This window comes from Gymnoscopelus microlampas (genome assembly GCF_963454915.1).
Source record: "Gymnoscopelus microlampas genome assembly, chromosome: 3".
Classification (NCBI taxonomy): domain Eukaryota; kingdom Metazoa; phylum Chordata; class Actinopteri; order Myctophiformes; family Myctophidae; genus Gymnoscopelus; species Gymnoscopelus microlampas.
The window spans coordinates 46,668,097-46,811,837 of NC_139940.1; the positions used below are offsets into that span (position 1 = coordinate 46,668,097).

The 143,741-nt window shown below is 41.7% G+C and overlaps 10 protein-coding genes across 18 annotated transcripts in view; 7 read left to right on the forward strand and 3 right to left on the reverse strand.

Moving 5' to 3' along the window:
* Positions 1–8,321: 8,321 nt before the first annotated feature.
* On the reverse strand, positions 8,322–22,621 carry LOC311042569 (fasciculation and elongation protein zeta-2-like). Of its 2 annotated transcripts, XM_084053373.1 has the most exons (9): positions 22,067–22,621; positions 17,857–17,968; positions 17,130–17,249; positions 16,170–16,302; positions 14,431–14,693; positions 13,682–13,762; positions 12,771–12,846; positions 11,886–11,951; positions 8,322–9,299 (listed from the first exon to the last, which is right to left on the reverse strand). In XM_084053373.1, exons 1-9 carry the CDS (start codon positions 22,489–22,491, stop codon positions 9,283–9,285), a joined length of 1,293 nt encoding a protein of 430 aa, XP_083909499.1. In that variant the 5' UTR covers positions 22,492–22,621; the 3' UTR covers positions 8,322–9,282. The 2 variants fall into 2 exon arrangements, with proteins under 2 accessions (XP_083909499.1, XP_083909500.1); XM_084053374.1 differs by lacking the exon at positions 13,682–13,762.
* On the forward strand, positions 22,490–32,681 carry ubxn11 (UBX domain protein 11; the record flags this gene model as incomplete). The annotated part of the gene is made up of 14 exons (XM_084052351.1): positions 22,490–22,686; positions 23,763–23,809; positions 24,545–24,649; positions 25,129–25,229; positions 26,155–26,206; positions 26,307–26,386; positions 27,032–27,161; positions 27,677–27,894; positions 28,351–28,428; positions 29,059–29,185; positions 30,107–30,210; positions 30,352–30,419; positions 31,355–31,504; positions 32,528–32,681. 14 exons carry the CDS (start codon positions 22,490–22,492, stop codon positions 32,679–32,681), a joined length of 1,611 nt encoding a protein of 536 aa, XP_083908477.1.
* Positions 32,682–34,177: 1,496 nt separating this feature from the next.
* Positions 34,178–52,432, reverse strand: cep85 (centrosomal protein 85). Of its 4 annotated transcripts, XM_084049972.1 has the most exons (15): positions 52,319–52,432; positions 50,701–50,759; positions 50,430–50,558; positions 46,379–46,580; positions 45,374–46,004; positions 43,077–43,207; positions 42,067–42,184; positions 40,448–40,633; positions 39,916–40,068; positions 38,877–39,031; positions 38,216–38,333; positions 37,497–37,547; positions 37,296–37,403; positions 36,828–37,080; positions 34,178–36,434 (listed from the first exon to the last, which is right to left on the reverse strand). In XM_084049972.1, the coding sequence occupies exons 2-15, from the start codon at positions 50,738–50,740 to the stop codon at positions 36,271–36,273; spliced, it is 2,439 nt and encodes an 812-aa protein (XP_083906098.1). In that variant the 5' UTR covers positions 50,741–50,759; positions 52,319–52,432; the 3' UTR covers positions 34,178–36,270. The 4 variants fall into 4 exon arrangements, with proteins under 4 accessions (XP_083906098.1, XP_083906100.1, XP_083906101.1 ...); XM_084049974.1 differs by lacking the exons at positions 50,430–50,558; positions 50,701–50,759; positions 52,319–52,432 and adding an exon at positions 48,074–48,262; XM_084049975.1 differs by lacking the exons at positions 50,430–50,558; positions 50,701–50,759; positions 52,319–52,432 and adding an exon at positions 48,006–48,262.
* A 4,225-nt stretch (positions 52,433–56,657) lies between these two features.
* wdtc1 (WD and tetratricopeptide repeats 1) lies at positions 56,658–73,908 on the forward strand. Of its 2 annotated transcripts, none has more exons than XM_084049922.1 (16): positions 56,658–56,827; positions 58,364–58,534; positions 58,859–58,942; positions 59,124–59,170; positions 59,939–60,050; positions 60,528–60,715; positions 62,356–62,538; positions 64,174–64,268; positions 64,868–64,983; positions 65,536–65,611; positions 65,954–66,047; positions 66,249–66,419; positions 66,942–67,177; positions 68,659–68,824; positions 69,756–69,948; positions 70,466–73,908. In XM_084049922.1, the coding sequence occupies exons 2-16, from the start codon at positions 58,469–58,471 to the stop codon at positions 70,661–70,663; spliced, it is 2,025 nt and encodes a 674-aa protein (XP_083906048.1). In that variant the 5' UTR covers positions 56,658–56,827; positions 58,364–58,468; the 3' UTR covers positions 70,664–73,908. The 2 variants fall into 2 exon arrangements, with proteins under 2 accessions (XP_083906048.1, XP_083906047.1); XM_084049921.1 differs by having other exon boundaries at positions 58,376–58,534.
* Positions 73,909–75,541: 1,633 nt separating this feature from the next.
* Positions 75,542–84,857, forward strand: tmem222a (transmembrane protein 222a; the record flags this gene model as incomplete). The annotated part of the gene is made up of 6 exons (XM_084052496.1): positions 75,542–75,663; positions 76,662–76,746; positions 79,140–79,171; positions 79,302–79,398; positions 79,957–80,087; positions 82,350–84,857. 6 exons carry the CDS (start codon positions 75,542–75,544, stop codon positions 82,435–82,437), a joined length of 555 nt encoding a protein of 184 aa, XP_083908622.1. The 3' UTR covers positions 82,438–84,857.
* Positions 84,858–85,656: 799 nt separating this feature from the next.
* Positions 85,657–87,638, forward strand: LOC311041867 (trophoblast glycoprotein-like; the record flags this gene model as incomplete). The annotated part of the gene is made up of 2 exons (XM_084052352.1): positions 85,657–85,916; positions 86,606–87,638. 2 exons carry the CDS (start codon positions 85,657–85,659, stop codon positions 87,591–87,593), a joined length of 1,248 nt encoding a protein of 415 aa, XP_083908478.1. The 3' UTR covers positions 87,594–87,638.
* A 5,387-nt stretch (positions 87,639–93,025) lies between these two features.
* kdf1a (keratinocyte differentiation factor 1a) lies at positions 93,026–106,905 on the forward strand. The gene is made up of 4 exons (XM_084053781.1): positions 93,026–93,412; positions 95,315–96,488; positions 102,720–102,794; positions 105,941–106,905. Exons 2-4 carry the CDS (start codon positions 95,399–95,401, stop codon positions 106,030–106,032), a joined length of 1,257 nt encoding a protein of 418 aa, XP_083909907.1. The 5' UTR covers positions 93,026–93,412; positions 95,315–95,398; the 3' UTR covers positions 106,033–106,905.
* Positions 106,906–110,201: 3,296 nt separating this feature from the next.
* On the reverse strand, positions 110,202–111,783 carry nr0b2a (nuclear receptor subfamily 0, group B, member 2a). The gene is made up of 2 exons (XM_084051973.1): positions 111,209–111,783; positions 110,202–110,886 (listed from the first exon to the last, which is right to left on the reverse strand). The coding sequence occupies exons 1-2, from the start codon at positions 111,741–111,743 to the stop codon at positions 110,645–110,647; spliced, it is 777 nt and encodes a 258-aa protein (XP_083908099.1). The 5' UTR covers positions 111,744–111,783; the 3' UTR covers positions 110,202–110,644.
* Positions 111,784–124,116: 12,333 nt separating this feature from the next.
* gpatch3 (G patch domain containing 3) lies at positions 124,117–131,942 on the forward strand. Of its 4 annotated transcripts, none has more exons than XM_084053048.1 (9): positions 124,117–124,329; positions 124,420–124,543; positions 127,210–127,362; positions 128,257–128,714; positions 129,178–129,352; positions 130,305–130,364; positions 130,969–131,090; positions 131,424–131,551; positions 131,679–131,942. In XM_084053048.1, exons 1-9 carry the CDS (start codon positions 124,138–124,140, stop codon positions 131,860–131,862), a joined length of 1,596 nt encoding a protein of 531 aa, XP_083909174.1. In that variant the 5' UTR covers positions 124,117–124,137; the 3' UTR covers positions 131,863–131,942. The 4 variants fall into 4 exon arrangements, with proteins under 4 accessions (XP_083909174.1, XP_083909173.1, XP_083909171.1 ...); XM_084053047.1 differs by having other exon boundaries at positions 124,117–124,284; positions 124,330–124,543; XM_084053045.1 differs by having other exon boundaries at positions 124,117–124,543.
* Positions 131,943–134,443: 2,501 nt separating this feature from the next.
* gpn2 (GPN-loop GTPase 2) overlaps positions 134,444–143,741 on the forward strand; it is an 11,114-nt gene continuing 1,816 nt past the window's right edge. The window contains exons 1-4 of the mRNA XM_084052706.1: positions 134,444–135,144; positions 136,767–136,923; positions 137,720–137,880; positions 143,125–143,255. Of these exons, the coding sequence (XP_083908832.1) occupies positions 134,725–135,144; positions 136,767–136,923; positions 137,720–137,880; positions 143,125–143,255 (869 nt within the window). The 5' untranslated portion in view covers positions 134,444–134,724. The remainder of the gene's footprint in view (positions 135,145–136,766; positions 136,924–137,719; positions 137,881–143,124; positions 143,256–143,741) is intronic.

Here is a 143,741-nt window from a genome sequence, read left to right on the forward strand (position 1 = left end):
TGAATTCACTCTCTCTCCTCTGTGCTTCTACTGCTACTGATCAGAAATGGAATCCGGTGAGGGGCCATGAAGGCCAGGGGCATGGTAGAGTCATGGGTAGATGGTACTGGCACTGATGGGTGGGTGGACATTAAGATGAATCTTACTGTAATTATGCCGCCTCTAATCTCAGCCACCATATGCCTCTGTGTGACAAACTCCAACTGCTAGTGAGTCACAACATTACAAAAAAAAAATCACACCCGGTGTGAAGTGAGCGGTGTTATTTAAGGTCATCACAGTGATGGAAGCTTTTTTTTGAAGTGCGTGGTGATATTTTTAGGTTATGAATTTCATCATGCGTCTCGCTAGCCAATCACAGAGTGGTCTGAATACTCATCAGCCAATCACAGTACAGGGAAAGACAAATTTTCACGACGGATGGGTCATGGGTCGCAACCCCACTTATAGGAGCGGCTACACCGCTCAAAAATACGCTTGCTGGACAAAGTGGCATTTACTGTGTCCCACGACACAACTGTCATGCATTATTAGGGTATACAAGACAAAAAGAGGGAGTCCACACAAAGTCAAACGTTTAAATTATATGTATGTATTGTTCTGAATTAATTAAAGAATATGGATAATCAAAAGCAATCAAAGTATGAGGTGTGAGCAAGTCAGTAATCATGCAGTGTATGGATGTGTGGAATGTGCTGTGCGAGTGTTTATATAAGGTGTGTAAAGGAACTGAAAACAAAAGGGTTAGGCCCCACAGGCCAGGTAGCAGAGATCCTGCTTTCAGGGAGGAGAGAGAGAGAATGAGAGCTTGAGGGAGAGCTCCCTATATACTCTCCCAAACCTCTTCACCCAGCTGCACCCAGTTGGTCTAAGGGTCTTTGAGGGACTATCAACAAGGCTTAGGGTTAGGGTCTTTGAGGGACTATCAACAAGGGTGTGGAGACAGTAATGGGTCTGAATCCCATACGGTGTTGAGAGGTTATTTTGGAAGAGGAAGAGACTTGGAGAGTCTGGAGGTGCTCTATAATGTCTGCCATCAGTGGAAAGTGCAGGTCCTTCCGACCGGTCTGACTTTCTCTTGCCATCAACTGGATATCTGAACTACTCGACAGCGGGCACCGCACTCCCTCGAGTCTTTTCCGCTGTGCGCGCCGAGTTTGAAGTTGGACAGCCCCATATATGCACATGACCATACAGTATATGGGCATAGCGGCCAGATCTGTGGCTCTGGACAACCGGATCTCTGTATCTGTCAGTCCTTGTCCCTTTTATGCCCATGTATGGAGATCGCCGATGTCATCAGTATATGCCATATATAGGTCTGTCCCCTTTTGTGCCCATATATGGAGGTGACTGATTTGTTTGCACCTTATGCCATGACGACACATTGAGGTTAGACATCACACCCCATATTTGGGTGTAACTGCATTGGGAACTCCTTATATGGTTATTGCTGAGTCATAGTGACATGAGCGTGATGTCAGAGGTCTGCCGGGTTTGATATCCTTCACACCAATCTGACCAATATGCCCATATGGACATCTCTGTATCTGCCAGTCCTTGTCCCTTACATGCCCATATATGGAGAGCGTTGATGTCATCAGTATATGGGCATAACCCTTTTGAACCCATATATGGAGCAGACTGATTTGTTTGGGCCTGATGCCATGACACAACAGATTGAGGTTAGACAACACACTCCATATGTGGGTGTGTCTGGAAACTCCTTATATGTTATGGCTGAGTCATGGTGACAAGAGCGTGACAAAGTGGTCCGCCAGCCCACCCGCCGGCCGGTCCTCCCTTAAGCCAAGTTTAATATCAAATTACATATTGTACCCATCTTTCTGTGTCCCTTTTGTCCCCATATATGGAGATCTAGACGAGAACTCACTCAGAAGTCGTATCGAGAGGCGTCAACCTATTTTATACTTTATACTATTCAAAAATAGCCGATCTACAAGGTCACAACGCCTTGCTTTGCGAGCTTAACCGAGTAAGTTTGACTAATTAGGAAAAACGTGGACACCAATTATTTTGTATATATACTTGTACTGTTAACTAAATATTGAATACAGGCCTTCTACCCGTAACAAAGTATTTGTTATATAGTGGTATTAAGTCTATAAACCATCACGGAGAACATCGTACCTAGAGCAGAAATCCTCCAGGAGCCGCACCCTGTCAGTAAGCTGCTGCTTCTCGGCCTCCAGCCTCTCGACGCGACTCTGGAGTGAGTTTTCGTATGTCTTCTTCCTCTGCCGAGACAGTTTGGCAGCCTCCTTGTTCTTCTGCCGACGGAGCTCCCTCTTGAGCGAGGTCTCTCCGGTCATCATGGCAGCGGGCTGCGGGGGACTGATGGTCGTCTGAGGAGGAAGACCTGATCCGCCAGGGTTACTCACGCCATAGGCAGACATGTCAGCCGGAAACATCACCTGGTTGGGTGGCATCACGTGCAGTATCTGCATGCCGCCACCAAAACTGTCAACATCAAGAGTGGTGTAAGTAGGAAGGTCGGTGGTGTGGTAAACAGCCGATGGTGATGACTGAAGGACATTATTCCATGACTGATGATGAGGTTGTGCTGCTGTCCACTCTGCCGCATTCATCTTCACTGGAAGAGGAGGAGATGGGTGTCGTGGCATCATCTCACCATTCAAACGAAGCTTTCAACTGTATCAGATCAGTTAGTTCACTGATCAACTTTCAACTCCTGTTAATAAAGACTGTCTCTCTCGTGTAACTTACATCTTCGTCCTTATATAGGGAGTGCTGCTCTGACATCACACACACTACACACACCGTTACCATGGATCCAGAACTCAATAAATTCTCCTTTATGCCCGTATATGGAGATTCCTGATGTCATCGCTAGATGCCACATATGGGAATGCCCATATATGGGCCTATATCAGTCGGATCGGCAGTTCCGGACAACCGCCGATGCGAACGACTTCACGCCAGACACTCCCTCCCTCGAGAATTTATAATATGCGTCACGTTGGGGTCCATTGGCACAAAACATTTTCAGATGGGGGTCCGTGGCCAAATGCATATTCATTTAGGGGCCCTTGACATATTTGAGAACCACTGGGCTACCGTACCGTGGGCCTTATAAATCTTGATAACATTGCGTTCAGTGGACACAGGAACATCAAGGTCTCTGGAGATGGACTTGACATGGTCCCTGCTTGCATGGCTACAATCTCCTGTTCCGTCTGACCTCCTCAGATAGTTCTCAGCTTATCTTTCTTTTTTCAATGCTTTTTTTCACCTGCCTGAAATCCAACAGGCTCTATATGCACAGCAGACATATCTTCTTCTTACAATAAATGCAGGGAATCTCTGTGTGTACGTCTGTAATCCACGCATCTCGAGAACCGTTCGACCGACCAACTTACTTCTAATTCGACATGCGTGTCACAGACGACCCAAGGAAGTGCAGTGCCCGGCGTCGAGTCGACCGAATAGGCGGTAGAAAATGATCTGGCCAAGGCCTAAATGAGCCAATTGATTGCCATCGCAACCCCAGTCTAAGCTTGATTTGGCAAAAAATCCCCACACCTGCCATTTGATTATTTAGTCAGTCTACACTTTGTACATCAGTTTGCACTCTTCAGATATTCCCCACACATTCTCCACAGACGTTTACCACTGTACAAAGACTCTCCAGAACCGCCGATCCCCTCGATATGCCCATATATGGGCATATCAATAACATCAGGGATCTCCATAATTGGGCATTAAAGGGACAAGGACAGACAGATATAGAGATCTTCGGGTATTGCATAAAAATGTGGGGCATGCGTTCACAACTTGCATCGTTCCTGAGTAGGCCGGTACCCAACGGGTGTAGTATTTTTATTTCACATGTTTCTGGAAGAAATTGAGTGTTAGTCAATATAATGTGCAGCCCTCACATCTAGAGTTCGGGCCGCTACGAAGCCCTCACACCTATGCGACCAATATGCCACTGCCCATAAGGAAATCTCTGTATCTGTCAGTCCATGTCCCTTTTATGCTCATAAATGGAGATCACTGACGTCATCAGTATATGCCCATTTAGACATGCCCACTTTTGTAACCATATATGGAGCTGACTGATTTGTTTGGGCCTGATGCCATGACAGCACGTTGAGGTTAGACAGCACACATATTTGGGCGTAGCTGCATTGGGAACTCCTAATGGTTATGGCTGAGTCATGGTGACATGAACGTAACGACCTGATCTGGCAGCTGTTGAGAATAATGTAGAATAGTACAAAATAGTTTTATTTCTTTACCCCCAGAATCAGAATCACTAAAAACACATTAAACAGGAATAAGTACTGTCATTAAGTTCATAGGAGCAGTACAGAGGTCAGGTCACACAGTAGTAGATGGGAAGCACCCAGAGATGCTGAGTAAAGATAAAGAATTGATGACACCCGATACAAGGAGATAAGCAGAGATAAGCTTAATTTAGAAAACAAAGGGCCTCACGTCCATGACCAAGGCAGCACCTGCCCCCGCACCTGACTGAGATTTGGTTTATGTCAGCACCTGACAGTAAAATTATCTATGTGAGCACTTAACGGTAATATATGTGTGAACGGTAATGTGTGTGTGCCTTTATGTGTGCTTAACAATAACATGATTAATGAACCAACATATGTGTCCCCAGTGGGTGAATAAGGAAAGTTGTGAAATCCCCTAACCAATGTACAAAAGCATCGAACCACGACTGAGAATACTCTTGTATAACGAGTCTAACGAGTGTTAGATGTTGTTTTTCAGCAAAAGAACAAAAGAAGGTTGACAAAACTCCCACGTACTTCTGTAAGCACCCACCTTTGGAAGAAACCGAGTTCGGAGATCAACTGAGATACCGTCATGCGTCGCCGCTAGATCTGAGCGACATCCCCCATCCATCATTACTCAATCTACTGTTCAAAGACTGTATATAAGCTCTGTAGATTTAGAACCCAGGCATGTGAGACTTCATGACCTCCTTGCTGGTTTAACTTGTAAAGAGGGACTTTAGTTTTTCATCCAGAGCTCTGCTGATTGATTGCTGTATTCGTTGTATCTGCTTGTACTTCAGGTTGTACCCGTTAATAGTAATCATAATAATAACTAGAAAAAGTGCTCCTCGGAGCACAAGTCTCCGCCAGCAGACTTGGGAATGTTGGGAATGTTCTACTTCTTATGTTCTAATTCTTACAAAAAATAGAACATGTTACTGTGTCATAGTAACCAGTGGTGAGCTGTGGATTTTTGAACTAAGGGTACTGTATTTTATGACGTCACGCGCGCGCACGTGCGCGCACATAGCCACTCAGCTCAGTGCTAGTTGAAATACTGTATTCAACATGTGATTATTAATGTAATCATATGTATTATTATTTTGTTGTATTATTGCATTGTTAATTTGTTGTTTTTATTTTTGTTTCAAATTAATTATTTTATTTTCCTTTTAATTTTATATAAAAGCCCTTTACATAGACTCACCCACACATAAGTAGGCCTACTTAAAATAATCAGACAACTTGTCTTTGTCTTGTCTCAGAGAACTGGGTCCTCTGCTAAGCGATCCACTTCACACCTTGTAGTGCAGAGATGTTGTCTGTCATTGTGAGAGGAAACACATTCAATTCAAGTCTGTGTCTTTTCTCGAGTAGCCTAATGTTATGCAAAGCAGCCAGGTAGACGCTATTGAGAACGGCTCGCCACTGACGGCGCGAACCTTGAGAGGCTATTGTTTTTAAACTTTAAGGCGTTAAAGACCGCCGCTGACGGTGTGTGCACGCGCGCCCCCAGCTCCCACAGTGTCAGAACTAAGGGTACGCCGTACCCCCCCGTACCCCCTACAGCTCAACCCTGATAGTAACATGACACAAGTGTCCTATCCGTCTGTATAACTGTCCTATCCGTCCTGTCTGTATAAGTGTCCTATCCGTCCTGTCTGTATAAGTGTCCTATCCGTCCTGTCTGTATAAGTGTCCTATCCGTCCTGTCTAAGTGTCCTATCCAATTGTTACAGTATCCGCCATTTCGTGATTATTCCTGTCTTACCTCACTTTGAAAGAGGCTAAGACTCTTTCAAAGTGACACATGTATTTATAGGCCGCTATACGTCACTAGCCAATCAGATCACACTATTTCACCGCATTGTCACGTGTCACGTGAGGCTTGACCAATGTTAGCTTGACATGTGGAAAGTGAAAACAATGTCTCCTGGCGGAGACAATAATAATGCAAGCGTGGAAATATTTTCATCCACGACTTTAGCTGGACAACTACATACAAAAAAATCATTCTTGCAAATTTAACAGCATATATTCTCAATGATTCTCAAAGTCCAATGGTAAGTAAATAAAGAGTCCGAATGCATTTGATAGTTGTTGTGAATCTATATATTTTAAATACAATTATGTACAAAATAAATAAATCATGAAGCAGAGAAATAGCCTGGTCGTATCACATTCATTGAAAAAAAATGTCAAAAATGTCAAAAATTCAGGCAAAGACAAAGGCAGCTTGACGTCTGTATAGAAATATGTACGACAATGTCAGCTCATTGTCCATACAGTATAACCTATAGCAGATCAGGCAGGTCTACGTAGGGTAGGGCTGGGCAATATGGATAAAATCAAATATCACAATATTTATTTGAGCAAATACATCGATATCAGCATTGAGACGATAATATCAATTTTCTTTATACGTTTGAAAAAATAATACATGAAAATAGCAAATCTGAGCTTGTAGATCGGCTATACAACATTTTATGCCATTTCACGTTATTACGATAATCCCAAATCTCCAGACCATATCTAGTCTCATAGCACGATATGGATATCGTTGCTGTCCGGCAGAAACCAGCTGACTCCATTTTTCCGCTTTAGCATTTTTTCTCCATAAATAAATCAGTGCTATTGAACACCCTTTACGTCGGTGTGTTGATTAAAAAAATATTGAACCAATGAAAAGTATTATAAACAATTACAAAACCAGCTAACTCCATTGGATCCTCAAACCTTCTGCTAAGCCCACCAAAGGGGGATGTGGAGTTAGCTGGCGTTGCTGACTCCAGACTCCACCCCCTTTTGACCTTCAACCTCAATGTGAGCTTGGAGGTCCATTTAGCGGTTCTTATCAATGATGAACAAAACCTCCTAACTCCACTTTTTGTTTTGTTTTTGTCATTTCCTGAAAAATGAACATTTTGGAGTTAGCTGGTTTCTGCCGGACAGCAGAGATATAACATGTATATATTGTGTCATTTCAGAATATCGATATAAAATCAATATTGCCCAGTCCCCGTCTACGCTACAGTCACTGATTCAGAGGTTTATTTTTTTCAGCGAGGATAACAACAGTGTTCAGGTCATATTTAATTTGTATCGTATTCAACTCTAAAATGCATAGTTAGTTAATCAGTTAATCAGTGCTACAGTATGTGGTCTCAGTCCTGGTCACATATAATGCTAAGACCACCGTTTTCCAAACGTGGGGTCCGGGGACCAAATGAATGGACCCTTATGGGTCTGTAACTCTGAGAGTGTACAAATGGAACCAAATGAGGGGTCCATTTGGCTCCCATTTATGGGTCTGTAACTCAGAGAGTGTACAAATGGAACCAAATGAGGGGTACATTTGGTTCCCCTTACGGCTCTGTAACTCTGAGAGTACACAAATTGAACCATATAGACCCGTATTTGGTTCCATTTGTGCACTCTCAGTTACAGACCCGTAAGGCTCCATTTGGACCCCTGGTGGTCCCCGAACCCGACGTTGAGAACCAGTGTGCTTAAGACGAGTGTAAAAACAGCCAACGGCTGCCACTCCAGCAACATAGGAAGTTGTGTTGTGCTATACTGTATGTGGTAATGTTACGTTGGAAATAAGCATTGAATGACACAAATACAGCTTTTTACCTATTTCTTACTGCAACCGCTTGGTTTTAAAGCCTCTTGACTAGGCAGACATTTATGCACAATGTCAGCCTCCTGTGGAATAATGACTTTATATACTGTTGGGTAAAGCCTTACTGCCATGCAACGAGTTGTGAGCTCGTAGATCGGCTATTTCTTCTTCGAGTAGCCGAAATATAAGGGCTTAAAGGGATAGTTCACCCAAAACAAATCTTTAATCACCCCATGGAGACTTGAATTCATGGATATATATATTTTTTTTTTGTGTCATTCCTAAGCCAATAATTTGATGACCAGCGGACCGGTAGGCAGCGGTTCCGGTAGGAGATACAAAGGAGACTCTTTGTGTCTCCTACCGGAACCGCTGCCGGTCATCAAATTATTGGCTTAGGATGGGGTGACTAATCGATAGAAAAAAGTCATTTTGGCGATCCCTATCCCTTTAAGACTTAAGGGATGGGTTTGCCATATGAACTATAACCCTCCTGGATTATTTATTAAAGTTATTATTATCATTATCATAATTAAGTTATACCTTTGCTATAACTTGTATCCAGTGAGAAAGGCTCACAAATTACAAACATTGTTATGGTCTCCTATATGGTTAGTCTATTTCTTAAAGCATTTCCCTTTTTTTCTGCTTGAAGGATAATGAACACTGCAACAATGGGAACATTTAAAAACACAACAGGTCGGCGACTACGCTAAGGTCTGCACAATCACCGCGTTCGACACAAAACCATATCAAACCAAATGAGGTATAGAACAACAACAAAGGAGCATGTTGAGGTAAAACCACACATCCAAAGAAATACATAAAGTGTGCTTATGCCTGAAGAGAAGACAATACAAGTTGGTCCTTTCAGTGGCGTCATTTGGGGTCCTAGCCTGGAACCCAGACATTGTCAAGCTTCCTATGTGAAAGGGGCGGGGTCTCGGACCCAGGCACCGAGGATTCTGATTGGTCTGTGGGCGGGGCGTGACCAGAGCCTTCCAAAGTAAAATTCAAACCACTTCCCTTCTTACTGTGATTCGTTGAGCACTATCCAATCAGCAATGACGTGCCTATGTAGCACAAGGCCAGACTGACAAGCGAGGCGGGAAAAAAAAGTCAGCTGAACGGAGCGAATAAGTCTGGATTCCAGGCTATTGGGTCCCAGAGAAAGTGACACCCTAATTAGTGTTCACATTTAACCTAAAATTCTGTTCTTTTATGCAGATTTTTTAAATAGGGCTTAAGTGATCACTTTTTTCTCTCTGAAATGACGCCTCTGAGTCCTTTTCATCTTGGCTGGTGCCATGGAAGACGGTCTCATCATTCCTGAAGTCTCTCTCATCATGTGGGAATCAGCATCATCACTCACTTTCACCTGGGGCAGACCACTGGCAGCAAACACAACAGGAGCATTAGCAGAGCTGAGTGCTGCTACGTAGTAGGTTATAAAAAAAACTCGACAGAAAATAATCTAGCCTAAAATCTATTCAAGACAGACCGTGAGAGCTGCACACAATCACACATACAACTTGAGAAGCAGATCGGGGGAGAAATACTGGACAAGAGATCACAGGCAGAGTAGTTGATGCTAGTTAGCGTAAAAGGGAAGACCATTCAGGAAAACGTCAATGTAGTGCATCACCACTGTACTGAAATGAGTGAAGTTAGATAGATTTTAGTGCAACAACTGTCTACTTTAACTGTGATGTGGAATGAATCACTGGGTGACAAGTGAGTCATTAGTAGTCCTGGGACACACAGACTACCATGCCCTACACTGTGAAGGTACTGTGATGGAAACAAGGAAGCAAGGAAGTACGTGGAAAAGGGAACAGGCCAGGAAAATACTGCATGAGGACTCAGTGGCCTCTGGCCAGGAGGGGGCGCCAGGATCATACCGGCAATATGTGTCACAAACCTCTGCATCCATCCGCTGCTCTTACAGCAGAGCTAGTGAGCGCAAAGCAGTGAGACATTGGAATGGAAATTAAAAGAGAAAAAGAGAGAAAAATGAAATGTGGGTGAGATGGTAGACTTTCTGTTTGATGTGAAGCCATATTAACCAAGCACTAGAACCCTAGTGTCCCTGGGGCATGTCATTATAATAGGACGAACATCAGCCGAAAAAAGTCAGACATTTGGCAAAAATAGCAGCTCTAAAAGCAAAGACATTTTATGTAGAGGGGTAAAAAAGAAGGGGGCCAAAGTGGTTTGCGGTCCGATCATAAGACTGGGACAAATTATGGCTCTTTTCCACTACAGGAACTAAGTGAGCCGCGTTGTGCCGTACAACGTACTCAGAACGTGTACTGTACTTTCGAAATGTTTCAAAAATAGCGAAGATAGCAGATCTACAAGCTCACAATGCATTGTGTTGTTGTGTACGTTGTGAGCTTTTAGATTGGCTTTTTTAATTAACTGTTTGTACCTCCCATTGGGGTGGTTCTGGTTATGACGGACATAGTCTCGAGAGCCAGACTGTTGCCTCCCACAATTTTCAAATGCTTCCGTCACACAGTCTGGAGCAGGGGTTGGCAACTTTGATGATGGAGAGGGCCACTATATTTCCACACTCACTCCAGAGGGCCACATTGCATATACTGTCTCTCCGTATTTTAACTTTTTTCGCCATTCTATGTTCGCCATTCTATGTCGCACTGCAACGCGTTTTGAGCTTGTAGATCTGCTATTTTTGCTATCTTTGAATTGGAATACAGATTTTTTTTTTGTTGCAATTTTGTAATTGGAATCCTGAAAAGTAATATTTGTATTTAATTTCAAATGCATTTAGTTACACTTATGTTAACTTTATGAACTTAAATACAAATGCATTGGACATAAAAAAAGAGTTAAAAGACAATTTTAATACTAGTCATTAAGCTACTAATACAGACAGAAGTAATTAAAGTAACAGCTGAAATCAATAATATATCAGCATTCTGATATTAACCTGCGGGCCGCATTAAGTGAAGGTGGGGGCCGCATGTGGCCCCCACCAGTTGCCCATGTATGGTCTGGAGCAACGGGGGGTAAAGCGGATGCCCCCACCCCCGACTTCCAGTTCGTCTTTGCAGTCGTCAAATCTTTCCTACTGTAAATATAAATAGTCGAAGCATACATAGCTTGCTGCTTAGCAGAAATGGGAATTAAAAAATATGTTAACATATCTTAAAATATGGTTTCGTGAATGGAAATGCCGAACAGATGACAAACAGCTTTCTTTCTCGGCTTTTGGGAGGTGTAGTTCCAGACTCTGTATAGCATTCAGAGATTGTGGAATAGTTGTCTGGCTACGCGAGACTATAACGGTCACGTAAACAAAAAAACATCTCAGAAAGTCAGAGTTTCAGGTCATGGAAGGCTCTGCGTTAACCCTTTGTAGTTCAAAAGAGTCATAAGCAGTGGTGGAAAAAGTACTCAAATTCTTTACTTTACTTTTTTTTTAAATGTATCAATACTACAATGTAGAAATACTCTGTTACAAGTAAAAGTCCGGAATTGTACTTGATTAAAAGTACAAAAGTATTGGTATCAAAAAGTACTTTAAGTACCAAAAGTAAAAGTACTCATTATGCAGTTTTCAAATGTATAAAAATCTTTTGAAAATAGCAGATCTACAAGCTCACAATGCATCGCATCGCGACACATTGTGGGCTTGTAGATCGTCTATTTTCAAATGGCCCAAATCAAGTGGGTAATGTATGTTTTGTAATAATAATCCAAATCTACTAATGTAACTAGTAACTAAAGTTGTCAAATAATTCTAGTGGAGTAAAAGTAAAATATTTGCCTCTGAGATGTAGTGGAGTAGAAGTAAAAGTATTGAAAATTGGAAATACTCCAGTGAAGTAAAAAATACCTCAAAATTGTACTTAAGTACAGTACTTTAGTACATCTACTTTAGTACAGTTACTTTAAGTGACAGCTGATTTGTTGATATATGCATTATGGATGTGCTGCATTGCTGGATTCACCTTTGAGAATGTAGTCTGTTAAGAGGCTGGGAACCTTGTCACTGTCCTCCAGCATCGCCTGTAGAACTGAAACACAACAAAGGTTTGCTGAGTACAGGTCTACTCTGTTAAAGGACGAATTCACCCATTTTCAACCTTCATATATCTTCATATAATTGGTCCTCACTAATCCTCATTATCTCTTTAACTGCCAGAGTTTTTCAGAAAAGTGTCAAGCCACTGCCTGCTATTCCGAGCGTTTTTACTACAGAAACCTGCCTACCAGTGACATCATCGATGAGGAATCCAAGCTACAGTAATAGAAACGGCAGGCTTTCTATTCCTGGAAAGTTAAAATGCTATAATGAAAGCCATCGTTCTCACGTTAACACAAATCTAAATAAAAACAGTGAAATCTTGTTGAACCACATAAACCCCAGCATCCTTATCGTGGGGAAGGCTTTTGCAGAAAATAGCAGATCGCCAAGCTCACAACGCGTCGCTCTGCGACACGTTGTGAGCTTGTCGGTCGGCTATTTTCAGCGAAAGCCTTCCCCACAATAACAAAAAACACACTAGAATAGAGAGAGCCCTGAGGTACTCAAGGGGCTCAACCATGTGGAAAAAAAAAACAACTGCCACAGCCCTCCTCTGAAACACACAGTTGAAAAATAACCAGTTGAAGAAATTGCAGATTGAGGCTTTTAACCTTTGCTTTTATGAAATATCAGAGACCATTCAATTAGGGTTTTATGGAGGATGCTTCCGAATATGTTATTCTATTGCTAGCTTGACTCATTTTAATACTCATTACTTAAAAAACAAAAAGATTGAAATCAGTCGTGGGACTGAGAGCTTGAATCATCCATGCATACAGAAAGCATCTGATAGATAGAGGAGACTCACTCTGGGTGAGAACCTGGAGGTCTTGTATGGATGGAGCTCCTGCTTTCTTCTCGTAGGGGATGACCGTCGTCAGATACTGAGACACAACACAACAAGGACAAGGAGTTCATTTTCTTTCTTTTTTTTTTACACTGGGGTCCCCCAGGGCTCTAAACTGGTCCGCTCCTTTTCTCCTTCTACGCCCAATCTCTTTGTTGAAAATGGCCAATCTAGAAGTTCACAAGGCGCCGCGTTGGGGCGCGCTGTGAGCTTGTAGATTGACTATGTAGATTGGCTGAAGGTTTATGCAAGGGTTCATGTGGTTAAGGATGCATTGCAGTAAGTGATTTTTTTTGTTTTTGTTTGTTAAAATAATTGTTAAATAGCTCTATATTCCCCTAGTAATCATTGATATAGAGTTTGTTCAGTAACAGGGGTCTCCCTGTCTCTCCAGCTCTTTAGTAAACAAAAAATAAAATTTCAGGTCAGGTATACGGTTGAGTCCAATCAGCAGAGAGAACTCATACACTATCACGTACAGCTCCTTTATATGCAGCGCGTTGTAGATATGAGAAGTGGTTACAATGGTTGAATATTTTGGAGTAGGATGGATAGAGCAGTAGTTCTCAAAGTGGGGACCGGGGGACCCCCAGCGGTCCTTGAGGGGGTTCCAGGGGGTCATTAAAATCAGTTTAACCCTATATACATCGGCAATTTGAAAATAGTCGATCTACAGATCTGCTATTTTCAATCTTGAACAAATTTGAGAAATATCTTAACACTAACAACATCTAGTATGGGGGTCCCTGGAACAACATCATTTTCAGATGGAGGTCTGCGGCCAAATACATCAACATGGGGGTCCTTGACATGAAAAAAGCTTGAGAACACTGGGTTAGTTAGACAGAAGAAAAAGAGAAAGAAGAAGTAACCTGTCGTTCATTTGCCCCACTCCCAAAAGTTTGCCGGAAGCCATTTTGAATTGCGGCGGAGAACCCCTCCACGCTGAAACGCTGAAGAGACACAGGAAATAAGGAGGACAGCAAGAATAAGGAGTGAGATAACAGCAAAGTGGAAACGTGCAGGCAGTTGTGAAAAGTAACCAGTGGTGGAAAGTAACTAAGTACTAAGTTACTATAGTAGTAACTAAGACGGCTACTATGGTGCTAAAAATAGCCTATGGCTTGATGTCTTTTTCAACAACAAGCCCGCTGCTATCCTACAACTTGCGACCCGACAGGACAGTGTACCCACTCAACCCATTCAACAGCAGATTTTCGGCAACAGCTGTCAAGCTGGATTACAGGCATATTACATACATAATAGTATGCGCCTAGACCGCTAGGCCAGCGGACGGCCCAAGATGGCACCATTTCTGTCTACTTACTCTGTGTCTCATTGGTGGGCTATGGACAGTTCAGAAACCTGCCTATCAATGACAAGTACTGTGAACCGCTTTTTCCCGTCTACACTAAATCTCTTCGCCAAAAAGATATTTTTTGGCTAATGTTCCACCCAGAATATGTACAGTATGCTGGGGTTGAAGTGGTTAAAACCAAAGTGGAACAGAAAACGGCTATGCCACCTTTCCGGAACGGTTATTATGCACAGAGCCAATTCCATGAAGATAAGGTTGAAAAAAGGGGCGAAGTGTTCCTTTAAAAAGCAAAGCGGTACTGACTGATCCCAGCGTGTGCGCGTCTCTTTCCGTGCGCTCCGCCCCGCTCTTCATCTTCTTCTGCCTCTTCTGCAGCTCCCTTAGCTCCTTCTGTCTGTTCTGCACGGCGATGAGGACGGAGATGAAGGCCTCCTTCACCTCCTTCTCAAAGTCCAGCTCGTCCCGCAGGGCCAGCTGTCCTATCAGCTCCTCAGAGAACCTCCTGATGGCCGAGTCCACCTCCTCCAGGTGCTCGTTGAGCTCCGCCAAGCTCATGGCCCTCAGCCCTGGTTAGACACACACACACACACACACACACACACACACACACACACACACACACACACACACACACACACACACACACACACACACACACACACACACACACACACACACACACACACACACACACACACACACACACACACACACACACACACACACACACACACGGGGTTGTCACGATCATGTCATTTTACTCGATGATTTATTGTCACACAAATAATTGTGATTAACGTTAAATTGTGCTTTTGGCATTGAGCACTGGAAGATATAGTATAAATAAAAAATACATTTCTGTTTGCCTTTTGGCTTTGTAAACAGACATTTCACAAGACAGATATGTAGTGGTGGGAATAGTACTACAATCTTTTACTTAAAGGGATATTACACTTTCAAAAAAAAGTTTTTTATCGTCTACTCAGGCTTTTGGGAGGACCCCGGACAGTTTTTAAGTTGCTTGATTCAGTATTTAGATATTTGATATCCATTTTATCAGACACGCTCCCTTCCTATGCAAACCCATTGTAACTTCAAACTCCATGTTACTGTAGATTCATCAGAAACGCCCGTCCTTGATTCTGGTGACTCATACTGCCCTCCTAATACGTGTGGAGGCCGTGTTTTTTCAATTACTTTTTTCCTTTTTTTCCAAAAGTACTCATTATGCAGAATGTTCCATTTCACAGGTTTCAAATATATAAAAATTCTGAAAATACCAGATCTACAAGCTCACGACGTGTTGTGAGCTTGTAGATCGGCTATTTTCAAATAGCCAAAGTATGTATGTATAGTTAATGTTTGTTTTGTAATAACTATCACAATCTACAAAGTAACTAGTAACTAAAGTTTTCGAATAATTGTAATGGACTAAAAGTACAATATTTGTCTCTGAGATGTACAGTAGTTGAGTAGAAGTAAAATTGTTGAAAATTGGAAATACTTCAGTAAAGTCAAAGTAAAAGTACAGTACTTGAGTAAATGTACTTAGTTACTATCCACCACTGAAGATGTGACAAATAACATTTTAAATAGCGACAATGCAGGCTTACAACACATTGTAAGCTTACAACACAATGATGTCATTGGTAGGCAGGATTCTGAACTGTCCACAGCCCTCCTCTGAGACACAGACCAAATAGACAGAAAAAGGTTCAATCGTTTATCACAATTATTTGTTGTTACGTATGACAATTAATGGAAACCTCACATGTCCAAAACTGTTACTTTTCAGGATTCAAAATCGAATTCAAAAGCATAAAAAATTGCAGATATACAAGCTCAAAACGAGTCCCTTCGCGCCGCGTTTCGAGCTTGCGGATCTGCTATTTTTTATGCTTTTGTGTGACGCTGTAGTATGAACAAGCAGGGCATTAAATTACGGGGGAAAAAAACAAAAAGTTTAAACATGGAGATAAGAGGTTTCTGCCTGACAGCAACGTTATGATGCTGGTGCCAGGCCTGTGGACACTATCACTCACTGTCCTCATAGCAGTGTGTGTTGGTGGAGGTGAGCAGGTCCAATGTGAAGACAGAGAGGTCCGACTGGGACCGGTTCTGATCTGCGTCCTGCTCCACCGAGTCCTGCATCAACTCCTCTATCTCCTCAATGACCTACAGCGCGTGCACACACACACACACACACACACGGTTGTCACGATCAAACACACACACACACACACACACACACACACACACACACACACACACACACACACACACACACACACACACACACACACACACACACACACACACGTTAGTTTTGCAAACCTTTGGTAACATTGCATTGACTTACATTCAGATCAGATCAGAACTAATTTCGGTTGTTCTGTGCTTCCGAGGTGTGTTCTGTGGCAGCATGAATTGCCATTTGCCTGCCATACGTTTTTTTTAGTATGCAGCAACCTTGAAAGGGAGAGTTCACCCTATTATTAGTCACCCCATGCCATGGAGACTCGAATGCATCGATATTTTTTAGTTTTTTGTCACATTCCCAAGCCAATAATTTGATGACCAGTGGACCGGTAGAAAGCGGAACCTCTGCTGGTCATCAAATGATTGGCAAAAAATATCCAGGAATTAAAGTCTCCATGGGATGACTAATCGATAGGAAAGAAAAGTCATTTTGGGGGTGAACTATCCCTTAGCCTAACAGTAAACCTTCCTTCCAGACATGCCTAACCCTTACCCTAAACCAGCGATTCCCGTTGTGTTTATAGGCATTTTATTAACATAAGAGCCATACTGTTGTCATGTTTTATATAATTGAAAAATGCCAATACATATATTGTTAACACACACAAAAAAAGAAGAAAATAGCAATTCCCAACATGCTACAACATTGCAATATGCTCACTGGTGCACAGTGGGCGTATTGTAAGTGGTAATTGGCAAAACACAAAAATGTTAACGGTAATATGACATAACGTGTGTGTTACCTGCTCTGCGGTGAAGAGGGGCTCGTCGTTCAGACAGGAGACGATGATGGAGTGCATGTCCAGCTGCTCTCTGAGCTCCTCATCGTCTGACAGATCCACCAGCTCCTCACATAGTACTCTCTGATGGGACAGGAGGGGGTGGGATGGGATGGGATGGGGGGGGGGGGTTAATCATGTCACTAAATCCTCCTGCTGTCCTGCTGGCACAACCAATGATTTGGGTTTATATGAAATGAACAGCACAGATTGAGGTGCAGGAGTCAGAGAAATTAGGGCACACAGAGAGAGAGAGAGAGGGGGGGGGAGAGGCAAAGAGAGAGAGGGGGGGGGACAGAGAGAGGAGAGAGCCTCTCTCTGTCCCCCCTGAGCCTCTCTCTGTGAGGGAAGGAGAGGCATATAGAAAGAGAGAAAGAGAATAAAAGAGACAAAGAGAGGAGAGAGACAAAGAGAGGCATAGAGATACAGAGAAAGAGAATAAGAGAGACAAGAGAGGGAAGGAGAGGCATAGAGATAGAGAGAATAAGAGAGACAAATAGAGGAGAGAGTTTCACGGTTGCTACTGTATTGCCTCATTTATGCTCTTAGGACGCGTCACGCGTGAAAAATATCAGATCTACAAGCTCACAATGTGGCGCGGACGCGACGCAAGCTTGTAGATCTGATATTTTTCACGCACGCCACTGTGGTACGACGGAGCGTATATACAGTGGCTAGGCTTATAACTGACCGGTTGCAGTGGCGGGTTCAACATGGCGGCGAGGTGGAGGGCACGCGCCCGCGACCGCTTCCAGTCCATCGGCATCACGCGGCCAAAGTTGTCAGTCAGATCCCTCCAGAGTCTGCGGGGGGGGGGGGGGGGGGGGGGGGGGTTAACGACGAGAGCCACTGAGCCAGGCACGCACGCATTACATTTCCAATCTGTGATTTGAATATTGTGTCGGACCCCACGAGGATTAGCTTCTATCATGACAAAAACTAATGGGGATCCTACTAAACAATAAACAATAAATACACGTCTGAATGATTGTTTCTGCAACTATCGTTTATTTTCTTAGTGTTTATTCTACTTTTTCGATTAGCTGAACTGTCCAGAAGCACGTTTTTTTTTTTTATATTGTTCTGAAATAGGGCTTAAAGCAGTACTATGTAGTTTGGGGTATCAGTGGCCACTTTGGACACAAATAACATGGCAGCCAACGTCTTTGACTTCACTACCCAAGAGTCTCGGCAAGCATGTCCGTCGAGGACGCGTTGTGATTGGCCAGTCTTCGCTTTGACTGGCAGTTCTGCCTTGGTGCCTGAAAATTGTTTCCCCTATACATAGTAATACAGTCAAGCCCCTAGCAGGGACCCCCCTGAGTCTATACATTTATGGAAGGATGATTGTTATTGCTTAAACATGTTAACTTTATAATTTTGTGGGATATATGCTATATAGTTGTTAAAAAGTTACATAGTACTGCTTTAAGTGGTTAATTCATGTACAGCACTCAAGTAAATGTATTTTGTTACTGTTCGCCACTGTGAGCATGTAACAAACACATTGGTGGTGATGGCCAATTTGCAGGAACAGAAAAATATTCTCCAACAATATTAGAATCAATTTAAAAGGTGTAAAGTATAAATACAATCTCAAAAGCCTCAGGCAGCTTTGTGCTATGTTAAACACTGCTGATACTGTCTGGCACCCCCTAATGAAGCCAGGCAGCTATTGCTTTTGTTTACATATTAATATTCAGTGTTGGAGCCCATAAGTACGTATTTACAGTAAGTAGAATTTTTAGTCCTCGCTTCTGGTGACTGATTTTGTTTTAATTAATAGTTTTGAAAATGAATAACAAGTTAATGACGCAGTATGTGTGTTTTCACTTTTCAATGAGTCTAACATGGTTAAAATAGAGTTCAAAGGTACAGTGGGTGATAAAATGAATACCAAATATCTACTGAATCAAGCAACTTAAAATCTGTCTGGGGTGCACACACATAAGCCAGAGTAGATGTTAACAAATGACCCCAGAAGTGTTTTAAAGTGAAATACCCCTTTAAGTATTGGCATTGGTGTCTAATAGACAGGTTTAGCTGTGTATGTCAGAGAGAGTAGACTCTCAGATGCCAGATCGTTGTCATTGAGAAGTAGCACCAGCATGTCCCTCTGTTGTCATCAGTGTTGCCAGGTTTTGCTAGAGAAATAAGCAGGTCTATGAAAACAAGCCCAAACAAAGCGACAATGGGCCACAGGAGCACTTTAAACAGCTATTTGAAAATAGGCCGATCTGCTATTTTCAAAAGAAATCTTGAAATAAAATTAGGAATATTTGGGAGATTTTTTTAAACATTCTAGCAACACTCCCTGGCGCAAAACATTTTCAGATGGGGGGGTTAGGGGACAAATACATAATAATTTGGGGGTCCATGACATGAAAACATTTGAGAACCACTGGTTTAAATAATAATTACAAAAGTCCAAATAAGCAACTACACTTTAGAAACAAGCCCAATGCAACCCGCAACTACCAATATTATTTACAAGCAACGTTACAGTAAAAGAAGTCGCTTATAATAAGCGGACATGGCAACACTGGCTGCAATTGAAGCATCTTGCCATGGACACCAGCTACCCGATACGTCCACATTGATGCCACTGGCTGATCGTGTTACACTACTGACTACAATTTACTATTTAGACATTTAGCAGACACAACACCGTCCTGGTACACTTCACCTCACCAGGGCTGACAACTAGACATTTGATTTTCTTAGCAATTATTCTATCAATTACTTTTTCGATTAAAGCGGCACTATGTAACTTTTTTAAAATTTTCTCCAATCTGTATGGTAGAGTATGTTAATATGATATAACATACAATTGGGGTGATTGTATTTTGTCTCCCTGCTCTTCTATTGAGACATTTTGATTGTGTCAAAGGTCATGTCTCATCTAGACACAGGACCTGACACAAATTCTGACCTGATGGTCAAGATTAACTTTATTCCCCTGAGCAAGCAGGCAGGCTCTATTAGCTCGATGGTAAAAATGTTGCGCAGGAAACCGGGTTCAAATCCGGGGTAGAAGAGGAAAGTTACATAGTGCAGCTTTAAAGTGATGAACACATTGATGCATTACTAGTTACAATCCAATAATAGTGTAGCGACCCCGCGAAGACCCGGCCGTAACTTGCTCCTCCAAGTGAGCTAGCTCTCTTGGCGTTGCTTGTTACCTGCCGGTCTCCCGAGCTGGAGACCGGAGTTGGATTCCAGCTTGGTGCGCGAAACATTACATTAGAGAGCTAGCTCCCTTGGAGGAGCAAGTTACGGCCAGGTCTTTTGACGGGGTCACTCGCTACACTATGATTTTGAAATGGACTGTTCTGCATAATGAATACTTTTCAATTTGGTTCTGTAAGAGCTTTCTACATTTGTGGTATATTTTTGTACTATATGCCTAGTTAAAACTGTGGTTCTCAAAGTGCGGTCCTGGCTGGGACCCCCAGGGGTCCACTCCTTGGGGAGGTTCCAAGGAGTCAGGGACCAAATGGACCCTTATGGGAATGTAACTCAGAGAGAGTACAAAGGGTGCAAAATGTACATACTTACAGGTCTGTTATAGAACTCAGAGAGTGTACACATGGAACCAAATGGACCCATTTGTACACTCTCTGAGTTTAAAGGAGCTACACCATGAATTTAAAAAATAATAATAATATTTGATATCATATTGTTTATGTCCCTCAAACGTTTTTCAAAAGGTTTGAGCCTAAATCAAGCCTCAGATATACTCATTCCAACTAACTTCTCTCTGGCTTATAAAGCACTTTCACCTGCAATACCACATTGTCCTGTTTGGCACGGGGCGCTATTAAGCCAGTTTGTATGCATGTTATGTCCTGGTTCTGTGTGGAAAAAGTAAAAAAAAAAAAATAAGAAAAAAATCAAAAAAAATGAAAAATGAAAAAAAAAAAATTTTTTTTTTTTGGGGATTATTTTTTTTTTGGTTAGAACTGAAAAACGGGAGGAATTGTTCCCAGACGTGACGTAGGGTGGGGGAACAAATCTGACGGACTGTTTTCAGACCAATTTACATAAAAAACACAGATAGCCTATGAAAGCCTGCATGCTCGAAGTCGGGTATTTGTTGGAACAGAAGAGAGGTGGGGGAGACCAAAAACACACAAAAATGAAGAAAAAGTTAAAATTCATGGTGTAGACCCTTTAACATAAACAAGGGAACAACGTGTAAACACACACACCCACACCCACCCACCCAACCACCCACCCACCCCCACACACCCACACACACACACACACACACACACACACACACACACACACACACACACACACACCAGTCGTGTAAAGTAACTAAGTACATGTATTCAAGTACTGTACTTAAGTACACTTTTCAGGATTTTTTTACTTTACTGGAGTATTTCCAATTTTCAGTACTTTTACTTCTACTCCACTACATCTCAGAGGCAAATATTGTACTTTTACTCCACTACAATTATTTGAAAGCTTTAGTTACTATAGTTGCTTTGTAGATTTTGATTATTATTACAAAATCACTTCAGCCCTATATACATTTCGGCCATTTGAAAATAGCCGATCTACAAGCTCACAATATGATGCCACGTATTGTGAGCTTGTAGAGCTGCTATTTCAAAAGATTGTTATGCATTTTCATACATTTGAAAACTTTGTGAAATGGGACATTCTGCATAATGAGTACTTTCTACTTTTGGTACTTTAAGTACATTTTGATGCCAATACTTTTATACTTTTACTGAAGAACATTTTGAATTCTGGACTTTTACTTGTAACAGAGTACTTCTACATTGCAGTATTGATACGTTTACTTAAGTAAAAAAATGTGTGAGTACTTTTTCCAACACACACACACACACACACACACACACACACACACACACACACACACTCACTGGTCTCGTTTCAACAGCGTTTCCTCTGTGATGAGACAGACAGGAGCGGTGCTGATGATGAGCTCATCATCTTCATCCTCATCATTAGTGAAGCACACGTCCAGGTCGGTCATCATCATCAGCTCCTCCATGCTGAGACAAGTGTCCGTTGTTCTCCTCTCCTCCTCCTCCTCCTCGAACCCCGGACGGCTCAAGTCCAGCACGTCCATTAGGTCCACCACAACTTCTACTCCGTGTTGTTGTTGTTGTTCGGAGCCGAAGTAGTCTGACTCTTGTTTCATAATGATATTATCATCATCCCGGTGGTGGTCATCACACTCACAGTAACGGTCACAACGGTCGGTAGTAGAAGGACCGTGCCGTTTGAATCGGCTCATATCGTTCCACTCGTCCTCTTGGAAAGAAGGCGCTAGGGGAGACGCCATGGTGGCTGCCTGGACGGTGGACGGTGGAGCCACCGTACCGTGGCCGTGCAGTGAGCTACCCGGAGCGGACTGGACTGTTACTGGGACCAGCGGCCTCCCTCCTCCTCCTCCTCCTCCTCCAGAGAGCCGCTATGAGCCGCTACTCCTCCTCATGAGTGATGATGATGATGTGCCTCTGTGTGGATGGAATGGAATGTCAGTCACGCCACTCTGCACCAGGCTCTGCACACATCCCATAGCCCGGGAGGGACGGTCCGCGCGGTGATTGGCTAGTTGGTTGGTTGTCCAGGCAATAGCATTTTGTAAACCTGTTTGTTTGTTTTTTTCATCTTATTTTTTGTACTTGAATACATGATGTTATAGATACATATAAAATATGAATACACGTATTTATTTATTTAAAAACTAACGTATTTATAATGTGTATACTTATGTATATATCATATATAAAATTATAAGTATATCATAAATATATAAACGAATTTCATTTTTTACGACTTTTTACGACGGAAATTGTGATCTACAAGCTTTTCATACTGCTATCGCTCTATACATATTTATGTCTAGAGACATATTTATGTCTAGAGCCTAAATATAAGCCTAAATATAATAGATATTTCTATCTAGGAAAAAAAACAGCGGTTGCCTAAACAACCAACTAGCCAATCATGAGGCCGACCGTCCCACCGGTGACCGGACAATGGGATCTAAAGTCATCCATTCAGCATTCTACTAAAGACTTGTCGCCTGTCGCTTTGAATAAAGAAATGTGTAAACAGAGCTATGTCACATTGCAACGTAAATTGCTTACAAAACCACAAAAAATTGCTTTTACTGATATTATTATTGGTACACAGTATAGGCAAGGGTAGCTACTAGCTGGTATAAAGGAAGCTGGTTATACCCTGGTATAAAGCGACACCCTGTGGAAGAGACAAGGACTTCACCTTCAGCATTTCATTTCCAAAGATCTCACAGGTTACCAACGGCAACAAACTCCAAACAATCATGATGTGGGTTTGGACAGAACAGGAATATAGCCCACTCAACCAGGAATTCATATTGTTTATGTATCTGCAGACCAAGTGATAACCTTTTCACATGGGCTGGATGGCTGTGGTATTATAGAATACAGCAACTTGGAACTAAATATTTGACAGAGAACCTTGCATCGGTGCTCCCCATAGAGTTAAAATAAGGTGCTCCCTCAGTCAGGACAGGTCAGGACAGGTCAGGGTGTTGAAATGAGTTCACCTCTGTCCATGTTGAAGAAAACCAGGCGTGTTCCACTCCAAGGTTCACTGGACCAGCAACAAGGGTAGGCTTACTTGTGTGTGTGGGAAAAATATAAAACATTACACTTTAAATGTTCAAGATCTAAGAAGATGATATATATAGACTTAAGTCCTTCTGTGTTTTTTCCCCCCATAGAGAGAGTGGAAGGGTACCGTTCAAGGACAATCTTACCAGAAGTAGGTCTTATAAGTATACCTTATAGATTACAAGTCGAATCTTTATACCAATTAGCGCTGCAACATCATTTTATTGTTGATTATTCTATTGATTACTTTTTCGATTATTTGAATTGTTCATTTAGAAGCACTGCCTGTTTTGATTATTTTTGTTATATATCAATGAATCGATTAACCACTTAAGCTTTATTACTTAGTCACACTGTCCTGCAAAAATAGTGAAAATAGCAGATCTACAAACTCATAACAAATCATGTTGTAAGTTTGTAGATCAGTTGTTTTCGCTATATTTCGCTATATTTCTTTTTTATGTTTAGAAACATTTCGCCTATAATGACATGCCCAAAATAAGGATAGATTGTTAATCGATTATTTCATTAAATTGTCGATTATTTTTTAACAACCAATTACTTAGATAAACTATTGAACCCCCTAATACAGTACCAACCAAAAAGGCCTGCACTGTAATGAAGAGCTTCCCCCCTGTTTTCTATCATTTGACTTTGATTGTGAAAATGTCTTTTGATGAGCAGTTTGTGTGTTTTGGTTTAGTGAATGTTGGTGCTTTAATAATATTTCAGAATATGAGGAGATCCTTTCTGGACGACGCCCTACCACTGTGTCCCAGTCTAGTGACAATGTCTCCACATCAGCGTCAAACGCCTCTTCCAAAACACTCAATAACGGTAAGGTGTTATTTATAACTAACGTGTGAAGAGGGTGTTGTAATCCAATTTATATACATACAGTAGACCTTTTTCATTTTCTATGCTGGTGTCATTTATTTCTATACTGGTAAATTTTATTTGACTACTGCAGTACCATTACACACACACACACACACACACACACACACACACACACACACACACACACACACACACACACACACACACACACACACACACACACACACACACAGGTTGGTACATGTTCTTGTCCATGTGTGTGCTTTTTGTGTGTATGTATGTGTGTGTGTGTGTGTGTGTGTGTGTGTGTGTGTGTGTGTGTGTGTGTATGTGTGTGTGTGTGTGTGTGTGTGTGTGTGTGTGTGTGTGTGTGTGTGTGTGTGTGTGTGTGTGTGTGTGTGTGTGTGTGTGTGTGTGTGTGTGTGTGTGTGTGTGTGTGTGTGTGTATTAAGTGTGTGTTTGTTGCGGTCACCCAGGTATTCCACCGAGTGACTATGAGCTGATGTCGTCCATGATGCAGCGTCTGGCCAGTCTGGAGAGAACCCTGAAGATCCAGGCTCACCAGATAGAACGCAAGGTGAGTTATTACAGTATCACCAACACACCTCCAGTCAAACCAGTCCAAACAATATGAGGCCTCCTGGCTCCCAAACTGGAATAAACTCACCATTGCAGTTAGAACTGCAGACTCACTCCCAGTATTCTGCCGTAATCTGAAGACTCACTTCTTCAGACTCAACCTCATTCTCTAGCACAGAGGTTCTCACCCTTTTCAGGCCGCGACCCCCCAAAATAATCATATTTGAACTGGGGACCCCCCATAATAATCATATTTGAGTTGAGGCATTACATTTAGTTTGACTCGGTTCCACAGATAAATATTGTGATTGTGATCTACACACAACACATCGGCGTTGTGTGCTTGTAGATCTGCTATTTTCAATTTGTTTTGCCTCTATCTTATATTATTTGACAATGTTTGACAAGTCTTTATAATATAGTTTGCTGATTACTTTTGATGCAGTAATGTTTTTTTTCTTTTCTTTCTTTCTTTTTTTCTTAAAAGTCCTTAAATTGTCACTTCAGTGTCATCTCGGGACCCCCCAAAAATCATGTGCTGACCCCCTGGTCACGTCTTTTGTTTCTCAGATCTGTTTTTATAAACACAAATGTTAAAAATGTGATTTACATATAGCATCTTAAAACTGTGGTTTAGATAGCATTCTACTTAGACAGATGCAAGGTTCATTGTTTACCTGGCATGTCATAGTCTCAATGTACAGAATGTTATTTAGATTTAGCTTGTTGTTTGGGCAGATGCCAGGTTCATATATTAGTTTCTTGAGGCACTGTTCTCTCTGCATTTTATTTGTGCATGATTAATACCATGTTTATTGTAAGTCGCTCTGGATAAGAGAGCATCTGCTAAATGCTTACATTTTGATTGTAATGTTTATGTTTTTCACTGACAATATATTACAATCCTATTTTTACGGCTCAAGGACAAAAGGATTTCTGTTCTGGAAGAAAAACTGACGCTTCTGAAAAACACAGGTATAGTAGCCTAACTCCCAGCAATTCTCTATGCACCACAAGTAAATATATAAACATAATTCATTTCTTTAGGCTAAATGATTCACATGCGTTCATTTAGAGACAACTAGTGAACTGACTGACAAAGACGACCTTGTTAATGAATGCAGCCGTCTGCAGACCCAAGTACATGAAATGGAGGTAAGTTCAACCACTTGAACCCTAGTGTACCTAAGATCTACAAGCTCACAACAGGTCGCAACATGACACGCTGTGAGCTTGTAGATCTGCGATTGCTAGAGGATCTACTATAGAGCCCTGGGGGACCCCGGTCAACTAAGTATACAGTATATAGGCTTTAAGGGGTTAAAATAATTATAGATCAGATTTTTTCCCCCTACAACAAGCACAGAAACTACAAACAAAATATGAATTTTCAACAACACAAATCTTGTATTATGGGGGTCTACGGCCAAATACATATTAGGGGGGGTCCTTGAAAAAGTTTAAGAACCACTGCTCTAATAGGGCATAGCAGTGGCGGCCATTTTGTGGTGCCACAGATCGAAAACCAAGGGTATTTATTAAATATAGTATATCATATAATTAAATATTCAAATATTATTTTAAACAGAATCAAATGTGTTATGGCCATGATTCACCAGGAGCCTGGATGGCTTTGTTCCCGGCTTAAAATAATTAATATCAATATTTTCGGAAATCTCTATGTGAAAAATGAATGAGCTTTCGATCTGTGGCACCACAAAATATCCGCCACTGCAATGCCCTATACAATGTTGATTCAATTTGTGTTTAATGTGTGTTTCCATGCGTTGTCCTGGGCAGCGTTTTCTGAGTGAATATGGCATGATCTGGGTGGGCGATGGAGACTGTAAGACCACCAGTGAAGAGGAGGGAGAAGACCATGAATCCATCCAGATACGGAGCTCCTCAGACAGAGACACGTGGCAACCAGGTTGGGGCACCAACGGAACCTTTCCTTACGCTTATAGGCCAGTGGTCCTCAAACTTTTTTCTTTTCAAGGACCCCCGGTTTGGTACACATTAGGCCACGGACTACCCCCCCCCCCTAACTCTGAGAGGGTACAAACCCTTAACGGGTCCATTTTGTACCTTCTCAGAGTTACAGACCTGTAAGGGTCTATTTGGTTCTACTGTATAAGCTCACAACGCATTGCATCAGGACTTGTTGTGAGCTTGTATATCTGACATTTTTTTAATAGCCAAAGTATAAAATAGAAATGGGCCTTAATTTGTTTGTGTATGTTTTGGAATAATAATCCAAATCTGCAAAGTATAACTAGTAACTAAAGCTGTCACATAATTGTAGTGGAGTAAAAAGTACAATACGGTATTTGCCCCTGACACGTAGTGGAGCATAAGTATAAAGTATTGAAAAATGTACAACACCTTTAGTACAGTACAGTACTTGAGTAAATACTTGGTTACTTTGCACCACTGCTCTTGCAGCCTCCTCAGTGATCAGGAGCTTCCAGATGAACTTTGACCTGGCGGTGCAGAGCATCCAGGAGCTGAACGTCCTTGCCGGGGAGGGGGAGTCCTTCATTCAGGCCACGCCCAGGGGGGCACACCTGGCTCAAAAGACCCCCGTCCCGCTCAGGCTCTATAGCAATGGCATTGTGATGTTTGACGGACCTTTCCGCTCTTACCAGGAACACAGCACCCAGGTCAGTTTTGTTAACTACTTAATAGGTGCTGTAAGGGACAACATTTGTGTTAGAATAAGTGTTCAATCTCTATATTTCCATAGTAATCATTGCTAATAATATAGAGTGTTTGTTCAGTAACTGTGGGTTCCCTGTCTCTCCAGCTCTTTAGTATTAAATAAAAATACATTTTCAAGTCGGGATACCAATTTCATCCGATCAGGAGAGAGAACTCATAAAGGAAACAGGATAAACAAGTAAAATGGAAGTAATGAAACAAATAAATGAGCAGACAAAACTAGAACTGGAACACAAGTTGATAAATGATCTTTGTGTTCTCTCTCCTGATTGATGTATTTTCCTGAAGATGTATTTTCTGTGTATTAAAGCGCTGGAGAGAGAGAGAGAATGCCTCACATTGTGAGCTTGTAGATCTGATGAACTTGGCTCACATGCAGTTGTTCTCGCTCTTTGCAGCAGTGCATGCAAGACCTGATGGACGGATATTTCCCATCGGAGCTCCAGCAGAGATTTCCAGACGGAGTGCCTTTCCAGGTGCGTACTGCAGCTGTGTGTTTGTGTGGGCCTGACGAGAGTGACAGCACGGCACAAGCGCGGACGCCTTGCCGAAGTGGCTTTGTCTGAACATGTGACATTCCATAGGGCATGTGTTTCCCAACCTGGGTGTGTGGGCCCCCCTTGGAGGGGAGCCAAAGATCACAGGTGGAGGCATGAGGCCATGTCTGTTTGGAGGTAGCCCAAAATGTTAAACTTGCTGCACAAAATCATAACTGGCTTTCATTCACTTTCAACCTGGAATCCCTGTTTTGGCCATGCCATTATAGTGTTGAAAAGAGTCACAAATATTCAAGATTTTAAATAGCAGAAAAGACATGAGCTATTTTTGCCATTCAGCATACCAGAGGAATATAGTGTGTGTGTGTGTGTGTGTGTGTGTGTGTGTGTGTGTGTGTGTGTGTGTGTGTGTGTGTGTGTGTGTGTGTGTGTGTGTGTGTGTGTGTGTGTGTGTGTGTGTGTGTGTGCGCGCGTGCGTGGGGGGGTCTCAGCTTTGGTCAGATGTAAGAAGGGGGGGCTCCAAAGCTAAAGGGTTGGGAGGGAACCACTTCCATCGAGATTTGTTTGATTGTTGTTATAAAATAGAGGACTAATTGCCTCTTTCTGCAGGTACATGACAGACGGGAGGAGGAATTTATTGTCAGGAGACCTTGGGCCGAGTTTCCTGGAAAAGGACAGTCTGTTGATGGAGCAACAGGCCAAAAATCCAACAATACTGTCCCCTCTGTAATACCTGGTCTGTACTCAAGCGTATCCTTGTTACTTTTACACCAAATTGTAAATGTGGTACTTCTGTATATACTGTAGTCGACAGAGTTCTTAGTTCTACTCCATGTACTGCATCATTCTTGTCTCTGTTTCATTATTATAGTAAACAATTTAGTAACATATTGTTTTGAAAGGCTCCCTTCCTTCCTTACCTGCATAATAAAATGATAAATATAGATTTTAGACCGGTGCCCTTGGTCTAGTTAATGTTAATCTATTTAATGCGGGTACAGTGCCCACGACCATGCTACCGATTGACAAAATATGAAGTTAATTCCATATTCCACATTTTACATGCTTATATTGGCGCAGCAGCACAAACGCGACGCAAAGCTCCACCAATTTCTGAAGCCAATGGGTCGGGTTGGCCAATCAGGGAGGCCGGTGCCTACACTCCCCGCAAACATATGCGGATATAGATATAGACAGATATAGACTTACGTGGTTTTCCGTTTCTCAGAAACTGTTGGTCCGACCAAATTGCGACTCTGCACTGCACCGTGGGTCATCTGCAACACACACACGCCAAGGTTGAGGTCAAACGGTCGGATAGTGCCCGAGTTATCATCATGAATTCATAGATAATAATAATATTATTATCTATGTATTCTTATATATTATATATATATAGATGTCAATGAGGAGGACAGTTCCACAGCGAGGATGATGTCACAGACAGTGACAGTTCAAAATGTGGTGGCTTGTTTTTTTACCCCCCTGATTGATCAGCTACTCCACTACTGTAGTGTTGCCCTAGGGATAAGCAGATATCTGCCCTAGGGTTTGTCAGTTTTATCACTCTTCTCACCCAGGGCAGATACAAGCTGGGTAATGTGATATCAAATGTGATACAAAACAATAAATGTTTTCTTTTTGCCTGTACATACAGGCAGGAAGACCACTATGGATCTGTTCCTGAACAGGTTGCCCAAAGTGGTGGTGAAGGCTGGCAGAGTGATTGACATCCGGGACTCGGTTCAGGCCGTTCTGCAGGTGAGGCCAGTAAACATGGATGTCAGGGAATCTCAAGGCTGCCTACAGCTTTGTTCGCCCAATGATCTAGTTCACACATTTCTGCTTGTCATACAGCCTCATCTTTCATAGTCTGATTTCCACTTAATGTTTTCAATACAGGGACAGTCTGATATCCGCAATTCTGTGATTCTGGTAGAAACTCCAGTGCTGCAGGCCATGAAAGAGAGGTACACAGGACTTTTAAATATCAAGTCCAGCAATTCTACATCATATGTCATCACTATGAAGGTCAAACTGTGCCTGTAGGTATTAAAATATATGGTACATTTTCTATGAATAACAAAAAGGATGGTACATTTTCTATAGATAACAAACTGACTGCCACATGCAGAAGAATGCACTACACATGCACCTCATTATTGACAGACCAAGGACGTTGGCTTTAATTGAATGGACTGCCCTGCCCCTGGTACTATGTGCTTTTAAAAGCCACTTTAGCCTTTGGAAAAAAAGAAAGGGTCTGGGTGCTCGGAAGTTCAAAAAAGTGTAGCGAAGGTGCTCTTTGGTGGGGGACTGAAAACTTGCAACAAAGGGAGAAAAACAAGGCACTCTTCTGGTGAAAAAAGTTAAAAAGCCTTTTTTGATGTGGCTAGTTCATAATAGAAGTAGTTAAAAACTGGGATAACCCACGTGTAGTGGCCAGCACGGCCTTCTTCAGGGTATAACCCTCAACAAACTATTTCCCCCTTAAACTATCCCCACTACTGTATAGCCTTTGACTGATTGATTGGATACTTAATTAACAGTTTGTACAGAGGTACGGTTTACAAAGATTGTTAAAAGGATAACACAAAAAGCCCTTACGGGCTTGTTTCCATTCTGGTCCTGTGTGGCCTCCTGTTTGACATGACTCTGTTGACGTACTGGCATTGAAACGTTATTCTGGCTTTTTGTACGGTTCACCTTTAATAAAAAGGCTTAAACCGTCCCGAGTGCCTTCCTTATCATTATGTCGCTCAATATTCTTGCAGAGATACAGTATAGACATTGTATTGTTAAGTTGTGAATATGTCAAGAACAATGAGTGTATTTAATGACGTTGCATTGATGAGACGGTCATAATGTAGAAGTGACCCCGTCACCTTCTTTCACACTCACACAGGCTGGAGATGTGTGACAGTGAGCGGCCTCCGTCAGCCCGTGATGTCACCACGCTGAGGGTGAAGTCAGAGGACGGGGAGAGCAGTTACATACTGAAAATGCGCTTCTCAGAAACTATAGGTCACCTTCGCCAGTATCTAGACAAACACAGGTGAGACGACTGGCTGTATTGTCCAGGACAGTGGTTCTCAACCCTTTTTAATTTATGTGTTTTTTTTTGTTTTTTGGGGGGGGGGGTTTATGCCTTTATTGATAGGATAGTAGTCGGACAGGAAATGGGGAGAGAGATGGGGAGTGACACGCAAGACTGGAACCCGCGACGCGCTGTCAGGCTACTTTGGAGCCTAGGTGCCTGGACCGCTACGCCAGCGGTCCACACCAACCTTTTTAATTAACTCTTAGAGTTATAGACCTGTAAGGGTTAATTTGGTTCCTAACTATCAGTAATATAGCTTTTTTCCTTTTTCTTACCCCCTGGAACACCTTCAAGGACCCCTGGGGGTCCCCGGACCCCACTATGAGAACCACTGGTCCAGCAGTAAAATACATTTCACCCACTGTAAACCTGTCATGTGACAATGAAGTTGAATTTGAGTTGAGCCATAATGAAAGGAAATACCATACTAATCATAATCACGTATCCTTGAGAACTCCTTTTAATGCTTAATCATTTTTCAAAACTAAGCCAAATGGCAAAATAGCTGATCTTCAAGCTCACAATGTGATTCATCATTTGACAAAAGTATACTGTATAGCATTGGTTCTCAAAGTGGGGTCCTTGGGGGGGTTCCAGCAAAATGTGTTAATATAGAATCACAATCATTTTAACCACTTTAACCTTTTATACTTTGGCTATTCAAAAATAGCAGATATACAAGCTCATAGTGCCGCGCTATGAGCTTGTAGATCTGCTATTTTTGAAAAATCGTGAACATTTGTGCAAACCTTTATATATTTTTAAAGCGAACATTTGTAACTCAAATCTTTGCTTCTGGGGGGGTCCTTGAAACAAAATATTTTGAAATGGGGGTCCGCGGCCAAAAACATATAATTTTGGGGGTCCTTGACATGAAAAGGTTTGAGAACCACTGCTGTATAGGGGGGTTAAGTGGTTATGTCCATGGAACTCAACTCACCTGTACGTTCTCTCTCTCTCATCTCTCCTGTACCACAGGGGGACAGGCGTCATGGACTATGACATCATCAGTGTGTTCCCACAGCGCTGCTATGATGACAACTCTCACACACTCCTGTCCTGTGGACTCACACCTAACGCTGCACTGCTGCTACGGACCAACATCAGCTGTTCACACACACAGACAAACTAACCAACTAACAAACAAACAAACAAACAAACAAACAAACAAACAGACAGGCAGACAGACAGACAGACAGACGGGCAGGGGTGAAAACATAATCTCTGGCCTGCCTGGGGGGGGGGGGGGGGGGTCAGAACATGGACTTAAGGTACAAATGATTGTTTTGTTTGTTTGTTAAAATACGTGTTAAAATAGCTCTATATTCAGTATATTCATAGCTATAGTGTTTGTTCAGTAACAGGATTGCTCCGTCTCTTTAGCTTTAGTAAACAGAAAATGTTCAGGTCAGGAACTCAGGATACCAATTTCCTCCAATCAGGAGAGAGAATTCATATAGGATACAGGATAAACATAACATTGGAAGTGATGAAATAACAAAATGAGCTGGCAAAAAAAGACCTGGAATTGGAACGCTATACATTTTAAGGGGATATATGGGTTCTCTCTCCTGATTGGATGAACTGGTGACCCACCTGATTATTAAATAGCTGGAGAGACAGGGAGACCCCTGCTGCTGAAAAAAACACTCTATATCAATGATTTAATCAGAATATAGAGCTTTAACATTTTAACGAAGAAAAACACATTTTAGCCATACAATATCACTTACACTACCTTTAGACTAATTAGACAAATTAGACTAATTTAAACACGGCAAAATCTTCAGTTGTTAAACTCTTTAGTGTACACCTGTAGTGGGTCCAAAACAGCTGTACTGCACGCTCTCAGTTACAAATGCATAAACTAACAGAGGATATTCTCTATTATTTTTCTCCGATATGTTTTTTACTCTTTAGTCTTTAACAAGTGATGTCCATGTAATTTTCTTGTCACTGTGAGTGTGACTATTTGATTGAATACTTTATTAGTCAGAAATGTAAACAGCACGTGGTACAGCAAGACATTAAAGCTAAAAGCATAACACAAAACACTGGGACTTTCCATTGTGGTCATATGTATTAAAGCAGTGAGTTGGATTCCATAGTTTACAGCAGAGAAACCACTTTGACAGGAATACCTAGTCAGTGGCACTGTGCATTCTCAAGCACGTTTCCAGCTTGTGCCAGTGATCCTTGGCACAGTGTGCCGACTTCTCATGTTCCTACTATGTTGCGCAGTGAGGCGCACTGAAAATAGCTGATCTACAAGCCCACAACACGTCACAGCATGACGCGTTATGTGCTTGTATATCTGCTGTTTTGGTGTGGGCACCACTGGCGTGCAACTAGACTGCCATACAGGCCAGTCTCGCCCACTTTCTGAAACTTCCGAAAAGTGACACTTTCTGCTTACCAAAGGGTACAGCAGCAACAGAAGACTGAGTGGGACGATTCTGAGTACACTGCGGCTGAATAATTCAATTGCGTGTGTCAGTTTGGGGCCTCCGGCTGTCGGGCCTTGTTTCAATTGAAACACGTGAAACATTGCTTAGGCCTCCTCTGCAGAGAAGCTTAATATTGTCATCAATAAATGCAATTACATATATTTAAACCAATGGGCAAGAGTATTGAAAACAATCTTTATTTCTACAGTCAAAGACAAAACATAATATATGAAAATATAAACATCTTTTCCATTTTTGCCCAAAAAAAAAGATCTGAGATGTTGGAGCATGCAGTAGTTGGCTTTCTAAAAAATAAAGACTTGGTATTCCAGCTCATCTGCAGCTTATTATGTAATGCTTGTTAAATAAGCGAGATGTTGTTACAGTAATAAATTAGGACCAAAAAATGCTTTTTACATTACACAACACAAACAAAAATTAAAATCAATACTGCAGGATAATGTAGCGTTCAGTCATTAGTGTCTATCAAACTGGATGTTAGCCGCATAATCAACCTTGAAATATAAAGTCTGCCATGCTTTCGGAGCAGTGGTTCTCAAACGTTTTAATCTCAAAGACCCTCATAACTCTGAGTTACAGACCATTACGAGTCCGTTTGGAACCCTCTCAAGGAACCCAGAGGGTCCCTGGACCCTACTTTGAGAACCACTGTTCTGCTGACATGCCGCCAGCCATGAATCTACAGAAACCTGCCTGCTACAAACTTATTTAAGTGGAAATCATTCAGCAACTTGGTTTACAACAGTGTAAAGGCCTTAACTAGCTAAGTCACGAAGCCAAGACAAAGTAGCCATAACAGTCAATGGCAAGGAATGTATTGATTGTTTTGCAGCTTGATAGACCAAGTAAGGTCACGTCAAAAGAGAGACGGTGGTGGATATAGCGCTTTGTGTGGTGACTTGGTCTAAATGCATTGGTATTGTGGCTGTAACAACAGCACAGAAAAGGCACAGGTTGACATAGTCATTGAAAGAGAGAGCCTCCAAAAAAAAACATTCATAGAGCCGTTTTCGGACGGTCCCTTTGACCGCACAACTGCAGTAGGCCTATTGGTGTCAGTTGCTTTAGTCTCATAGCCCCTATATGTAAAATCCTCAGTGTTTAATTTAACTCAGTGTGTACAAATTTGTACACTATCAGAGTTACAAACGGATACATTGACGCTGAGGATTTGTACTGTGTACCGTTGTTACTCCACCCAACATCAAAATCTAACGTTACGGTGCCCACCATTTTAAATAATGGCTTGTCAGTAACATTACGGTCTCTAGGGCCGTTCACAACAAGCACTACAACTATAGTTGTGTGAACTCTGCCATCCACTTGACTTAGGAGTTGTGTTTGTAGTTATCTTGCTTGGTGTGAACAACAACCTGTCATTCAAAGTCATTCAAAAAACACAGATCAAAATATTTTCAGTTGATTGTCAACCACATCCTGGATTATCTCCCCCCATAAGAGGGAAAGTAAGGTTTAAAATAAGTTACATAGGTTCATAGTTGCACAAATGCCCGCTCACTAGAAAAAAAGTGGACGAGTGTTTGGTAACAGACATAAAAATGTCATAATGAATAAAACACCCCACACACGTAACCTACATTATGCTACAAATGTCAAGTATTAAGAGTTCAGCTTTTCCTCCGATTGCCAAAACTTGCTGAGCTTAGCGTTGTGAGGAGGATAATGACCTACAGGCCGACCTCACATCCAACACCCTCCAGTGGATGAAGAGACGTCCACTTTGACGAGCCTCCGCCCCGTCCCAAACAGAACTCAGTCCTCCGTCTGTCACTCATTTACAGGTCACTGGCATCCCAGACCCCTTTACCTAGAAGACTGATCCTCAAACATTGTCAAGGACCCCAAATTTAAAACGTATTTGGCCGGGGACCCCCATCTGAAAATATTTGGTGACTTACAAGAGTTGTGCTGTTAAAATGTTTAAAAGTCAGTTTTTGAAAATAGCTAATGTATATAGGGGTTTAAGTAGTTAAAACATATTTTGACGCCATGTTAACTAATTTTGCTGGGGACCCCCTGGAACCCCAGACCCTAGTTTGAGAACCAATGTTCTAGAGGCTGATGAGTTGACAGGGTTTTTCCATTTCCAGGAGGATGGATGGACTACTGGGTAATGCAGTTCTCTCCCATGTCCTGTGTGTAGCGGTCAGACACTAAGGAAGGAGGACTTCTGGGTAATGCAGTTCTCTCCCATGTCCTGTGCGTAGCGGTCAAGACACTATGGAAGGAGGACTACTGGGTAATGCAGTTCTCTCCCATGTCCTGTGCGTAGCGGTCAGAGACTATGGTGCGCAGTTCCTCCACGTCTTGTCGGAGCTGCCGGGCGTCTGCCAGCTTCTTCTGCAACACCTCTGGACTCAGCCAGTCCTCCACACATTCTTCAATGGGAGGGGGTGCTGAGGAGAGAACACAGAATTCACTTACTTGATTTATCTTTATTTTATTTCTTTTAGCATTGTTTTAGAACATAATTATGGCTGTACCGGACTCTAAAATGTCCAAGTCAAGTCTGATCCGGTAGCTGAATCATGCTGAAGCACGTAACGATTTGGGGTATGTCAATGGAATACAGTATGTATGATATTCTTGTCACCATATTTGTAAACAGTTTCAAGAAAAGCAATAATCCATGCGAGGCCGTGGATTACCGTGATTTTACGATGACTCGTTGTGCTTCCTATGCCTCTTACCCGTTAGTAAAATCCACAGTAAACCACGACCTCTAGTGGCTGAATGCTTTAATAAATAACAGTAAAGAAACAGACAATCCAGGAGCATTAGCCACTTACAGGTGATGCCAAGCAGCAGGGAGAGGTTGGGGTCTCGTCCCTGTGCTCTCTGGGTCAGCACGTTGCACAGGGAGCGCAGGTCACCGAGGCAGGATGACATCTCTGCATGCAGCCTCTGGGTGAGGCGGGCCCCGCAGGGCTGCATGGTGCTGCCGGAGGCCTGGTTCAGGTTCTGGTTCCTCCACTCTGGATCTCCCATCTGCTCCTGCAGGGTCAGGTTCTGATCCAGCAGCTCCTGGTTCTGGCCCGACAGCTGAAACGCACACGTCAATGTCAACAATGTTGCACCCATATACAGAGTCACAGTTTGTGTGTGTGTGTGTGTGTGTGTGTGTGTGTGTGTGTGTGTGTGTGTGTGTGTGTGTGTGTGTGTGTGTGTGTGTGTGTGTGTGTGTGTGTGTGTGTGTGTGTGTGTGTGTGTGTGTGTGTGTGTGTGTGTGTGTGTGTGTGTGTGTGTGTGTCTCTCACCTCCTTCATGGCTGTACGGAGCTGTTGCAGACTCTGTTCTTTGGCATTGACCTCCTCTCTCAGAGCTTGGGAGCTGATCTCCTCCTGGGAAAGCTGCTCCTCCAAGTTCTGCTCAAACACACAATCATACAAGTCATTTTTCTCTGATCATACTTCGTGCAAATGCATGGGAACTCACACAAGGAGGAATACAAGACGTACCCTGATCTGAGCCCCAAGCTGTTCCATCATCCTCAGCTGTTTCTCAATGACCTGCAAGGAGAGGAATCAGGCTTTTTTTAGACTACATTTCTTTGGACAAGAATTAGGGTTTCTTTCGCATAACGATATCACCACATTCCACAGAAAGCGTGTTTCTTTTCTTGCTGCCAGCGCTTTTCTGCCATGCATTTCTATAGTAGAAACACACTGGAGCAGGCCTCTTGCTACCTCTTGCAGAAATGAGTTCAACTTTTGGGAGTTCATCAATGTCACTTTCCTATGAAATATAAGTAAAGAAGTTTCAATGAAAGGCAGCAGCAGGCAGTTTAAAAAAAAAGAATGTTGGAGAAACACGCCCACAATCATTGAGCAGAGGCGTTTTGCTTTGCGCTCTGAACTTCGAACGTATCTGGAAGGGTGGAAACCTCATACGGTATGCCCAAAACAATAACTAATATATTCAAGAGCATCAAAAGAAGCAGATCCACATGCTCAAAACACGTCGCGGATCTGCTACTTTGAATGCTTTTGTGTGACGGTGTAGTATGATACTGTAGTAAGTAAGGCGTTAATTTACGAAAAAAAAACACAAAAAGTTAGAATATGTGGATAAGAGGTTTCTGCCCGACAGCAACGATATCCAAAGCACTCTGTTGGTTTAAACATCTTTTTTAAATTGCCCATGTTGCTCATGTCAGGGCTCTTTCATGTGGTCGAACCTTCTTCAATCTGTGCTGCTCTTCTCTCAGGACGCTGTTCTCTGCTCTGAGCGTCTCCACATCCAGGGAGGGCAGCCGGGCTCCGTCCTCCAGACCCTCCTGCACTCGCTCCTGCAAACTGAACAAAAAAAAAAACATTTAATTTAACCTAGTGATTCCCAAAGGACCAGTTTGATATGCATGGTTAGGCCACAGACCCCCATTTGATACAATTTGATCTCCGGGACCCCAGTCGACACTGTAGAATCCTCAGTGATCAATTAACTCTAAGAGCGTACATACTTTATTAGTCAGAAATGTAAACAGCACGCGGTACAGTCAGACATTAAAGCTAAACGGATAAAAATGTCCTGGGGACTCGTTTCCATTGTGGTCCTATGTATTCAATTCATCAACATAGCATAAATACTTATAGCCATAGAGTACTGAGAGTGATATGCTTATTGTATCATGAAGACATGTCATGATTTTGTGAATGTAACCTTAACTGTACCTTTAATATTTGTGCCCTTGTATGCTCTCCTTTATGTGGACATGAATAAAGTGTTAAAATGTGTGTGTGTGTGTGTGTGTGTGTGTGTGTGTGTGTGTGTGTGTGTGTGTGTGTGTGTGTGTGTGTGTGTGTGTGTGTGTGTGTGTGTGTGTGTGTGTGTTCTTGTACTTGGTAACGGTGGACAGCAGCTCTCTCTCTCTGAACCTCTGTTCCTCCAGCAGTGAGTCTTTCTCTCTGGTCAGAGAACGAGCCTCCTCCAGACACACGTCCAGCTCCCTCACCTTGCCCTGCAGGTGGGCCGCCCGCTGCTCCACGTCCAGCAGCTGAACACACAACATCATGACACAACATCAGTCAGTCTCCATCTCCATATACATATAACACTGTATATCATCATCAGCATGACATTACTGTTAAGTGCAGCACTTCCCACTTGGAAGCATTCGCTGCCGTGTTAAGGTGGCTGCATGCTACCATTTTAAGTGATCACCTTTTAGGTGGAAACATTTTCACCTAAAAGGTGATTATGATACTAGGCGCTCATAGTCCGGTGATTTCGGTAAGTAAAAACAGAGAGATGTGTTGAGGTGAGCGGTGAGCGGCTTATCACCGCGGCTCAGTGACGTCATGTTGTAGTTTTCAAACCACCGTATAGGATGTGATCAGTTAGGATGGAGAGACTGACCCGTTTGTTCTGAACAATAGGATGTGATCAGTTAGGATGGAGCGACGGCGCATGAATTAAAGCAAAATAAAGTCTCACGAGTCACGACTGAAAGAATGTGTATGGCCAAGTCTTATGTGATTTGTGAAACAGTGTGAAAGGAGCCCTCCCCCACTAGCGCCGTTTCCTAAACGATTAACACAATATGTAAAATGAATCTTGATTATGTTTTAGTAATATTGTTGCTGTTCTACATTGCCAACCAGGTGAAGAAATCACAGATTGAGGCTTTAACCTTTGCTTTTATGACATATCCGAGACCATTAGGTTTTATGGAAAATGCGTCTAAACATTTTGCTAGTTTGACCACTTCAAATGCTCCAATCTTTGAAAATATTAATCGAAAATAGCCTATTGAGAGCTTGTAGATCATCTATTTGTGCTGCGCAACATGCTTCCATAGAAGACATGCTGGCTTCTATGGAATCCAAAACATTGAAATCCGTCGTGGCGACTGAGAACTTTAATTCATGAGCGACGGACCTGTTTGTTCTGGCGCTGGTAGTCCTCCATGGCGGGTAGGTCAGCCAGGTAGCGCTCCAGAGTCTCGATGCGCTGCTGTCGCTCTCTGTTCTGCTCCGTCTCCTTCTGACATTTCTTCTTCAGGTTGTTGATGTGCTTGTCCCGACTGCGAATCTGCAAACACACGGCCAAAACTACGACATTAAAGCAACGGTCATGTGCTCTTAATGGTGTCAAACCACTCTCAATCTGGCGTTCCTATTTTGGCCATGTCATTATAGGTGAACATTTTCAAAAATAAGGAAAAAAATAGCCGATCTACAAGCTTACAATGTGACGTATCTTGTAGACTCATTGGCTATTTTTTGCTATTCATCGTATGATAGAGTATTTAGGGGTTAAGGGCTGGTGTAACCCTAAACTTAACTGTAGTTCGTTTTCCAGTTCAAATTAGAAGGCTGTGATGTGAAACACAGCTGCAGCTAATACAATTATTAAATCGCTGGCCTAGGGTTCCATGCCCCTTTAAGTGGATATGTCACATGTAACTGACCCTCTCTTCCTGTTTCCTCATCTCCTCTGCGTGCCGCTCGGCGCTCTCCTTCAGTCCGTCGGTCAGGCGGCGCGTCTCGGCCTCCACGGAGCCCAGCCGCCGCTCCGCCTCGGCCTTCTCCTGGGCCGCGCAGTCCGTCCGCTCTGCAAACTGAGCCCTCAGGAAGGCATTCTCCCTCTGAGCCTCCTGTAACATGATGACCACACATTAGGAGAGAGAGGTTACTATGAACTTTCCCCCCCTGGCGCCGTTCGTTTTCACGCCTGTGTTTAAAGAGCAAGACCACTTTGATAGAGGTTTGGGTTGTGTTTTACCTTGCCATGATGGAACTCCAAAGGTGGGCAAGAAATAAAAAAAAGAATTGCTTCATTGATTAGAAATTACATTGTACACTGGAATATCTCTAATAGTCACTCTTTTAGCACATAAACGAACACAAACTAAGTTAATTCAGTTAATTAAGACGATATAGAACATCACCAACCCCAGTATGGTTTTAATCAAAATGTCAACTTCCTGTTGATTTTACTATTTGAAGATCCGGATCCACAGATCCAGCCCGGGTTTTCTTCTTAATAAAAATTGTAAAATAAACAGGAAGTTGACATTTTTATAAAAAGAAAACAGTACTGGGTTTGGTGAGGTTCTATATTGTCTGAATCAGCTTTGTTTGCGTTCGTTTACACGCTAAAAGAGTGACTTTGAGAGCCGTTTCACTGTACAATGCAAGTCAATGAGGAGCATATTTTCATTATCAATTTCTAATCAATGGAGCAATTATTGGTGATTTCTTGCCCACCTTTGGAGTTACATCATGGCAAGGTAAAAACACAACCAAAACCTCTACTAAAGTGGGGTTTCCCCTTTAAGAAGAGGCACACAGTGTTCTGCACGCGTTTACTCTGTGGTGGACACACCCTGAACTTGAATCAAAGTATAGAATAGATACTCTATTCTATACTAATATTAAGGTACGGTAAGTGATATTTTTTGGTTATTTATTGATTTTTTGTTAAAAAAGGTTAAAGTACTATATTCTGATAGCAATCATTGCTTGTTCGGTCACAGGGGTCTCTCCAGCTCTTTAGTAAACAGTACATTTTCAGGTAGGTGACAAAATTTAAGCCAATCAGGGAAGAGCACTGAAAATGCATTTTCTGTTTAATAAAGAGCTGGAGAGACAGGGGAGACTCCTTTTACCGAACAAACACTATAGCAATAAGTACTATCAGAATATAGAGCCATTTAACACTTTAACCAAAGTAAATCACTTACCCTACCTTTAAGTTAAATGTTTCTCAGTCAAATTTGTACTTGCGTTAAAAGTACTGGAGTACGTTCAGAAATTTTCTAAAATAGTCTTGTAGAAAGGCGAAATTTTCACTGTTTTTTCACTATTTTTTAAATAGGCCTTAAGCAGTTAATTCATGAAGTACTATTTTTGTAAATTTGGGTCCCGGGGGGGTCCCTTCCTAGAAAAGTAGTGGAGTCAAAAGTACAATATTTCTAAGCTCCCCGCCCCCAAAAACTCAAACACTAAAGTACAGATCCTCAAAGATGTTTTATATAAATACTAGCACTTAAGTAAATGTGCATTGTTAATGTCCACGGTAGCTCACCTGCAGTCGAAGCATGCACATGTCTGCGTAGGAAGCGCCGCGCCCCAGCAGGGCTCCGTGAACCTGCAGCTCGCTATCCCTCAGACGCTGCTCCAGCTGGGCCATGTGCTGCTTCTGTCTGTAAAACACAACCAAGTGAGCCCACCCCGGTCAACAGGGAACGTATCTGTGTCATTTTAGATGTCTTTTCAAAATGCTATTCAAAAATAGCAGATCTACAAGCCCATAGCGCGGCACAGAGTGCCGCGCTATGGGCTTGTAGATCTGCTATTTTTTGGGGGGGGGGGGAATAGAAAATGTGTGCAATTCTTTGAATATATATATATATATATACATCTTTAACTCCAATCTTTGCTTCTGGGGGTCCCTGGAACAAAATATTTTGAGATTGGGGTGGAGGGTCCGTGGGCAAATACATATCATTTTGGGGACCCTTGACATGAAGAAAGTTTGAGAACCACTGATTATAGCAACATAAGTAAAAATAATAATAATAATGTTAGGACTTTTAAGATATTTGTAGAATAACCGGAAGCAAAGATTTGAGTTACAAATGTTCCCTTTTTTTGCAGCACTGCAATCACTCGTCTGCATATCGTTGAGGTCGGCCAGAAACCTCTCATCTCCATATTTTTTTCTCATCCATAGTTTGTGTTTTTCCGTAATATTAACGCCCTACTTGGTCATACTACAGCGTCACACACAATAAGCATCAAAAGCAGCAGATCCACAAGCTTGTTGTAGATCTGCTACTTTGGAATCCTGAAAAGTAACAGTTTTGGACATATGAGGTTTCCACATGACAGAGACAATATTGAAAGTATAGTTAACCTATCGTTGTTGTCGGGCAGAAATCTTGTGTTTTTACATCAAATCTACTGGAATGCAGGTTCTTTCCCGCCCCCCCCCCCCATTTCCTATATAATAACAATATAACATTTGGAGGTCTGTGAATGTTCTGAATAATGTATCATTATGTAGTGTGAAGTCATCTGGACCCTTTTTTTTACCTTTCTATTACAAGCTCCTTCTCCTTCAACAAACCCTCGTTGGCTTTGACCAGAGAGTCCCACTTGCCAGACTCCAAGTGTGGGGAGGGGGTGTACACGGACGAGAACTGGCCCACCCCAGCATTCATCAACTATAAACCAAAAGAGAAAAAAATAAATCATGACATACATGTTAGGGTCGGGATGGTTCAGAATAATCATTTTTAGGATAAAAATGTAATATTAAAAATTATATTAAAAAAAGGTCTGTTGCAAAGGCTATGTTGTCATCCAAACCCTGCCCATAGTAACTACATTTTAGACACCTAGTATGGGTGTAAAAAATATTTATCTATTCTCTATTTTGTCTCTCATTTACAGGAAGTAATTACAAATCAAATTTTAGGGACTTTTGATATAAAAAATACACAAAAATAGATTGACTGTGGGTATGCTCTAAAAGTGTGAAACATATTTTTTATTTTACCACGTCTTTAATAGTTTAGTTACAATAATGTAAAAGATGCACATGGTACCGTCTTTGTTTATTTCTGAAAACCAGTTTATAGGCCAATGCAATGCCGTTATTGTAACCTAGGATGGTCATTTAATGAAAAAAATAATAATCCCCAGAACAATTTCACCGAGGAAATTGGGGGGCGTGGTCGAATATTCAAATAATTATTAATAGAATTATAGAAATCAAATTTTATTTTGGTCATTTTTACACATCCTAGTACAGTGCATGTATTCACATCTACAGGGATTAAAGCATCACAAATCTCATGATGACTGAACATTTTGTTAGGCCGTCCTAATCCGTAATTTGTGAAACAATGTGGAAGGAGTCCTCCACACTAGTGCTGTGTTAAATTATGTTATGTTCAATGATTATGTTATCATTGAAAACCTATATTGTTGCTATATATACTTATATAATATTATTTATATGTAATTCTATAATTTGGAAGAAATTTCAGATCGAGGCTTTAACCTCTGCTTTCCGTATAGGATTTTATGGAAGATGCTTCTGAACATCAATTTACAATTGAAGCAATAGAATATGTATTGCTACTTTGACCCATTATAATACTCTTTAATCCAATAAAAATGACTGATATCAGTCACTGACAACTTTAATCCTGTTGAATGTAAAATAAAAACCCACAGTGAATGGCATCTAAATAAATGACATTCATTCAGTACAAGTCCTGAATGAATGCATACACTGGCTAATGTATTCACTCCCCCATGCTGTAGTGGAAAGTAAGAGTGTGTTCATAGTAAAAGGTTAATGTATGACAGGAATGTCACTCCGTGACTGACCGGTGCAAGACGATACTTATATTATGTCATACAAACATACTGAATATTATTAGCATATATATACACACACACACCCCCCACAGCAAACGTTAGACTAGTGTACACGTGTTGAACAGATGTGTAATAGAATGTCTCAAATCTGAATTTTTCACACTGGAAGCCCAAATCAGATTGTGTACTATTAAGTCTGAACAGTAAAAAAGAAAACGCATGGAAACTGATTTTTGCCATTAACATTTGAACCACATTCCTAAGTGGTTTGAAATGCGATTAAAATCTGATGTCTAAACAAACATCTGTCCCACTGTGGGCACTAAAGCCTGATTTCTACTTTGTCATACGACGGGGTCGCTCCCCGAAAAAATAGCAGATCTACAAGCTCACAACACGTGCATCGCAATGCGTTTTGAGCTTGTAGATCTGCTATTTTCAGTTATGTCTGTCTGTATACAAATCCAATCTGAACACTTGCAAATAACAGTGAGTGTGGACACCTCAGTCCTAAAGATCGTATTTGAGAAACAAATCGTTATTTGGAAAAGAAACCTTGGTGTTTTTCTGCAGTATCGCTCTAGTACAGCGGTTTTCAAACAGTGGTACGGGGACCACCAGTGGTCCTTGAGGGGGTTCCAGGTGGTCCCCAGCTAAATGATGGGAGAGTTGGTAACCAAATGGACCCTTATAGATCTTCAACTCTTGAGAGCGTAAAATGAAATTATTGTTAAACATCTGCATTACTTAATTCAATAATTGTTATTTTTATCAACGTGTACCTGTTATCTCTCCTATAATACCAACATCAATACAGCATGGAATTTTGGACAAATACAAATCCAACGACAACAATTCTAAGTCTCTGAGAGTCTAAATCTCATCAAATGGTGAATCCGTGGCTCAAACGCCGAATAAATAATGGACCTTGCTATGAAAAGGGTTGAAAACCACTGCTCTAGAAGTCTAAACTTGAATGTCCTGCTCTGCTGCAAACACACCTGCATTTGCTCCACTTGCAGGCGCAGACTCTCCAGCTGTTGCTTCTGCTGCTGTTGCTGCTGCCAGCTGGGCATCTCGCTGCATCTGTCCTGTTGCAACAAGGGCTCGAAGGAGTCGTACACCTTGGCCCCCCCAAGGTCCCTTAGCAGAGCCTGTGTCTGCAGCCCCAGGGAGCCGGGATAGACTCCGGCCGACGCGGCCATGCCAGGATGGCCGCCTCTCTGCATGCAGCCCGGGTCAGACGTTCCCGGAAGGCCCGGCCTGGCCTCGGGGAGGACCTTATAGGAATGCTCCATGCCTCCTCCTCCTCCTCCTCTGTAGGCGTCCGAGACGCACTCGGTCGAGTCGAGCCCGGTCATCTGTAGCCTGAGTCGGACGTCGGGGCACAGACTCCCCAGCAGGGCCGACTGGTTCATCGTGGGCTCCATGGCGGGAGTGTCGAACCTCTGGGCCTCGCCCAGGTGCGTCTGGTCGCCCGTGGGGAACAGGGAATGGTCCAGGCCGTTGACCAGGCTGCGGTAGCGGCTCAGGCAGTCTGGTTTGGGCCCCAGGGGATCCGCTCCCGTGCCCGACTGGGCGTCCAGGTTGGGTGAGGAGGCCGATTTGGAGAGGGAGGACTTGGAGCTAGGGCTGTCAGTCACCATCATGAAATATGTAGTAAACGATTAACGATTAACTGGCATACGAATGATTGCGATTAACGACTTGATCGTGTTTTTCACATTGAACATTTGCCTTGTAGGCTTTGTAAACTAAGAAATGACTGACAATGACCGGTACCAATAATCAAAATAAATAATGTACCATGGCCAAAACAGGCTATGCATTTTATATTTTTACACAAAAATGTTCAAAAATAGCCAATCTACAAGCTTGTAGATGGGCTATATTTCATTCTTTTTCAACAGAAGAATTCATACAGATGAATGGAAACGATTCTGACGAATAATAGTAATGATCAGGATTTTTTTTTTTTTAATATATATAAATTGTGAGAGACTTACTTGGAGCTGGCGCCGCTGGAGGTCCTGGAGCCAGAGGAAGGCCTGTGAGGGTCAGCGGAGGCCTGGGCCTCTTCTGGGATGCGGGGATGCAGGTGCTTGGAGGCCGGTGCTCCGGCCGTGGACGGCATGACATGTGCGGTAGGGATGGGGATCTGACTGCGGATGGGCTGGAAGGAAGGGCTGCTGCGTGTGCTGCAGAAATCTAAAAGCCACAGGAGGGAGTGAAAAGTACACCGTCAAAATCTGGAGTGTTCCTTTAACTCACAGAGTGTACAAATTGACACAATTTTCAACCTTATCTTCATATAATGGGTCCTCACTAATGCTCAATAGAAGATGGCACAATTTCCATCTTCTCACTTTGAATCTCATTGGTGGGCTATGGACAGTTCAGCAACCTGCCTATCAATTACATCATAGATGGGGATCCAAAGCCAATAGAAACTTTCTCTTCCTGGAAAGTTAGCATACTGAAATGGAAGCCATTGTTCTTGAATTCATTTAAACACGTTTGAAAACTTGTCACCAAACCTGCTTACAGACGATGTTACTGGTAGGCAGGGTTCTGAAAAGTCCACAGCCCTCCTCTGAGACACAGAATGAGTATAGAAATGACATCGTCTTATAATGAGCATTAGTGAGGACCAATTATATGAAGACAGGTTGGAAATGGGTGAAATGGTCTTTCAATGGTTGCCGTATAACAAGATTAATCAAGTGAGGTGCTTTTTCGTTAATTGGTACAGATAAATACACACATGTAGACAACTAGACAAACACTTTCACGTTGCCCAACAAAACTAGAGCAGGTTGCCTATGTATAGCAGCAGGGAAGTCCATTTACTCTATTTTCAGGTTGTTATTTATTATTATGTGGACTAGTAGCAACAGCAGAGTTTATGGACTTAGTGTCCCTATGCTGGGGTGAACGTTCAGCAAAAATAGCCGATCTACAAGCTTGCAATGCATCGCATTGGAGGCTTTTAGATCTACTATTTTCAGCGCAGATATTTGGTGTAGAGGGGAAAAAAACATTAGGGGGCCTAGAATAGACCCACAGGATACTTGTGTCAACTAAGTATAGTATATATGGTTTAAGTGGTTAGCAAGTAGCAACAAACCAGACCATGACCTAGACCTAAACAGGTAGACTAATGGTAAGAAATGGTACCACATCACATAGCCTATTGTAATCAACCCATGAATAAACTCTTTAGCTTTAAATGCATCAAATGTACAGACCTGTATAAAATATCACCAGCTGTGATTTACACTACATAAAAGTGATGGTTGTGCTTTTTGCTGCCTGGAGGGTCAAACCTAAAAATGCATGACTAGGCAACTCCTTGACACCCTACAAGATTAGACAGGCACCCACAGAGCACACACAGTAGACACCTTGTTTCCAAGCACTCCGACACAAACGTATTTTGTCCAGATTTTCCGCAAAACATGAAGCCTTACAGGTGACTTTCTGTGACTGCACACTCACAGTGCCCTGAAGCAAACGAACAGCAAAAGCCAGACCAAAAACGGCTAACAAACAGGTCCACCTGCCATCACGGCACAAACAGGCACATTGTTAGGTAACGACCACGTTAAAACAGCAGTTACAAACCTGACGGACCTGCGCAAGGCTTGTGACCAGACACTCACTCCAACACAGCAGCAAACTTAGCCGTGGCATTTTCTTACATCCGAGGTGAGGAGGTGAGCAGCAGCAGAACGATTTGAGCCGTCACAGAATTCCTCCCTCTGCATTTCTGGGCGGCACCGAAAGGAACGCATGGAAGCTTGAGGCTAAACTCTTGACAGCCAGAGCGCAGTGGGGCAGGCAGGCAGCGTGCCCAAAGGAGTATTGTCCTAGTAGAGAGAATGACCAAGTCCACCCTTGTACCACAGCACTGAGCAACCGCACACACAAACAGCGCACACAGAGGAAAGGTTAGGGGTATTTATAGCACCCACCGCTCAAGTTACAGACGGGATCTGTGGGAGCCGCTTATTTAAGCACCTTGCCCCCTCCCAGTCACACGTCACACACACGTGTATGTGTGTACCTCCAAAAACAACAAGTCAAGTGAACAGGAGGCTTTTTTTTATGGGTTCTTTCAGACTACAACGGATAGTGCTTACTGCTTAGCAACTACTGGGAGGAATAACAATTAGCAAGCATGAGCAAGAGGATTCTGGCAACGACATCAAGTTTCCATGCACAAAAGCAAAACAGGGCAAAGACTCAAAATGCAAAAGGAGCCCCAAGGCTCAACTGATTTATGGGACTGGCTGCCTGGAACAAGTTTAAACCCCTCTGTCAGTGAGGAAACAGCTTAGCAATCCGACTCATCTTCCAGACAACTTATATAAAATATAGGCTATAAGACTTATACTAAAACTTTGAAACAGAATATTGTGACTGTGTTGTACTAACCGCATAAGCCCTCTATGGTTTGCCGTACGATGAATATCGATAGCTTTAAAGGTTGTGAGCCTGTCAATCTAGTATTTTCACACAACTTTTAAAAAAGGTTTACCCAAAATAGGGACACCAGAGTTAATGTGGTTAGACTGGTTACCCCCTACACACAAGAGATAGGCTTGACTAACTTGACCCTTTCAAACTCTGAACTGCATCACCACAGCCCATCATTAAAGCTAAAGTAAGACTCGTGTTGCTAAGCACGGTTATCAATTACAACCTCAGAACCAAGCTATACTTGACCGTTAGGTCAAAAAACAAAACGTAACTACTATGCCTCGTAAAAAAAAACAGTTATTCATTAATAGAAAAGGCATACACACAGATGCCCATAATAAAACACAAACAAAAAGGACCAACTGATGCAACCTTAACTTGACTCCACACATTCAACTCATCCTGTTCCCGTTTATAAAGGCCTGGCATTACAGAAACTCTCTGCATGTAACCGGTCACACCATGAGTAAGGGGACAAGGGTTCCCAGTTTCCATTTAGCCATCCAATCCTAGCATCCGCTGCACCCCACACCCCGTCCACCTAATTAGACCCAACACCAGAGGTATGAACCATAGAGCGATGGGGGCATTTTTGGCCGGGTATATAATCTACCTCTGCAAATCTCCAGAGCATGCCTGGATCATGAGCACATTTCTCACTTTATAAATAGTCAGAGGCACAACAACACACAAGACCAGAAGATGATGTTCCCTTTTTCCAATCACAACACAGAAGGGGAGGGGTGCGTGTGTGTGTGTGTGTGTGTGTGTGTGTGTGTGTGTGTGTGTGTGTGTGTGTGTGTGTGTGTGTGTGTGTGTGTGTGTGTGAGAGAGAGAGATTATTTCTCACTGTCTATAAGCACAGCCAGACAAGACATTCCAAGGATGTTCCCCTCCCTCCCATAGTCTAAGATTTATATAATGTCCATTTAAAAGTTGATCACACACAACCTGAAGAACTAACAACTACATAGTAATTGCAATGACTCTGTTGTGGGGAAGCCAGCTGTTTTGGCCGACCTTCCTACATGGCAGTGTTTCCCAACCTGGGGTCGGGGGGGCCCCCTTGGGGCGCCAAAGATCAGGGGGAGGGTTGTCTGTTTTGAGGCCGTCCAAAATTGTAAACATGTTGCACAAAATCATTACTTGATTTCATCCACTTTCAACCCTCCATCCATGTTTTGTGATCATCATCATGATGTAAAAAAAAAATGTTCAAACTTCAAAATATTCAACATTGAAAATATATATATTCAAACCTTTTTAGAAAGAAATAGCAAAAATAAAACAGCCAATCTACAAGCTCACAGGGTGTGCGTGTGCACATACAGGCACGTGAGTGGTCTCAGCTTTTGGTTAGTGTAAGAAAAAGGGGGGGAAAAGGTGTTGTATAATACGAGTAGTCCACAGTGAGCATACGGTATATGAGTAAACAGAGAATATGTGTCATCATGGGCTAAATGTGTCTCGCTTTATTAAGCAGTGCTGAGTGAGGAACAAACAGTCCAAACCAACGATACACAATACATACGGCACTCTGCAGACAGGCTCAGAGAGCAGGAATAAACATGTCACCTTCTGTGCTGTCAGATGAGGCGCCAAGACCAGTGTCCCCGCTGTCCGCCGTCCCGGGCCGTCTGCCAAGACGTCTCTGGTACTTCTCAGACACCGCTGGCGTCTGCCACTCCATGTCACAGAACCGCACTAAAAATGTGACACAATGACAGCAGTTGGTCATTCCAATCACATCATAGAAATAACAAAGAGGCACTTCCGGCTGATGTTTGCTGTGTAATCACTCATCCATTGTTAACATGACATTTCTAAATGTATTTCTTCATTTTACCTGTCGGCTTGGTTTCGAGGTATCTCTGTGGGGTGGTCATTTCACACGATGTCAGCCGACTGCGAAGGGAGGGGAAGAGAATGAAATAAACTACATAGATGATTCTCTTTAGAATATAGACACAAAACAAGCTTTTGGATCGTTTGGTTTCGATGCTAGGTGATATTGTATTGAACGGAGAGGTCACAACCGGGCTAGATCATAAGAACTAACTAAGACAGATACATAACTAAGCTTTTACATTTTAAGGACCCCCAGTTTGATATTAACTAGGCCACAGACCCCCGATTTGATACCTTTCCTCTCTCTCTCTGGGACTTGCCAATCTACAATGTAAAATCCTCAGTGTTTATTTACTGGGGTCACCAGGGGTGCCCACACCCGACCTTGGGAAACAGCTGGGGAACCTAGATTTACTTATCATCAACCCCAACTTATATTGACCTCACACAACATCAGACAGACATCCTCGATTTAGAGTCTGGAGCAGACCTCCATTCAACAACATTATTAATACCCAGAGCACATGTCAGTGACTTGTATTACATAATCTGTTGACAAATGGTCTTGCGGTTGCACCAGTAGTGGTGGAAGAAGTACTCAGATATTTTGACTTAAGTAAAAGTAGCAATACCACAATGTAGAAAATACTCTGTTACCAAGTAAAAGGCCTGTGTTCAAAATGTTACTTGAGTAAAAGTACAAAAGTATTGGCATCAAAACATGCTTAAAAGTACCAAAAGTAAAAGTACTAAACATTTTTGAAAATAGCAGATCTACAAGCTCACAATGGCGTTGTGAGCTTGTAGCTTTTCAAATAGCATATGCATAAATTAGGGCTAAAGTGGTTAATGTGTGTTCTATAAATATCATCATTTATATCTGCAAAGTAACTACTTACTAAAGTTGTCAAATAATTGTAGTGGAGTAAAAGTACAATGTTTGCCTCTGAGATGTAATGGAGTATCAGTAAAAGTACTGAATGAAAATTGGAAGTACTCCAGTACTCTTTACTCCAGTAAAATAAAAATAAAACATCTCAAAATTAAGAACACTTACTAGAGTAAATGTACTTAGTTACTTTACACCACTGGGTACACATTCAATTAGCATGCTAGTGTCTCCTAATTAGATCAAACAGACTACTGCACACACACACACACACACACACTGACAGAGGTACACAATGAAAACTTTGACTTTAAATGTAGCATCGGGTGTGTGTGTTGAAGCCAGTCATTAGAACTACTACTGCTGCTGCTGCTGCTGCTAACACTGGAGAGCTAACATGGCTAATAAATGCTAGCTGGATAAAGTTCTACTGATGAACGCTTTCACATGGTGATCTTAACGTCCGTTGTTTACATGTCGGGCTTTAAAGAACTAAAAACTTCCATTTAAACTACTCTGACAAATAAACGACGCTTTTAAAAAACAGTGAAATGTTATTATTGTTCAGTTTTTAAACCCACCACCACGTCTTAGCCTTTACAGCCTTCACTTTAACCAGATTACTAAACCTAAACCTAAGGACGTTATATGTTTTTTTAAGACCAAGACGTAAACAAACACACAACTAGTTGGTAATAATCGTTATTAAAACGTGACGTTACCTTACCTTTCATAAAAAAAACGACAATGATTGTTAAAAGCCCAAAAGGACAGTAAATCTGGGGAGCTGAGTGATTGCCAGCTCCAGCCAGCAGCTGCTGTTCTTCTGTTCTGTAGTGTGTACTGTCTGTGTTCTCTCGCCAACTGTAAAAAGCACACACTCTTCTTCAAACACCCGGTGTGTTTGTTTGTTAGTCCAGCGTGTCCCGCACTGCGGCCACGCAACGCTGCATTAGCTTATTAGGTTGCTAAGAGTCCAGTCACGTGATCAGTTGGGCAGTCCAGTGAAGATAAAACAAACGCACCTTGACAACAGACGAACATTTCAAAGTCCCGCCCAGGACTGAAGCGGACTGAAGACACCCCTGCATAGGGAAATGTTTTGCCATGATTTATAAAAGTGTGTGTGTGTGTGTGTGTGTGTGTGTGTGTGTGTGTGTGTGTGTGTGTGTGTGTGTGTGTGTGTGTGTGTGTGTGTGTGTGTGTGTGTGTGTGTGTGTGTGTGTGTGTGTGCGTGCGTGCGTGCGTGCGTGCGTGTGTGTGTGTATATATATAATAATAAATATATATATATATATATATATATATATATATTTATTTATTCTTTTTTATTTTTTAATATTATTATATGTGTTTGACTTAAATTAAACGTAATTGTATAGCTTACTATAATTTGTAATAACTTTATTTGAGTTTTGATATCAACAGAATCTCAGTCCAGGTGGTGGCGTCGGTAACGCACAGCTTATAGCAGGGTTGCCATGTCCGCTTATGAGCAACTTTGGCTTGTTTTTCTGTAAAGTTGGCAACACAAAACCTGGCAACACTGGAAAGATGACAGTAGAAGAAGTGCATCAAGACAACACTTGATGACTTTGAAGTTATATTTCTCCACTCTTCCACAGTAAAACCTTACAAATAATTGATCAGAGGTAGAATAGGACATACATACATAGAACTACCACCTGTCCTCTTGACCCCATCCCTTCCCCAATCTTACAGACCATTGCACCTGATCTACTCCCCTTCATTACCTCCACCATCAAGACATCTGTAACTTCAGGCTGTGTCCCATCTGCCTTCAAGTCAGCCAGAGTAACCCTCAAAAAAACAACTCTTGACTCCTCAGACCTTAAGAACTACAGACCGGTATCACTCCTTTCCTTTCTTTCCAAAACTCTTGAATGTGTTGTTTCCAACCAGCTTTCTCTCCATCTCTCACAGAACAACCTGCTGGATCCCAACCAGTCAGGGTTCAAACTGACCCACTCCACGGAAACTGCACTCCTTGCAGTCACAGAAGCACTACATGCTGCCCAGGCTGCCTTCCACTGCACAGTCCTGATTCTTTTAGACCCATCAGCAGCATTTGACACAGTGAACCACCAGCTGCTCCTGGACACCCTTGCTGACCTAGGCATCGCTGGGACGACTATAAAGTGTTTTTCCTCCTACCTAACTGACCGGACCTACCAGGTTTCTTGGAAAGGTTTGCTCTCCTCCCGTCGCACCCTCCAAACCAGGGTCCCCCAGGGATCTGTACTTGGCTCCCTCATTTTCTCCCGGTACACTAAATCTTTTGGCGCTGTCATCTCTGCTCTATCTTATCACTGCTATGCCGATGACACTCAACTGTTTCTATCCTTCCCCCCCTCTGCCACCCAGGTGGAAGAGCGCATCACTGCATGTCTGGCTGACATCTCACAGTGGATGTCTTCTCACCACCTCAAGCTGAACCCAGACAAGACTGAGCTTCTCTTCTTCCCAGCTAAGTCCTGCCCCACGCAGGATCTAACTATTTCCATAGACAACGCCCATGGTGACTTCGGTTCCAACAGCCAAGAACCTTGGTGTTGTCCTGGACAGGTGTTGTCCTTTTGTTGCTCTCATTCAAGAGCAACAGCACAGCGGTCACTCGATCCTGTAGGTTCACACTCTATAACATTCGAACGATCAGACCCTTCCTCACCCAGGAGTCATATCAAAACTTGACTATTTTAACTCTCTCCTTACTGGCCTCCCGGCATGTGCACTTAAGCCTCCGCAAATGATCCAGAATGTAGGTAGGTCTTCAACCAGCCAAAATGTTCACATGTCACCCCCTTCTCCGCTCCCTCCATTGGCACCCAGTTACTGCCCACACAGAGTACAAAACACTGACGTTGGCCTACAAAGCAACGTGATGGGAAGCATTATGAGCTTGTGGATCTGCTTTTTTCCCTATTACTTGAAAAAAAAAATGTTTTCAACTTTTTTTGCCTATAATGACATGCCCAAAATATGAATACATTATTAATCGATCGATATTTTTTATATGAACCAATTAAATCAATTAGTTTGATTACTGTCTGCTATTTTCCACTATATTTGAACATATTTCCCTTTTTATAATACCCATTGATTGATTTGTTTTTTAAATAACCAATTAAATCGATTAGTTCGATTAACTGTTGCAGCCCTACTGGATATAGCCCTAGAATGGCTGTGAAATTACATATATTTCATGTAAATAGTTTGACATGTATGTCATATCACAGCCATTCTGAGGCTATACTGGATAGAAACATTAGCCTTTCATAACTAGGGCAAAAATAAATACCCCATGTATGTTAGCAGCCAGTGTTGCCAAGTCTGCTTACTATAAGCGACTTTGGGCTTGTTTTTCTGTAAAGTAGCTTGTAAATATTGGAAGTTGCAGGTTGCTTTTTTGGGGGGCTTGTTTCTAAAGTGTAGTTGTTTATTTGGGCTTGTTTCTAAAGTGTAGTTGCTTATTTGGGCTTGTTTCTAAAGTGTAGTTGCTTATTTGGGCTGGTTTCTAAAGTGTAGTTGTTTATTTGGGATTGTTTCTAAAGTGTAGTTGTTTATTTGGGATTGTTTCTAAAGTGGAGTTGTTTATTTGGGCTTGTTTCTAAAGTGTAGTTGTTTATTTGGGCTTGTGTCCTGATGTTGTTTAAACCAGTGGTTCTCAAAAGTTTTCATGACAAGGACCCCCAGATTAATATGTATTTGTCTGCGGACCCCCATCTGAAAAGATTTTGTGCCAGGGATTTTATTTTATTAAGGATCCCCATTAGCTGGTGCCATAGCAACCAGCTAGTCTTCCTGAGGTCCACACAAAAAAACATACAAAAATATTAGTACAGTTGCAAATACAAAATTATTAAATGTCAGTACTCAACACATAATACATAATGAAACAAACAAATAAGATAGCTGAAACTGCATGTGAACAAAGAAACAGAAAACAAAAAGAACAAACAAAAATACTTTACAGTGTTAAATACAATTTAAGATTATTTTTAAAAGTTAATTTACTGTAAATGCAGCAGAGGTTTCGAGGCAGGTTATTCCAAAGAGTCAATGATCTATAAATAAAAGATCTCCTTAAAGCGTTGTTTTTTGGACCAGGTAATTCAAGCTGTCCATTACTGGAACCTCTAGTGTAATGATCATGTACACAGTATTACTATAAACAATCTGTTTATGTATAAAAACTGTTATAACTGCTAATGACTGACTTGAACAGCACAAGTGTATTAAAAGACAACCTATTCTCAACTGTAAGCCAAGAGAGGCAGGCATGCATACGGCTCACATTAGACCTTAGTGAGCAGCCCAGTACCAACCGTGCTGCCCTGTTCTGGACAACCTGGACCTGGAGTTTCCTGAGGTCACCACTGGCAGCAGATGACCACATCGTAGAGCAATAGTCAAGATGACATAGAACTAAACTTTGAACTATCTCACATAAAAGGGGACAGGCAACAAAAGAAGCACATTTCCTGGAAATACCAATTGCTCTTCCCATTTTCAAAACAATATTTATTATTAATATGGTGAGACCAAGACAGAGTGCAATCCAGCATCACTCCAAGGAGTTTAGTACTTTCAACTTGTTGAACTGCCGAATTACACACGTTGAATGAAGTCAAGTCAAGTCAATTTTATTTATAAAGCACATTTAAAAACAACCAAAGGCTGACCAAAGTGCTGTACAACAGGGTTAAAATACACACAAAAAAAGCATCAAATACATATGAAGCTTTGGGCTTGTAGATAACCTGTGCCTTGTTCCCAGCACAATACATTTAGTTTTGGAGATGTTAAGGACAAGTCTATTACATACTACCCAGTCATGCACAACTTTAAGTTCTCTGTTTAAGACTTCATTAAGTACATTGCATGATGGTGCAGCGTAATACAATGTCGAGTCATCCACATGAAGAACTGTTGTGGCACATTTGGTAGCCCAAGATAGGTCATTAGCAAATACTGAAGAGCAAAGGTCCTTGTTTCACTCACATGATGTGGCAACCCTGCTGTCAGCCAGCTTTCTGCTCCTCCACAGAGAGAAGGACTTAGAGCAGCACCGTGTCAACAAACTGTCACTTCTGTGTCACTTCTGTCACCTGCGTTCAATGGACACGTTCTGACAGCCACTTCTCAAGCTCAAGGACCGCGGTGAGCGCTCATACAAGCATCGGAATCGACCCGACAACAACCAAGAAGAGTGAATGTAAGTGCATACCTGCCTGGTTGATCTGTCCAGCTAGCATGCTAATGCGCTAACATAGCATAACACTGACTGTGTGGAGGCCTGACATCGTACAGTGCACTGTAGCCAGCTAGCTTAGCATGCTAGCATGCTAACAGCTAGTCTTGGAGGGTTTGTTTACATGTTGGGTTGTCTGTTAGCATGCTAGCATGCTAACAGCTAGTCTTGGAGGGTTTGTTTACATGTTGGGTTCTCTGTTAGCATGCTACATGCTAACAGCTAGTCTTGGAGGGTTTGTTTACATGTTGGCGTCGCCTCCCAGAAAGCTGTAAAGCTGGTTGACAGTCAGATAGCTCCCTCTGCGTGTCTGTATTCTTCATTTACACCAGCTAACATGACTGTCATCTGGGTTGTTTAGTGTCAAAAGGCTGTAAGACTTCACTCCATTAGGCTAACGTAAATGTTAGGATGGATACAGGATAGGTGGGCACTTATAGGGACATCTGAGCACCTCGATGTAAAGTTGGCTATTTTGTCCAAAATGGTAAAAGATCAAATATTTGGAAAATGTTTTTAAGTAAAGTATACATGCTTAAACATTATACAATTAAGGTCTAATATTTTTTCAATTGCTACACACAGCTACAAAACCTGTATATCCAGTCATTTTGGGGCATAAACAAGAGGTTGAAGGATATTTATTAAGTCTGATAATGATGTACCGTGCAGGTTCCGATCATGTATACTTTACATTACTTAAGACCATTTTTCTAATATTTTATTTTTTTACATTTTGGACAAATAGCCAATTTTGCATGGAGATGTCTCTACTAGTGCATACCTATCCTGTATCCATTAGGATCAGACAGCTGCTCGCCTCTATAATCAGGATTATTGAATTCTGCGAATGTGCAACAGTAAAATCCTCAGCGTTACTACTATTTCAATTGGGTTAAGTTACAAATGGGTGAATTTACAGGATTTTACAGGGTAGATTTCGGACTGTTTATTATCACCATGCTAATTCAAGTACAGTGGTGGACAAAGTACTCAAGGCCCCAGAGTCTTTAGTATAATTACGCCTTGTCAAATATTACTCAGCTACTACAATTGAAAGGTGTTCTTCTGTCAAATTTGTACTTAAAGGAGTACGTCACCCAAAAAAAGGACTTGTTTTCTATCAATTACACACCCCATGAAGCATTGAATTCATGGAGATTTTTTAGTTTTTGTCGCATCCCTAAGCCAATAATTTGATGACCGGCGGTCTCTCTGTTAGGACTCTTTTGAGTCTCCTACCGGATACATTAGCATCTTTCCGCCGATAATCAAATTATTGGCTCAAGAATGTGGCAAAAACAAAACAATCTCCATGAATTCAATGCTTCATGGGGTGTGTAATTGATAGAAAACATTTTTTTGGGTGAGCTACTCCTTTAAGTTAAAGTAGTGGTGGTGGACAGTTGTTTCTGTCCACCACTGCTCAAGTATAACTAGTGTACTGTTGCGTAATAATCATTAACTTGACATGGTGCCTCTCTCTTTTGTGTTTTTTAACTTTTATTGCAGCTCTTTACGACAGAAGAACAGAGTAAATGTCATCTGATCTCTGACCCCGCACCCCCACCCACCCCACCCGGACCCTCCCTTCCAGCCTACTGTATGAGCTGCAGCGAGGCCATGTCTTCTGTGAACATCACCAGAGACATCCTGCACAGGCAGATCAGGGTAAGTTAGGCTGGGAACTTGAAGTGGGAACCCACCAAAAAAAGCGTCACTCACACGCTTTATTGCGCAATACGTGTGTATTGTCCTTAAGCCTTCATAGTGAAAAAGAGCCTAACACTTTCCGAAAAAAAGTATGTATTGGCTATAATAACCCAGAACTAGGGCTGGGCAATGTGACTTGAAATATCACAATTATTTCAAACCTTTGCCTCGATTTACAATTAATGAACAATTGTTATTTTTTTATAACAGTGAAAATAGCAAATATGCAAGCAGTGATGGGAGGTGTTGAGCTGATAAGAACCTTTTGTTTCATGTCCCCAGGACAAGAGAGCGCTGGGCTTCCAAAGGTTCCATCATGTGACTGAACCCTTTATCAAAAGACTGGGGCTGGAAGCTGAGCTTCAGGTGAATTTTCACTTTGTTTTACACAATTGCGTGTGTGTGCAACTGTGTATGGATATGTGTGTTGCATTTGAGTGTGACAGTAAGGGGGAAGCGAGAGTAACGGAATACTTCCACCTGTGTACCTTTTTACAAAACAAAAACAAAATAAAAAACATTTTCTCCTAATAATTTGTATTGACAGGGTCATACTGGGTGTGTGAATTGCCTGGAATGGAACGAGAAAGGAGAGTAAGTATACAACTCAAACTCCCATATAGAGTCCCATATTCTCATTATATTGTCTTTGCGTAACAGGGCTTAGACTTTAAAATCCTTGAGTGTTCATTTAACTCAGAGGGTACAAATTGAGCCCCGAATAGAGACTGTAAGAATCGTGTTACTGATCCAGGATCAGGTAACCATGTAATTTAAAAGTTAACACTGTTTTCATCCAGCTTATGTCCATGCAACCCTTATTACTGTCATCACCTTTACAGTACGTAGTACTCACTAAGAAGTTTTAAGTGGTATATGCATTAACCACTTAAACCCTACAATATATACTTTGTTGACCGGCATCCCCCAGGCCCAAGAGATCCCTATCCGTCCGAGTGGATCAGATTTGGATTTTGGGTGTTAAGATATTATTAGAAAAACTTTTATTTCTTATTAGTATCGACATAATGTCTGCTGAGATAATTATATGACCCCAATGTTGTTTTCTTTTTCTCTTTTTCTACAAAAAAAAAGATTTTTTTTTAGTCCAAATCTGATCCACTCGAATAGGGAATGGAATCAACAGTTTATAACTCTTGGGCTTCTGATCTATACTTAGTCCTCTCCTTTTTTCCCTCTACACTAAATCCCTTTGCTGAAAATAGCAAACGCATTGGAACTATTTTCACTATTTTCAGAATGTTTGCCCCAGAATAAGGACGCTAGGTTTCATGTGGTTTAAGGGCCACAACCAAGTGCCTCCTGAAATGTACTTAAGCCATTCTTTCTACTTGCATTCAGTCTGCTGGCGTCTGGCTCGGATGATCAGCACGCCATCATCTGGGACCCCTTAAAACACAAGAAGCTTACTACTATGCACACTGGCCATGCAGCAAACATCTTCTCTGTCAAGGTAACATGTACATGCCAAATGAGAGGTACAAAGATGGTGTCAGCAAATCGTTCACAATTAGAAGTACCTACCTATTTTGTCTCTCCTGTATTCCATAGTGGTAATGTACATACCCTACTCTCTCTTTCAATATTGTTTTATACACAGAGACGAGAAACAGGGAGAGAAAGTTGGGTAATGACATTCAGCAACTCCGGCTTGGGAATCGAACTCGGTGTTAGAGCCTATGTGGTACACGCCAACCACTGGACTATTGGCGCCCGACAAAGATACTCACTTAAGACAACATACAAAAAACCTCTGATTAGTTGTTCTGTAATAGAAGTCTGTGATTGGTCTGTGGTTGGTCTAAAGGGGTACATGATTGGTCAATTCATAATGTCTGTCACGCTTTTTTTTGTCTTAGAGGGTAGTCCTTATTTAACCGTATGGCTACTATGATACCACTTATTCTTTCGTCTCTTTGTGCCCGTGCAGTTCCTGCCTCACTCTGGTGACCGTATCTTGGTGACGGGCGCAGCGGACACAAAGGTCCACGTGCACGACCTGACGGTCAAAGAGACCATCCACATGTTCTCTGACCACACCAACAGAGTGAAGCGCATCGCCACCGCGCCCATGTGGCCCAACACCTTCTGGAGCGCTGCGGAGGACGGCATTATCAGGTCAGAACGCAGAAAAATAATAGACCCTTCATTATGTGATGGGATCAAATTGTCATTGACCTTCATGGTGAATGCTTGGTGTTGTAGCAGCCTGGAGCAGGGTGAATATTGTTATAATATTGACAGAAACCCTGGCCCTCATTTAACAACGCAGCGTATAAACCGGCGTATATTTTTCCATATATTCGGCCGTACACCAACGTCGAAGTCACATTTATCAACGCATCCTACACAGCTGATCCGAGCGTACACTTGGTCCCAGCGTTGATAAATGTCACGGCTGAAACCGACCGTCATTTAAATAACACGCCCTTAAATATTCTCAAAACGCCCCGATTTTACGTCATGAAGACGAACCAGAATACGACCAAAGACATGAAAAGCCAATAAGAATCGCCTCGCCGCACACTCTAATTGTCACGTAGGCTTGTAGCCTACATGAATGACATATTATGATACCAATTACATCGCCATGAATGGAATACGTTTGTATATTTATTTACCCCATACCGAGCAGTGCCCGTTCAAGTTACACTAAAGCAGTCATGTAGTAGGCTATATTCCCCATGAGACTCGGGCAGTCTGCAGACTGCAGTGATCCCGTGCCGCCCACGTTAATAAGAGATTGGAGCGTCGGGTTTATATCCTTAACCCAGCCAGGTTGTAGTCTTCACAACTCTCTATGACATAACGCCATAACATAGGACAAGCTACTGTAAGTTTGTAGTCCATGAAATGATTGTCAGGAGTCCCGAAAATGCGCTCGCATGAAGTGCTGTATATTTTGAAAATAGACAATGCAACCGAATGACTGTTAAAGCAGTTTGTTTAAATTACTTTATAAAATGTTATATTTTCACAGGGATTATTTATTAGTGTAGATATACATTTTGGAGTGGATATATGTGTCCAGATGCCTGTCAGACTGTCAGACAATGCTGCTCCGCAAGTCTAGAATGGCATAAACGGGCGCAGCCAACGTCAACAACTGGTCTCGACCAGACGTGAGATCTCAGCGTGAAGTAGGATGAAGCCCACGTCAGGATATATTGATAAATGCCGAAAGGTGCGGTGATCACGCCGTACGCTCATTATTCGGGCTGCACCGCGTTGATAAATGAGGGCCCTTGTCTCCATATTATTTCAGGATTTTATGTTTTCATAAGTTAATGCCCTACAGTATGTTGTCATATGACATTGTTATGCAAAAGTAGCGAAAATAAACGGTCTACAAGCTCACAACGCATCGCATCGGAACACTTAAGCTTGTAGATCTGCTATTTTTGCTATTTATAAAAAAAAGATTGACCAAATTAGGGGGATGCCAGGTTGGAAGTGGTTAAAGCGGCACTATGTAACTTTTTCTTTATGAATAAAATGTGATTTTGTCCAATCTGTATGGTAGAGTATGTTAATACAATATAACTTATATAAGTGGGGTGGTTGTATTTTGTCTCCTTGCTCTTCTATTGAGACATTTAGATGGTGTCAAAGGTCATGTCTCACCTAGACACAGGATCTGACCTGAAGGTCAAGATTAAATGTATCCCCTGAGCAAGCAGGCAGGCTCTATTAACTCAATGGTAAAAATGCCGGCTCTAATAGACAGATGAAATACATTTTCGTGCTGTACCCCACAGGCAGTATGACCTGAGGGAAAGCAGCAAACGGTCGGAGGTGCTGATCGACCTGACGGAGTTCTGTGGTCAGCTGGTGGAGGCCAAGTGTCTGGCTGTCAACCCGCAGGACAACAACTACCTAGCAGTGGGTGCCAACGGGCCTTTCGTACGCCTCTACGACATACGCATGATCCACAACCACAGGTCAGTCCTCGCTGCTCGCTCCAAAACAGTGTATTTTGGGGTGTCATCAAGAACTAGGGGGTGGGAAGATAACGTTGCTGTCGAGCAGAAACCTCTCATCTCCATATTTCAACTTTTTGTGTTTTTTTTTTTCGCCAATTAATGCCCTACTTTGTCGTATAAGAGTGCCACACAAAAGGAGTGAAAATAGCTGATCAGAACTTGTAGATCTGCTATTTTCACTATTTTTAAATAAAATAAAATATTATTGATTGAAATAATATGATTGATAGACGCTTCATTGCGTCATTGAAGCCAGCTCATCTTTTCTTTTTAGCTTCTGTAGCTCGGGCGTCGGGCATCACTTTGTACCTTCATGTCACTGGCTTCCACTGAAAATGGCTTGTAGCCTGTCAAGTTGTCACTGCTATTGTGAACGCAGCTGTATCGAGATAAAAAAACACTCAAGATAATTTCTACCATAGTGAATTTCTATTAATATCCTCACATGAACATGAATATCCTCATGAGCAACTTCAAAAAGCTGTCTAGTTATTAGCTAACATACCAGTGTTCATTTCTTGAGAATGTTTACTTTTTAGTGCCAGTGGGAACATTCTAACACACCTACGAGCACAACTAAAGCCAGAAAAAGTGAACTGAACACAACATTTTTGCACTTCAGAAAAGGACCATGGATTGGCACGCCTCACTCTCTAGGGCCACAAGTCTAGCAGGACTGTTTGATAACAGTGCCCCATCATTGGCCTGGACCGCTGGCGTAGTGTAGCCTGACAACGGGTTTGAGTCCCGATCCCGACAGCCTTTGCTGCATGTCACTCCCCATCTCTCTCTCCCCATAGTCCTGTCAATAAAGGGATAAAAAGCCCCCAAAAAATCTTTAAAAAAATAAGAAGTGCCCCATTGTTTTTCAGCTGTTTTCTCTCTACACTAAATATCTTCACCAGAAATAGCAGAACTACAAGCTCATAACGCATTGTAGCTGTAGGCAGCCAACTGTTCGCCTCAGAACACTTTTCTAAAGATAGGGACACTTTTCTGAAGATATTTTGGGGGCTTTTCTGCCTTCATTGATAGTACAGTGTAGACTGACAGGAAACGGGGAAAGAGTCAGGGAGTGACACGCAGCAAAGGCCCGCCGGGTTCGTGAATCTAACCGGGGACTGTAAACTGTAAATAACAGGTAGGCCTGTCACAATTATTACATAATCGTATAATCGCAATTATTTGAGATAATCTCAAAGATTTTTTACATAATCGGTAATCGTCATAATCATTTCCATGTTGAAAAATGTTCACACATTTTCCAATATAAAAAAAAGCAGAAATAGCAGATCTACAAGCTTAAAAAGTAAGCTTGTAGATCATTTCATATTTTTTTTACATTTTACATGTATAAAAGTATTAAATATGTCAATAACTTCTTTTATATTTCAGTTATTCGTCATTTCTGCCCTGTGCAATTTTTGATTACAAAGCCTAAAAGGCTTACGGTAATTTGTTCCAATGTTCAATGCCAAACATACAATGTAATCGTTAATCGCAATTATTTGAGTGACAATTAATCGTCAACTTAATTTAATTTGTAATCGTGACAGCCCTAAACAGGACATGTTTGTCTTCCTTCTCATGCAGGAAGTCCATGAGTCAGGGCACGTCGGCGGCGGTGCACACGTTCTGTGACCGGCAGAAGCCCATCCCAGATGGAGCTGGCCAGTATTACGTTGCAGGTGTGTATAACATTGCTGTATCGCCTTGTAATAATGTGTCTTACTGTTGTAGATAATAGTCTGTGTGGTTAAATGTATGGATGAGCATTGGGAAGTGACTCATCGTATGACCCCTGCCAAAAATAGCTGAGCTGCTCACAAAATGCCATGTTGTGAGCTTGTAGTGTAAATTAGGCATTATTGCAACTATCTTCTTAGCGATTATTCTAGCGTTTATTTTTCAATTAATTAAATAATTGAGAAGTGCATTTAAAAAAAAGTTATTTAAAAAATGTATATCAACGAATCAAAATGACAAAATGTATATATATTTTCTTATAATCAACTAAATTGATTAGTCTAATTAATCACTTACGCCCTATTTTATACTTCATCATGCAATGGTGTGGCACAAAAATGTCCAGTTTACAAGCTCACAACGCATTGAGCCGCCTTGCAAGCTTATAGATTGGCTATTTCTGCTATTTTCGAAAATCAATGATTTCATTTAAATCGATTATGTTTTATAATCGATTCCATTGATTAGTTTGATTAACTGTTGCACATGTAATTTTGATTTCATAGTCATATCCGCCATGATCTTTTCCCCTGTGCTGTAGGCCACCTCCCTGTGAAACTCCCAGACTACAACAACCGCCTTAGGGTCCTGGTGGCGACCTACGTGACCTTCAGCCCCGATGGGACGGAGCTGCTTGTAAACATGGGTGGAGAGCAGGTAGAGCTGGCCAATTAGAATCAGAATCAGAATCCCTTTTATTGTCATTGTGTGCAAGCATTCCCAATGATATTGCCACTCTGTTGATGTAAATTCACTGCATAAAAACACAGACAAGACACAGACACAATACACAATGAAAAACCATACAAATATAAAAATTGATATCCATATACTACTATCATATCACATTCATAAAGTAGTGTCTAGTCCGTATTGTTGCTGTCGGGCAGAAACCTCTTATCTCCACATTTTGACTTTTTGTGTTTTTTCGTAAATTAATGCCCTACTTAATCATACTACTAAGCAAGCAACGCGTTTTGAGCTTGTAGATCTGCTACTTTTGCTATTTTTGAATTTGAATCCTGAAAACTAACCATTTTGGACATACAGTATGAGGTTTTCATCCGACAGAGACGATCTATGTAAGTCATCAAGGTAGACCCACAATTCATCGCAACCGTCATTTAGAACCTCTCACCTACAGCGAGAGTGTTTTTACATTGTGGTATTGCTACTTATTCTGTATACGTATTCCATCACTGTCTCTAGGTGTACCTATTTGACTTGACCTTCAAACAGAAGCCGTACACCTTCTTGCTTCCAAAGAAATGCCAATCGTCAACAGGTATGTCCTACCCGGGTCTCTGCCACATGCAAAAAAACATACAGCATATCCATCTTAATTGGAAGAATATTGTGGCTGGCAAAGTTATGGGTTAAATCTTATATGACAGTGGTTCTCAAACATTTTCATGTCAAGAATTGCGTTAGGTTGCAAATCCCCATTTTGTTCCAAGGACCGCTGCAAAGAAGCTTTTTGTTGTTAGATTTGATTTAGAAACCTATAATAGGAATAGATTTGTTTCGTATTGTCATTAATTGTACTGTTGTGATTATTAAAATGGTGATTGACGACCTTTTTGTGTTTGTTTTTTTGCCTATGATTTGTGTGGAACCTTCCCATCAGATGTGCAGAATGGAAAGACAACCAACGGAGTGTCAAATGGAATCCACCTACCAGCCAGCCATCTGAGACTAGCTGAAAGCAAGCTCTGCTCTGGGTACCAACTGTGTTCTCCTCTCCTTAATTACTGCTTTACAACCACATAATAACTGATGACTGAACATAAGCCTTTCTCTTCTCTTCTCTTCTCTTCTCTTCTCTTCTCTTCTCTTCTCTTCTCTTCTCTTCTCTTCTCTTCTCTTCTCTTCTCTTCTCTTCTCTTCTCTTCTCTTCTCCCTTCTATTCTTCCTCCCTGTAGTTCTAGTGAGCTCCCTCCTCACTTGGAGAAGATCAAGCAGCAGGCTAACGATGCGTTTGCGCGGCAGCAGTGGACTCAGGCCATCCAGCTCTATAGTCTAGGTATTCACCAGGCCAGCCGCAACGCCATGCTGTACGGAAACCGAGCTGCTGCCTACATGAAGCGCAAGTGGTAGGCCTAGTCTCATTTATCTACTCTACCTTAACAGGTATTTAAGGTATTTAAATGAATAACACTTTTATTGAGCTATATAGTGTTTGTCCAGTAACACGGGTCTCCTCGTTTCATCCAGACAAAATTGTCTGGATGGAAAAAAAAATTGGAGCTGGAACACTATAAAATTAAAGCTGATAAATGGGGTTTCTTTCCTGATTGAATGAAACTTGCAACCAACCTTTTATTAACGAGCAAGGGAGACCTCTGTTACTTAACAAACACTAGCAATGATTACTGCAACTTTAATATCGGGCATCCCAAGGTTCCTGCTTGTTAGCATAATTTAGTATTGCTAATAGAAATAAATGGGGTCAACTAGCCTTGTTATGTTTTTGTGTATTATGGTTGTGTTAAAGTTATGTCATAAAATATATAAAAGCTATAAATAAATCATACAAATAATAGAAATAAATGGCGTTGACAAGTGTACGCGTGTTTGTTTATGATGTACATACGATGTGTGTGCACGCTTCATAGGGACGGCGACCATTACGATGCTCTCAGGGACTGTCTGAAGGCCTTGACTCTCAACCCCGGTCACCTGAAGGCCCATTTCAGGCTGGCCCGCTGCCTGTTTGAGCTGAAGTATGTGGCCGAGGCCCTGGAGTGTCTGGACGACTTCAAGGGCAAGTTCCCGGAGCAGGCCCACAGCAGTGCCTGCGACGCCCTGGATAAAGATATCAAGGCTGCCCTTTTCTCCAAGACAGATTCAGGTGGGATGGTGCACTATACTTATCAAACTAACAATAACATAACAGCCTATATACATGGCCTTTTATGTCATTTTCACATGATCTACAGCAAAATTTGGGGGCAGTGGTGGCCTAAAAGTCAGAGGAGAGCGGCTTGTGGCCGGAAGGTTCCCGGTTCAATTCCCCGGACTTGCAGAAAAAGAATTTGGGTGGGGAAGTGAATCATAGACATATATACGTAGACGCCTCCTCCGGCTCTGACGCGTCTGTATCTCGGGCGCCATTTTGGAGAAGGCAAGCTTCCTGACTACTGGCCAATCATAGCGCGTCTTTTCCGGGACTTGGCAGAATCTAGTTGTATGAAAATATAACGGGATATTTTTATACAACTAGATTCTGACAAGACCCGGAACAGACGCATTGTGATTGGCCAGTTGTCAAGAAGCTTGCCTTCTCCAAAATGGCGGCCGCGATACAGGTCACTCCAATGAACTGCAGAGGCCAATGAGGTATCTTGGTTTCTATATCTATGAAGTGAATGACCAACACTCACCCCTCCCTCAACATTGTTGAAGTGCCCTTGAGCAAGGCACTGAACCCCCAACTGCGCCGGTGGAGCTGCTCAGTGGCTAACAGTATATAAGGCTTTGTGTGTGTGTGTGTGTGTGTGTGTGTGTGTGTGTGTGTGTGTGTGTGTGTGTGAGAGAGTGTGTGAGAAGCAGGGCGTTGGTGAATAAGAGCATTCGTGCTCAGCTAACCTCCCCTGGATAAAGTTTAAAAATATAAATGGATCACTTCAGTCACTCTGACAAGTACTGTATAATGCACACGTATCTTAAAGAATTATGGTCATTTTAATCACTGCCGCAGTTGAAGCTGATATCTACATCTATCATAGTACTATATATTATATATATCTCTATCTCTCTATATATATCAGCATATATGTAAATCAGCATAGTTTGCTCCAATGACATGTTTATACATGTCTCCTATCGATGTCAATACTGGAGCTGTGGCTCATTAAACTGGAGCTCATGAGCATGTCGCTAACAGTGGATCTTGATATAAGTAGTAGCTAGTATGTCCAGCTACACCAACTCTCTTCACCGAAAACAGGCGATCTACAAGTAGCCGAATGTTCACTCCCCGAATAGGGACACTAGGAACATTTCAACTGCATTTGGTATGGTAGTGGCTCAGGTAGTACAGCAGCTGCTTGGAAATCGGAAGGTTTCTGGTTTGATCACCAGCTCCCCCTGGGTTAGTGTCGAAAGTGTCCTTGAGCAAGACACTGAACCCCTAACTACGCCCGATGAGCAGGTCGGTGCCTTGCATGGTTTCCTCCACCATGGGTGTGTGAATGTATGTATGTGTGTGTGTGAATGGGTGAATGTAATGCACATTGTAAAGTGCTTTGGATAAAGGTTGTACCATTGCACATATACTGTACACAAACTAACCTTTTGCATCGAATGCTGCTTTGTCTCTGTCCCCAGCAGATGAGAAGAAGTCTGGCGGTTCGGTGCATTTCCACTCGTTCAGCAGGAAGGAGTCGACCCCCGAGGACGAGATCGTGTTGAGGGAGCGTAGCTTCGACTACAAGCACCGTTACTGCGGCCACTGTAACACCACCACAGACATCAAAGAGGCCAACTTCTTCGGAAGGTCAGTGGTCAGGAGCACTGTGACTTTATAGACATTTTTTGTAATTAATTCATTATGAATCCTAACTAACAAAATATCACCTCAGTTCAAATGACATGGCATACAGTACGTGACAAAAATGGTGACGGCAAACCCCAGTAGTTCACACTTCACACTTAACCCCATGAATTGTGTATGTGTAGTATACTATTAAATATTTAAAGTCCACAAAGATCCTGTAAAATACATTTGACAACACTCAACACAACCAAAGGGGGAAAATTAAATATCCCATTCAAGGCTCTAGGCAAGACATGTCCAAAGTCCGGCCCGGGGGGGCGATCGTAGCACGTGGGCAGATTGTATATGACCCGTAGCTTCCTTCCTAAAATGTATTTTGTGAAATTCATACATTTGAAGTGTCTTGAAATTAACCTGGGCATATAGGCTTAGTAGAACTGCTTGTTCTTTGTGTTGTTGTCTCATTCTCATTCTCTCACATGTGAAAGAAAGCATAATATGTATGTTTTTGTAGAGACCTTTTCACCCCTGGTTACATTTGGCTACACTGCCATTTGAACTAAAGACAATTTATTGGACTGTAAATACAATAGCAGTGCATGCATGTGAAAAAAAGGCTGAATTGTTGTTGGCTGCACTTCCAACGAAAAACTGTTGATATTGCACTGTAGTTAAAGTAAAATTGTTGTAATGCGTTGCATTTCTATATGACTTTGTTATGGTCTGACGACTCTGACCCCATGGTATTTTCATATTTTCAAATATGGCCCCCTTTGAAAAATGTTTGGACCAAGCTGACACATATTTGGAACATAATCTAAAACGCTTTCTAGTAATTTCGCCTTTACAATGAAAGGCTGCATGAGACAGTATATTAGATCCATGCAAAGCTGTGGTGGGGCATGTGGTATAATTAGGCTTCTCTCCACAGCAAAGGCCAGTACATTGTCAGCGGCTCAGACGATGGCTCTTTCTTCATCTGGGAGAAGGAGACCACTAATCTGGTGAGGATCCTCCAGGGCGATGAGTCCATAGTCAACTGTCTGCAGCCCCATCCCAGCTACTGCTTCCTGGCTACCAGCGGCATCGACCCTGTGGTGCGGCTATGGAGCCCCAGACCAGAGGTAAATCTCAGAGCATTCTCAGTTGGGGTTTTAACAAAAATAAATAAAATAGTAATTTAATAAAACAATTTTATTGGGGTTTGAACATGTTTGCGAATGCCCCAAATAGTTCTATTTGGGGGCGGGTGACGTAGTGCCAATATGACGGCAGTGTACAGTCGCCGCAGCTGCTCCGTGAACGGAGTGTATCCGCTACGTTCCCAGAGTAGCCGTAACTAAACTTACATTATTATTGTGGCCAGATTTAGCTGTTCAAACCCCCCTTTTCCAACATTTATAAAACACATTTGTCTATTTTTTTACATTTTTGAATGATGTTAAAATTGAACAAAAAAATCTTCTCTTCTGGTGGTCCCCAGCACAAAACATTTTCAGATGGGGGTCCGAGGCCAAATATAATAATTAACCTTTTCGGGTCCTTGGCACGAAAAAGTTTGAGAACTACTGATTTAGAAGCCATTTTGTAGAATCGGCCTCAGGTCTTAACGGGTTAACTTCCGTCTCGTCCCATGTGCAGGCGGAGAGCGAGAACGGACGCGTGGTGGAGGACATGGAGGGCGCCGCTCAGGCCAACCAGCGGCGCATGAACGCCGACCCCCTGGAGGTCATGCTGCTCAACATGGGCTACCGCATCACGGGCCTGCGCGGCGTCGGGCCCGAGGGTTCTGACGACGAGGACAGCTCAGAGGGTCAGGTGCAGTGTCGGCCCAGCTAAATAAATAAAACCCCTCAGACATTCTATAGAATGGAGGTAGGAAGCTACAGCACTCTCCCGGCTCCCCTCCCCCACCCCACCCCACCCACGTTAAGTGTGTTGTGTGTGTCGTGTGCATGCGTGCGCATAGAGGGGGAAAAGCACCATAGATATTCTTTTTTTTTTTCAATGTTAAATCTCCCCGCCCCCGAAACGAAAGCAACATCGATTGAGTGAATGTCACGTCACATCTCTGCACTATGCACCACCCGCCCACCCCCCCCCCCCCCCCATCCGAAAAAAGACTTTGGGGAGAGGAGACCATGTGTGGTGTTGGAACACAACCATCAGCATCACCTCCTCCTCCACCTCCTGCCTCCACCCTGCAAAGGTTGTGGGTGTGGCAACACCTCCACCGAAGAGGAGAGCACCCTCCACCACATCACTCCTAAATCCCTCCTCAGGTTTGTGTTGGTGAGAGAAAAACGCCAAGATTTGAAAGCCCCCCCCCCCCACCCCCTCGCAGTGGGGCGACCTATTTTTCAGGTCGGAGCGTCGTCACCGGGAATGTCCTCCGCATGCGGGGTGGATGGAGGCCCATGGAGGCTAGAAGATGGTACTGTGTCTGCTCTGCAGCCCGGAGTGCGTGGAATCGCAGTGCCCTGCCATCCCCCCCCCCCCCCCCCCCACCCCAAAAAAAAGAAAAAAACAAGGTTGCACGCAGAAGTCTCTGATTTCTGAGTTACACTTGATTCTGTTTTCAGTTCATGGAACGTTGACCAGAGGATGAGTTCACAGGAAACCCAAGAAAAGGAAGGAGAAAAAAAAGATCATTCTCAAAGTCTTGAAAAAAAAAAAGTTTTGTGTGTTAAGATCACGGCACTTTCCTGGTTTCTTTTTTTTCTTCTTTTTTTCTAACGGCTCTGTCTGACGAAACGTGTGGTTTCTCTTTGTCCAAAAGTGTGAATTTTCTGAGATTTCAAGTGGCCAAGGATTAATGTTGCATTTGTTTTCACTGTTTTGTCAAAACATAATTTCTGGCGTTCTATACTTCTTTTAGTGAAGGGGCTTGGGTCATGTTTACTGTTCTAAGGTGGTCAGAGGGAGGTCTGTACTGCCGCATGTCGTGGACAGCTGCATTTCCCATGCCAACTGTGGAGTTGTCTGGGAAGGAGTCGTTTTTTTGGATAAAGTACTGAACTATTGTTTGCAAATGTCCTTAATGGAAGTCAATGTGGAGTGTGTGTTGGGGCACATACAGTAAATGGCTCTTTTCGACCACAAGAACTAAAGTTTACCCTGCTGTGAAACGCATTTCACAGGTTCTGGAGAATACAAGAACGGTCGTCACCAATACCTACTCGCCCTCAGTCAAATTCCGGCGACCACGGAACGGTCGGCACCAGATATAAAGCTTATGTTATCATGCATCCTTAAAATAGAGTGGCTACTACAACATGACACTAAATAATGTGATCATACCTGGCATAGGCTCAATGAACTCCCTTCACTGAAGCAAATAACCCACACAAAGTAAACGACATTCTATCTATAGGAATAATTATTTTTTTTAGGAACGCTCGGTGGGTAGACATACCTGGTGCCGACCGTTCCGAGGTCACCGAAATTTGACTGGGGGCGAGTAGGTATTGGTGCCGACCGTGCCAGTTACGCTCTGGATGCGTTTCCACAACGCTACGACTCAGTTTCCCGTAAGGTTCTCTCACAACCCTAATTTGGGCTCTGCTGACCCTGAGTTCTGGCAACCCACAACTCGGAACGTATACTTTTTAAATAGCGAGAATAGCCGCTGTACAACCAATGCAATGCATTGTAAGCTTGTAGATCGGCTATTTTTGCTTTGTTTTCATGAGTTTATTTTTATTTTTTCGACATACCTCCCTCTTCATGGGTGGTTCTGGTTGTAACAGAGACGTAGACGGAAAACCATCGCAGAACTTCACATGTTCTGGAAGGGTTCAGGTTCTGGGTTAACCTTTCGTAGTGGAAAAGAGCTAAAAGAGAAGCATAAGTCCTAATATGACACAGACATGTAGGAGCATTATAGATACTAATTGATAGCAAAGTGGGAACTAGGAACATAAATGCACTTTCAGCTCTCCCATGGAGAAAAATCTAACTATTTTTGGAGAGAGACGGGCTGGTAGCTGTCTGTGGCACTAGTCTACTGCTGCAGTATATAGGACGATGTCTACTTTCTGGGGTAGGGCTGGGCCATAAGACTTCAAAGTCACCATTATTTCAAACTTTTTGCCTCGATTACGATTAATGGACGATTTTGATTTTTTTTTTACGTGACAATAGATCTACAAGCTCACCGTAGCTATTTTCGCTATTGTTGAATGCCACCATTGTACTACGAAGTATAATAGGTGTTTGATCAGACTAGACTCGATTTAGTTGATTACTTAAAGGAGTAGTTGACCCTAAAAAATTACTTATTTTCTATCAATTGCACACCCCATGAAGCCTTGAGTTCATGGATTTTTCTTTGTTTTTGTCGCATTCGTAAGCCAAATAAATAGATTACCGTCTCCTACCGGCTAATGTATCCGGTAGGAGACTCAAAGGAGACTCTTTGTGTCTCCTACCGGAAATACACCCGGTCATCAAATTATTGGCTTAGGAACGCGACAAAAACAAATCCATCGAATTCAAGGCTTCATGGGGTGTGCAATTGATAGAAAATAAATCATTTTATGGGTGAACTACTCCTTTATAAGAAATCTATTAAAAGAGTTTTGTGTCAATTCGTTGATCTATAAGAAATACAAAAATGATAATGATGAAAAATGACTTGGTTTCTCTATTATTCGATTAACCTACACGAGCAGCAAGATTAGGTCGCTTATTAGTTCTAAATGTCGGATTGGATATATTTTCGGTTCATTTGCCCGGCCCTACTCTGGAGGTCTCTCTGGCCATAGTTATGGGCGAATGGGACAGAAGATCCATTCCATCCTTTGCCCATGCAACAGCTCGCAGGGTCGTCTTGGCCCAAAAATAGAGTAAATGTAAGGCTTGAGTCCTCAGTGTAACACTAGGCTTCCATGTGTGTGTGACTGTGCGTGTGACTGCGTGCGTGTGTGTGTGTGTGTGTGTGTGTGTGTGCGTGCGTGTTTGACCTTTTCTTTTTTGTTAAAAAAAAAAAAGATCATTGGAGATATTATGTTTTTCTTTGAGGATATATGTTATGACGTTTGCTGCAAATTAATAAAACAAGAAAGATTCTTAAACATATTGTATTTCCACTCTTTGTATTTTATTGTAGACTATGGCTACTACTGCACTACATGATTTAGGTTAGAATACCCCTTTCTCGTTCATTTATCAATGTCCTCTTTATTTTGCTGACCATCTGGTTTTAAATGTGTGTACGTAGTACATCAGTGTGCAGTGCGCAGGGCAATGTGACAAGGATTTCATCTCATGGCCCACATACTAATGAGGTGACCCAGCTATAGTATAGTCACACACTAACAGTGACGGAAAAAGTACTCAAATGTTTCACATAAGTAAAAGTATCAATGCTGCAATGTAGAAGTAGCCTACTCTGTTACATGCAGAAGTCCGGAATTAAAAATGTACTTGAGTAAAAGTACAAAAGTATTGGTATCAAAATGTACTTGAAGTACCAAAAGTAGAAAGTACTCATTATGCAATCTACAAGCTCACTGTGAGCTTGTAGACTGGCTATTTTCAAAAGATTTTATAGGACTTGTATAGGTATATAGGACTGAAGTGGTTACTGTATGTCTTGTAATAATAATCAAAATTAAGTAACTAGTAACTAAAGTTTTCAAATAATTGTAGTGGAGTTAAAGTACAATATTTGTCTCTGGGATGTAGTGGAGTAGAAGTAAAAGTATTTCCCATTGGTACTCCAGTAAAGTAAAAATGAAGGTCCCACTCTCTGGCACAATTATAATGAGTATAATTATAATATTTTCAGATGGGGGTCCAAAGCCAAATAAATATAGCCTACATTAATTTGTGGGTCCCTGGCCATGGCATGAAAATGTTTGAGTATGCACTGCATTTTAAACAGTCAAACTTGCTTCCATAAAACACTGGGTTGGGACGTTTTAGCCCCTACGGAACCTCTCCCTCCGCTATGTAGCTCCGAGATGAGGTCCCTCTTTATTTCCTGCCTGATGCTGTAGGCCTCGTCGCACATTTTCCACTTTACATGTTTCTTACCCCTTTCTGCACATCGTATCCAAAAAGTAAAGCATTTGCGCCACTCTCTCAGATGTTTAAAATTTTAGCTGGCAATAAAATCTATCCAACGAGTTGAAGAAAGTATTTAATTTGCCTCGGTTTTCATCCGGTTCCAAAATATTTTGCATTAGAAGATGCAATTCAACATTGGACCAGTAGGGTAACCAGTTATGTTATCTCTACGGGCGCAACTCTTGCGCAATGTCTTAAAAACATGGAACCGGATGAAAACCGAGGCAAATTAAATACTTTCTTCAACTCGTTGGATAGATTTTATTGCCAGCTAAAATTTTAAACATCTGAGAGAGTGGCGCAAATGCTTTACTTTTTGGATACGATGTGCAGAAAGGGGTAAGAAACATGTAAAGTGGAAAATGTGCGACGAGGCCTACAGCATCAGGCAGGAAATAAAGAGGGACCTCATCTCGGAGCTACATAGCGGAGGGAGAGGTTCCGTAGGGGCTAGGGACGTTTAGGAACGTTCGGTGGGTAGACATACCTGGTGCCGACCGTTCCGAGGTCGCCGAAAGATCAAAGCGTGACGTTACTCGCTCTTCTACACTCTGGTGTGGACGTCGTTACGTCAGGTCCCTGACGTAACGACGTCCACACCAGAGTGTAGACACGTGACACACGCTGTCAGTGTCAACATCAGTGATGGCGGCGGAGGCAGAAGACGTCGACATCATGATGAATTATCAGGGTTCTTTCGATAAACTGGACAGGAAAAACTGTCGCTACCCGTACTGTATCGTCTGGACGCCCATCCCGCTTCTATCGTAAGCTGACATATCTGTCGATATTTAAGTTTTTACTTCTGTGGCTGTAATATAAGCTAGCTAGCTAAGATGTATTAGCTTGCTACCCCGTTTAGGAAGAGTGGGCACCTCAGCATTGTGGGCACACTGGGCACCTCAACATTGTGGGCACACTGGGCACGTCAACATTGTGGGCAGACTGGGCACCTCAACATTGTGGGCAGACTGGGCACCTCAACATTGTGGGCAGACTGGGCACCTCAACATTGTGGGCAGACTGGGCACCTCAACATTGTGGGCACCTCAATGTGAAGTTGTCTTATTTTATTCCCCAAAAATATACAAAATAAAGAATTTGTAAAAAGGTCTAAAGTAATGTATGTAATGTAATCTGAACATGCACGGTGCATCATTATCAGACCTAAATGTACCCTTCAATTTATTGTTTGTGTCCATAATTTCATAATGGTTTTGTAGCAATTATAGAATATTAGGACTTATATGTCAAATGTGTTCAAATCATGTATACTTTAACATTACTTCAGACCATTTCACAATTTCTTTGTCTTTACATTTAGTAAAATTGAGTAAAATAGCCAATTTAACATTGAGATGCCCACAATGTTGAGGTGCCCACTCTACTGGTTAACCCCTTCCTCCTCTACAACCACAGTAGCCTTGCTGTTGGATTATAATGACAATCTAACCGTTGCATTGATTATACTTCACTGTTCCTCAACATCCAGGGGTCCAAATGGACCCTTTACGGGTCTGCTACTCTGACAGTGTACACATTTGCAGTTGTACACTTGTAAGGGACAATTTGGACCACTGGTGATGGTTCCCGGACCCACTGTTGAGAACCAATGGAATGGATTACATTTTTCACTGCTCTTAGTGTCCACTGACTCCACTCTGTGTGTGTGTGTGTGTGTGTGTGTGTGTGTGTGTGTGTGTGTGTGTGTGTGTGTGTGTGTGTGTGTGTGTGTGTGTGTGTGTGTGTGCGCTCATCATTGCAGGTGGCTGCTGCCTTTCATTGGTCACATGGGTATATGCACGTCCTCGGGTGTCATACGGGATTTTGCAGGCTCATACTTTGTCTCTGTGAGTATCTTATTTCAGCACATAATCCCTCATAGACGCAGGTAGAAGGTCAGAACCATGCAGCACTCACTTTGAAAACCCATGAAGACCCATTCTACAAATGGCTTCCAAATCCGTTGTTCTCATACTTTCAAGATTTTTCGAAAATGTTCAAAAGTAGCAGATATGCAAGCTCGATGTGAGCTTGCATATCTGCTATTTTTTGCTAACTCTAAAATCTGAAATGACACAGATGCTTTCCCAGTGTAATTACCGACAGTTATATACCAGTTGTTGTTCTCAAACATTTTCATGTATTTGGCCCACGGACCCCAATCAGAAAATATGTTTTGCCTGGGACCCCCATACAACATTTGTGATGTTAAAACGTTTCAAAAATATTCCATTTTTTTCACATTTTCAAAAATCACAAATATTCCAAATTGTAAAATAAAAATAAGAATCCAGATTAGCCGATCTACATGCTCACAACGCATCAAGATGTGATTCTTTGTGAGCATGTAGATCGTCTATTTTCAAATATCTGATGTATTAGGTTTGAATTGCTGTATTATTAACACATTTTGGTGGGGACCCTCCTCCGGAACCCCCTCAAGAACCCCAGGATCCTTGAGGGGGTTCCAAGGAGCTCACCAGTTCATTGATTGACAGTCATGGCTAATGGCTATTTGGAGAAGAGCACACAGCACTTAACCCATTAAAACTGGGAACGCATCTGTGTAACCACTTTAACCATTATTTTACACTTTGGCTATTCAAAAATATGTTTAAAAATGTGTGCAAAATAAATCTTTGAATATATATATATATATATATATATTTAAAGAGAGCATTTTTAACTCAAATCTTTGCTTCTGGGCGGTCTCTCGAACAACATATTTTGAGATGGGGGGCCCACGGCCAAATACATATAATTTTGGGGATCCTTGACATGAACAAGTTTGAGAACCACTGATAATATAGCAACGTAGGATTTAGAAGACATTTGTAGAATCCCCAAGAAGCAAAGATGCGTTCCCGGATTGAATGGGTTAAACGATGAAGCAATTCTGGACCAAATGACAGACCGTATCGGAACGAATCACGTCTTAACAAAAGTGCTCTTAAAAATTGGCATCCCTCCAAGAGATAGAAATCGTATCAAAGATAAGGGTCTGTGGCCTAATCTAATGCATATCAAAATGGGGGGGTCCTCTAAAAAGGTTGAGAATCGAGGCGCTTGGATGCCTGCCCACCGGCACCACCGCTGCTGCCGAGGTTGTGGGTTCGAATCTACCGTGGTGCACCCGGCTTTGTCGAGCGTCTCTATACGAACACAATTGGCCCGTGTTTCAATGGAGGGAAGCCGGGCGGGGAGGGTGATATTTGTCAATGTGGGTACCGCTACGGGCTCGGGTGGCACCTGTTAGTAAGCAGTCTTGAGCGCGATGAGTGCGTCCCCCCGGTGGGGGCTCCTCGCTGGCAGGTGAGCCAGTAGGACACATCGGCAGTGACAACACTCAAATGTGTGTGGGGAGGAATTCATTGGCATAACGACTCAATTGAGGAGAAAAGGGGGTAGAAAGCACAAACGAAACAAAGATTGCGAATGGTTGATCCTAGAAGGCTTTAATGAAGTAGAGATTCTAGAAAACAACTATCTACTTTGTCAAGATTACAGCTGAACACTGCAGAGGTTTCTCAATGGAAAAGAAAAGAACACATGACAATCAGTCTCCAACCCTCTTACGCTGCTGGAAGATTGTCAGAATATACTACTTCTGTAGTACTGTACTTATTGAACATTATGTATATTACAAGTCATTTGTCTCTTAATTTATCAACATAGTACACTTGACACTACTGGCAAAGTATGGACATTACTGACATTACTCACATTAGTACAATAAATAATTGCAGAACACACAGACAGAATGTTGTGCATATTGAGAGAGCTGCGGACCTGGAGCACAGGCAGATAATATGTGCCTAATTTGTGCTCCATCCTATGATGGTGTCACGCACCAAATATAGCAGATCTACAAGCTCACAGTCTGGTTTGGAAAGCAGTTTCACGACCCTGCTGCCCCTGATGTCTGTGATAATATTTTGGGTGAGAAACGGGCCATACTCAATATTGATTCATTTCATTTTTAACAGCTGGTTTTAAAAGTTTGTTAACATTTTTATCGACACTTTCATCGTCAAGTTCTGTGTGCTATTCGGAAATAGATTATAACTGATTTGCACCCTTCAGTATGCAGTCAACGGTGCAGCCATCACATTGTGAGCTTTTAGATCTGCTATTTTCGGTGCAACAACCAAGTGTAAATCAGGCATATCCCTAATCCTAACGCTATGTGGGACTAATTGGTTTCACAAAGTTTCTTTTTTTTTCCCTTTCTTTTTTTCAGGAAGATAACATGGGCTTCGGTAGACCAACAAAGTAAGTTCATAATGAGGTTTCTTTTTATTTAGAAAATTGGTGGTATAAATACGCCATGGTATAAATAAACATTGAAACATAGCTTTTTAAACATGTGTGCATAAATAAACACGGTTCATTCATTCTGTAGGTATTGGAAACTTGACGTGGACAAGGTGTGTGGCAACGGGCCTGCAACGTGGGACAAAGCCGTGCACGATGCTTCTGAGGAGTACAAATGCAGACCGGTATGATAATAATTAATCATACTGATGAGCATATCCCATAAACCAGAAAACATTTCTATACAAATACACACATCTTTGTATGTTCAATGATTTCTAGACCAGTGGGCTCTGTGGAGGAGGAGCGGGGGTCCCCAGCTAAATAGTTGGGGAACTTGGGAACCAAATGGACCCCTACGGGTCTGTAACTCAGAGAGTTATGGGGGTTCGTGGCTTAACCCATTTAAAACCGGGAAAGCATCTGTGTCATTTTAGATTTTAGAGTTGGCTATTCAAAAATAGCAGTTGTTCAAGCTCACAGCTCACACAAGCTGTACAAGCTCACATGTGAGCTTGTACATCTGCTATTTTTGAAAGATCCTGAAAGTGTGAGAACCACCGATTTTAGAAAGCATTTGTAGAATCGGACACAGGTCTTAATCGGCTAATGCATAACCAGAAACAGAGTTTGAGAATCACTTATACGATACGAATACCCACATTTTTTTGATGTTTTCAAAGATTTCTTCAAATGTTTTATTCACAAAATGCTGAATCCCTTTTATTTCTGTGTGTTTTTAGCACAACCTGTGCTGTGATAACTGCCACTCCCACGTGGCCATGGCCCTCAACCTGATGCGTTACGACAACAGCACCTCCTGGAATATGGTCAACCTCTGTGTGCTGGCACTCCTCCATGGACAGCATGTCAGGTACTGTAGGAAGGGGGGCAACACTTCATCCATTAAATAGGGCTGTCATGATTAAAAAAATATATATTTCTAATTTTAATTTAATTTAGCATTATAACATACGAATACAAATATTATTTCTGTTCGCCTATTAGGCTTTGTATTAAAAAAAATGCACAGGGCAAATATGACAAATAACTCAAATATATAAGAAAATATAAGAAATTACTTATATATTTAATAATTTTGAAATTCCTGGCCTATAAAAGGTTTGGAAAATGTCCCAAAACATGTAAAATGTAGTTCTGCGCTGCATGACCTGCGTGAAATCTGTGATATATTGTTAGCTTGTAGATCTGTTCTTTTTGTCACGACAAAAGACAGATTTTCTTTTTTAATAGATATGTTTTTATCCCACGATTTTGTCAAATCCAGTGCCAATGCCTAAGCCTGTAATCCTGGGCACTGCTCTCCCTCTGCCAGCCTGGGGAGAGCCCAGAACTGAGCTCATGCTTCCTTCAATGCATGAGGAGTGAGCAGGCCGCTTCTTATCACCTGACAGGGGGGAGTTTCCCCGGTGGGACGTAGCGCATGGAAGGAACACGTTATTCCAACCAGTTCCTTTCCCCTCCATCAGGCGCCCCAGCTGACCAGGGGGAGGCAGTATAGAGACCAGGATTACTGCATGTTTTTTGTGAGGGTATACCTACCCTAGGGGACACGGGGAGAACACAAAAGACAGACTTGAGCGAAGACGGCTCGAGTCAGTCTTGGGGCATTGATAGCACACTGGAGTAAGAGCCCCATTATTGCACCGTATGATTGCTATAGGCCTAGAAATGGGGTGAATTACTTTGGAAAAGTTATGGAATAGTTCAGAAAATTCATTGGTAAAAATGTGTGGGAAACCCTATACAGTTTACAGTTGTGTCACAATAGGCTCTACTAGTCCTACCCAGTAGCTCCACAGCTGGATGCATGTAATGGGCATCTGGCACAGAGAAACCCCCTCATTACTCTTTGTTGACCCACATAGAGAACGCTGTTGTCGTACTTTGTGCTGCCTCTGCATTCTAGTCCCAGGGCACCCAGTCTTTAAATGTAATTCATCACTGACACAAGTGTTCCCCCTCCAAGTCACCGCTGGAGGTCACCTCTCCACCGGGGCTCCCTCTGCTGGGCAAAGACCAGCAGGACGGGTGGAGAGGACATCAGGACATCCAGAGCGGAGGGGGGTTGCTGGGCCTCTGGGAGAGAGAGAGAGGAGAGACAGACTGGACCATGGGAGAACTAAATAGATTCCCTGTGACCTTGCCTGTCCTAAGTACATGATAAATGTGCTGGGAATTGAAGAGGAGAATGTTTTTAGCCCTTCATCTGCCCCCCCCCCCCAACACCATCTCCACACACAAACGCAAACTGTAGCTTGTAATGATTTCATTCTGCCCTCAGGGATCCCATTATGGAACAATCTACCTTTAAGCACCAAACAGAGCCAATCGAAGGACTTTCTTTTTGAAGGAGGCTTTCTGGGCATAGCTAGCAGTGTACTTGAAGTAATAACAAGTGTAATACATGTGATTAAACATATATAGACATTTACATTTGTGCTTGTTTTATTGTTTTAGTTCTATTTAATTAAGATTTAGGCAAATTGGTTGAACAAGGGTTATTAGATGTTTTTTGTTTTATTATAGCTATTTAATTCCATGGGTTAGTAATATTAGTTTGTTTTACAAATGAGGACCAGTTTGGAAATCAGTGTTTTAACACATTGAGTGCCAAAAACGGTCCGGACCGTTTTTCATAATCCAAACGAGGTGGGAAAAAAATATGAAAAAAAAAACACAGCACCAGGAGATATCATTTTACGAAGATTTAGACTCCAATCCACTTCCTGGTTAACTTATGACTTCAAAAGCCTGTATCTCGGCTCCTGTGTACTTTTTTTTTTACTATGTATGGTCGACTATTTTCAGCTGGCTTCAACTATGGAACGGATTACCGAATGTTTTTAATTTTTTCCCCTCGATTGTACGAGACCTCTATGTGTGTAATGAGGGGATCACCGTGAGGACGGTGATCACTGAAAATATTTTGTGACTACTTGAAAAAGGTTCAAAAATTGTTAAAAATCCAGGCACTGACTGAATGTTTTTTACAAAACCCCTGGTACTCAATGTGTTAAGAGCAATGCTTTTAAGTGCTATCCTCTGGATTTTTCTCATGTTGCTATGAGAAGCTGTTCATTGAAACCAATCAAACTCTCTCTTTGTCATTCAGCTGCGCTGCGTTCCTCAAGACCTGGCTCCCCTTCTTCATGCTCACTGGGGTCCTCACCACCTTCCTCCTAACGTTCAACCTCCAGTAATCCTCCTCCTCATCACCAAGGACACAGAGAGGCAGGGGGGTGTCTGTCCAGAGGATGGGCCGGCTCATGAGACCTTTCCTCTACCCCTCATGGTCTCTGCTGAACCCAACAGGCTGCCGTTGTGCTGTAAGACGTGTCTTCTTGGCGCGTAAACCAGATGTAGGTCTTACTTCATTGTCATCTCCAGTGATCAGTGGGATGTGTGACGTCATGTCGTGCGAGGAAGGACCAGCACGTTGTGGTTCGTTTTGGAAACTTAACCCATTAAGACCGGGAACACATCTGTGTGTCATTTATTTGATTTCTTTGGGCTATTCAAAAATAGCAGACAAGCTCATAGCTCGGCATGTTATGTTGCTATGTTATGTGGTTATGTTATAGCATGTTATGTTGCTATAATATCAGTGGTTCTCAAACGTTTTCATGTCAAGGATCACCCAAAATGATATGTATTTGGCCGCAGACCCCCATCTCAAAATATTTTGTGCCAGGAACCCCCAGAAGCAAAGATTTGAGTTGCAAATGTTCGCTTTAAATATATATATGTATAAGATTTGCACAAATGTTCAAGAAAAAAATACTGTATCTAAAGCTCAATGCGCGGCACTCGGTGCCGTACTATGAGCTTGTATATCTGCTATTTTAAATAGCCAAATAAAAAATGACTCGGATGCGTTCCCGGTCTTAATGGGTTCAGAAGGCAGGGATACATTTTGATAGTATTGTATGTGTTCATTAATGAACCCAAATGGTACAGGTAGCTTCTACAAATAACGCTTTTAGGGAAAATGACAGACATTTGTGCCAACATTGTCCCTCCAATGTGTTAACCAATTGAAACTGGGAAAGCATTTTAGATGTTTGCGTAGGCTATTCAAAAATGGCAAATTTACAAGTTTGTACATCTGCTATTTTTTTTTTTTACATTTTTGAAAAATCTTGAAAGTTTGAGAACTGCTGATTTAGAAGGCATTTGTAGAATCGGCCTCAGGTCTTAATGGGTCTGGTACAATTCTGGTAGTACAGTCTGGTACAATTTACAATTTAGGCATTTAGCAGACGCTCTTATCCAGAGCAACATACAAGTGTTATCCAGAGCAACATACAAGTGTTTGTTTTATTGAACTAAAAAAGGTAAATAATCACATACATAGAGGGCGGAGAGAACCTTGTAGGGCCACAAAGAGACGACTAGGATACGAGATAAACAGTGAACCTAGCATCTTGTCTAAATTTGTCTGGTGAAGCTAAATAATGACAAAACACTACAAAACACTAAAGCCTCCAACAAGGTTCAAGATGCAACATTGTCTTTATTGTAACGTCTTGTGTACAAGTACATAAGAGTAAAAAACATTTTTTTTGTTTGGCTCTTCGGACATTGCTGCAGCATTAAACATCATAATAATAATAAACTGCAATGTCTACGTACAATGTGGACATTGTATATAAATGTACAAAAACATGTACAACGTCTGTGTACGACGCAATAGCAGCAGTAAACCAATGTTATCGTAACAAGGCAACCTAGAGGGGTGCATAGTTGAGCCACATGGCACATGGTGTCTTGTAATGTACTCCCAGGTTTGTTTTTGTGTTTTAGCGCTCTCTGGTGGACACATTTGTGGATATAGACAGTGACATGCTGTAAATACAGTTACACAAACAAGACAACCTCTGTACAATAGTTTTGCATCGCTTTGTGGCTTCAAAAGCATTATTTCTTGCTCAACTTTGGAAGCAGATGAATGTGATTCTCTTGTCAGTGAGTAGGATATATGCTTGTAATCCTAACCTTTGTTGTAACTATGCTATTTTTGCCTTGATGATTGCTGGGGTACATGAGGTACGTTGTCAACTATATTATGAGCCCATATCAAGGCAAGAGTAATGCAAGAATCACAGGAACATTTTGGTTTGTATAAGTGTGTCCCTTCCCTTTGTCCTGGCCTTCAATAGTATATCTGTGTAGCATACTGTATATAATTTATATATGGCACAAATCCCATTTTGTCTGAATGCTGTGGGATCAAGTTTTATTTCATTATCAATATTTATTGTGTTATACTCCCAAGAAAATATTATTTATTTATGTATTTATTAGACTGTCATTTCATTTGATGTGCATTCATGAGATGTATTCCCTCTAAAGGCCTTTCTTTCCTTTGAGAGAAAGTTATAGGCAACTGTCTAAATAAAGAAAACGCCTCAGTAAATGAGAGTCTGTGTGTAAATGCTGTAGTGATGCTGTTCTCAAACCTTTTGTGCCAGCGGCGCACCAACGGGCAACTCAAAATCTCAGCACACACTTGCATTCATAGCAAAAACAGCCGATCTAACAAGCTCACAACGCATTGGGATGCGGCACGTTGTGAGCTTGTAGATGGGTTGTTTTTGTGCGTGTGATTTTTGCCCCAAATAGGGATGCCAGGTTGAAAGTAGTTAAAATATATTTGTTTTAGGGTATAGACTTTGCACTCTGTATTGGGAATTTAGTGCTGATATAGTCAATTAAAACATAATTCATAACCTTTTGTAGAGTTGAATATCGTCGCTGACTGTCAGAAACCTCCAAATGTCTACTTTTTATGTTAATGTTTTCGTCATTTAATGCCCTACTGCGTCATACAAGAGTGCAAAAGAGGTGACAATGGCCGATCTACAAGCTCACAATGTGTCCCATCTTGACACATTGTGAGCTTGTAGATCGGCTATTTTCACTATTCCTGAAAGTTTCTGTTCCATGTTCTGAAAAGTAACGGTTTCCACCCGACGCAACAATATAATTGCAGCAATAATGTAATAGTTATCACAAATTCCCAAAGCCCACCATTCAGGACAACCACATAACATAGCTGTACAGTATAGTGGTGTTCTGTAGCTTTAAGAGAGGCACACACACCTATTCCTTCAGGAGACGGTGCGTGATGAACTACCATCAGTTTACTGTAACCTTTATTCTCACAGTAGGGCAGATGGGAGGACTGATGCTCAGGAGCTCTGTTTGCCCTCTCAGTGGGTTAGTTTAAAATTAAGAGAAAAGAGGGTGGAAAAAAAAGCTATTTTTGCATCTTTTGAAAAAATACCATCTTAAAAAGACATTTGAAATTTAGTTGCATCGAACCTTGACTTTCTCTGTGTTAAAACGTATTCTGGTGGTGTTTTTTCTCTCATTTTTTTTAAACCTTTGCTGTCAAAGGCTACAGTTTAGAATAGATAATGTGTCTTTTTGCAATTTGCATCATTGTGGGGGTATTGTTTTGTGTGCCGTGCAAGTGCTTGGAGTGCCCTTTGGGCTGCGAGTGTTTCGCCTCCACACGCACGGTGAAATGTCTTTCCAGGGACCTCCACGCCGTCCCACATGGTGTCCCAGGACACGCCAGGACCGTGATCATCACGGGGAACAGCATCTACAGGCTCGGACCCGAGTCCTTTGCAGACCTGGAGAACGTCACCAACATCATTCTGAGCAATAACGGGTGAGAAAAGCATGTATACTTTGTTCATCACGCAATGTTATGATGCAAAACCTATTGAGATAATATATGAGTGTAACTGATCATAAATATGTGTTTCTGTGGATGTGGACCTGGAGGTTGTGTTAATAATTATAAGATAAGATATATATTAAAATAAGCAAGCAATATTACTTTGCTTATTCTTTTAGTGGCTATTATTATTTTCTCTTTCTTTTTTTTCCAATGTGGCATCCTTGTTTTGTCATTATGGGCAAACATTGTCATTCCTTTAAATAGCAAAAATAGCAGATCTGCAAGCTCACAAACGTATACGTAGACCTGCTATTTTAGGTATTTGTCTTTCAACAAACTCTCTTATCTAATATACTCTAATATCGTCTCTGTCAGGTGGAAACCTCATATTTCCAAAACTGTTACTTTTCAGGATTCAAATTCAAAAATAGCAAAAATAGCAGATCTACAAGCTAAAAAAGTGGCACGTCGCGCTGCGTTTCGCGTTTGCAGATCTGCCACTTTGATGCCTTTGTGTGACGCTGTAGTATGATCAAGTAGGAGCATTAATTTGCGAAAAGAAAACAATGGAGATACATTAAGAGATTTCTGCTTGACAGCAACGATATACTCTAATATAGAGCATAAGTGCTTACTGTTGTAAGGATAGACCTCACAGTGACAAGCCATCTCCTCAGGATCACAGAGGTGATGTCCCAGACCTTCTCTGCTCTGACCAACCTGCGCCTCCTGGACCTGAGCGCCAACCGCCTGGTGCTGATCCACCCCGCGGCGTTCAGCATCCCCGGCGCTCCCCTCCAGGAGCTCAACCTGAGCCGCTCGCTGTACAACTCCACCTCCCTGACGGACCTGACCACCGCCCTGCGCTGGGGCGGCCTCCGGGGCCTCCTCCGGCTGGACCTCTCGGGGAATGGCCTGGTGTTCCTCCCCCCCGGCATGTTCTCCCACCTGCCCGGCCTGCGGCAGCTCCTCCTGGCCAACAACTCCCTGGCTGGCGTCTACGACGGCACCTTCTCCGGCGTGGGCCGCCTGGAGGCGCTGGACCTGACGGGCAACGCCTTCAGGACGTTCGACGCTGTCGCCCTGCGGGAGCTGGGGAGGCTGGGGGCCTCCTCCTCCCGCGTCCTGCTGGGCGGCAACGCCTACGCCTGCTCCTGCGAGAGCCGCGACTTTGTCGCCTGGCTCAACGGCTCCCAGGCGCAGCAGCAGGTGGCGGACGTGCAGAACGTGAGGTGCGGCTCGCCCAGAGCGCTGGAGGGCGCGCAGATGCGAGGGCTCGGGATGCGGGCCATCGGATGTGACGTCCCGCACCACCACCCCCAGGGAGAGACGGACGACCTCTCCTTGCAGACCTCCTACGTGTTCTTGGGGCTGGTGCTGGGGTTCGTGGGCATGGTGTTCATCTTTGTGCTCTACCTGAATCGCAAAGGCATGAAGAAGTGGATCGTGGAGATGAGAGACGGGTGCCACGACGTGCTGGAGGGGTATTACTACCGCTACGAACTGGACTCGGACCCCCGCCGAGGAGGAGACAGGCCGCAGGGCGGTGGCACCGGCCATTTGGGAAAATCTCCGTCGGGACAGACACAGGTGCCTGCTGACCCCTGCGTGGTTCAGATGCCCACAGACACACAGGTGACTACCTCCCCTCCTGGGAACCTATGATGACCTTTCACTGGAGCTGGAACTGGTACAACATGAACGCACGGGAATGTCTAATGTTCTAAGCCTTAGTTTAAGCCATTAAGACCGTGAAAGTATCTGTCATTTTAGATTTCTTTGGGCTATTCAAAAATAGCAGGTATACTAGTGTAGCTATGAGCTTGCAGATCTGCTATTTTTTCTTAAATCATGAAAATGTTTTGAATATTCTGGGGGGGACAACATATTTTGAGATGGGGCGGGCCAAATACATTTCATTTTGGGGGTCCCAAAATCATATGTTGTTGGCCGCCGACCCCATCAAAATATTTTGTTCCAGAGACCCCCCCAGAAGCAAAGATTTGAGTTAAAAAACGTGTTTCAAAAAATATATACATATGTATTCAAAGATTTGCACAAATGGCAGATCTACAAGCTCATGAGCTTGTATATTTGCTATTTTTGAATAGCCAAAGTATAAAATAATGGTTATAGCTAAAATCTAAAATGACACAGATGCGTTCCCGGATTGAATGGGTTAAGGGTTGGTAATGTAGTCCTAAGACCAAATTTTATGTCTGTGTATACTTTATATATTATGTGAGCTTCCAGGCTCTATAGCCTATAGTGAAAAGTGCCTTTTTGTTTTGTTTTTTAGTCACTCCCCTCCACAATTGGGAGTTTACATCATCAGACTCTGTCAAATGCTAAAATGATCTACTTAATAGAAGATTGTTTTTAGTGAAAATATCACCAATACTGTTGCATTACAATTCATGCTTACGTCACCTCACTAAAATTCTAAAGAACACAATCGCACAGCTACGTATATTAAAAAGAAATGGAAAATCAAGTTCAACTCTTTTGTGTACAAGTCACACGGGACTCACTGATATTATCAACTGACACAGACTGACGTTATTGCATCTTTCTACTTTTATCAGTCAGCACCTTTAACTTTATAAAAAGGATGAAGCTATAAACAGTGAACAATCTTTTCCATTGTACATTGGAAAGGATTTTCTCAGTTTAGACAGTTACAGTTGACCTAGTCTCGCGAGCCAGACTGTTGTCTCCCACAATTTTCAAAAGCTTCCGTCATGGAATAGTTTGTCTGGCTACACGAGACTACAGTTGACCTAATCCTAGTTTTTCAGCTTTGCTTGGCATTGTGGAGGATTGGCAGAAGAATATTTGACATATATGCCATGGTACTGTATGAATAATGCATGTTGCATGACCTAAAGTACCTTTAAAACATAATCCATAAAGATAATCTCCTGTAAATCAATTGGAAATAGACCCAGAAATGTTTAGTATAGATAGCTCTTTTAGAGAGTATATTTTTCACTTATACAGAAATGAAATACAAAGAAATGTATCTTTACTGAGCAGTGCATGTACTATTGTCATATAATATTGACACCGGTATAACGAGAAGTAGCTAATATTGATGGGAATTTGGCAACCTACCTAAGCTTGAGCCTATGATATTTAGATAATGTAGATTGTCAATATTCAATAAAATATGGCTATTTAAAATTTCCTGTTGGTTTTATGTTGTATTCTATTCTAATAAAGAGAAGCCCCGCCTCATTTTGCCACAGACGTAGGCTGTATTTCTCACATGATGGGCCTGCTATCCTCATTCTGCAACAGGAAGGTGATTAAGTGTTTCTATACAGGAGAAATTAGGACAGGATGAAAGATCTTCATTGGAAATACACCTGCTGGCTCTGCAGATGTTCTCTCTCCCTCCCTCTATCGCTGTATCTCTCTCTCTCTCTCTCTCTCTCTCTCTCTCTCTCACACACACACACACGCACACGCACACGCAGGAAAACTCTGTCTTTATCCAAAGTGCTTTACTATGTGCATTGCATTCACCCATTCACACACACACACACACACACACACACACACACACACACACACACACACACACACACACACACACACACACACACACACACACCGACGGCGGAGAAACTCATGCAAAGCATCAAGCCGCTCATCGAGAGCAGTTAGGTGTCTTGAGTGTCTTGCTCAAGGACACTTCGGGCACTGACCCGGAGAGGGAGCCGGGGGTCGAACCGGGAACCTTCCAATTCCCAAGCCGCTGCACGCTGTGCCTCCTGAATAACACACTGATTGTTCCAAGTGTCCTTGACACCCAACCCCTGGCTGCTCCAGTGGAGGACGGTATGAAACACCAGTGTGTGCTGCTGGTACTGGGCATCTCCCAGGTGTCTGTGTCAGTGTGTAGGCTAGTACAGTATATCTGTATGAATGTTAAGCAGGCCTGTGCTGGAAAGGCCTCAGGGCCCACTTGAAGAAGAGATGGAAATCCCAACGTGATTTAACCCATTAAGACCTGGACATTGCATCTGTCATTTTAGATTTTAACCACTTTAACCATTATCTTACGCTTTGGGCTATTCAAAAATAGCAGATATACAAGCTCATAGCGCGGCACAGAGTGCCGTTCTATGAGCTTGTATATCTGCAAAACACAATTAAATCATGAACATTTGTGCAAATCTTTGGATATATATTTTTAAAGTGAACATTTGTAACTCAAATGTTTGCTTCTGGGGATTGTACAAATGTCTATTAAAACCTAACAGTTTTGGGAAAAAAACGTATGGTACTATAATCAGTGGTTCTCAAACATTTTCATGTCAAGGGCAAAATGATAATGTATTTGACCACGGACCCCCATCTCCCCATCTCCATCTCCTTTGTTCCAGGAACCCCCAGAAGCAAAGAAATAGCCAACGTATAAAATATGGATAAAGTGGTTACACAGATGGGTTACCGGTTTGAATGGGTTAATTTGGTTAAATAAATAAACGCACGCACACGCACGCACACGTGCACACGCACACGCACACGCACACGCACACGCACAAGTACACGTACACGTACACACTAGAAAGAGAGAGAAAAGGACATGGAATTTTACCTTGATGATTAATTGTGATACAAATAATTGCTATTAGTGATTTCATTGTGTTTTTTGGCATTAAACATTGAAACATAAATAAAAAAGGATTTAGACTTTGTAAACAAGAATTGCACTGGGGCAGATATGACAAATTATTTCAATAAATATAATATAATATAATTGTGAAATGGACCATTCTGCATAATGAGTAGCCTCTGGTACTTAATGCCAATACCTTTGTCCTTTTACTAACCCTAACCCTTTGAATACAGGACTTTTATTTGTAATGATGACAGGAAATGTGGGCACCAATTAAAGCATTCTGGGCACTAGGGAAAACTGGGCACTAGGCACCTTGGAAGAGTGGACATTAGGGAATGTGGGCACCCGGAAGAGTGAACACTTTGGAGGGGAGAAGAGTGGGCACCTGGGGGATCTGGGTACCAGGAAGACTGGGCACTCCCCCCAAAGTGCCCACTCTTCTGGGTGTCCACATTTCTCTAGTGCCCACTCTTCCTAGTGCCCAGTTTTCCTGGTGCCCACTCTTCCCTAGTGCCCACTATTTCTAGTGCCCTGTCTTCCCTAAAAGATGGTGCCCAGTTTTCCCTAGTGCCCACCTTTCCTGTATTCTTATTTTCTACATTGAGATAGTACTTTTTTTCCTGTAACCAGAAGAGAGGGCACCTGAGAACTCTAGGCACCATTTTTTATATTTATCTAATATTTGAAATATATATATAAAATATATATATTCATTTTTTAATTACAAGTAAGGCCTAATATTTCTACAACTGCTACGAATTGATACAAAACCTAGCCAGTCATTATTATGGGCATAATTAACAAGAAGTTGAAGGGCCTTCAACTTCTTGTTTATGAAGTTCCTAAATTTGCCCTTCAATGGATTTAGGTCTGATAATGAATGATGCACACACAGTAGGCCTACAGTGCATTTCCAAGGCATACATTTATTTATTTATTTATTTTCATTTTGGTGAGATTAAAACAAAAATAATCCAATCCATATAGAGGTGTCCAATATTTTAGGTTTTGATTGATTGATTGTTTGTTTGTTTGATTGATTGATTTAATACTTTATTAACAGTTTGCAAAAAAAGCACAGAAAGTAGCCTATAGTTCAATACAAGGTCTGCTAAGAAGATTAAAACCCAAGAAAGCAACGATGGCTTGTTTCCATTGGGGTCCTGTGTAGTGTGTACTCAATTCATAGGAACATGTAATTTAGTGACAGACAAATACAATAATACTATGCAAAAACATATATAAACGAGTAGCAATCCAAAGGGGGTAGGCTTGGACTCTTTACAGGGGCCAGTTCCGAATATAGCAGCCACCTGTAAGTGGTCTTTTAGAGCAGTTTTGAAGGAGAGTAATAGGATGCACACTTTTCTATGACTGTTGGTAAGGCATTCCACATTTTGGTGGCATAACAGCAGAACGAATTTAACCCCTTGGCCTTGTTTGATGAGGTGCCCTCGATCCCTGTATCACTTTTTTACACCGAACACCATGGGCATTTTATTTTCCACCTGGTTGCGCGTCGTGCGTCATTACGCGCACCAAAAACAGCCGATCTACAAGCTTGCAGAATCATGCAGATCGGCTGTTTTCGGTGCGCAACTTTTCATACATACAAGGCTCTGCGTGCAGTGCGTGCGTCCGCCCCGCCCACTAGCCAGCAGCGTCATGACGTCATGTCTTACCTGTGTGGGTGGGTGCCAATGTTGCCATGTCCGCCTATTATAAGCGACGTTGGGCTTGTTTTTCTGTAACGTTACTTGTAAATATTGGTAGTTGCTTATTTGGGCTTGTTTCTAAAGTGTAGTTGTTTATTTGGGCTTGTTTCTAAAGTGTAGTTGTTTATTTGGGCTTGTTTCTAAGTGTAGATGCTTATTTGGGCTTGTTTCTAAAGTGTAGTTTAGTTGTTTATTTGGGCTTGTTTCTAAAGTGTAGTTGTTTATTTGGGCTTGTTTCTAAAGTGTAGTTTAGTTGTTTATTTGGGCTTGTTTCTAAAGTGTAGTTGTTTATTTGGGCTTGTTTCTGAAGTGTAGTTGTTTATTTGGGCTTGTTTCTGAAGTGTAGTTGTTTATTTGGGCTTGTTTCTGAAGTGTAGTTGCTTATTTGCAATATTTGGGCTTGTTTCTAATGGTTTATAACAAGTGGTTCTCAAACAATTTCATGTCAAGGACCCCCAAATTTATATGTATTTGTCCACACATCCCCCCATCTGAAAATAATTTGTGCCAGCCCACCAGGAAAGAAAAATCAAAAATGTTAAAAAATGTCTTAAAAAAACAACAACAAAAAAAACAGCTTGAGCTTGTAGGTCGGCTATTTTCAAATAGCCGTAGCCTAGTCTCTTCTTTTGGGGCTTGTTTTCATAGACCTGTTTGATTATTTCTCTCGTAGAATCTGGCAACACAGGTGGGTGCAGGATTTAGGAATAACCTGTAGCCGCAGGTAATAAACACACACACATACACACACACACACACTGGTAGGGTACACACAGTACACACTGCAACAACAACACACAGTACACACACATCCACCATAAGGAGACGGAACACAGCGAGATGAGGGCGGAAAACACGCACTAAAAGAGATCTCCAAGACCATCTGGACAGTTCAGTTAGAGAGCCGTCCAAAGCCGTCCAGTCTGTCTTTCTTTTTCTTTCTTTCTTCTCTTCCCAGCCCTCACTAAAAAGAAGAAGAACAACAACTATAAAACAAGCTTTTCCTCTCGGACACTTCCGTGGTTCTTTTCTTTTCTTTTCTTTTCTGCCGCTGATCCAACGTTTAGAAAACGGGTCAAAAAACTAAAACAATCGAACAAAAACGACAACAACAAAGCCAGAAGGTTTCTTCATATGAGGTGAGTTACACACACACACACACACACACACACACACACACACACACACACACACACACAAACTGTTTGGAAACGCGTTGTTGTGTGAATGAATGTCATATGGTGGTTTGGGTTTAATTGCTGTTTTTGTTTTTGTTGTTAACAAAAAAAACAAAAACAAAACGTAAAGGATTATAAGCAACAACTACAACAATTGTTGTAGTTGTTGCTTATAATCCTTTACGCCAGGGGGTCCCAGGACCCCTGGCTGAGTGAGAGAGATGAAGCAGGGACCCCCCCCCCCCCATTACATATCGTATAAAATTGTGTTGCAGATAACAAGTGTTCATAGATTTCATAGATAGCTTCATTGACTTGACATTGACAGCACTGGTTTTGTGGAAATTGATGTTTGTTTATTTGTTCACACATTATTTGTACTAGTAATAGTATGTGGATTCATGTTAATGTGTATTTTCAGACATTTAGCCACTTAAAACCCTCAATACTTAATCAGCTTGACCTTTGACTCTGTACTTGGTCTGCTCTTTTCCCCCCCTCTATAACAAACCGAAAATAGCCGATCTACAAGCTCACAAGGCCTCGTAGTGCGAGGCCTTGTGAACTTAGATCTGCTATTTTCGATTCACGTTGGCGGACCCCCTGTAGTTACTCTGAGGACCCCCTGTTGAATAACCCTGCTTTACACGGTGTCCTCCAGATGTAGTTTATAATCCTTTTACATTGTGTCCAGATGTAGCTACATTATAATCCTTTACATTGTGTCCAGATGTAGCTACATTATAATCCTTTACATTGTGTCCAGATGTAGTATAAGCAGACAAACAATAAGCTTTTGGGTGCAACAGGTCGGGCCAACAGAGTTGAAGTGTTGTGATGGTTGCTGGTAGCCTATTATTTATTTACATTCAGACGCTTACTTACGGGAAATGAAAATCACACTATAGGAATGTTTTTCTTTCTGAGTTGTTTACTCTCGCCATTCCTGCCATGATGACATTTACAGAATGTCATCATGTCATGGGAGGTTACATGGCTGATGGCAGTGTGTGTGTGTGTGTGTGTGTGTGTGTGTGTGTGTGTGTGTGTGTGTGTGTGTGTGCGTGTGCGTGTGGTGTTAAAAATGTATTCATGAATGTTTACGAGTAGTTTTTATGTCCCTTGTTCTTCTCAACGTAGGGGCCAATGAATGAATGGACCCTTATGGGGGCTGTAACTGTTCGTGTACAAATGTCCATTTGTACACTCACAGAGTTAAATGAACACTGAGGATTTCAGTGTAGATTGGGTCATCCCAGAGGGGGGGGGGGGGGGGGGGGGGGGCGGGGGCTAAAATGAAAAAGGTAGAGAAACACTATTTTATGTACATACCTGCTGTTATGTGGACCTACTGATGTGTTGCCACTTGTTGCACCGTATGTACCTCACGTACAGAGGCCTACTTGCTGCTTTTTATGCTGTGTATATATGTACATATGAATATCGTTGTGTATATATGTACATAATATCTTTATGCTATGTGTATATATATGTACATATCTTTATGTGTATATATGTACATAAGATCTTTATGCTATGTGTATATATGTACATATCTTTATGTGTATATATGTACATAATATATTTATGCTATGTGTATATATCTTTATGCTATGAGTATATATATGTATATCTTTATGTGTATATATGTACATATCTTTATGCTATGTGTATATATGTACATATTGTTTGGCCTGTTTACTTCCTATGTTTTTTCTCCTTGCTCCCCCCCCCCCCTTGTTTCTTTCCTGAAAACTATGAATGATAGAAGCTTTGCACCAAAACAACTAATGTATACACCTGTAAACACCTGTGATGATTCTGATTGTGTTCAACTTGTCTGTCCTGCTCCCACACCACCAGGTCTCGGGTCCTCTGATCCCTCCCTGGCCACAGTACAGGCCACCCCCACCCTGCCCCACCCCACCCCCTCCCTATCACGGCAAAATGCTCCACTCCAGCTCCAGGGCGGGCGGCGCATACCGCCAGGGTCGAACTGTGTCCCGGGACAGTGGCACCAGCCAGGACTCCTACAAGGACCACCACGGGGACCAGCGCACGCGGGAACACCACCACCACGGGGGGGACAACCACCACCACGGGGGGGACAACCACCACCCCCGCCACTCCTCCGAGTCCAAGCAGCACAGCAGCCACAGGGGGGGCCACCCGCGGAACACCACCAACGGCCGGGGGTCCGAGACCATCGGCTTCATCCCCGGCTCGGCGGACACGGCGGCCGGCGGCCGGCACGCCTGCGGCTCGTGCGCCTCCATGGGCTGGAGCGGCTGCAAGGCGCTCATCTGCTGCGTGTTGACGTGCGGCTTCTACGGCAGCCGGGAGCCCTGCCTGCCCGTCAACGAGAGCTCCACGGACCACCCCTCCAAGGCGGGCGGCGGCGGCGGCGAGGGCCACCCCGTCAACGGCATGGCGCTGTCCAACCCCACCTGCGGCGTCCCCCTCGAGTCCGGCAAGCCCGCCAAGACCACCAAGCTGCCCGCCAGCGACAGCTTCCGCTACCCGGACGTGCGCATCGCCGGCCAGACCGTGGTCTACCCGAGGCACTTCCCGCCGGACTCGGCGGCCAAGCGGAGCCGCGAGAAGGGCAAGGGCGAGAGCCAGCAGCGGCCCATCAGCAACACCAGCCTGTACTCCAGGGAGGACCTGGACCTGGACGACCTGAGCGACACGGGCACGGACATCGACTCGCTGATCACCAAGAAGCTGCTGGAGCTGTACGCGCTGCACCAGATCGACCAGCTGGCCAAGTGCACCTCGGACTCCTCGTTCTCCCGCAAGACCAACGAGATCAGCGAGCTGATCTACAGCATCGCCCAGGACTACAACCTGGAGGAGCAGGAGGCCGAGTGCAAGCTGGTGCACGGCGTCATCCGCATCAGCACCCGCAAGGGCAAGAGGAACAAGAGCACGGGGCAGACGGCGGCGGCGGCGCAGCGGCACAACAACAACGGCAGGAGCGACGGGACCCTTCCTGACAGCGGCAACGAGACCATGACCATGACCTTCAGCAGCGACAGTAAGAGATTTTATACAAACCATGACCTTCATAGAGCAGGCGAGGCGACAGTAAGAGATTTGATGGGACGATAATCGTTATTATTGTTTATCGTGATAAAAAAAAAAACGCTCACATTAATCGTATCGCGGAGATTTAAATGTATCGTGAAATTGTCCTCCGTCATACACTATACGAATTATTGAGCTGCAAATTCAGTACCACTTAATATAGGGATAGTTCACCCCCAAAATGACTTTTTTCCTGTCGATTAGTCACCCCATGGAGACTTGAAATAAGCCAATAATTTTATGACCGGCAGCGGAGTCTCCTTTGTGTCTCCTACCGGAACCGCTACCTACCGGTCTGCTGGTTATCAAATTATTGGCTTAAGAATGAGACAAAAACAAAAAAATATCCATGAATTCAAGTAATGTTTTGGTTGAATTATCCCTTCAAACCCTCTATACTTGATAAAACAAACCTGTAAAGAGTGCATTTGGTACGCTCTTATTTCACTCTGCACAAATCTATATGCCAAAAATAGCCGATCTACAAGCTCACAACACGTTGCAACGCATTGTGAGCTTGTAGATCGGCTATTTTTGGAGAACGTTCCCCCCAGAATAGGGATGCTGGGGGTTCAAGTGGTTAACAAAAGTGCCATTTTAAGTTTCATGCATTTTTTTATTATAGTGATAATATCGTTAATCGCAATTATTTTTGCCACAATAATTGTGACATGTAATTTTCATATGGTCCTATCCCTATGTCACACTGACTCCACCATGCACTGTGCTGCCTGCCACTATGAATGAATGCATTTATTTGGTGATTAAAGATAACGCGTCATATAACACTGCACTGCATTCATTTACATATCGTTGCTGTCTTATCTCCATATTCTACATTTTTTGTGTTTTTTGGTAACTCAATGCCCTACTTGATCAGCCAGCGTCACTCAAAAGTAGCAGATCCACAAGCTCAAAACGCGGCGCGAATCGACGCGTTTTGAGCTTGTAGATCTGCTACCTTTGCTATTTCTTTTTTCTTTATCCTGAAAAGTAGCAGTTTTTTCTTTTTTTTTTACTTTTGGAGGTTTCCACCCAACAGAGACGTTATGTTAAAAATCACAGAATTGGGGGGAAATACATATCATTTTGGGGGTCCTTGACATGAAAAAGTTTGAGAACCACTGATATTATAGCAAGTATTTCAGAAAACTGTTAGGCTTTAGAAGACATTTGTAGATTCGGCCTCAGGTCTTAATGGTTTAATCTAGAATGGCTCCTTTTTCCACCGTCAAACAGTTAAAAGGAACTCTTCACCCAATTTCAACCGTATCTTCATATAATTGGTCCTAACTAATGCTCATCATAAGATTGCACCATTTCTGTCCACTCACTCTGGGTCACATTGGTGGGCTCTATATAGACCCTCCAGAAAAACGCGGGCAAAAATCCTTGATTATGCCGTCTAAAACTCAAGACCGTTCAGAAATCTACCTACCAATGACATCATCGATAAGCATTCCAAGGTAATACAAACTACTGCCTTTCTCTTCCTGGAAAGTGTTCATGCTGAAATAGAAGCCATTGTTCATGCATTAATAAAAAACAGGAAAAGAAAGACATTACAAAACCTGGCTACTGATGATGTCACTGGTACAGTAGGCAGGTTTCTAAACTGTCCATAGCCCATCTCTGAGACACAGAGTGGAGACAGGAACGGTGACATCTTATAATGAGCATTAGGGAGGAACAATTATATGAAGATAGGTGAAATTGTCCTTTAACCGTTAAAGGACCATTTCACCTATCTTCATATAATTGTTTGAATGGGTTAAATTTGAACCCATTAAGACCGGGAACACATCTGTGTCATTTTTAAGATTTATTTGGCTATTCAAAAATAGCAGATCTACAAGCTCATAGCCACGCTATGAGCTTGTAGATCTGCTATTTTTGAAAAACCGTGTGCAAATCTGTGTGTGTGTGTGTGTGTGTGTGTGTGTGTGTGTGTGTGTGTGTGTGTGTGTGTGTGTATGTGTGTATGTATGTATGTATATATGTATATATGTATATATGTATATATGTATATATGTATATATGTATATATGTATATATGTGTATATATGTATATATATATATATATATATATTTTTTTTTTTTTTTTTTAAGCGAACATTTGTAACTCAAATCTTTGAGATGGGGGTCCGTGGCCAAATACATATCTAAAAAAAGGATTTGAGTTAAAGTGTTCGCTTTAGAACACATATATGTTCAAAGATTTGCACTCATTTTCTACAATTTGATATTTTTTTTGCAGATCTACAAGCTCATACAGTAGCGCCGCGCTATGAGCTTGTATATCTGCTATTTTTTGAATAGCCAAAGAAATCTCAAACGACACAGATGCGTTCGCGGTCTTAATGGGTTAAGGGTGCTCTGTGGAATGGTGACCAACCCCAGATCCTTACCCTAACCGTAACAATACCAGTGGTGTAAAAAGTACTTAAATGTTTTACTTAAGTAAAAGTATCAATACTGCAATGTAGAAGTACTCTGTTACAAGTAAAAGTCCGGAATCCAAAATTTACTTGAGTAAAAGTACAAAAGTATTGGTATAAAAAATATACTTACCAAAAGTAAAAGTGCTAAAATGTTTGAAAATAGCAGATCTACAAGCTCACACCGCGTCAAGATGCAACACGTTGTGAGCTTGTAGATCTGCTATTTTCAAATAGCCTACGTATAAAATAGGGCTAAAGTGGTTAATGTATGTTTTTTATGTTTTATAATCATTTATATCTGCAAAGTAACTAGTAACTAAAGTTTTCAAATGATTGTAGTGGAGTAAAAGTATAATATTTGCCTCTGAGATGTAGTGGAGTAGAAGTAAAAGTATAGACAATTGGAAATACTCCAGTAAAGTAAAAGTACCTAAAAATTGGACTTAAGTACACTACTTGAGTAAATGTACTTAGTTACTTTACACCACTGAACAATACTAACAATGCATGACCCTAACTAAATGTAATCAATTAAACCACCTGTTTCCCAAACAGTGGGTTAGGACCCATTTGATTTATTTTTAGTTTCCTATAAAGATTTGGAAAAATCGATCTAATTATTAATATCGAATTCAAACATTTTTCAAAAGAATTTCATAAATAAGATCTAAAAAGAAGTTAGTGGAAGTAGCCGATCTTCAAGCTCACAACGCGTCGCATCGCGCCACATTGTGAACTTGTAGATCTGCTATTTTCACTTAGTTTGGGTCCAGGGGAGACATCAGATTTCTATTTTGGGTATAGAGCTAAAATGTTTGTGAACCACTGAATTAAACCACCGCAAACCTGTGCATGAACTTACTTGATTATGCCCCGACCTATCAAATGGCTTAGAACACGCGGTATTAGTTAAGTATGTACTTTGAATAAATGTACGCCACCTCAAAAATAAAGAATGGAACGTGTGTGTGACACTGGAGAGCAGGGATGGGCGTTTCAGTTATTTTGCTATACGATATCCTACCTACCGTTTCATAACAAAGCCTTAGTTACAGTACAACTATTTAATACCTTTAGTCTTATTCTCCACCCTGTCTAACATACCAGATATGACAATCATGTCACCTGTCTTCACATTATGACTAATGCTCGACTAATGTGTTCTTCTTGTGGAACGCGGCTGAAGCTGTTTTGTCTGCCGCACACACTTTTTAAGCTGCAAATCCCTGTAGATTTAACTGAGTGAGAAAAAAAAGAGTATAATTAGGTCAAAAGGGTTGTGCATATTGTATGGTAAAGAAAAGAAAGCGGGGAAAAAATAAGTAAGTATATTATGAGAGCCCAAGTCACGGACAACAATTTGTGTCACTGATTGAATGCCATTGTTTTGCCCCGAACTCTTTGTTCCCCCCAGTAAGGAAGTAAGTACTTTTTATTTATAAAGCACTTCTCACAAAGAGAACTAACAAAGTGCTTTACATACAGTGAGATTAAAAACAAAACAAGGTATTAAAGCAGTTGGAACAGAAAAGGCCTGTGCAATTAATCTCAAGCAGGACAGAAAATAACAACACAAGCATGGAAATAAAATCATGTAACATCTGCAAATGCTTGTTCAAATACAGTAGTAGCGTTTTAAGGTTGTTCTTAAAAAATGTCCACCGAGGCTGCAGCTTCTCAAGACCTGTGGAAGAGCATTCCAAAGTTTGGGAGCTACAGCCTGAAAGGCTTTGTCACCTTTTTAGCGGTGCCAACCGCTCTACACTTGACTTTGTCCGTATGTCCGTCCGTCCGTCCGTATGAGCACGGGATGAGCACGGCAAAGAAGCAACACATACAAACACACGCACACACACACACACACACACACACACACACACACACGGACTTGGAGATTGCCTATGCCATCTCTCCTATCATTGGCCACACGTGCCACTGGTTATCAAAGAGGGGTCCAGGGACCCCCAGCGTATGTTATGTCCGTCCGCCCGTATGAGCACGGGATGAGCACGGGATTTTAAACAGCTGTAACTCCAGTTTGCAGCATGCCACCAAGTCCAAATTTGGTATGTGGACTTAGACCACCAATAGGGACGAGCATGAATTGCTGAAGTTATCAAAGAGGGGTCCAGGGACCCCCAGCGTATGTTATGTCCGTCCGCCCGTATGAGCACGGGATGAGCATGGGCTTTTAAACAGCTATAACTCCAGTTTGCAGCATGCCACCAAGTCCACATTTGGTATGTGGACTTAGACCACCAATAGGGACGAGCATGAATTGCTGAAGTTATCAAAGAGGGGTCCAGGGACCCCCCGCGTATGTTATGTCCGTCCGCCCGTATGAGCACGGGATGAGCATGGGATTTTAAACAGCCATCATTCCAGTTTGCAGCATGCTACCAAGTACAAATTTGGTAAGTGGACTCAGACCACCAATAGGGACGAACTGAAATGAGTTAAGCCCCGCCCCAAAGGCACCGCTTCATTCACACAGGGTGTGATTTTTTTTTTTAGTTTTAGTGTGGGGAACTTCTAACAGATCTTGTTCAGCAGACCTTAGGGCCCCACGTGGGAGCAGGTCAGTTAAAGGGATAGTTCACCCCCAAAAATACTTTTTTTGTTACATGGACATCATACATTAATTCAGAATGAACTCATTCCGAATAGAGATTCATAATCTGTTCCACTCATCTGTTTACATGGGACCTGAATAAAAGTCTGGTTCCCGCCTACGCCCGGGCATGGACCAGGGGCCGCCCGGCTCCACTACCCGGAGCGGAGCTTCCCCTGGTGGGCATGGGAGGAGGCAATAGCCCCCTTGTGCCTCCGCGGCGGAGGTCTGTCGGTCGTAGGCAGGCCGGGAAGCAACGCACCGACTCCTGGCCAGGCAGCGTTGTATGCGGTGCAAGCCGGCGTTCCTTTGTTATCGCCGTTTTAATGCGAAAGTAGCAGATCTACAAGTTCAGACCAGTTTATTTATTTGTATTGGTACCAGACACGGTAAAACTTTGGCTAGCCTATACTACTTGTCACATTCTTCATGTAGGCTACCTTAATTTTATTTAAACAAAAAACGTTTCATCTGACTGAATACATTCTTTTGATTATTCAAGTTCCCGTTTCATGTCAAGGACAGGTAAAGATTGTTCCTCCATCATAGGCTCAGATCCTCGGAGCTTCCGTTCTCCTGGACAAGTCTGAGCTTAACCATTACAGGCTTATTAAATGATGCTATAGAATAGAATCATTCATTTTATCCCGCAGTAGCGACTGTGCATGCAGCGGCTCCTACCGGAACCGCTGCCTACCGATCCGCTGGGCATCATATTATTGGCTTAGGAATGCGACAAAAAACAAAAAGATATCCATGAACACTCCATGGGGTGACTAATCGATAGAAACAAATAAAAAAAATGGGTGATCTATCTCTTTAAGTATTCCAGGGCCTGAGTTCTATAAGAGAGCTTGAACTGGACCCTGAAATGAACAGGAAGCCAGTGCAAAGAGGCCAGGACTGGAGTGATGTGACACTGTTGTGTCACATAACATGATTTGTGGATGGACAGCGCATATTAATGAACAATACATATTCTTACATGTAATGTAAATACAACAAGCAACAAAAGCAACAAAAAAAAGCAAAAGAAACACAGTGGAAGAAAGAGGAAAATAATTAACAGAAAGAGGAAGACAATTAACACATTTTTCATTTTCTCATTGTGCCTTGTTCTCCGTCACAGTGCCTGAGGTGAAGGTGTCAGAGGAGACGTCGTCGGATGAACTAGCCAGGAAGATGAGACACTACAGTGGGAGAAGTAAGTCACTGAGGAGGGCCTTCATTCAACTGCATGTGTTCACAGTCAAACACGCTCTTCTTGCTTTGGGTCGGGTCATTAGTGTTAGTGATGTACACAGAGGAATAACACTTCTTAAACAGTGGCATATTGCCATATTGAAACTGAGGGGGCACAGTTTTTGGGGTGCACAAAATATGTATATATGTATTTTTTTACAGTAATGTAGTTACGATCATTTCATATAATGGTTCAAACATATTCTTCTATTTGTGTCATAAAGCATTCCCCTCCCCAAAAAGCTACATTTTTAGCTAATTTTATACAACATATGTATTGGGGGTCCCTGCTTTGTCTCTCTCTTAGCTAAGAGCCTATAGTATTGGTTTCTTCCAATAGTGGTGCAACAGCAGGTAGTTTAGTATGCAGGCACTCAATCATGGAGGAGATTGGCTACAGCTTAAACAGTGTGTTTGTTTTCGAACAGTTTAGTAGAGCAGCAGTGCCTCTTTCTAACATGTGAAAATGAAATGTGAAGATTAGTGATACACATTTTATTGAAATATAGGCATAGTTTGCTTTTGCTTTGCAGGCTAGTTGGCTTGTAGCAGGTAGCTAATGTTATCCCTCAATCTGTTGTGTATCCTTCTGGCTTGCTAGGTAGTTGTGACTTGTGACAGCATACTGTAGCATCCAATTTAATATTGTTAAAAGAGAGATATCTTAATCTTATGGCAATGAGCTGGTAGTTTTTAATACCACTGTCAAAGGTCATATAGTTAGCAAAACAGTATTGTGTGTGTGTGTGTGTGTGTGTGTGTGTGTGTGTGTGTGTGTGTGTGTGTGTGTGTGTGTGTGTGTGTGTGTGTGTGTGTGTGTGTGTGTGTGTGTGTGTGTGTGTGTGTGTGTGTGTGTGAGAGAGAATGTAATGCACATTGTAAAGTGCTTTGGATAAGAGGCTCTTTTATTGGCGCTTTTGTTTTATTAAACACTTTGGGTGAAACAGACAGGACCTTTTTCAAGTTAAGTGGCAGCAGAAGCTAGTGAATAAGTGTAATTTTCAATAACCATAACGGCACAAATAATTGACAAGAAATATACAGTGTTTCCCCTTAATGTAAAGTGGGATATTACTGAGCTACACATTAATTTCATTTCGTTTCATAAATACAAATAATCGCTCTTTTTAAATATATGTGTGCAATGCAGATGTCACTTCTGGGGTAAATACTTAACATGGCCCCTGCTATAATTCTGCCCCTTCAGAATTTTTGCATGTTCTTAACTGTAGTTACAGTGGGTCGCAGCAGCCTTGTGGTTAGAGTGTCCGCCCTGAGGTTGGGAGGTCAGAGTTCGATACCTGGCCGGGTCATACCAAACACTCTAAAAATGGGACCCAATGCCTTCCTTTTGGCACTCGGCATCAAGGGTTGGATTGGGGGGGGTAAGTCCCTGCGACATACTAGCATCATGTCCAGGGGCTGTGCTTGTACATCAAGCTGCCTCACACTACAGAAACAGGAGATAGGCTCCTGCCCTATGGGCCACATGGCTCGGCAAGGCTTACTTACGGCAGGTAAACTTGTTGGCACAGAAGTCCCTATGCAGAACAGAAGTATATTAGTCTGGAAGAATGGGAGAGCATACTTGACGATAAAATGGATCTCGCTGTCAAATGTGATCCCATTCTTCTCGAACGCCGAACAGCCGACCGACAAGCTCAATATCTTTACCTAGATCTGCTATTTACGACCTGCAAAGTGGTATAAATCAAGCTTAACCTCTCTGACTGAACAGTCCTGACTGAGAGACCCAACATCTCTGTACTCCTCATGCTCTCCTCATGCTCTCTCTTTTGTACTGGCTGCCTGCAGCTGCGGGCGTTTTCTCACCTCTTCTCTGCTTTCCGTGGCATACCTGGCTTTGATGTGACTGCTGGAAGAGTAAAGTCCCCACATTCCTCACTCTTTATTTTTTTCTCCCACGTATCGCAATCCCTCGCTCATTAGCTAGCCCCCTCCGTCCCCTCTGCCACCCTACACCCAACACCCTACACCCACCACCCAAACCTCCGTTTCCCCTCTGGGGGGAGGAGGAGGAGGTGGAGAGGGGGGCTTCACACCCCTCACTAGACCCGCGGATCAGGTCACATTAAATACTTGCCACATAATGTCCCGATGGTTTATTAAGTAATTTCGCGAACGACTCCGGTTACGAGACAAGCTCACCGTGCAAACGGGAACCCTTTTTCTTGTTTGTTCAGTGGTAACCCTGTAAAAAAAAGAGAGAAAAGGTGGGCGTATCCGGTTACGTTGTCTTTTGAATGGGGGTACACCGCGTTTATCTTCTCACAATCTTTGGCCTGGGAATGTGCCAGGTGTTCTCGGGTTAAAACTCTGTAACTGTTGTTGTCGTAATGCTCTTACACACACCGCTGAGCAACACTTCTGATGCATTGTTTTTGGTTTTGTGAGATATGCTTGTTTTTGTTTTAACCGCTTTCAGAATAACCTTTTGTTAGTGTCACATCACAGGTTTACTGGTGTAAAGAAGTGGGTGAAATTCTTCTTCTTTATTTTTCTTCTTCTTTTTTTTGTAGAGTAAGAGCAGGAGAGAAAAGTACAAGACAGGATAGAGACGGCTCAAATAATCAAAAAAGATATACAGTATACCGATAACTAGTAGCTGGTATGGGCATGATGTTAAGAACATTAGCATAATATGCAGGTGTGTGCATACATGTTCTTTAGAATATTAGCATCATATGCAGGTCTGTACATAGCATGTTATTTAGAATATTAGCATCATATGCAGGTGTGTAAATACATGTTATTTAGAATATTAGCATCATATGCAGGTGTGTAAATACATGTTATTTAGAATATTAGCATCATATGCAGGTGTGACTGTGTACATAGCATGCCGCCACGAGGCAAGGTTAAAAAAGGAGAAGCAGTCGCAGTGTTCTTACAGTGCTTTCAACCTGGTGTCCCTATTTTAGGCATCTCATGTGCAACATTTTCAAAATAATTCACTTCAAAAATCAAGTAAAAAAACAGATCTACAAGTTGTCGTGAGCTCTGTAGATCAACAGTCTTCGCCATTCGCCTTACAAGAAAGTCTATTGGGCTTAAAATGGTTGATAGTGGTTTATTTTCCTCTTGCAGCCTATTCCTCCAGTACGGCCACGGCTTACTCTCCCTACCACCATGAGACTGAGACGGACTCCTCTGGCGCTCCCCTGCTCTATGTACTGTGAACAGCCGGACGGAGGGAAAACCCACTAGTAACCAACCAGCCAGCCGGACGGACCGTGTAAACCAGCTGGTCGATGGACCGGCTCCTCCTTCTGCTGTCATCTGAACTGGCCCGGCCGCTAAAAGGAGTAATGTTGTTACCGACCGGAGCACCTTGTACCGCATGGGCAGTTTTTTTTTTTTATTGTGTGAGCTCTCCCTCCCGCCAGTGGTTCAGTGGTCCTCCCAGAACAATGTCTCTGCTATCGAACTGTCCTTGAAATTCACAGACCTCTGTGTGAGTCACACTCACTCACACCTACAGTGTAGTGTCACAAGAGGTGGCTCCGCAACTGTCATGCTCGCATGACCCGACCGGCGGCCCTATCTCTCCTCCAAAATAGTCCACTTCTGCACAGACATTATGCGGACGGCAAAGGGATTTTTTTGCCTTCTGTTTTTTTAGATAAGGAAAAGAGAGTTGATTTTTTTTCTCTCTCCATCTATTTGCATGCAATTTTGCAAGTTGTTTTTATACTAGCGGTGTCCTGTCACTCTGTGCTGTAAAAAGAAATGGGTGAACACTCCATGCAACTGTAGCTCAGGCCACGAGATAGACTGATTATGAAAACATTTTACCGTCCGTGTTCTTGTGAGTGAGTGAGTGTATATGCAAGTGAATGCGTGTGTTTTTGCATGGGTATGAATGATATCTTACATTTGGACCTGTGTCCTTTTGTCTTTGAGTATTTTTTAAATGTATTTTTAAGCCATATTATGATGTAAATATATATTTTTTAAAGTCATTGTTACTGGGCTGTTCAGACCATTTACGGCATCGGGTCACCTTTTAAAAAAAAGTATTCACTTTAAAGTCTTACTTTTTATCAAAATAAAAAAAAAGAAGAATATATTTGCTTGTCTGTTTTCACGTCTTAAGGGTCGCTCGCACCAAGCACGATAACTATAATGATAACGAACTATGTCGCTCACCGTTGTGAAACATACAGTTCACATTATGGTGAACTATTAGTCGTGTCGTGAACTCTGCCAACCACCTGGGCTAATAACGATTATTAAAACTATTATCTTTATAGCTATAGTGCTTGGTGTGAAAGGCCCTTCCACGCATGATGATAAGGTTTCAACTTTGTCTTTTTCCCATATGATGCAGCTTAGTTGGATTAGCTACACTTTGGCACGTAACAACACCGTTCGTCTCTTAGCTATTACAAGTATTTTTATGAAGCCTTACAGAATTGTGGACTGGACAGACGACATACTTAAAAGTAACACGCTGTCCTCATCAGCCCCAGTTAATGTGTTGTAAAGAGCTCTGTGTGTGTTGTTGTTGTTGCGACACCTGCGATTTCCTGTCCTCTTGCACCAGACACCTTGAAGCCCGGGTTTACACTTGGTTGCGCGCCGGTGAAGCGCAGCACAGAAAATAGTCGATCTACAAGCTCAGAACGCGTCGCGCTGCGACGCGCTCTGAGCTTGTGGATCGGCTATTTTCGGTGCGCAACAACGTGATGCGCGACCAGGTGTCACCGAGGCTTTTAGTCTGTCTGTCAACGCAGGGCAAGTCTGTCTGTCAGTCAGCTCTGCCCTGCCAAGGTTGCAGTGGGGGAAGAAGTACTCAGATCTTTGGCTTAGGTAAAAGTAGGACAGTTACCATGATACAAGTAAAAGCCCTGTATTTAAAGTACAAAAGTATTGGCATCAAAATATACGAAAAATACCAAAAGTAAAAGTGCTCATTATGCAGAATGTCCATTTCACACGTTTATGTTCAACATATGTTCAACAATGTTCAACATTTGTCAAAATTCTGTCCTAAATATAGCCGATCTACAATCTCATAGCACACCGCCATGCAAATCGTTGTGTGTTGTAGATCAGCCATTTTCGAATACGCAGCGTAACTTAAATGGTAAAATGTTTGCGGCGACACACCGTGACACATTTTCTTACAAAAGAAAATCAGTTATCTGTGGCGAGCAGCACGGCCGTAGGACGAAGTATAACCGGTATGAGGCTTAAGATTACTGCTGTCAGCCAGGCTGTTCTCCCCCTGAGGTCACCCTGTTGTAGGAGGCAGGCTTTTTCCGCCATCAGCAAAAGAGAGGAACTTGTTTGGCTGGTTCCAACAAAAGAAAAGGAAATAAAATCCTGGGGTTTGTTCTTTGTCATCCATCTATTACAGGGGCAAAAGGAATCGCTGGAGAAAGTTCAAAACTATGATTTCGGGGGAGCTTCTCTTCTCGGTGTCTTAAAGTCCTGATACACAGTCCTTAATTTACCGTCTTTTGTGTGTGTGGCCCTAAACTGTATAAACCCCCCCCCCCCCCCCCCCTGCTCCTGGCTCCCTGCCCCTTCTGTCACATTCCTGTTTTACCTGTATGTGATATCGTGTAAAGCGCTGTCTCTTTCACAACTAAAAACCAAGGTAAGGACAAAATGTAACAACCTGTTAAATATATCAACATTTTTCATAAGCTGCTTTTTTTTCTTAACCACCGTACTGTATCTAATTAAGCCAAGTTAGTCTGGTAGTTTTTTTTTAGAACATTTCATTAGGCATGGAAATTTGCCTCCCCTCAATTACATTTCCATGTAAAAGTGTTGCAGCGTATCGTTCACTATGTTTATTCTAACTGAAAGCAGAACTCCATGTTAACGTGAACCTCTTTCTTTCCTCTCTCCTAGGTTTGCTTGCCACTGTTCCATTGCTGTCAAGACTAAAGCAAACACAGGTGAAATACCACCTCAAGAGGGAGACAAAGCATCACTGAAACACAAAGACAAAACAAATGTATGCTTAAATTCACAATTTCACACGTTTTTCCCAAAAGTGGAGACCGATAAAGCCATTGCTGGCCAATTCCCAAGGAATGCCCTAGTCAAAATGTAATGCTAAATCGTATTTTAGCTTCAATTCCTGAGCGTGGGTTTTTTCCAGCCATGCTTCTGTATTTAGTCTGATACCAGGATAGTTAATAGGCCAATAGCAGAGTTCATGACACAGAGCTCACCGCCGGCAGGGTGTCTTGTGTGGAGTCATCCACCTCTGTGTCATTGACTCTGTGTGTGTCACACTAGCACTGTGCTGCTGAGTGAGTGACTACCGTTTGTAGCAGATTACCTGCCAATTGCACAAGTATGAGCTAAACCAGAGGTTCTCAAGCCTTTTTTTTGTGTCAAGGACACGCACATTTATATGTATTTGGTTGCGGACCCTGTACCAGCGACCACCCATATAAAGATTTGTGTTGTAAAAATGTTTCAAATAATATGTTTTTGGAAAATAGCCAAATGTGAGTGAGCACAGAATGCCAATGTACATGGGGTTAAAGTGGTGAAACTGATTTTGATGCTATTGTATATTAACAAATGTTCTGGGGACACCCTGGGAACCCCCCCAGGACTCCTGAGAGTCTCTGGGCCCCACTTTGAGAAACACAGAGCAAAACACTGACAAAAGCTAAATGTAATGTAACTGGGGTTCGTAATGTTCCGTGGTAAAAAAACAAAAAACAAGGAGATGTCCTCTGACTGTCTGGGTCCGAGCCATGTTGCTTTTTAATTGCTCCATAAATAACTAGCCATTCAGGCTTTTTATCTGTTTTAATTCTCTCCTAACATCAGCTACTACTACTGTACCTTTTGCATGAGAGATCCCATTGAGCGCTTTACTTTCCTTTGAAGTATAATTTATAGTGTAAATTAGCAACATATCCTGCCAGTTTGACTTTTATTATTCATACACCGTGTATTGTGCCTTGCCAGATTTGTAAATCATAAAAAATGTTTAGCATTCTCATGTGGATGCCCTCAAAGATAAATATTCTGTTAGTGTGTTTTGTCTTTGCCGATGGCTCACTGTGATGTGTTTTCAAACATTGAGATAGACGTCGTTCTTGTACAAAAATATATTTATTTGAAAAAAGGAAGGAAAAAAGCATTCCGTGGATGCTTACAAAACATTAACAACATTCAAGCACACCTAAGGTACGTTCAGTATAACACCATTACCCGATCGACAGTGTTAGGACACTGTTATGAATTATGATTACGATTATGGGACTGACCTTAAAGGTCAGTCCCATAATCATAATTCATAACGGATACAGTCTGTTTGTACTGAGCAGAACGTTTTGGAACTGTGTGCCACAGCAAAAATTGAATTCTGTACAACTGTAGGAACAGTGACCTTAATTCTGATCCTAATTCATCTTTTTCTTTCCCCAACAGAAAACAATTTAATGTGCATCGGGTCACATTATTTATTTTGTCTCCAATATACATCAGTGCTTATTTGTGCAGTCCACACTTGACCCAAATGTCTTCTTTTCATGTCCGAACAACAGGTCAAGAAAAAAGCTTCTACACTTCTCAGCCCACTATAAGTCTGTTCTTAAACTGTCCCGGGGGACATTCTAACCACTTAAACCCCATACTAGTGTCTTTTCTGTTATTGTGGGGAAAGCTTTCGCAGAAAATAGCCGATCGACAAGCTCGGTTGTAAGCTTTTCGATCTGCTATTTTCTTGCGTATTGAGCTTTCCCCACGATACGGATGCAGGGGTTTAGAAGTGTTTAAGAAGCGAGCACATGATGGGCCGTTCTGCCTTCATCATCTGTAGAACAGCATGTCGACCAGCAGCTCCAGCAGGTTGGTCTCGCCGATGACGGGCCTGAAGAAGAGCTCCGTGACCAGGCCGTGCGTGATGGTCTGCAGCGACGAGGCGGTGAGGAGGATGCGGGCGAAGCGGCCCTCGTCCCAGGGATGGAGGGGCTGGACCACTTCTTTCAGGGCGTTGTGGGCCTCCTGCTGCAAGCACTCGATGAACACGGCTGCCTTTAAGTCTGGTACGTCTGGAAGAAGAAAACCAAAATATGTAAGTGACCAAAATTACATATACGGTGCAAAGATAATATGTTCCCATTGTGATCGTAAAGGACCACAATGGAAATAAGCTCTCAAGACTTTTTGTGTTTTATCCTTTTGACAGATATGTACAAATATATGTTCTTGTAAAGGCATTTTTGTCTATGAAAAGGTAAATGAATCAATCAATCAAATTATTATTCTCAATACTGCACATGAAAGAATCTGAGTGATTGTCGAGGGATTTAATCAAGTGATGTGATGCCATGCCATTCATTCGTTCGTTCGCGCCAGCAGATGAACACTAACCTGGATTGAATATCATGGTCCCTTTGAGGTACGCATATTCCTTGGGACTCAGATCCAAACTCCAGAACTTCTTGAGGCAGGACTTGAGCTTGCTGACGCCGGCCATGGTGGGCTGCTCCCTCTCCGTCTCAGCGTTCTCTTTGCAGTTGAGCAGGATCTTCTTCAGCATGCTGTCGGCGGGGCTGTCGGTCACCTCGAAGTCCACACCCTCCTGGGCCAGACCCAGGATGAAGAGCGGAGCCCAGCTGCTTTTAAGGAGCGAGAACTGGTCGTTTGGCGGGAGCTGGTTAAACGCAGGTAAGCTCTTCATGAAATGAATGGTCTTGACCAGGACCGCAGAGGCTTCCTGGCAAACCTCCGACGGCCTTTTCAAGCAGACTGTCCGCCGCGTCTCACAATTGCACCCGTGTGGCTTTGAGTTGTAGTTATTGTTGTTCTGATTGCAGGTGCCGCTATCCTTTCGGCTCAGGATGTTGTAGAGGATGGCGTTTGAGTGTCGATCACTGTGATCTGAGCAGTGGCACCCCTTCTCCATGTCGAGGCCTGTAGAGAGATCGGTGCAGTCGCTGGTTTTAAATTCTCAATTCAGCTCAAACGCTATACTGTCCTCCTCCTCACTATGTCGAGGTCTCCGGCTGTAGGCTTACTGGTGCCTCTGTGTGCTGTGATGCCTCTATTTATAAGACCAACCCTCCCAGCCTCGTGGACCTTGACTTGTCAATACTCCCCGTTCGGGTGAAAAACAACTCACTGTATTGCTGAGCAACTGACTGAGCAATCCCTGGGAAGTTAAGATAAGCTTTCCTCAATGAAAGAGGAACTGCTGGAGAAATGCCTGGATATCAGGTGCGGTGGGCCTTATCTCTGAGCCTGTGTCATTAACCCATTCAATCCGGGAACGCATTTGTGTCATTTTAAGATTTCTTAAATATTAAAAAAATAATATTTAAGAAATTATTAATACTTAAATTATTAAAAAATAGCAGATATACAAGTAGTAGTTCTGCTATTTTTTAAAAATAAATCATGAACACTTGTGCAAATCTTTGAATATATATATTTTTAAAGCAAACATTTGTAACTCAAATCTTTGCTTCTGGGGATTCTACAAATGTCTTCTAAATCCTAACAGTTTTCTGAAAATTGCGTATGTTGCTGTATCAGTGGTGCTCCAACTTTTCCATGTCACGGACCCCCCAAAATGTATTTGGCCACGGACCCACATCTCAAAATGTTTTTTTACAGGGACCCCCAGAAGCAAAGATTTGAGTTACAAATGTTCGCTTGAAAAAATATATTCAATTGCACACATTTTCCATGATTTTTCAAAAAATAGCAGATCTACAAGTGCCGAGCTATGAGCTTGTACATCTGCTATTTTTTAATAGCCAAAGAAATCTTAAAATGACACAGATGCGTTCCCGGATTGAATGGGTTAACCCAGGCAGTACCAAGCTACCAAGGACTGCAGAGGTAATCAGCCAACTCACACTGCCAGCTCACTGCCAACGGAGGTGGAACGAGGCCAAAGCCAAGAGGGGGGCAATGACCTATAAGTTAAGTCCTTGAGGCATACTGTATAACCAACCCTTATTTATTTTTATATTAAATATACGTTCAGTGATACTCTACCTGTGGGTTGCAAGTGGGCCTTTTTAAAAAAAAACACTTTGACGATCTGTTCTAAATAGACAATTATTATTCTCCTCATTGAACAGGAAGTGTGCCATCTGTCATATTATAGTCCACACATAAGGAAAGGTAACTGTGAGACACCATGTTTCATACATGATGTCTACTTACAGAAATTGCCTATCTCATGAAATGCCTGTACTGTATCTTGGGTGCACCCTGAATAGGTCTATTTGTTCCCACCAGAGACATGTGGACACCAGAGACACGTGAACAATGACATGGAATCTCATCGTTCACTCATTTGGAGGATAAAGTCTGCAATCTATACACTATATGCTTCTCTTTCTTTGAGAATTTCAGCAATGTTACCACCTCTCTGTGGCACAGTTAACAGACAAAAAAATCTCCATGAATGCAAAGGCTTCATTGGGTGAGTAATTGATAATAAAAAAAATACTCCTTTAATGCTTGACGTCTTAATGTTTTATGTAAAGCACTTTGAATTGCCTTGTTGTTGAAATGTGCCTTGCCTTATCGAAGAGGACTCAATCTCAGAGATGACATTGAATTGTGGGCCTTCGAACATGCTAAATTAAAAATGCCATGTGCCATGGACACACGTGCCATGGACACACGTAATCAATTAAACATACTGTAGCACACAGGCCGTGTTCATTTTTCCAAATGGGTGCCACAAATGCAGAAGATGTGCTCAGTCAAATAATGTGATCAAAAGTACAACTCATCATCACACTGTCTTTTTTTAAAGTCTTTTTTGGGGCTTTTTCTGCCTTTATTGATAGGAACAGTAGGCTGACAGGAAATGGGGAGAGAGATGGGGGGGTGACACGCAGCAAAGGTCGTCGGGACGGGAGTCGAACCCGCGACACGGTGTCAGGCTGGATTACTAACCCAGGTGCCCAGACGGTTACGCCAACCATCCGGGCCAACATCATACTGTCTTACTTACTCATCTAAGTTTTATGGTAAAGTGTCCTTGTGGGTCCTACGTTGGTGGTACGATATCACGTTTATTAAAACAGAATAAGTGAACACAGGAGTATAGGATCAATAAAGGTTTATCTATCAATCAAGAGAAAAAAAGTGGAATGGATCTGTCTTGAGAGATTAATCATCTCCTGACACCAAAGTGTCAGTGATCTGACCTCGTCTCTGTAGGCAGTATACAATCCGGCCCGGCGGCCCATCATTGTTGTGTTGTTTTGTCAGCATACTTGATGATGGCATTGGAACTGTGAGAGGAGCTCATATGTGCATTTACAAAACAGTACATTATGTGCTAAATAAAATAACAAATGTTCTGTGAGTCAGTGAGTCTTCCATACATTATCAGTGGACTGCAGGAAAACGGAAACTAAAATGACTGTATAACTCAGCAATTTAACTGTGGGTTGGGAACCACAACCACTGGTATAACTCGTTTGAATAGAAACTTTATCGTACACATGGCAAAATGTAGCCACAGATGTCATCTATGATTAGACTTTACCTGCGGCAGTGTAGGAGAGGAACTGGAGGGAAAGCAAGTATTTAAACATAAGTATATGCCAGGAAGGGACACGTGGGCTGAGAAACAGGTGTTAAACATTACATCATTAATGGGAATTTAGTCCTATCATGACATTCACTAAGTCCAGTCCTTGTTATTTGTCTCCTTTTATGTGAAACCTGTTATGTTCACAAAGAATATATATGTTTTAACGTCACCAGTATATTCAGAATTGCATAATGCAAAAATACATCTTAAAACTTAAAGGGACACATTTATCCACCAGCGGACCGATAGGAGACTCTTTGTGTGTCCTACTGGAACCGCTGCTGGTCATCAAATTATTGGCTTAAGAATGCGACAAAAACTAAAAAATATCCATGAATTCAAGTGTCCATGGGGTGACTAATACATAGGAAAAAAAAGTAATTTTGGGGGTGAACTATCCCTTTAACATAGTGTCCTACAACATTACAAACAAATCATTGCACTAGCCTAGTAAGTAACGCCTTGGTAGACTGGATTAATTATCACTGAATGATGAATGTATGGTGTCCCAATGGGGTTTCTAGATAATTCAGTTTGAGATATTTTCATTAACTGGTCCATACCTGGGGGTGCATTCACCCAAACTACATGCAGGGCGGGGGGGGGCGTTATCAGATCGTCAGATGCCAATGATCAATGCACATTTTCAGATCGAGTAACCAAACCACTTTGGAGAAAAATGCATGAGAATTGCCATGTAACTAAATAATGTCCCCATCCGCCGATTGGTCGTTGTCACTGAAGCACTCTGAGTGCTGCCCATGGTCAATAGCCATGTGCAATGTCAGATCAACTGGTCAACCCACTGAGGAGATAAATGAATGTGAATGGAAAAGGATAGAGAGTCTTGATTGAGTGAGAGTTCACTGGAAATGCTAATAAACTGCTTAGATTTGGAGAAAGTGAAAAGTCGGCTTCTGCAGTTTGTAGCTGCCATCAGACTTTATAAATAAGTAAATGTTTTTGTTTTGGTCAATTCATGTTTGCATTTATCTCTCTTTGTTTTTACATGTGTATTGAGGTCCTTTACTGTATGTTTCCTGATACTGACTAAGGTCACACTAACCCCTAACAGCTGAATCAGATCAGTCAATCAGCAAAGGCAATTTAGATCACAGTTAATTACCAGAGCAGAGGCACGTGGTAGTTTTATACAACTATCTGACAAGTCCCGGAAAAGACACGCTGTGATTGGCCTGTAGTCACTTTGAGCGGCAGTTGAGGCAAACGCTCACCCCAAAACATGATTTACGATTCTCTGCCTATCGGTACATAACTCGGACGGCGCTGTGTAGGCTCAAGCGAACTTCGCAACGTTTGGCACGGCAACTCACTCGCTTTAGCTTTCTCGGTGGTGCCCCTCGTGGCTCAAGTTCGCTTGAGACTGCGCGCCTCCTTCCCAGTCCAAAACTATACTTTATCGACAAAAAAAGAATAGTCCGCGGTTGTCAGAAAAAGAGTGTCTGTTGCCAGTGGGATTCGATCGCGGGGGATTTGGAATCAGTAGTCCAATGCTCAGAAAGGTACGTCACCAGACCAGTCGGTAAATAGGCTCTATGCACAGCAGCCATATTGGACAGAAATTGGGCCTCTTCCTTGCTTCCTTCACAGGTGTTACCAATGACACTAATGAAGGCTCTGTTCCATTTAGTGTAGCACAGTGGTTCTCAAACTTTTTCATTTCAAGGACCCCCATAACTCTGAGAGTGTACAAATGGAACCAAATGGACCCTCCCGGGTCCATTTGGTTCCATTTGTACACTCTCAGAGTTACACCCTCTCAAGGAACCATGAGGGTCCCTGGACCACACTTTGAGACCCACTAGTGTTTCCAGTGAGCCAACATGCACAATAAAAAGCCTTCATTAGTATCATTGGTAACACCTGTGAAGGAAGTAAGAAGAGGCCCAATGTTTCTCCAAAATGGCTGCTGTGCATATAGCCTATTAGGGTTTTGAGCTGTATTAGAATGTGACAAGTTGCGTCCTTGTTTTCTAGTTTTTGCATTCAGCCAATCGCGTGGCAGGCAGGGCGGGGCTTGGTAGTTACCGTTAAATAATACGCAGCAGGCGTAGTCAATCTGAACAGAGCACTCTACGTGCAACAAGCAAAGACTATTGTGTAAAAAAAGACATATTTAGCCACCGGACAGAATGCCCCCGCCCACTGTAAAAAAAAAAAAGATAGTGAAAATTGTTTGAACTATAGAAATCAGTCAATTTAAAATGTTTAACACTCATCTTTTATTTACTTTAATTACAATCTAAAACATAAACCTTGGTTGTAAAAAAACAAAGTTGTCCTTTAAGTACTAAATTAGTGTATACTGTATGTTTGTTTATTCAGTTCTCACAGCATTTGGCATTTGATGGCATTAAAGCATTGGTGCTAATAAATGTCTGTGCAAGAAAAAGAACACCTTGTATGCATATCTTATCATCCGGAGGAGGGGAGCTATCTGCAGCACATGCCAATGGTCAACACTCATGTGCAATTTCAGATCGATGGGTCAACCCACTGAGGAGAGAAATGGATGAGGACAGTTTTCTTCATTGTATAGGTTTAAGGCTCTCTCCTCTGCCTCCTACAGTAGTCCACGATCAGCTACTTGGTCTTGGGAAAGATGAAACTAATTTAATATAACTTGTTGAATAGAAACTTTATTTCCACATAAATGTACAGATCATGTCATCGAATGTTCGGTTTGACTTGAGACGGAGAGGCTTTGCAAGTGTTTAAACCTAAATGCCAGGTGGCAGGGACGTACTATAGGCCTGTCACAATTATTACATAATCGCCTAATCGCAATTATTTGAGATGCGTCGCAATTATTGAGACGCATCACTTATGCGTGGTAAGCATGTAGATCAGCTATTTCAGCTATTTATAATTATTACATATGTCAGTAATTTCTTTGTATATTTCAGCTATTTGTCATATCTGCCCTGTGCAATTTCTGATTATGAAGCCTAAAAAGCAAACACAAATTATTCATACTATGTTCCAATGTTCAATGGCAAAAACCCAATCGTCAACTTAAATCTGTTATGGTGACAGGCAGCCCTAAGACATACTGGATGTGGTGCTGAAAAACAGAAGGTCTTAAGCATTACGTCATCAACGGGAAATGTTTTCCAGGGGGTTTTCTGCATTGAGGTTGTTATTCCTCAAGTCCCCCTTCTTAAGCACTGTTGGTGATCTGCCCTGAATTGTTATCTTTTCTGTGCCTAGCACCAAGGTTTTATACTGATAAGCTAATTACTTTATTATTGTGCTAAATAAACAAATGGAGAATCCTCAGTGAGTTCCCCCACCGGTGGTGATATTTTAGTGTTTTTGTCAGGGGAGATGCTCTACAGGTTATGGAGCTATGGATACATACACACCACAAGAAGCTCAATGTTAACAACCTATCCCCTTTTGGTAAAGCGATTGGAATACAAGTTCTGTCATTCTGAAAGCAGAGAGCTGTGGAGTCAAGGTCACACACGGGTGAATGACCGCAATAAAGAGATTATATGTGAGACACAACTGGCAGCACCAGTCACCAAAACGATTGTCTGTCTTTTTTTTTTATTATAGCACAGTGGCTCTCAAAGTGGAGTCCAGGGACCCTCAGCGTTCCTTGAGGGGGTTCTAAATTGACCCTTATGGGTCTCCGTTATGGGGGTTGTTGTAGAACCACTACTCTGGCAGCACATTTTAACACTCACCAGAGTTGAATAATGTTGTTCTGGTGGACAGAGTGTTTCTACACTAGAATAATCTAGACTAGATACAGTGGGTACCTACAGTAGGAAGAGGGAGTGCACATCTCCCATAATTATATTGGCCTCTCTCCACTGGCTTCCTGTCAAATACAGAATCCAGTTGACGGTTTAATTATTTGTTTTTAGAGATCTCCCTGTTCCACCTCCAGGCCGTCGCCTCTTAATTTGATCCTCTGACCAACTCCTGTTTGTTCCTTTATCCCAGACGCAGTTAAATGCTACTTTAATGCTGTCTCAAGGCTGTGGAAATAGTTAACCACTTTTTATTGGGTCTTCCCCCTCCTTTGACTCTTTTAAATGTCATAGACACACCTTTTTTGGCATGATGAGTTTTAATGCTTGGCTTGTGTTGTCTTTTGTATTTCATACCTTTATTTCATGTTTTTATTTTCATGCATTCATCATTTTTGTCTTTTCTAAATGTGATTCATTGACATTGGTCAACTTTTGTTGATTACAAATAAACCAGACTTTGCCTTGACCTTCACACATTGTGTTTTTGAAAATATGCTCTGACCACATGTTGCATAGGAAGATTCTGGTGGTTTGACCTGATAGCTGTATTAGCTGAATGATTGGAGCGCAGAATGTCATCTTTCCCCATGTTTGAATCCAAACCGCATGGACTGTTTGCTCCGCTGTGTGTGTCATTCATTCCCTTGCTCTCTGTCTCAAAGTTGGGCCCAGATTGACCCTTACAGGTCTGTAACTCTGAGAGTTGTTCACTCTCAGAATCATGGGGTCCTTGAAATAAAAAATGTTGAGAACCAATGCTAAATCATTGGTGGTATCAGCTGTATGGTATTTAGACTCAATAGAGCTCTTTGTCACGCGTGCGGTCCCAAGATACCAACTGAAAGAACTTAAAGTCTTGTTCTTTTGGTCACACACAGTAAAGTACTCATTGTTAATGTACTCATTTGTATCTCTGAGAGTACAAATGGAACCAAATGGATTTGGAAATGAACACTGGGGAATTTCACTGTTAGCTGTTGCAACTGCGCTCTTGCAACTCTGTGTGTGTGTGTGTGTGTGTGTGTGTGTGTGTGTGTGTGTGTGTGTGTGTGTGTGTGTGTGTGTGTGTGTGTGTGTGTGTGTGTGTGTGTGTGTGTGTGTGTGTGTGTGTGTGTGTGTGTGAGAGAGAAAGAGAGACACATAAATTAAGCTTATTTTGACACAGAATTGACAGTGAATTCACAGTCATCATGCGTAATAAGCGTATGTCTAATATATAACAGATTCTTATGTACAACAAGAAAAAAAGAAAAGAAAACAATGCATAAATAAACCCCACATCACTGTTTCTCAACGTCGGGTCAGGGAGGTCCAAATGGATCCTTACAGGTCTGTAAAGTCTGAGAGTGTACAAATGGAACCACAAGGGTCCATTATGGTTCCATTTGTACACTCACAGAGTTAAATGAACACGCAGGATTTTACAGATGTAGATCGGTGTCCCAGAGATAAAAAACATGGTAATAAATGGGGTGTCCGTGGACTGACTAATGCATATCAAACTGGGGGGTGGGGGGTGCTTGAAATTGAACAGAATGAGAATCAGTGTTCCTGCAGAGGAGATGTGATCATGCTGACAGTTACACACTCTACTATAGTAACCTCCCCTGGGCCGGGAGGCGTCCTAACAGTTGTAAAGGCCCGCGATAAGGAAAGATAATTATAGCAGTTGGGAGCAGGCAGAGACGGGCACGGAGGACAGACGCTTATCTCCACCCAGATAGTAAAAAAAGAAGAAAAAAAAAGAAAGGTCCTTCAGTTCCGTAAATGTAATAAGGGCTGGCTGTGCATGCTATGCTATGCATGCGGCACACCTGTGGAAGTGGAAGACCAGAGAGGAGCCTAATGATGATGGCGCAATATGATGTAATTGCTGTCACTTGAGGAATGTCCCTGTTTTAGCTCATCTTTCTGAAATTCGAATGATTTTTTTTTCTGCATCATGAATACCTTTGCCAGACTGAAATTAAAGTTAGTAAGTAAGTAAATAAAAAACAACTTGTAAATAGGGGTGCACACTGGTGCCTGCCTGGTCCTACTGTGGTGAGGGTTTGAATCCAACTCCTGTTTTGTCTTGCATGTCTCTTCTCTCTCTCTGCCCTTGCTTTCCTGTCTCTCTACTACAACAAACATTTTCATGACAAGGACCCCCGAATTGATAAGTACCCCGTCTGAAAAGATTTTGTGCAAGGGACCCCCATAAAAGAAGATTTGTCATCTCTCGAAAATAGCTTCCCCACTTTGAGAACCAAGTGCTGTACAACACTGACCCGTCTAGAATAAAGCATAGCAAGACCAAAAATAGATGTGGAAAAACAGGACAAATATTGTCACCAGTTCTTGAGGACAAACCGGTGAGTGATCATTGTTCAAACCACATAAACTTAAGTGTTGGAGTGAAATAACAACTTTTATATGTCCCCATAATGAGCTGAGGAGATGTGAACTCGAGTTTCCAGCCTCTGGGAGTCATTGAACTCTTGCTGCTGTAATAGGCTGGCCAACAGCCCTGCTGTGTGTTTGCATGATGTCCAGGGCATGACACTTGGCCTTGACCTATTGTTAAGATTCAGCTTGCCTGCATGGTTCCCTTTCCCACAAGGTCATCAACCCAGGGGTAAGGGCGCCCCCTTATGGTGGGATATTGTTTTCGGGACCTTCTGTTAACTCCTGCTGGCCTGCTGCCACTCAGGGCTTCTGCCACAGTTAGACCAGTGATTCTCAAACATTTTCATGTCATTTCATGTAATTGGCTGCGGACCCCCATCTGAAAAGGTTTTGGGATAAGATTTGCTATTTGCTTTCTTTGCTGTTAGACATTTTCTAGATTATTCCACTTTTTTTTCACATTTTCTTTTACAATTTCTGAATTGCCCCCGTATAAAATAGCGCTAAAGTGGTTGAAGTGTTTTTTTTTATGCTATACTGTATATTCATTTATTTAGCTGGGAACCCACTGGAACCCCCTCAAGAATCCCTGGGGGTCTCCGAACCCCACTTTGAAAATCACTGAGTTAGAAGGTGCTAAATTAGAGTATTCAGAAAAAAAGCGAATAAATAAATGCATTCATTAATGAATTAAATAAACCCTTATTGACAGACATTTACAAATGAGAGGTTGATCCACCAGAGCATCCTTGATCCTTCAGATATTTTACAGCCTACATCTTTTTAGACATAATATAAGCTAAGGTTTTTAAAGCTGTAATATGTACATTTCATGTCCTACCTGGGAGTTGAACTTGAGTCTCCCATGCAGGACACCAAGCCAAGTAGACATATCCACTTTGACAGAAGAGGTGTTGCACTTATGAGCTTAGACAGTACTAGGCTACTACTAGGTCAACCAGTAGGGTTTAAATGTCTCACTGGAAGAGTAGAGAGACCACTTCCAACTCCAACCACTGCAAATGTACTAGTTATATTGTATTAACATACTCTACCATACAGATGTTCCAGCTATATTGTATTAACATACACTACCATACAGATGTACTAGTTATATTGTATTAACATACTCTACCATACAGATGTTCCAGTTATATTGTATTAACATACTCTACCATAAAGATACAGAAGTTGACCCAAAGTGCTTTCCATTCAAAATAACATCATAAAGACCTCATAAAATAAACCATAGTAAAAGAACCATTAAAGCAATACCTCATACAAATACAGCATAATTAAAAGAACATAAAAAGCAAAACAATTTAACACAAAAGTTAAAATACATTCCAGAGTCGGCCATAAGTTAATTATCCTCAGACTGAGCTGAAGGCAATGGAGAAGAGGTGAGTTTTTAGGGTGGATTTAAACCTTTCAATGGTGGAGCTGGACTTTTTTTTTTTTTTTTACAAAGGAATATTGTTCCAGAGTGTGGGGGCAATAACAGAAAAGGCCCGGTCGCCTTTCGTTTTTAGGCTTGTTGGGGGAACAGCAAGGAGCATTTGGGAAGATGACCTAAGTACCATGGGGGCAGGAGGTGCAGAAACCATTTTAAGGTTTAAGGCTTTAAAAACAAAAAGTACATTTTTAAAATCAAGTCGATGTTTCACTGGTAGCCAGTGCAGTTGGGCCAGAACCGGGGTAATGTGCTCTCGCTTCCTAGTTTCGGTCAGAGGTCTGGCAGCTGAATGTTGGACCACCTGTAGACGGGAGAGAGTGTACTGAGTCAGCCCATGATATAGTCCAACCGAGATAAAAGCATGGATTACTGTTCCAGGTCCTTGTGTGTTAAAACAGGCTTCAATTTAGCTATGGTTCTTAACTGATAAAAGCTACCCCTCAGTAGGCCTACATTAGAAACTTGTTTATTAAAATTCAAGGAGGAGTCCAAATAAACACATTTTTGGAACCGCTCAAAAATGTAAGGTGCTGGCCTTTTGATTGATTGATTGAATACTTTATCAACAGTTTGCAAAGACAAGAACAGGAAAGTACAGTTCAGTACAAGGTCTGTGAAGAGGATTTTAAACCCAAGAAAGCACTATGGCTTGTTTCCATTGAGGTCCTTTGTACTCAATTAATCAAAAATGGCCTGGTTCACTAAATCTGTGTTTGACAGTCAACTTTTAATGAACTGTTGTAGGCAGTTGTACGCTCATCTAGATTCTGCACTCTAAGTACTACATCACATGTAGTACTATACCCACTCTTAAGGTTGGTTCCCACAGCTACTTGACAATAATTTGTTTTACCACTTAAATGACAAATAGCAGATTACGCTTATAGAGCGTAATCTGTTATGTAAAAAAAAAGAAGAAAAAATAGGGGCACCAGGGTTACTGTTGTTAACTCACAGGTCACAGGTCAGAATACGTACTCTAAAGTGATGTCAGGATCCAGAAGTGAAGCGTAGTTTTATGATCCTACCATAAACCCATGGCAGGTGAAGGTCATATATCTAGGTAGGTATGATGAACTCTAATAGCACTAGCACTCCTTGGTTAAATCTGTGTATGTAACAATGTAAACAGAAACTTAACACTGATTATACATAATTTCCATGATTTAAATCACATCTTCTGCAGTAGTGGAAAGTAACATTTATTAAAGTACTATCTTGAGGTACTTTTACAGTTGACTTGACTTAAAGTAGCACTATTCTGTAAACTTTAAACTTCTACTCAACTACTGCTCCGAGGCAAATATCGTACTTTTTTTACATCACAAAAATATTTGACAGGATATGCCTACGCATATAGTTACCAGTTACTTTGTAGATTTAGATTATTATAAAACAATCTCAGATCTTGTAGATCAACTATTTTTGAACAAAATCTGACAAATGTAGAGAATATTTTTTACTTGCCAGTACTACTCAAGTAATTTTTAATAAAGGCTTTTACTTGTAACAGAGTATTTTTATATTGTGGTATTGCTACTGAGTATACTTCTTCCACAACTACCCATCTATATGATGTTTGTTGTCATTTAATCACAGGATTGATTGATTGATTTTATTGATTGAATACTTTATTTAGAAAGACAGGGTAAAAGTACATGGAAGTACAATTCAGGATTGAGATAAAATCCCAAGATGGAGATCAAACGATTAGATTTATGTAAGATTTCTATGATTAATTTCATTATAATGATCAGTTACTGTATCATTCATGGTTGGAGACCATATTGAAAAGTGTAGGTCCAGAGTTTTGCAATTGAGGTGTCTTTTTTGCACAAATTTGGACTACTAAACACACACACACACACACACACACACACACACACACACACACACACACACACACACACACACACACACACACACACACACACACACACACACACACACACACACACACACACACACACACACACACACACACACACACACACACACACTTCAAACTTGAAACTACTCAGAATGCGTCGTAAAACGGATCTGACGTCACACGTGAACGTCGCTCCACTGATGACGTATGTAGCCGCTGCTGTAGGTGTAAACAATCATGGCGGACAGTGAACCAGTTGTCGTGTATTATTTCGCCATCAGTAACATTCCTGCCAGCTTCCGCTCAGCCACCCTGAGGAACTATTTCAGCCAGTTCATAGAGAGTGGAGGATTCCACTGTTTCCACTACCGACACCGACCCGAGGTCCTGAGAGAGGCCGAGGAGAGCGAGCCTAAAGACCGACCCGAGGTCCTCAGAGAGGCCGAGGAGGACGAGCCTAAAGACCGACCCGAGGTCCTCAGAGATGCCGAGGAGGACGACCCTAAAGACCGACCCGAGGTCCTCAGAGAGGCCGAGGAGGACGCACGGAGGACGGATGAGGAACCTAGAGAGAGCCCGCTGGAAGGAGAGAGCTCTGGAGCTTCCATGTCAGCGGAAACAAAGCCAACAGCAGCGGTGAAAGGTAACTAAAAACTTTTTTGTATTTTTATATTTTTATAAAACTATTAATAAAAAAGTTTAAAAAATAAAAAAAGACGTGTCAATTGTATGATTATTTGTATAACTGATATTATTTTAGAGATGTACCGATACCATTTTTTTAGCTGTAGCCCTAGAATGTGTGTGTGTGTGTGTGTGTGTGTGTGTGTGTGTGTGTGTGTTTGACTGGAGTAGTTGGAATACATGAAATGTATGTAAGATCACAGACATTCTGTGGGCTAGATGTACTGATACCATTTTATTTTTTTATCTTTCCCGATTCCGATAGGCCTACCCCATAACTTGCATATCGGTTGATACCGATCCGATACCAGTGTAATTTAAAAATAATCAAGGACAGTGGTTCTCAAAGTGGGGTCTAGCTAGCCGCAAGAAACTCTGATCCTATTTTAATATCTAGAATCTAGAGTTGCAACACCAACCCTTGACAGTCCATACATCCAAACAGAAAAGTCTGATCTGATTGTATTAAACGACGTTAAATCCACCAACATTGCAGCTGTACCGAAAGCTTAAATTATCCTCTTTCTATCTGCAGTTTTTGTTTAATAAAAATCCACCATAGACATGTTATGAGATACTTTTTGCCATGCAGGTGATTATTTTGTGTGGAGTTTGATAGCGCTCATTTTCAATAACGCAACGTCCTGCTGCCTCCTGCATTATGTGACATTTCAGAGGTGGTACTCGGGACCATTTAGGGATTTCTAACGAGCTCTTCCAAACTCCAACACTTAGAAAAATAATCACCTGCATGGAATTTATATTTATATATAGAGAGATATTTCTTGACAGAAAGTAGCTCATAACATAACATGTCTATGGTGGATTTTTATGAAACAAAACCTTTGCAGATAGAATGAGTATTATCCAAGCTTGTTGGTGAGTTTAACATCGTTAAATACAATCAGATCTGACTTTTCTGTTTGGATGTATGGACTGTCAAGGGTTGGTGTTGCAACTCTAGATGCCAGATATTAAAAATAGAATCTAAAAGAGTTGCTTGGGGCTAGGGTCCAGCCAGGGACCCTCATCGTTCCTTGAGGGGGTTCCAAATGGACCCTTACCCTTACATTTGTACACAAAAACAAACCCATTAATAATAATTAAAGTGCAGCCAAGTTGGTAAAATAATTATGTAAATTGTACAATAAGAATATAAAACAGTCGAGCAACATCAATTCTAAATATTACTGTAAATGAAATCTAATGTGATAAATGACATGGTATCGGAATGGCATAGACTGACATACTCACCGATACCAGCATTTTAGGCAGTTTCGGCAGCCTTTCCGATACTGGTATCGGTATCGGAACAACTCTATAAAAACTATTAGTACATTTTTACTCTATTAGCTATGGTCACCTATTAGCCTTCATACAAGACTGTCATTTTTATATGATGACCTTCTTGATCCAAGGCTATAGCCTTGGCTGCTTTGGATCAGGACGGGCCATAGTTTTCTTTTATCTCACGATAAAAAGAAATCTATGACAGTCTTGATCCAAGGCTATGGTCACCTACTGCCTGGCCTAGGGTCAAACACCAACTCTTCAGCTCCTTAAAGGCAGGGTAAGTGATATTTTTGGGTGAAAACAAAACGTTTTTTGTTAAAAGGTTAAAGCACTATATTCTGATATTCATTGCTATTTAGTGTTTGGTCAGTAACAGGGGTCTCCCCGTCTCTCTAGCTCTTTAATAAATGTTCAGGTGGGTCGCACATTTTCAGCCAATCAGGAGAGAGTACCCATTTATCAGCTTAATTTTTATAGTGTTCCAGTTCCAATTTTGTCTGCTCATTTCTTTGTCATCACTTCCAAATTCCACTTGTTTTTCCTGTATCCTTACTGAGTTCTCTCTCCTGATTGGATAAAATTGGTATCCCGACCTGTTTTCTGTTTATCAAAGAGCTGGAGAGACAAGGAGGAGACTCATAAACACTCTTTAGCAATGATTACTATCAGAATATAGAGCTACTTAACACTTATGTTAACAAAAAAAAAATATTGCTTGCCCTACCTTTTAATTTACATTGGAAATGAGGTGGTTTACAACTTTACATCACACCAATGTACAGAATGAGCTGTCATGTCACAGTAGCAATAGAAAAAAAAAACAGTAATGTGTAGTTATCTGCAGTAGTGGAAAGTAACTAAGTACATTTACTCAAGTACTGTATTGACAGTTTTGAGGAGCTTTTTTCCTTACTTGAGTTTGTAAAATGTTTCAATACTTTTTATACTTCTACTCCACTACATCTCAGAGGCAATTCAATATTTTTTACTCCACTACAATTATTTGAAAACTTTAGCCACCAGTGAAAGTTACTTTGTAGATTTAGATTGTTATTGCAAAACATACATAAACCAATTATGCTGTATTTTCTACTTTGTCTATTCTACAAGAGCTTCAAAAGATTGACACATTCTTAAAACTTGAAGCTTGAAACAGGAAATGGGTCATTCTGCATAATTATAAAATTTTGATGCCAGTTAGTACTTTTGTACTTTTACTCAAGTACAATTTTGAATGCAGGACTTTTACTTGTAACAGAGTTATTTCTACCTTGTAGTATTGCTACTTCTATGTAAGTAAATAATGTGTGTACTTCTCCCCCCGCTGTCCAGCAGTGAAGACGTGTTGCTGCATCGTGGCGGTCCACAGTCAACACGCTGACCGGCTGCTCAGACTGTATGCTGGTAACCAGTGGATCGACCCCAAGGGGAACTGGCTGTCCAGGAGATGTGTCATCAAGAGGATCAAAGTGTCACAGCAAACAGGTTAGTTCAGTGATACTCTGCAACCTTCTTCATTTCAAACACCTCCAGTTTGATATGCATTATTAGGCCACCATTGGATATTTAAAAATATATATATATATATATATAATTATTATATATTTTTTAATCTCTGGGATCCCAATATACTTTGCTAAGTCCTGTGTTAATTTCACTATCAGTCATTTAGCTGGGAACCCCCACCCCCAAGGACCTGTAGGCATCCTGGACCCCAACAATTTCATTGAGTTTTTGGCATTGAACATTGGAACATATGAATACAAATGATATTTCTGTTTGGCTTTTAGACAACGCAATCAGAAATTGCACATGGCATATATGACAAATAACTTAAATATGCAAATAAATGATTGACATCTTTAATAATTGTATACTTTCTAATAAATATAAAAATAGCAGAATGCGTTTTAAGCTTGTAGATCAACTATTTTTTATATTTTAAATGTTTTTTTCATCATGGAAACAACTTTGACGATTATGCAAATTAATTGTGATTATCTCAAATAATTGAGATAAAACTAATTCTTCTACTTCCCATTGTCTTGGGAGATTTTTTAACAAATACCTCAATATGATATTGTGGGGATGACCATTGGTACTTGCTACAGAATATGTACGTGTGATTTTGATAATTATCAGTAATGCCTATATAATTAAGTGGGTAAAGGCAAATAATCTGTCAAGTCCTGGAAATTACATCACTTTACTGTATGCCTTATCACAATATTAAGATATTCAAATTCGCAGACAATATCTAGTATTGCATCACATATCTTCCAGCTGTGATGCTGTGTCATCATTTTGTTCGGCTCTAGTTTGTATTTTGTGCTTCACAAAGGAACTCTTAATTGCAACAAAATGTTATTGCCGTTTCAGATGAGCATTTATTCCCCTACAAAACGAAACTGCAGCAGAGGCGGCGTGTGTCGCTGACGGAGTGTTTCACAGAGGCCGACCTCAAAGCTTTACCCGAGCTCAATCCCCCGGCTCTGATGGAGAACGGCAACGTGGGCACGACGATCAAAGTCTTCCTCCAGCTCATCCAGTCCTGCCGTCTGCCTCCGCGTCTCATCCGCAAGCTGGGCCTCACGTTCCCCAAGACCAGCTGCAACCGCCGCTACGGCAATGTCCCTTTCCAGTACTATGACTCCTTCACAATGCCACAGACGGAAGACAATGTCTTCACTGCTGCGGGGCATGAAATAGCAGGCCCTGGCGGAGTGACCCCTAAACGGTTAGGACCTCGGAAACCACGTGACGTTGGCCAGGGCGCAACTGAGGAGGAAGAAGAGGAGGAGTTGGATGAGGAAGATGGCCAGTCTAATGCAGATGATGTGGGTTTACATCCATTTAAGTTACATGTGGATAGTCTAATGTCTCAATATCTTCTGCATTGTCATGTTTCAGTATATTTAAAGGGCAATTTCACTTTATTTAAAACATTTCTGGGGACATTAATACATATAGGCTACTGAGACTTTTTTGTGCTCCCAAGACAGTTTTTTAAGTTGATTGATTCAACATTTAGACACCCCAGACATGGTTTAAAGTGAATTCCCCCTTTAGATTCTGTGTGTCGGAGTGCTTCAACTCTGGTCCTCAGGTATGCCTAGGATTGTGGATTTATTTTAAATCTATCTCCTGATTAAATGTCTCTGATTCAGTTTCACATTTATACTGCCTAGAATACAAGTGTGAGTATGCTGTAGTTAATGAGAGGATATCTATGTTCATTTGAGCAGAATAAGTGGCGTTGCTTTCACTTCTTCATTTGGGTTTCCTCTTGTTTCTGCGTAGGATGACGACCGTTGTGAGGAGTGGGAGCGCCATGAGGCCCTGCACGAGGACGTAACCAGCCAGGAGCGGTGCAAGGAGAGGCTGTTTGAGGAGAAGATTGAGCTGAAATGGGAGAAGGGAGGCTCAGGCCTGGTGTTCTACACCGATGCCCAGTACTGGGCTGAAGAGGAAGGAGGTAACCAACATTCCACACGTGTTGAATTAAGCATCGTGTGTGCACGCACGCGCACACAAAGAAACAGGCTTGTCTGGCTTTTTGTGTATCATCCATTTAGTGTCTTTTTTTTTACTCGTTGTACTCTGTAATTCAGTCAGTAAATATTCAATCGATCAAACACAGAAAGTCCTCTGCACCAGGTGACTGATTTATGGAACCAAGTACTGACCCCTTCGAAAGAAAACTTGGAAATTAATTTTATTTAAATGTCAATATCTTTAGGATATGACATATGAATATTATGACACTGTAGTTGAGGTATCTATGCAATTATAAAAAAAACTGCAAAACAGTACAAATACTTATTGTTCCTGTGGAATAAGCAAGCCAATACATTGTTTTCATTTTGTGCGGGCCGTAGTGCCTGGTGATATATGTGCTGATATGATGGCTCTTACTTCCTCTTGGGGCAGAGGTGTTAGACCAACCCACTGCGTAGGACAGTGATCACACCCTTTTGCTCATTCTGTTATGAAAAATGAGAACAATGGCAAAATAATATTCATGTTGCAAGAGGCTGCATTATATAGGGAAAACTGTTGGTCACTGTTACCTAAATAAAGTAGTATGTTACTATGCAGGACAACATGCATTCAAATCAATACAATTTAAGAAATAATAACTGCAATGCTTCAGGAAAACTCTAACCATTAGAATTCAGCCTTTCATAAAAATGTTGAACATATAAGGAACAGAACACACAGAAAACTAATATAATGTGGCCCTACCATTATTTAAAAAAAAATCTTTGCTGTTCAAGAATAGCTGTCTTATGATGTGAAAAGTTAGTTCTAGAAATGAATGTATAGTATGTAAGATTCTTCGTAACAGTACATGATGTCACCCATGAATGAGGTGTATTTGCTAAGACATACATTGATTTTGTCTCCTTGTTATCTATTTCCCATAGATTTTGATGAGCAAACCGCAGATGACTGGGACGTTGACATGAGTGTTTACTATGACAAAGGTATTTCTCGTTTGCATGTTTTCATTTCCTTTGCATGTTTCCATATCATTTGACTTCAAATGAAATTATGTTACTGTTACTTTTCAGGATTCAAATTCAGCAGATCTACAAGCGCAAACGCTTGTGGAACTGCTCCTTTCGATGCTTTTGTGTGACGCTGTAGTATGATCAAGTAGGGCGTTAATTTACAAGTAAACAAAAAAGTTAAAATACAGAGATAGGAAGTTTCTGCCCGACAGCAACGATATCTATTGTTTCGTATATATACTGACCTGTGCATAGCCTTATGATCCTTGTTCCTAAAACCTGCCTCATTACCAGGGTTCGATCAGGGTTTTGCAGTCCGGGCATCTAGGCTTTTGGAACGCCCAACCTGAGGAGCTAAGGCTAGCAGCAACATCAGTGCCTTCTTTTAAATCACTTCTGAAAACATACCTCTATGTTAAAGTGTTTTTTCTTAACTCTGTTTGCCTGTTTTCTATTGTTGTATTCTGACTTTGCCGAGTTTGCTGCTTTTTTACGTTCTGTAAAGCACTTTAAAACTTTCGAAAAGCGCTCTACAAATAAACAAGTAATCTTTATCCTCATTGTCCCCTCCCCACAGATGGCGGTGACATGGACTCCAGAGACTATGTGCGCATGCGCTATGAAAAGAGGCTGAGGGATGGGCTCGAAGACAGGTCGGGGCGTGGCCACCCGATTGGCAGCTTTGAGAAATTTACTAAGGTACTGCAGTGATTTCTCACCACCTCAGTTTATTTGACGTATTTCTTATAGTTTAATCCTGGAGCCTTAACTAACTCAGGGTCCAGGGACCCCCAGGGTTCCTTGAGGAGGTTCCAAATGGACCCTTATAGGTCTATATCTCTGAGGGTGTATAATTGGAACCGAATTGACCCGTAAAGGTCTGCAACATCTGAGAGTATACGAATGGAACCAAATGTTCCTTTAGGGGTCCATTTGTACACTGTCAGAGTTATGGGGGTCCTTTATAATCAAAAAGAAGTTTGAGAACCGATGACTGAACTTAGATGTTATGTCGTTGATGTCCTGGATCAGGGTTTCGGTCGTAGAGTGATGGAGAAGCAGGGATGGAAGGATGGAGAAGGTCTGGGGAACAGCCAGGTCGGGATCCCTGCAGCCCTGGAGAACGACGGACAGCATCCCAAATGCAAAAGAGGTTTTGGGTGAGTAGTCTAAAAAAATAGAGACAAAAATAGAAGTTGGTGTTTTGCATTTGAGTCGGTGTACAGTCTCGTCACATTTGATCGTTTCATTTCATGACGCGTGCGTGTAATTCTTCTGTTTCTACAGGTATCATGGAGAGAAGTTAAACTTGTATCCCGTGAAAAGGGCCAGAAAAGAATTTCATATTTCTACAGTGTATGATAAACCTAAAGATGTCGATCAAGGTGACAGCGTATTGAGACGGCAACAAAACACCAACATGAAGTTCAGAGGCTGGCAGCCAGGGGGCAGCATTGGACCACGAAGATGACATTATTTCTACACATTTTTGTGTTTTTTTGCAGACTTTATTTCTTTGTTATAATTGTATAATAAAATATTTTAAACATATATATTTTAAACATATTTTTCATTGTAAAAGTATCTGCTTTGAATTGTTAGGAAGAGTTGATCATTTATTGTTTCATAATGTTCCATTTAATATTCAGTGTTTAGTCGACACATTATTGCAATTTAACATTTTTTTTAACTTTTAGTTTTATTAAGTATTTATGTAACCCAAATGCAGTGGTGGAAAGTAACTAAGTGCATTTACTCAAGTACTGTACTTAAAGGTAAGGTAAGTGATTTACTTTGGTTAAAATAAGTGTTAAATAGCTCTATATTCTGATAGTACTCATTGCTATTGTTCAGTAAAAGGAGTCTCCCATGTCTCTCCAATTCTTTACTAAAAAGAAAATGCATTTTCAGTGCTCTCTCCTGATTTGCTTAAAATGTGTCACCTACCTGAAAATGTACTGTATTCTGTTTACTAAAGAGCTGGAGAGACGCCTGTGACCAAACAAACGCTCTGTAGCAATGATTACTATCAGAATATAATAATACCTTATAAACAAAACAAAAAAAATACCCAAAAATATCACTTGAGTAATTACTGGAGTAATTCCAACTTTCAATACTTTTACTTCTACTCCACTACATCTCAGAGGCAAATATCATACTTTTACCCCACTACAATTATTTGACAACTATAGTTACTTTATAGATCTTGATTATTATTACGAACCACTTCAACCCTAAATACTAATACGATCTACAAGCTCACAATGTGTCGCCATGCAACCCATTGTGAACTTGTAGATTGCTATTTTCAAAAGACTTCTATACATTTGAATCTGTGAAACGGGACACTCTGCATAATGAGTACTTATACTCATGGTATATTTTGATACCATTACTTTTGTACTTTTTTAAGTACAAAATGTGAGTACGTTTTCCACCACTGCCCCAAATGTAAAGCATTGCGCAAAAATATGAATAGTATTAGCTACACATGCGTTCCACGTTGAGAGCTTATTTTATTTTGAAAGCAAATAGAAATAACCCGGAAGTAGTTCGAAGCATTGCGACAACAACACAAACGTAGTGGCGGCAGAGAGATATCAGGTATTTACATACTGTTAACTAATGACATAATATACATACTGTACGATGATAATGTATAATATAAAGTAGGTAGCATTTGTTCTAATTATATTGCCCCTTCTTTTCAAAAGCTAATTGTGTCAAACTTGCAACGTTAACCACAGTAACAGACTAGTAGCCGCAAACAACTCTTAGATCCTATTTTTAATGTCTGGAATCTAGAGTTGCATCACCAACCCTTATGACAATCCATACATCCACACAGAACAGTCTGATCTGATTGTGTTAAACGACGTTAAATTCACCAACATTGCAGCTGTACGGAAAGCTTGGTTTATCCTCTTTCTATCTGCAAAGTTTTTGTCTCATAAAAATCCACCATAGACATGTTATATGATCTACTTTCTGTCAATACATTCCGTGTTGCTTGCGGCTACAGTAATAGTACTGTTCCAAGCCAGGGCTCGTATTATTATTACTTATATATATATTATAACTTTTATATGAACTATTAGCTTAAGTTATGATAATTGATATAATACTGGCACGTCTGATCTTCTGATCGTCTGACATCAACAGACTTGTCAGTTCAATTCACTTCAAATGAGCTTTATGTTTATTGACATGAGAAAATATATGTTTACATTGCCAAAGCAAGTGTCCAAAACAATCAAAACTGAGAATGTATTGTACATTTAAGTGGAATAAAGACATGTAAACAGAGCTATATGTAACATTGCAACTTGGGGAAAAAAACTAGCTTACAAAATTGCTGTTAGATATACACATGTAGGCAATGGTAGCTTGGTAAAAAGCTTTTTGATACAAATGCAAACATTTTCAGGATTTTGCAGTCACTTGATATATAAAGCCTTTTGGGACAAATGGCAGCACTTTTTCACAAGTAGCCTATTTAAAATAGCTGGAGTTATTTCAAATGTGTTTAAAGGTAGTTGCTGTATACAGTAGCTCTGTGTCGGGTGAGGAATACACATAATAATAATAATAATAATAATAATGGCTGTATTCCATTGGACATCATTCTCCTGTCCCTGCCAGGTAACAACGTGGACACTAGCATCCTGCTACCTGTACCTCCATCCATTCAGATGTGGAAAAGTGACCTGGTATTGGCCTCGTCGCAAGCCTCACAGTGACCTGGTATTGGCCTCGTCGCAAGCCTCACAGTGACCTGGTATTGGCCCCATCACCAGCCTCACAGTGACCTGGTATTGGCTCCATCACCAGCCTCACAGTGACCTGGTATTGGCCCCATCACCAGCCTCACAGTGACCTGGTATTGGCTCCATCACCAGCCTCACAGTGACCTGGTATTGGCTCCATCACCAGCCTCACAGTGACCTGGTATTGGCTCCATCACCAGCCTCAGTGACCTGGCATTGGCTCCATCACCAGCCTCACAGTGACCTGGTATTGGCTCCATCAACCAGCCTCACAGTGACCTGGTATTGGCCCCATCAACCAGCCTCACAGTGACCTGGTATTGGCTCATCACCAGCCTCACAGTGACCTGGTATTGGCTCCATCACCAGCCTCACAGTGACCTGGTATTGGCTCATCACCAGCCTCACAGTGACCTGGTATTGGCTCCATCACCAGCCTCACAGTGACCTGGTATTGGCTCATCACCAGCCTCACAGTGACCTGGTATTGGCTCATCACCAGCCTCACAGTGACCTGGTATTGGCCCCATCAACCAGCCTCACAGTGACCTGGTAATTGAACCATGTCCAACCAGCCCTCAGCAGCCCAGATGTTACGCTTCGGCCAGGTGGTTATCGGCCCCCCGGGGTCGGGTAAGACCACCTACTGCCAGGGGATGCAGGAGTTCTTAGGCCACCTGGGACGCAAGGTGGTCGTGGTGAACATGGACCCCGCCAACGAGAGGCTTCCGTATCCCTGCGGAGTGGACATCTCGGAGCTGGTCACGCTGGACGACGTGATGGAGGGCCTGAAGCTGGGGCCCAACGGCGGGCTGCTCTACTGCATGGAGTATCTGGAGGCCAACCTGGACTGGCTGGAGGGCAAGCTGAAGCAGCACGCCGACTGCTACTTCCTGTTTGACTGCCCCGGGCAGGTGGAGCTCTACACCCACCAGAACTCTGTGAAGAACATCTTCTCGCAGCTGGCCAAGTGGAACTTCAGGGTGAGAGGTTCTCCACAATGAAAAAGGTGTCGGGGGGGGGGGGGGGGGGGGGACTTTGACTCATCTTCCTTTTTTAACCACTTAACCCATTCAATCCGGGAACGCATCTGTGTCACTTAAGATTTCTTTGGCTATTCAAAGATAGCAGATATACAAGCTCATAGCGTGGCACAGAGTGCCGTGCTATGAGCTTGTAGATCTGCATTTTTTGGAAAAATCATGAAAATGTGTGCAAATCTTTGAATATATATATATTTTTAAAGCAAACGTTTTTAACTTTTTTTTTTGCTTCTGGGGGTCCCTGGAACAAAATATTTTGTTGGCCAAATACATATCATTTCGGGGGTCCTTGACATGAAAAGGTTTTAGCAAATAGCACCACTGATATAGCAACAAATAGAGATTTAGAAGACATTTGTAGAATTCCCAGAAGCAAAGATTTGAGTTACAAACGTTTGCTTTAAAAATATATATTTATATATAGAGAGAGAGATTTGCACAAATGTTCACTATTTAAAAAAAACAAACAGATCTACAAGCTCATAGCGTGGCACTCGGTGCCACGCTATGAGCTTGTATATCTGCTATTTTTTAATAGCTCAAAGAAATATAAAATGATATCTATGCGTTCCCGGTCTTAAACCCTATATATCCGAACGGTTAGGGTGCATACCACATGGCACATATCAGCAAGTCTCTTGTTTGATTCCCGGTCCAGCCGGACCATTTTGCTGAATTTCTCTCCACCTTCACTGTCAATAAAATAAATAAATATAAACAACTATATATTGAGTCCCCCAGGGGACTATACTAGGCCCCTACTTAATTTTTGACAGTATACTGTATCTGTATATACAGAGTGTGTGCACATTTTGCACAACACTTTTCTTTTATCTGAAAACTAAATAGACAGATTAGAGGAAATGTTTTCTCTTATTTCTCTAAGTCTAATATATGGTTGAGAGTTGAAGACACATTATTTCCTATATGCTTCCCGAGTTAGCAGTGGCTCAGGTGGTAGAGCGGTCGCTTGGGAATCGGAAGGTTCCCAGTTCGATCTCGGCTCCCCCTGGCTTAGTGTCGAACTCCTGAATGCTCCCGATGAGCAGTTTGGTGCCTTACATGGTTTCCTCCGCCGCCGGTGTGTGAATGGAAAGCGCTTTGGATAAAGGCGCTATATAAATGCACCATTTATTTTTTTACCATTTACGTCAGTGGTTCTCAAACGTTTTCATGTCTAGGACCCCCAAATTAACACTTATTAGCCCACGCCCCACGGACCCCCATTTGAAAAGATATGCCAGGGACCCCCATAGGAGAAGATTTTGTACGTCTCTAGCAGTGATTCTCAACCATTTACATTTCTAGGACCCCCAGTTTGACATGCATTAGGCTAAGGACACTCATTTAATGGCATTTCTATCTCTGGGACCCCAATTTATATTGTAAAATGTATGTTAATTTAGCTCTGAGAGTGATTGTTCCATTTGTACACTCAGAGATACAGACCCCATAAGGGTCCATTTGCTTCCTAACTATCTATCATTTAGCTGGGAACCCCCTGGAACTCCTTCAAGGACCCCACTTTAAGAACCCCTGATTTACGTTGTCCTGTATTCCAGCTGGCTGCGGTTCACCTGGTGGACTCTCATTACTGTGCCGACCCGGCCAAGTTCATCTCGGTGCTGTGCACCTCTCTGTCCACCATGCTGCACGTGGAGCTGCCACATGTCAACGTCCTCTCCAAGATGGACCTGATCGAGCAGTATGGAAAACTGGGTAGGGCTTCAACCATACATAATATAAGGGGTTTTCAACCCTTTTCATATCAAGGTCCATTGTTTATTGGTCATTTGATGAGATTTCAGACCCAAGACTTAGAATATTTTGTTGTCATTGGATAACATTTTGTCCACAATTCCATGCTGTAATGATGTGGTACCATAGGGGTAACAGGTTAATGTTGATCAAAATAACAATTATTTAATTAAGTAATGCAGATAATAAGAACAATAATTTAATATATTACACTCTCAAGAGTTAAAGGAGAGTCCATTTGGTTAACAACTCTCCATCATTTAGCTGGGGACCACCTGGAACCCCCTCAAGGACCACTGGTGGTCCCCGGACCACTGGTTGAGAACTACTGCATTATATTGTTGGTGATTATTCTATCAATATTTTTTGATTAATTTAATAACAGAAAAGCATGTAAAAAACATATTTATACAAATTTATATATAGATATAAACGAATTGAGGCGAAACAAATAATAATAGTTTTTTTTAATCGACGAAATCAATTTGTCTGAGTAACCTCTTAAGTCGTGTGTGTGTGTGTGTGTGTGTGTGTGTGTGTGTGTGTGTGTGTGTGTGTGTGTGTGTGTGTGTGTGTGTGTGTGTGTGTGTGTGTGTGTGTGTGTGTGTGTGTGTGTGTGTGTGTGTGTGTGTGTGTGTGTGTGTGTGTGTGTGTGTGTGTGTACTATATGTGACGTGCTGCATGATGGACTTTATTCTGTCTAGCCTTGTAAACAATGTCTTTTTTTTGTATTGTTTCTTCTTCTACCATGGTGCAGCCTTTAACTTGGATTTCTACACGGAGGTCATGGACCTCACCTATCTTGTGGACCACTTGGCTGCGGACCCCTTCTGGAAGAAGTTCCGCAGTCTGAACGAGAAATTGGTGGAGGTCATACAAGACTACAGTCTGGTCTCCTTTGTCCCTCTCAATGTGCAGGTACAGTTCCACTTGCCTTCACACAGCAAAATTCTGACTAGGGTTAGCCCATTAAAACCGGGAACGCATCTGTCTAACCACTTTAACCATTATTTTATACTTTGGCTATTCAAAAATAGCAGATAAACAAGCTCATAGCATGGTACCAAGTGCTGCGCTATGAGCTTGTAGATCTGCTATTTTTGAAAAATCGTGAACATTTTAGCAAATCTTTGAATATAATATAATAATATATATTTTTTTACTTGTGTATGTTGTTCTATATCAGTGGTTCTCAAGCTTTTTTCATATATCAAGGACACCCAAAATTATATTTATGTCCGCGGCCCCCCATCTCAAAACATTTTGTTCCAGGGACCCCCAGAAGCAAAGATTGGAGTTAAAAATGTATATTCATATTCAAAGATGTGCACACATTTTCACGGTTTTATTCAAAAATAGCCAAAGAAATCTAAAATGACACAAATGCGTTCCCGGATTGAATGGGTTAAATATGAGAATAATATAATTCGATATAATTCAATTCAAGTCGATATCATTCAATTCGTTTTTATGGGCTATATATATATATAATAATACGAATGATATAAGAGAAGGCCTTTATTGATCGCGCAAGGGAAATTCAGATGCCAAAGGCAGCACAGCAATTAAGATACAGTTACAAGGTAAGAAACAGTACTGTAGATACAGAAGTAAAGTCATTTTTTTTCAGACGTCACACAAAAAATAAACACCATCAATAATGAACAAAATGCCATCTCTGTCAGGTGGAAACCTCATATGTTACTTTTCAGGATCTAAATTCAAAAATAGCGAAAGTAGCAGATCTACAAGCTCAATACGTGTCGCTCCGCGACGTGTTTCGAGCTTGTAGATCTGCTACTTTTGATCCTTTTGTGTGACGTGGTAGTATGATCAAGTAGGGCGTTCATTTATGAAAAAACACAAACAGTTAGAATATGGAGCAACGTTATACAACAGTAATACACCCTCAACAAAGCTTGCATTATGCAGGACAAAATAAATATTAATGGACCCATAAGGGGTCCATTAATTGGTTACAGTTGTACCCTATCAAATGGATAAATGAACACTGAGGATTTTAATGTGTTAAGCCAGTGTTGTACAGTCATTTACCTTGGTGGTCTGGGTGTCTGCATCTCATAGCGGGGCACCGATACATACCATTTTTGGTGGTCCTTGACATGAAAAACGTTTGAGAACCACTGATAATATAGCAACATACATTTTTTTTCAAAACAACTGTTAGGATTTAAAAGACATGTAGAATCCCCAGAAGCAAAGATTTGAGTTGAAAATGTTTGCTTTAAAAAAAATATATATATATATTCAAAGATTTGCACAAATGTTCATGATTTTTCAAAAATAGCAGATCTACAAGTGCCATGCTATGAGCTTGTATATCTGCTATTTTTGAATAGCCAAAGAAATCTAAAATGACATGGATGCGTTCCCGGTCTTATTCGTCGGATTAATTCCAAGCCAGCATCAGGTGTCTTTACTTCAGTAGCACATTGCGTGCTAAAGACTGAACTAACTCCCCTGGTGTTGTGTTTGATTGAAATTAAAACCTACGCAAACTCTATCACCCATTGTTGGACATGACATGCACCCTCTGTTTTATTTACATATAGCCCAATGAATAAATAAATAGACACAATCAGAGAATGAATTAAATAAAAGCTGGTGTGTAAAAAATGGGTTCTGATAATCAGATGTTAGACCCTCTTAATATCCTCAGACATGTTGTTCCAGAGTCTAGGGGGCCCTAGTGGCAATGTACCGTACTGTAACAATCACGGTTAGTTTATCATCACAATAATTTTAATCACTTTAATCACTATGAACATGCATTTATATGTTGGCTATTCAAAAATAGCAGAACTACCAGCTCAGCTTGTACATCTGCTATTTTCTTTTATATTTAAAAAATATCTAAGATATTTGAATAAATGTGAATACTTTTGACATACATCTTCTCTTCTTGGGGTCCCTGGCACAAAACATTTTCAGATGGGGGTCCGCGGCCAATTACATATCAATTTGGGGGTCCTTGGACACGAAAAAGTTTGAGAACTGCTGGTCTAAAGGCAATCATTCACTTTTGGTACAGTTGTTTGAAAACTATAGGGATACACACACACATTCATTGTCACCTTGTATAAATTCAAGGGGTCTCAGTTAGGCTCTGATAATCCATTAAGACCGGGAACGCATCTGTGTCATTTTAAGATTTCTTTAGCTATTCAAAAATAGCAAATATAAATATACAAGCTCATAGCAATGAATATATATATATATATATGTTTTTAAAGCGAACATTTTTAAGTCCAATATTTGCCGCTGGGGGGTCCCTGCCCTGGAACTAAATATTTTGAGATGGGGGTCCGCGACCAAATACATATAATTTTGGGGGTCCTTGACATGAAAATGTTGGAGCAACACTGATAAAGTAACATACTGTTAGGATTTGGAAAATATTTTTAGATATGTATTTGGCCACGGACCACCATCTCAAAATATATTTTTTCCAGGGACCCCCCCCGGAAGCAAGGATTGGAGTTATAAATGTTCGCTTAAAAAAAATATGTATATATATATAAGATTTGCACACATTTTCACTATTTAAAAAAAAATAACAGACCTACAAGCCCATAGCGCGGCACTCGGTGCCGCGCTATGGGCTTGTAGATCTGCTATAAGAAATCTTAAAATGACGCAGATGCGTTCCCGGTCTTAATGGATTAATGCATGTCAGATTAGGGCTGAAGCTCTTTAATTCAGCCAGGTGCTAGTGCTAGTCAAGTGTCACCCACTGCACTAAAACCTAAATGTGAAAGAAAAGTAAGGAAGCTAGAAACAGGGTGTCTCTATTTACCTGTCCAGGCAACCATCTGGAGAATGTAGCATATAAAAACACTTCTATTTTGTTAGCTTACACGACAAGTCTGCTGTTCTAGGACGGTTTGCAGCTTAGTGAGGACCGCCAACCTGTTTGGTACTCAAATCTAAAATTGTAGTTTTGACTTGCCACCAAACGTCTGAACAAATAGAGGCTTGTGGAGGCAGCTATTGCGTGCATGAGCAGGATGATTGGATTAACATATGCAAATATGTAATAGTCAAATAACAGCCGGTTAGCAAATATAATCAATTTTGGCTCATAAAAAAATGAATAAAAAGTATGCTTTAATGAAAACTATCGGAAGACAAAACATCTAAAATACGGTATTTATAATAGATCACACTTATATAGCGCGTTTTCATAGTACCCAAAGTCGCTTTACAAAACAAATCAAAATAAACAACTTTATTAGGAGAGAAATAGTTAAAAGGCAAATAATTTAGCAAAGAGAAAAACATTAAGCTAAGACTAAAAGGCAGAGAATGAGATTTGATTTAGAGAATATTTAGAAAGGTACCATTTGTTTTTGTTTAGTTTATTAAGAAAACATTTATGGCAAAGGTCCAAGATTGATGACAAGCAGCGTGGCAACTTTAGAGCAGTGCATTCATTTTAATATCTATAGAGATTTTGTTATTATATTATCAATAAAATCTTGTGTTTTGCCAATTATTTAGGGGCCCACTTGTAATATCCTGACGGCCCGCAGGTTGGGAATCGCTGCTTTAGCCCTTCTTCATCAGAACGGATGGTTGAAGCCGCATCAAAGAACATGAACCAACTTAAACTTTATTTAATATTCTGTCGTAATAGTTTTTTAGAACGGGAGATTGGCAAATATAGCATTTCCACCATAATGAAAATCCACTATTTTGGCAGCCAGTGGTGACTCAGGTTGCCATGGCATTTAACGAGTGCAAGTTAAAAGGCGTAGCGCGACAAGAAAGAAGGAACCTCTCCACTCTTGAGTGGTGGAAGGTCAGCTAATGAGGGAAGCTTTTACACATGAAGGTCAGGCTATCCTTACACAACAATCATTCATGAAAGAGCCAAGCTTCTCGCTAAGGCTTGGAAGCTGAGCCATTATAAATAACTCAACAAGTTTAGCCATTAATTTCAAAGGGAGAAGCAGGCTGTGTTTTGGTATATCCAGCATAGATACTTGAGTAAAAAAGTAGATTTTCTTTTAACAATATGAGCCTGTACTTTATATCTAAGAAGGCAGAAACAAAATGCTGAAATAGCACTGAAATGGGATACGAATGCCTTCTGTTGTTATTACTTTATTGATGACAGAATTACATCACCAAAACAGTTTTCTTGACTTAGAGAAAGGCTTGTAAGAACATTTTTTTCACAGTATCTTTGACAACAGTGGTCTTTTTCAGCTCTGACCTCATGCTGCTGCCTTCCACCCAGTGGTGGAAAGTAACTAAGTACATTAACATTTACTCAAGTACTGTCCTTAAATATAATTTTGAGATACTTTTACTTTACTAGAGTATTTCCATTAAATAAAAATACTTCTACTCCACTGCATTTCAGAGGCAAATATTGTACTTTTACTTTGGTACTGTAAGCATATTTTGATGCCAATACTTAAAGGACGGCTTCACCCATTTTCAACCTATCTTCATATACAGTAATTGGTCTTCACTAATGCTCATGATGATATGGTACCATTTTTGTCTACTCTATCTGTATCTCAGAGGAGGGCTGTGGACAGTTGGACATCACGCTTACCAGTGACGTCATCGGGGGGGAATCGAAGCTAGTAGAAACTGCAGGCTTTCTATTCCTGGAAAGTTACAATGCTATGATAGAAGCCATTGTTCTTGCGTTAATAAAAATCAAAATACTAAAATGTGAAATCTTGTTTGAAAACAAAATCCTGCCTGACGATGATGTCACTGGTAGGCGGGTTTTTGAACTGTCCACAGTCCTCCTAAAAGACACAGACCAAGTAGAAAAAAATTGTACCATTTTATCATGAGCATTAGTGAGGACCGATTATTATGAAGATAGGTTGAAAATGGGTGAAGTCGTCCTTTAATTAACCCATTAAGACCGGGAACGCTTCTGTCATTTCTTTGGCTATTCAAAAAAACATTTATTTTTTATATTTATTTTTCAAAAAACTGTTTAGAAAACATTTTTAGAATCGGAATCAGGTCTTAATGGGTTAAAAGGCCTTTCACTCGTAACAGAGAATTTGTTTTTATATTGTCGCTTGGTATTGCTACTTTTACTTTAGTAAACAAAATCTTGAGTACTTTGTTCCTCCACCACCACCACCACCACTGTGTTCCATTCTCCAGGATAAAGAAAGCATGACTCAGGTCTTGCGGACGGTGGACAAAGCCAACGGCTGCAGCTTCGGGGACTTGGAGGAGAGGAATCTGCAGGCCATGATGTCAGCCGCCGTGGGGGCAGACTTCCAGTTCAGCTCGTATCCTTTCCCAACTGGAGTCTGGTGACTCAGCCATGATTCACTGCTGAAGCCCGTTCTCATTAGGAAAAACGTACAGTGGATACTAATGGCTTTTACTTTTTTTACATATACAGTAGTACGTTATGTCTTGCCATACATGACATAGTTATTATTTACATAGAGTGGTGTAAAGTAACTAAGTACATTTACTCAAGTACTGTACTTTTATTATTAGTTGTATTTTTAGCGGTACCAACCGCTCTACATTTGACCGTGTCTGTGTGTCCGTCCGTCCGTATGTTATGTCCGTCCGTCCGTATGTTATGTCCGTCCGTCCGTATGAGCACGGCAAAGAAGCAACACATACAAACACACGCACACACACACACACACACACACACACACACACGGACTTGGAGATCGGCTATTCCATCTCTCCTCTCATTGGCCACACGTACCACTGGTTATCAAAGAGGGGTCCAGGGACCCCAGAGTGTCTGTGTG

What these genes read in the sequence shown, in the direction of transcription:
- gpatch3 (XM_084053045.1), top strand. Translation starts at nt 124,138, where the DNA reads ATGGCGGACAGTGAACCAGTTGTCGTGTATTATTTCGCCATCAGTAAC. An exon ending in GCCAGTCTAATGCAGATGAT is followed by an intron (nt 128,715 to 129,177) that starts GTGGGTTTACAT and finishes GTTTCTGCGTAG; the next exon opens with GATGACGACCGTTGTGAGGA. An exon ending in GAGTGTTTACTATGACAAAG is followed by an intron (nt 130,365 to 130,968) that starts GTATTTCTCGTT and finishes CCCTCCCCACAG; the next exon opens with ATGGCGGTGACATGGACTCC.
- wdtc1 (XM_084049922.1), top strand. Translation starts at nt 58,469, where the DNA reads ATGAGCTGCAGCGAGGCCATGTCTTCTGTGAACATCACCAGAGACATC. An exon ending in GCGGAGGACGGCATTATCAG is followed by an intron (nt 60,716 to 62,355) that starts GTCAGAACGCAG and finishes TGTACCCCACAG; the next exon opens with GCAGTATGACCTGAGGGAAA. An exon ending in TAAACATGGGTGGAGAGCAG is followed by an intron (nt 64,984 to 65,535) that starts GTAGAGCTGGCC and finishes CACTGTCTCTAG; the next exon opens with GTGTACCTATTTGACTTGAC.
- LOC311042569 (XM_084053373.1), bottom strand. Translation starts at nt 22,491, where the DNA reads ATGGCGTCTCCCCTAGCGCCTTCTTTCCAAGAGGACGAGTGGAACGAT. An exon ending in TGAACCCGCCACTGCAACCG is followed by an intron (nt 17,250 to 17,856) that starts GTCAGTTATAAG and finishes CTGTCCCATCAG; the next exon opens with AGAGTACTATGTGAGGAGCT. An exon ending in ACGCGCACACGCTGGGATCA is followed by an intron (nt 13,763 to 14,430) that starts GTCAGTACCGCT and finishes GTGTCTCTTCAG; the next exon opens with CGTTTCAGCGTGGAGGGGTT.
- nr0b2a (XM_084051973.1), bottom strand. Translation starts at nt 111,743, where the DNA reads ATGGAGAAGGGGTGCCACTGCTCAGATCACAGTGATCGACACTCAAAC. An exon ending in GACCATGATATTCAATCCAG is followed by an intron (nt 110,887 to 111,208) that starts GTTAGTGTTCAT and finishes TTCTTCTTCCAG; the next exon opens with ACGTACCAGACTTAAAGGCA.
- kdf1a (XM_084053781.1), top strand. Translation starts at nt 95,399, where the DNA reads ATGCTCCACTCCAGCTCCAGGGCGGGCGGCGCATACCGCCAGGGTCGA. An exon ending in CATGACCTTCAGCAGCGACA is followed by an intron (nt 96,489 to 102,719) that starts GTAAGAGATTTT and finishes TCTCCGTCACAG; the next exon opens with TGCCTGAGGTGAAGGTGTCA. An exon ending in GAGACACTACAGTGGGAGAA is followed by an intron (nt 102,795 to 105,940) that starts GTAAGTCACTGA and finishes TTCCTCTTGCAG; the next exon opens with CCTATTCCTCCAGTACGGCC.
- cep85 (XM_084049972.1), bottom strand. Translation starts at nt 50,740, where the DNA reads ATGACCACCCCACAGAGATACCTCGAAACCAAGCCGACAG. An exon ending in TCCGTACAGCCATGAAGGAG is followed by an intron (nt 37,081 to 37,295) that starts GTGAGAGACACA and finishes TGTGCGTTTCAG; the next exon opens with CTGTCGGGCCAGAACCAGGA. An exon ending in CCTGCTGCTTGGCATCACCT is followed by an intron (nt 36,435 to 36,827) that starts GTAAGTGGCTAA and finishes TTCTCTCCTCAG; the next exon opens with CACCCCCTCCCATTGAAGAA.